The sequence below is a fragment of the Notamacropus eugenii genome, chromosome 6, assembly GCF_028372415.1.
Source record: "Notamacropus eugenii isolate mMacEug1 chromosome 6, mMacEug1.pri_v2, whole genome shotgun sequence".
NCBI lineage: Eukaryota > Metazoa > Chordata > Mammalia > Diprotodontia > Macropodidae > Notamacropus > Notamacropus eugenii.
The window spans coordinates 287,627,954-287,772,132 of record NC_092877.1 but is presented as its reverse complement, the minus strand read 5'-3'; the positions used below and the strand labels follow the sequence as shown (position 1 = coordinate 287,772,132).

At 35.2% G+C, this 144,179-nt stretch overlaps 1 long non-coding RNA gene across 2 annotated transcripts; it reads right to left on the bottom strand.

Annotated features, from left to right (window-relative positions):
* Nucleotides 1-26,541: 26,541 nt before the first annotated feature.
* Nucleotides 26,542-141,008, bottom strand: LOC140509516 (uncharacterized). Of its 2 annotated transcripts, XR_011968796.1 has the most exons (7): nucleotides 140,810-141,008; nucleotides 57,839-58,040; nucleotides 55,619-55,819; nucleotides 47,480-47,656; nucleotides 38,272-38,408; nucleotides 31,069-31,220; nucleotides 26,542-26,887 (listed from the first exon to the last, which is right to left on the bottom strand). It is a non-coding gene; the product is annotated as an uncharacterized lncRNA (long non-coding RNA). The 2 variants fall into 2 exon arrangements; XR_011968797.1 differs by lacking the exon at nucleotides 47,480-47,656.
* Nucleotides 141,009-144,179: the final 3,171 nt, after the last annotated feature.

The window sequence follows — 144,179 nt, the reverse complement described above, 5'->3', positions numbered from 1 at the left end:
ATTGCAGTTTTTGAAGGAGCTAGATTAGTGTAATAAGTGTAATTAGGTAAGCCCCTATATATTTAAGATGGAGGCCTTTTTATGGAATATGGATTAACTTTAAGGCCAGAGCACCACACGGCACCGAAGTCCTTCAGAGAACACTTAGCCCAAAGAAATCTACATGATACGCATCCTACAGCACTCAGTGCAGCAGATCAGAAGACTTCCATTGATTACCCCAATTAGATTAGGTAGATTGTTAAAACATAAAAGCCAGATAATTTTGCAGTTATTTTTTTCTACCTCTCATTCAGAATTATGTTGTTTGGGAAACTTATTTAAAGATGACATTACCTGTCTTCAGGCACAACCAAGATCATTGCCAGCATTCTCAGTTTTGTTCCTTTTAGAGATTTCTTTCTCTTGGAGTGTGAGAATTGTAAACATAATTATTCTTAAAATTCTTGGCTTCTGATATGTCAGCAAACAAGGAGATTTTTTCACGTTGTTTTTGCTTACACTTTATTTACTAACCAGTGACAGAAATAACATTATAAGACTAAAGAGTGTGTTCTTACCTCTATAATGCTATTAGTATTTTTTTTTTTTTTTATACAGGGCAGCCACTTGGTCCAGTAGATTCAGTGCAGGTACTGGGGTCGTTAAGGTCTCAATTTGAATCAAGCCTCAGACACTTACTAGCTACGTGGCCAAGTCACTTAACTTTGTGTCTTGGTTTCTTCATCTGCAAAATGAGCTGGAGAAAGAAATAGAAAAATGCTTTGTGTTCTTTGCCAAGACAATTCCAAATGGGATTACAAAGAGTTGAACATGAGTGAAATGACAACACCAAAAAAATGTTAAACATCATATTTCTTTAATGCATTTATAATTTGCTACTGAACCTATAATTATATGATTTTCTACTTCTTTTAGCTGGGATATGATTCTGTTGTTGTTAGAGGTTCTGCATGGAAATTTCACATAGTCTTAGAAAATTATTTGATAAAATAATTTGCTTGTATTCACACAGATACTACAGGGCAAACATAGACTTTGAAAACAGCTAATTTACTGATTCTTTGGTCAACTTCCTATATATTATTCTATGTTGCCTCTCAATGACATTTGCTTAGACTAATCTTATCACTGAAAATATCGGTGGAAGTCTGTATTTTTATATTTTAAAATGTGAGTCTTTGGTTTACACATTCATGAAAGACTTTTAAAAAGTTTTTGTTGGGACAACATTTTTTTCAGATAAAAAATTTATCTTGCTTTCCATTGTTCAGTTATTTCAGCCATGTTGAAATCTTCATGATACAATTTGGGGTTTTCTTGGCAAAAAAAAAAAAAAAAACTGGAGTGGTTTGTGATTTCCTTCTCCTCCTCATTTTACAGATTAGGAAAGTGGGGCAAACAGGGCAATGTCTTTCCCAGGATCATATAGTTAGCAAGTGTCTGGAGCCAAATTGGAAGTCAGGAAGATGTCTTCCTGACTCCAGGTCTATGCAATCTAGCTGCCCTAAAGCTATCTTGGTAATATCCTATAAAATCATTATCTCCCAAATTTCTTAGCATTTGCCTTTAAAGTCATTGTTATAAAAAAAAGAGTACTTTGCAAAAGCAAAAATGACTTTAATCTTCCTCATTTTGTATTAAAATGCATTTTCCCCTCTGGAAGGAAGGATTTTGATTACATTTCTGTTCGTTCACATGTGATATGAAATATTAGTATCTGCAGTTTAATAGATTGAAAGTCACTTGCTAATGTAGACCACAGAATTCTTAGTGGAGAGCACATGTAGGATTTTTTGGTTCATTGACCATTGTGAAGACATAGGTAAAACATTTTCATCCAAAATGTCAATTCCTGTGCATTCTTATTAGAAACATTCCAGAAGCAGTTATCTGTATTTCCTTAGAAGTACAATATATTCCAAAAAAAAAAAAAATGTCACACCACATGTATGATGTGTAAGGACTTATTTTTAAGAATATCTCAATAGTCATGATTCATAATTTATTTCTTTTCTTCTTCATCCCCATAGCTTTTATATTTTTTGTAATAGAGAAGAAACTCATAGCTAAATTGGATTCTTATTTTCTGTCTTAAGGACTACTAAATAAATACAATAAATTCCTGAATAAGTTTGTTTTTTTTTTACTATAAAGAAGGAAATATCAGGGGAACCCCTAATCAATTTGAAGAATTGACGAAGTTTGGTTAGTTGATTAATCTTCCCCCCTGTTGCAGCTACAACATAATCTAGATTTGCTTAGCTAAAAATGTAGATTTTCAGCTTTTGTCCACATTTTCTAATATTTTATAGCTTTTTACAAACATTTTTTGAAAAACAGTAGTGCCCTCATTCTTAATTCCAGTCTAGGAATTTTGACTTTCCAAGTTAAGCCCCACCCCGCCCCCCCAACAGCTGCCTTGAAAAGTAGAATTTGCACAAAGGAATGTGAACTGATAAGCTGGGCTCTGAGACAAGTATACAGATCATTCATTTCACATCAATCTGTTATACAGGAAAGAACACATTTTTAACTTAGGTTGAATTGTCTGGATTGATTTTTTTTTTATCTTGATCAGATTTACCAAGTAATTGCTTTGCTTTTCATTTCACTTATCCTATTTAGAAACAGTATCTAAAGAATGCCCAAGGGAAATAGAGCAAGTTTGCATAAAAACAAAGAACAGAAGAAAACCGATTGTTTTTGCTTTTTTTACAAATACACATTTTAAAAGTTATATTTACTTATGAGCTAACATTGATGCTTTAATGACATCAAGATTTGATTGCTTTATTTTCTGCGACTAAATATTCTTGATCAGAATTGTTAATTTAAATAGTTTCAATATGTATTTACCAAAAGATAGAAAAATCCATGTTCATAGAGAAATGAAGTTTATAAGAAAATAATTGTTTGTATGGAAAATTATATTCAGCTGCATACAACATAATTCAATATATATTTTGTTTCAGTTTAAGATCTACTACTGTGCTTTTATCTGCCAAAAGGCATCCTCCTCATCTATTTAATTCTGAATAGTCTTAGAAAAAAGGAGGAACTAACTTTCAGGAGATTGTTTTAATTCTTTTTCTCTAACTTACACTGAATGAATTACGGTTCTTTTCATCTTTTCTGTTCTTGATTTCCCTATGGATATCACAAAAGCTCCTTTGACTATGCCCAAGTTTTTGAGTCAGATAATGGAAAATATAGAAAAGGACAAATTTGATATATGAATCTAAGTAGTAAAATTGGTCCTTCATATAAAAGACAATAGAAAACATATTTTCAAAGGTTAGTTTTTCCAATATACTTGTTTTTTAATCCTATTGCATCATATTTTTTTAAAATTATTTTTGTCTTTGTTTTTTAAACCATATTCATTTTCTCATACTGTTTATCTTCTTTCAATCCCTCTTTGTAACAAATAAGGCTGGGGGGAGCATTTAAGGGAAATGAATGGGCAAAGCAGCAAGATATGCCACAATCAACTTTAGTAGTCCTTATCTCTCTTCCAAGGGAAGGAATTTGCATTTCCTTGTTGTTTTTTAGGACCTAAACTATTCATTAAAATTCATCAGCATTTGACTACTTTTAAATGTTGTTTCCAAAAACATCGTATGCATTGTTTACTTTATTATGCACCCTTCACTCTATCTCACTTTATATTTCTTTTGTTTCTATGATATCTTCATATTTTTTTCAGAATGAAATATTATTCCATTACATTTATACACCACATTTTCTAGCCATTCTCTTAATAATAAGCACCAAATTTTGACGGGGGTCGGTCCTAGACGCCTGGGCGGATAGGGGCCTCCCCGGGAGTGGCAGCCCACCAATCCGAGGGAGACACGGCTCCCAAGAAGGAGCCGTGGGCCCACAGGATTGGTCGGGTGGGCTGGATCCAATCGGGTGGTAGGCCTCGCCCTCGGGGCGGGTTAGGATGGCAGCCCGGAAGAACTTCCCTTTTTAAGACAACGCCCTGAACTGCTCGGGGGACTCCTCCATGCAATAAAGCTATGAACCTCCTGCGCATTGCCTGATTATTGCCTGCCACAGTGTCCCCTGGGGTAGGTCCGGAGACGTCCGAAGCGATGCCCACCGAAGGGAGATTCTCACTCGAAGGTCCCGAGGACAGACCCGGGACAGCTGGCGCCCAAACAGGGACCGCAGCCCCCGCCGAGTGAGGTGAGTATAACCCTACCCAGTTAAGGGTAGAAGAGTCAGGCAACCTAGGTAGTCGGGGCTATCTAGAGGAAACATGGGCTCTCAGATTTCCAAGGGAATGGAACCGGAGGATGCAGGAGTTCTCGCCTGCCAAGTGTATAAGCTCTGTAAGCAGGTGGGAATAAAAATACACATAAAGGATTGTAGACAGTGGGTGCAGAAAATTCTGACAGTCTCCCCGTGGTTAGCTCACACAGGCTTAGATCATGACAAGTGGAGGGTAGTAGGACAACAGATGGCTTCCTACCAAAAAGAGGATCCTCAATTTCTGAGCTCCAGAGATTTTGTTATATACGCCACAGTTAGTTCTGCACTCCAGCCTTCACCCCCTCCTTTACAGAATGCCACGAGTACACAAGTCGGCCCCTCCCTATACGGGTCCGAGGCGGGAGAGGAGTGGCCCCCCCCTCTGGGGGAGGAGGATATGCTACCGCTCCCGCTCTACCCCTGGGAGGACATGAGACATTGTGGCGCTGCCCCCCCAAAAGAGACAGATAAGGAGCTAGATCTCTCTCAAAAACGAAAGCAGACAAATCCTCAGCCGTCCAAGTGTCAGGGTGCTTGTGCTTGCTGTCGCAGGCACCCCCCGGCAGCTGGAAAGTCTCTAGAGGAACCAAAACCAGCTAGAAAGTCCCTAGAGGAACTGAAACCAGTGGCTAGAAATCTCCGTGCCCACTCTCGGCTACAAGCCGCGTTACTGAAAGCAGCAGAGGAGGGGGAGGAAGTTTATTTTGAGGAGTGGACCGGGAGGCCGGGACACGCCCTTGCCTTCCCGGTGTTCCAGCAGACCCAACAAGACGGTACCGTACAACGTACCCACCGTCCCACTCCATATAAGTTCTTAAAGGACTTGAAAGACGCAGTAGCAAAGTATGGCGCAGGGTCGGCATATGTAAAACAACTACTGAACTCTTCCGTCTCCGTGGCCGCTTGGCTCCCGGCAGACTGGAACGAGATTATGATGGCAGTGCTAGATCCCGCTGTGTATACTGCTTGGAAAGCCTATTGGAACAGACAAGCGAAGATTTGGGCAGAAGCCAATCAACCCAATGCTGTTGAAAACCACATTAATGCACTCACAGGGTTGGGAGATTATGCAGAGATAGAGCAGCAGTTAACCCTCCCTGAAGCTATGATTCGAGCTGTTCAGGAAGTAGCCTTGAAGGCTCTAGATGCCCTTGCAGCGCGCACTCAGACCCAAATAAGTCACTTAAGGCAGAGACAGAGTGAGTCAGCATTGGAATTTATGACCAGGGTGCAGGAAGCGGTATGGAAAAGGTTTGGGAAAGGAGGTCCCTCATCACAACTCATAGTTCAGCTATTCAAGGAAGGTCTCACCAAGTCGAGGGGTATACTCTCCACCCTGCCCGCAGACCCCTCTATAGATGAAATAGTTGATAAGTGCCTGGATGAGGGCAGTGGAGCAGACCCGAAGTTAGTGGCAACACTGACTTCCGCTTTCCAAGCCTTCCAGTTGTCCACAAGCACCAAAAAGGGACCATGCTTCAGGTGCGGGAAATCAGGACATTTTCAGGCGCAGTGCAGAAACACGTCGCCGAAAAAAGGGGTTCGGTGTTTTGGCTGTGGCAAACCCGGCCATATAGCGAAAAACTGCCGGGGTTCGAGCAACAAAAAAGAACAGGGAAACGGGGGCAGGGGCTCCCGGAGCGGGAAGGGAGCCCCTGGACCGAACAACAGACCCCGCCTAGAGTAGAGCCTGGGGAAGAGAAGATTTCATTGTGACATGATAGCTGTCTGAAATACTTTTTGAAAGTTTGTCACATGGAAGAGTGTTTAAACTTGCTCTGCTTGGTATGCCATGACAAAACTCAATTTTATTTGTTAGGAAAACTTCCTAACAGATGGGGGGCAGGGAATAGATTTGGAATGAAAAGTCCAGTGTTTGAGTTTTCTGCTCTTTACTTGTTGAGCAACCTTAGACAAGTCACTTTGTTATTGTGGGCCATACTTTCCTCACTTGAAAAATGAAATGGTTAAATACCATGAGCCCAAAGTTACCCCTCACATCTAAAATACATTTTCTGTGTCTGTACCTTCTTGTGTGACACAATAGTCTTAGTATCTGGAAATTTCTTAATTTGAATGCTTCAGACTATGTAAAATGCCTCATCTTCTTAATAGGTCAAATTTTTATGTTCAAAGTTGTTTCTATAATTTGCATTGGAAAAGGAATACACCTCCTTCCATTGGGACCTGTAATATAATTTTAATTTATGTATGTGTGTGTGTGTGTGTGTGTGTGTGTGTGTGTGCTTGTTTGTGAGTGTATAAAAGGAGACTGACCAATGAGGACCCAGTTCTGGCCTTACGCCCAGGGCAAGCAGTTATTTGATGAGCCTGCTTCTGGAAGTTCATCATGAGGTGGAATAGATGGCCACAGCTGTGCATTATAGAGCATGCACAGGTATTCTTTGACTTCTATTTCCTCTCTACTCACTGCAGAGCAAAGGAAAAGAAAATAAGACAAAAGAAAGATGGCAACTTGCTGGTTTACAAAATAACACTTGAGACTGGCAAGGACCAGGTGAAGACAATTCATGGCAATCATGAATTGACATTGAATTTATAATGATGTCATGACAAACTCATTACCATTTAATGAGTATGTTGCTCCACCATGTGAACTTGAAGAGGGAGACACCTCATAGGATTATAAGTGAAAGAGGCTACTTGCCAGTGCCAGTCATGCCTAATCTAGATAGTGGATCATGTACAGACATCACAAGTTAAAAAGACCCTATGAGCTATATCCTAATAAATGATTCAAATGATGAGAGGGGACTGAATCCAGAGGCAATAACTTTTCTGCCTAGTCTTTCAGCAATAGAGCTTCATAGGGTATAGATATATCATCCCTTTATACAAAATTGCACAGTTAGCCAACTTGAGCACTTTTTCTATGATTAGATTCAAGTGCATAAGATGAAATATCTGACAAAAATTATGATCAATTCATGCCATTGACTAGCACAGGTATAGGAGTAGATAAGACAACAGGTCACAGGAGAGACAATCAATTATAATACTTCTTTAGATTGTCCCAGGGTAAACTTGAGGAAAGGTTTCTCCATGTAGGCTGAAGATAGAGCCAATGTTTATGATCATATAACATGTTCCTTAAGAATACTTTCATTCATTTGAATTTTTGCCTTAAGTCTTTTTTCTTTTGTTGAAACTATTCCTTCTATGCAGATTCATTTCTTGTTAACTTTACTTCATTTACGTTTTGTCTTATCTTGTTGTTTAATAGGCCCCAACATTGTTATTACTGTTATACTTGTTTGCTTTTGTCTTACAGTCATTCATTTAAATCTGTGAAAAGTCCATGAAATAAATCTAAAATGTAATTTAGACTTTGGACATTGAAGCAGCCCTAGAAAATTATGTTCTTCATTGTGTGATCTCTGTTGCATGTGCTTTGCCCTTTATTTGCTGTGGTTGGGGAACTGATTATCCAGGATGCTGAGTTAATCAGCATTAAGTTGTTAGGTAAGGATATACATTTGGTGCCATGTTGCAGAAATATCAGTCCTAGACCCATCAGAGTTGATTACGCATGGGACAGTAAAACCCCGAAGCCCTGAGGAAGAATATGATTGTCCTCCTGGCTCAGGGCTTTGGAGTTGTATCTCCTAAGTAGCTAGAAACCTTGATCTCATATTTCTTACCAGGTCAAGAAGATTAAAAAAAAAAACTATTAAATAATTAGAACTCAGGAGATGCAAGTCCTTTTAGTTAGTCATATGGAATGGCAGTGTGGTTGGCAGCCACGTAGCAACAACCGTTCAGCTATTTCATTCCATTCCACTCCTCTCTGAGGAGAATACAGAGAGAAAAGCTAAAGGATCAAGTAGAAGTAGCAGGGTAGAAGGTAGTTGTGTTTTTAATCATAGTTGTTTCTTCAGGTAACTCTAACTCTAAAAGAAAAAATACATTATGGGAAAGTTATTTCTTAGTGCATAAATCTTCAGTCAGGCTTCTATTCAGAACAAGGCACACACCTTTAATGTAAATAACTCAATGTGAATTGTTTTAGCTTTAATTGGTTTCAAGAAGTCTAGAATAATGCCATACTACCCTCAGTGGCCCTACAACTTAAATGTCAACTGTAGTCTGATGAAGATGTTACAGCTTTGGAGATCATGACAAAAATTTCAATGGGCTAAGCCTATACGCAATGTTCATGGATATATTTCTATCTGGCATGATACCAGCAGCTTTATACCCTATCTGCTAATGTTTGAGGGGGAGACTTGACTACCTATGGAGTTTTGTTCAGGAGTCTCTTAGGATTGAGAAACCACTGATACTAATGACTGATTGATAGAGAAACCAAAATAAGCTTCTGACCTAGCTCCATGTTCAGCCAGCAAACATGCTAAAATAAATAATAAAATATTAATGTGTCCTTTCAACAAGATGATTGAGTCTCGCTGAAAAATGTTGGTCTTCTTGTTTTTTCCAAGTTAGTAAATCAATGGAATATTTTCTCTACCTAGTTGTAGAGAGTCAGACTTCTCCACTGCACATTAGTAGAAACTTCCATAAAGACTCCATACTAGATCCTTTGCACATACTCTCAGAGCTAGACAACTATTGGTCAGTCCCTCATTACATTTAACCTATAATTTTGCTATCAAAAAAATAAACATGGGTCTATAATGACTCTCATTAGTTACCTTAGTCTATTCCTCTGCCTATAGCCCATGTAATAATTGAACTATTCAAGACAGATGAAAATCTATCTGGAGAAGGATGATTCATTCTGAAAATAATTTCTTGGAATCCTATAATATGATTTGCTCCAAGTTAGGCCTCACCCTATTTAAACTATTCCCTACTGACATGTTAGGCAGTTGGAAGAATAACTTATAAATTAGGAGATTCTGGCTCATTGTATTGTTATGGTCAAACTGTGATGTTATAGTATTTCCAAAGAAGCTGTAATCATTTCTGATTTGGACACAGCTCTACCACCTAATAGCTTTTGAATTTGCTCCATTATAATATTGCATTACAAATATCTAATTTTCAGCGTTGGCACAGGTGTGGGTGTCCCACAGAAGGAATGACAGTTGTGGTTTTATGTGAGTTTTCCAATCAAGCTTATTATTTGCCACTCTCAGGGGGTTCGTTGCCCATGAATAAATAATATCCTCATGTGTATTCACTTTCCTAAGAGAAATTGGCCCCTATGAACACTAAATACATCATAATGTTTTTATTTGAGGAGAGGAAGGAGGACCCAAATTCTATTTTATACTTTAGAAATATAAAAGATGTCTTTTTTGATATATATCCTTATGGGAACAACTCAGAAATGTGTAGAGGCAGGAAGAAATAGATTTGCTTTAGAAGATACAACAGTTTCCATGATCATATGAGAAATGTCTGGTCACGGCGACGCAGGTAACATGGTGTTTGTGGAAATGGAGAGAGCCATTAAAATGAAGTCTATTGTTCCATTTATCTGTCCACAGGGGTATCTTTAGAATGGGTTTTGCCAGTTTCCTTTTAACTAGGTCAGCAGCAGGGTGTGAAAAACTGCCCTGTGGGCCTCAGTGGGTGTGGAACATTTACTATGAATCAGTCCTCAATGGTAAGCTTACTTGGTTTGGACAGATGAGTCTTGTGATTTGTTTCCTTCTTTATGTAGTTCTTAACCCTTTTCCCTCTGTGTTTAAAATAAAATTGCTGAAATTCAATCCAAAACTGTTAGTTCTGCTAACTGGACCAACAGAATTCATCACCGAGTCTTGCTCCTCTTTCTACACTGAAATTCCTCTTTGGCAAACTATTAATAGGCATGTCATATTGCACAGAACATTTTCAGAGCCACAATTTTTTTTTCTTTCCTTTTTGTCTTTTGGTCCAGTTTTTAAACATGGAAAAGAATGTGTGAATCTTGCTGTTTTTAATGTAATCTTTAAGAGGTGATGTGAATATTGTAAACCTATAACTCTCATCTTTCAGCAGGGAAATCACATTCAAGAAAAAATTCTACCTCTCTGAGATGAGCTACTGACCAAAAATAACACACAAAGCTATGACTGAGTAGTTTAAACTGGAACTTCATAGCACCTTTTATCCCAGGGTTTAAAAAAAAAAATACTACATATGTAGAGTTCTGCATCATATTTTCTACTTCTCTTTTTTATGGAGAAATTGAGGGAAATATTGCAAACATCAGTGATAGATATAAGAATAAGATTTTAGTCTTAAAGTCTATTAGGTTGCTCTAAAGACCAAAGAACATGTTATTCTGTTTGTTTTAAAGTTTTATTTTATTTTATTTGTAATAATTCTTAAAATATTTTCCTCCATCCAGATGACGGTTTTTACAGGCAATAGCATAATTGCTCTCTAATTAAAATAATAAGGAAAAAGCCTACTAAGAATAATGATTCTTAGGTCATAGCCATGGAAAAAAAATCAGAATTTGAATTAAATGATTCAAATTTCCTAAAAGGAGATAGCAGGGAAAGAAGTGCCAACTTTTGTTATCATTCACATTTCTGTCAGTTTTTTGTCTTTAACTATAACCATTCCAAATTACTTCACTGATCCTCATATACCACAAACTAAAGGTACTCCATCATTCTGACTTCCCACCTCTGGACACTCTTCTGTTTATCAATCTCCTTCTTAACCTTTGTGAACACAATACTCCAGATAAGACCTGCCTAGGATAGAGTACAGTGGTATTACTGCTCCTTTGTTCCTAAAAGCTAGCCCTGCTCAAATGCAATTCAAAATTGCATTAGGTTTTGTGACTTCTATTTTAAACTGCTGAGTTTTTTTGTGGTCCACTAACCCTCCCAGATCCTTTTCCAAATAATTGGCAAATAAAGAAACTTTGTTACAAAAGAACTCAACAGAAGTGAGAAAGGCAAGAAAATGGAGGATATAAGGATGATCAATTCTTCCATATCTCCCCCTCACTCCAATAAATCTGATTTTTACAGACCTAGTCATCTGAGTGAGCTGGCAAGAGGAAAAGCAGGCTTGTATCTTGACACCTACCCCATTTACCTTTCATTTCTCCCTGTAGACTCAGGGGCTACCCTTACAAATGACTTCATCTGTTCTAGCACTACTGAGCCCCCCAGACTGGTAGAGTAGCACCTTTTCTCCATCATCACCCTTCCCTTCAGGTTTTTTTTTTCTTTTTTTGTCCCCAGGCTTATTCAAGTCTCATCCTTTTCCAACAGCATGCTATTTTTCTTTGCCTTGAATTAGAATAGAAAACTCTAACTCCTAACAGTCTATTCAAGTCCAGGACACTGCTCCACCCCCAGTAGAACAGGTATTACATAAGCAAAAGTGCCTATATTTTGTGTCAATCAAATTTTTCATGGCATCTCTTTTTATAGAAGCTGCTTTTCCCTCAAGTTTGCTCTTATGAGTTATTCACCATGGTTATCTACCACTCAGCTGCAAAAAAAGTAGATGTTGGATAGAACAAAGTGGTTTCTGAATCCTAGAGTAGCATTTTAGTTTAGTAACTAAAACTGTATCCCTACCTTTCACTGAATCAATCCAGATTATTTTTAAATAATAAATAAATCAGATGGAAAGTTCACACAGATATTCTAATATTTCTCACTCTTCTCAGTTAATGATAATCAAGATTTATATGGTAGTATATTACCTACATCACTGCAATGTAGGATATGTATTACAATCTGCTACATTGCTTCTCCCTAAAAGAACTTTCTCTAACTTGTGGCTGAAACCTCCTATATGTTTCCCCCCATTAGGAAGTGAATTCCTTGAGAGAAGGGAGTAACTGTATTTTTTCTATTTGTATCACTACTACTTACATAACAATTTACAAAGCAAGCATATGTATATATGCATATATATATACATATATATGTATGTAGTCATGCATGCATACGTATATACATATATCTATTCTGGTTAAGTGACTTGTCCAGGATCACACAGTATCTGAGGCTACATTTGAACTCATACCCTTATGTTTCCAGAGCCAGTACTCTATGCACTGTAGACACACACATGTTTATATACATACATATATATACACAAATAGAATACAGTATATATACATGTATATATTTATATTATACATGTATGTACGTGTGTGTGCTTTATATTTTTCTTATTTTGCAAATGAGAAAACATAATTGAAGGGAGGTTAAGAAATTTAAGCTTGGTCAACTAGTCAATAAGTGATTTAGGTAAGGTTTGACCTGCGTCAACCCAGGTCTTCCTGACGCAAGGTTTGGTATGTTATCTACTAGGCATGATGCTAAGTTATCCACAATTTAGGGAACTCTGGCTCAGATTAGAAGGACATAACCAAGCCCTCATAATTCGCTGATTAACTGCAGTTAATATAGCAAGAAATTAACAGTCTTTGTAGGCAAAGGATTGAGAGGAAATTAGCAACAACTTCACTGCTGGTCTACCAAAGCCAAAGTGACAGTAATATCTTACTCCCAAAGAACAATGGCTTTCACTATGGGCCCTGAGCCAATGAACTTGACTGAATGATCTTGTAATTCCACATTGTCCCTAAATAGTCTTGTACACAGTGAGCACTTAATGATTTGAATTGACTGGTAGGGGAGGAGGTTATGCATAATGATATTTGTCTTTTAATTATCTCTCACAAACTGTGCTTGAATTACCCATGTTATTTGCATGTTCTGTGGTACAATGGCAATTTGAAAGAAATTTGAATAAAATGGCAATAACTTTTTTACTTTCCCAAAACTTAGGGTATAATGGTTCATACATATAGTATGAGCAGCACACTATCAACCTATTCATTTTATCAATTTGATCTTCATTAAATTGTTTATATAGTAAAACACAGAATTATACATCTCTCATAAACCACATACTGTAAATTCTTCATTTTACAGATGATAAAACTGATACTTTAAAAGATTATTTGATTTGTTTAATGTTACATGGATTAAATATGTATATATATCAGAAATGAGATTAGAACTTAGGTCCTATAATTTCAAAGCTTGTACTTTTGCCAGTACACTATTAATCTACATGAAACCTTAAAATCAAATATATTGGCCCTTGTGTGCATGGACTAAAATGTCCTAACTACAATTTCAAGCCATTGCCTCCTAATAACTTGTTTACTCCTGGGAACCTTTCCTGTAGTTGAGGTATGTCATTAGCAAAGAGCAGCACCTTAAGTTTCTAGGTCAAAGGAGCATGAAAATGCGGCTTAATGTTTGATTCTGTGTCTGATTCATGTGATTAGAAACTTAACCTGACTAGAAGTAAGCTTTTCAACATGTAATAATTACCTATGCAAATTGCTTGCTCCGACATACAGATCTGAAAGGAAAGGTGGGTGAGTAATAAAGAAATGTGATGATTTAGTTACATTCAGTAAAATGCAAAATAACAGCATACAGTCCTATCACTTCTCTAATATTCTCTAAAAATCATCACTTATAAGCACAAGTACACTCATATAGTCTAGACCCTGAAAGAGCTTGGAGATATCCATCTTGGTCTTACAATACTGCGGAGTCCATCTCTTGAGCCCAAAACAAAGATATTAGGTGTCATTTTTTAAAAAAATATTTTAAAATTTATTTTTAGTTTTCAACATTCAACTTTTACAAGATTTTGAATTCTAACTTCCCCCCTCTTACCCTCTGCTTTTTCCAAGATGGAATACAATCAGGTATAGCTACAGCTATACAATCATATTAAGCATATTTCCATATTAGTTATGTAGTGAGAGTAGGACCAGAACAAAATAGAAAAACCATGAGAAAGAAAAATAATTAAAAAGAGAGAAAAATAGTATGCCTCGATCTGCATTCAGACTCCATAGTTCTTTCTCTGGATGTGGATAACATTTTCTATTATGAATCTTTCAGAATTATATTAGACAATTGCATTCCTGAGAAAAACTAAGTCTATTAAAGTTGGTCATTGCAAAATGTGGCTGTTACTATGTACAATGTTCTCCTATTTGTGCTCACTTCATCCACCATCAGTTCAAGTAAATCTTTCCAGGTTTTTCTGAAATCCATTTGCTCATCATTTCTTATAGAATAATAGTATTCCATTACATTCATATACCACAACCTGTTCATCTGTTCCCCAATTGATGGATATCTCCTCAATTTTCTATTCTTTGCCACCACAAAAAGAGCTGCTATAAATATTTGGGTACACATGGATCCTTTTCCTTTTTTTGATGATCTCTTTTGGATAAATACCTAGTAAAACTGTTGCTGGATCAAAGATTATGCATAGTTTAATAACTCTTTGGGCATAGTTCCAAATTGCTCTTCAGAATGATTGGATCAGTTCACAACTCCACCATCAATATTCCAATTTCCTCACATCTTCTCCAACATTTATCATTTTCCTGTTATAACATGTTAGTCAATCTGATAGGTGTGATGTGTTACCTCAGAGTTGTTTTAATTTACACTTCTCCAGTAGGTGAGTTAACTTTGCCCTGCTCTCTAAAGTAATGCCAATGAAGCAATGTTTCTGGATTTTATGATTAGAAGTTTCTTGGTCACTTGTCATCATCCTATCACCTACAATGTATGTGCCATTTAAATCCAAACTATATACCTAATTATGAATGTCCATAAGATGTTTGCATATACTCACTTTATGTGGGTAATCTTGCTGATTCTTTGGCCAATGGCTTCTCCATCTTTTGTGACTTTTCATCTTTTTTAATCATTTATGTGTATTTTTATTGCATTGGTCATTGGCATTTCTCTTTCTGTCACCATTTTTCAAGAGAGAAACTGTTTTATATAGCAGACAAAAACCTTGTTTTAAAATCAGAAAAACTGATCCTGAATCTCAGTGGTGACAGCTATCTAATCATGTCAATTTGTGTATTGCTCTTAACTTTCCTGTGCCTCTATTTCCTTTTAATTTAATTTCTTAAACATATTGATAATAAAATTGTAATTGATGCTTCCTATATTTGCTTTCTTCCTTTATTAAAAAGTGAGTTCCTTGAAAGAAGAGAGTGACTTTCTGTTTGTATCTGCAGCACTTACCATACTAATTTATGCGAAGTAAACACACACATACTTGTATATGCACACAAACATACGTGCATATACACACATACCTACCCACATAATTATATACACATGCATAACTATATATGTGCATACATATACACAATATACAGATGCACACACATACACATATATAACATGTATCTACATATCTATATTGATACAGATATTTTCATTCGTTCATATTGCTCCCTTTTTACAGATGAGAAATTGTGATCTCAGAAAACTTAAGAGATTTGGCCATGGGCACCCAACTCTGTATTACCAATGTGATATTCACAGTGCCCCACCTCAGATAATGTCTGGGCTACCCAGTGGTAAGTTATTAGTTATAGCACAAATTAACAACACAAGGTTCCTCAGTAGTGGCTCAGGAGGCAGCTGGCACAGTAAGCCTTCTGGGAAGCCTCCATCCCCAGCACAGAAGACAAATTCCAGCCCTGGAAACATGGCATGGCAGGTACAACTAGGATAAACCACCCCAGTACAGTGGGAAAGCCTGAAACACCTGAGACCACAGCATAGAAAGCCAGTGATCAGACCCCTGCCCCCAGTAAAGAAGCTTGGGAAAGTACCCCATGTAAGCTAGCAGCAGAGCTCAGCTTTTTAAAATGAGAAAAATCAAAGAAGAATCCTGACAAGAGAAAGATATGAAGGGGAACTAGGAAAATCAAAACACAAACTCAGAAAAAAGAAAAAAATGTTAAAATGTCTATATATGAAGCCTTAAAGGAAAATATAAATTTGTCTCAAGCCTAAAAACCCTTGTTGGAAGAGCTAAAAAATGATTTAAAGTTAAGTATGAGAATTAAATGAAAAACTGGCAAAAGAAATGAGAGTTATACAGAAGAATTTTGAAAAAAAGAGTCAAAAGCTTGGAAAAAGAAGCAGAAAACCTGACCAAAGAAAATAACACTTTAAATGTAGAATTGGTCAAATGGAAAAGAAGGTATGAAAATTAACTGAAGAAAATGATTTCTTAAAAATTAGAAATGGGCAAGTTGAAGCTAATGACTATGGGAAATCAAAAATCAGTCTAACAAATTAAAAAGAAAGAAAAAAATACATAAAAATGTAAAATATTTCATTCAAAAAACAAGTGACCTGAAATGTAGATATATGAAAAGTAATTTAAGAATTAGTGCACTACCTGAAAGCCATGATTGAAAATAATAAAAGAGCCTGGATATCTTCTTTCAAGAAACTATCAAGGAAAATTGCCCTGATATCTCCAACCCAAAAATAAAAAATTCTTTGAAAGAATCCATCAATCACATCCTGAAAAAGATAACAAAATAAAAACTTCAAGGAATATTGTAGTCAAGTTACACAATTTTCTGGTTAGAGAGAAATTATTCCAAGCAGCTAGAAAGATACAATTCAAACACCAAGGAATCACAGTCAAGATTACACAGGAGTTACAAACTTCTATGTTAAAGGATCAGAGGGTTTGTAATATGACACTCCAGAAGGTAAAGGAGATTGGATTACAACCATTAACTGCCTAGCAAAACTGAGCATAATCTTTCAGGGGAAAAGATGGACATCCATTGAAATAGGATACTCTCAGATTTTCCTGATGAAAAGATTAGGGCTGAACAAAAAATTTCATCTTCACATACAAGACTCAAAGAAAACATAAAAAGGTAAAAGAGAAGAATAAAAAAAAACAAAACATGTTATTCTATAAAGTGAAACTCTTTACATTCCTACATGGGAAGATGATGCATATAATTGTTGAGAGATACATGTTTCTCTGTTAAAGCAGTTGGAAGGAGTATACATAGACTTAGAGTGTGGGTATAAATTGACTCTGATGCAATGAAATAAAACAATAAGGGTGAAAAAAAGGAATAATCTGGGAGAAAAGGGGAGACAGAAGAAGGTAAAGTATATCACATGAAGAGGGGCAGAAGACCTATTATTGTAGAGGGAAAAAAGGGAGTGGGTGAGCATTGCTTGAACTTTAATCTCATCATATTTGCTTCAGAGATGGAATAACATAAATATTCAGTTGGCTATAAAAAGTTATCTTACTCAGTAGGGAAGTAGGAAGGAAAAGGGGGTGAGAAAGGTGATAGAAAGGAGGAATGATTGACGGAGGTGGTAGACAGAAGCAAAACAGTGTTGAGGAGGGACAGCATAAAAAGGAGACAGAAAAGTATAACTAGATAACCCTTTGTTTAATCTTATTTAAAAAAAAAAAAGAAAGAAGAAAACCAAATTACCAGCATCAATAAATGAAGAGGGTGAATTCATCACCAGTGAAGAGGAAATTAAAGGAAAAATTGTGAGGTATTTTGTCAACTGTATTTGAATAAATCTGACAATCTAAGTGAAATGGATGACTATTTACAAAAATATAAATTCTCCAGATTAACAGAAAAGGGAAAAATACTTAAGTAGCCACATTTTAGAAAAATAAATGGAGCAAGCAGTCAAGGAATTTCCTAAGAAAAAAAAAAATCTCCAGAGTCTGATAGATTTGCAAGTAAATACTACTAAACATTTAAAGAACAATTAATGCCAATACTATATAAACTCTTTTGAAAAATAGACAAAGGAGAAGTCCTACCAAATTCATTTTGTGACCCAAATATGCTGCTGATACCTAAACCAGGAAGGGTGAAAACAGAGAAAGTTATAGAACAATTTCCCTAATGAAAGTTGATGCCAAAATATTAGATAAAATATTAGTAAAATGATTCCAGCAATTAATCATGAGGATAATACACTATGGCCAAGCTCTATTTATACCAGGAATGCAGGACTGTTCTATAATAGAAAAACTATGAGCATAATTGGCCATATCAATAACAAATAGAAAAAACAGCTATTTTTGTAAATTAGCTATTTTATTAAAAAATGGTAAAATCATATGATATCTCAATAGGTGCAAAAATTTTTTTTGACAAAACATGGCAATCATTCCTATTAAAAACTCTAGGAAGCATAGGAATAAAATGAATCTTTTTTAAAATGATAAGCAGCATCTTCCTAAAAACCATGATCAAGCATAATATGCAATGGGGATAAGCTAGAATCATTCCCAATAAGATCATGGCTGAGAAAAGGATGCCCTTTATCACCACTATTATTCACTATTGTACTAGAAATGTTAGCATGAGCAACAACAGAGGTAAAAGAAATTGAAGAAGTTAGAATAGGCAATGAGGAAGCAAAACTATCACTCTGTGAAGATGATACAATGATATACCTAGAGAAACCTAAAGAATCAACTAAAAAACTATTTGAAACAATTAACAACTTTAGCAAAGTTGCAGGATATAAAATAAATCCATGTAAAGCATTTCTATACCCTGCCAATAAACCCAGCAGCAAGACATAGAAAGAGAAATCTCATTTAAAATAATGGTAGACAATATAAAACCTTTGGGAGTCTACCTCCCAAGTCAAACCCAAGAACTACATAAATATAATGATAAAATTTTCACACAAATAAAGTCATACTAGAAAAATTAGAAAAAATATCAACTGCTCATGGGTAAGCCAAGGTAATATAATTAAAATGACAATTTTATCTAGATTAACTTACTTATTCAGTGCCATGCCGATCAAAAGCCAAAAATTATTTTATAGGTCCAAAAATATGGCAACAAAATTTGTGTGGAAAAACAAAAGGTAAAGAATATCAAAGCAATGAAAAAATTCAAAGGTAGCTAGCCTAGTCAGACCAGCTGTGAAACAATATTTCAAAGTGGCTAAGAAAAGAGTGGTGGATCAGTGGAATAAGTTAGGTAACAATACACAGTTGGAAATGTTTATAATAATCTATTGCTTGATAAACTCAAAGACTCTGGTTTCTGGGAAAATAATTTAATGCTTATTTATTTATTTGTTTGTTTGTTTGTTTATTTATAGTTTTCAGCATCCATTTCCACGAGATTTTGAGTTCCAAATTTTCTCCCTGTCTCTCTCCTCCCCCCACCCCAAGACACCATGCATTTTGATTACTCCTTACCTCATTTTATTCTCCCTTCTATCATACCCCTCCATTCCCTTATCCTCATCTTCTCTTTTTTCTTTCTTGGCAAGATAGATTTCTATACCCCATTATCTATATTTCTTATTTCTCAGTTTCATGCAAAAGCAATTCTCAATATTTTTTCCTAAAACTTTGAGCTGCACCTTCTCTCCATCCCTGCCTCACCACAGGTCCTTACTGAGAAAGCAAGCAATTCAATATAGGTTATATATGTGGAGTAATGCAAAAGACTTCCATAATTGCCCTAATGTGAAAGACTAACTATGTTTCTCTCCTTCCTATTTTGCCCCTCACTTATTCTATTCTCTCTTTTGACCCTGTCCCTCCCTAAAATTGTTTGTTTTTATTTACCCTCTCCTCCAATTTGCCCTCCCTTCTATCATCCTCCCCAATTGTCCCCTTCTCCCCTACTTTTCTGCAGTGGAAGATAGATTTTCATACCAAATTGAGTGTATATGTTATTCCCTCCTTAAGCCAAATGTGATGAGAGCAAGCTTCACTTTTTCCCTCTCACCTTCCCCCTTTTCTCCTCCATTGAAAAAGGCTTTTCTTGCCTCTTTTATGAGAGACAATTTGACCCATTTAATTTCTCCCTTTCTCCTCCCAATATATTCCTATCTCAGCACTCAATTTTATTTTTTTAGATATCATCCCTTCCTATTCAACTCACCTTGTGCTAACTGTCTACACACACCCACACACACACCCACACACCCACACCCACACCCACACCCACACACACACTTATATATGTATGTATATATATATATGTATATATATATACACATACATATATATATATATATATATATATAAAACACCTCCAATGACCCCAAAATGAGAAAATTCTCAAGAGTTACAAATATTATCTTTCCATGTAGGAATGTAAAAAGTTCAAATTTAATAGGTTCCTTATGATTTTTCTTTCCTGTTTACCTTTTCATGCATCTCTCCATTCTTGTGTGTGAAAGTCAGATTTTCTATTCATTTCTGTTCTTTTAAATAAGAGTGCTTAAAATTCCTCTATTTCATTGAATGACCATTTTTTCCCCCTGCAATATTATACTCAGTTTTGCTAGGTAGGTGATACTTGGTTTTAATCTTAGTTCTTTTGACATCTAGAATATTGTATTCCAAGCCCTTCAGTTCCTTAATGTAGAAACTGCTAGATCTTGTATTATTCTGATTGTATTTTCACAGTACTCAAATTGTTTCTTTCTGGCTGCTTGAAATATTTTCTCCTTGGCCTTGGTGCTCTGGAATTTGGTTACAAAATTCCTAGGAGTTTTTCTTTTTGGATCTCTTTCAGAAGGTGTTTGGCAGATTTTTTCAATATTTATTTTACTCTCTGGTTCTAGAATATCAGGGCAAGTTTCCTTGATAATTTCATGAAAAATGATGTTTAGGCTCTTTTTATGATCATGGCTTTCAGGCAGGCCCATAATTTTTAAATGGTCTCTCCTGGATTTATTTTCCAGGTCAGTTGTTTTTCCAATGATGTATTTCACATTGTCTTCTATTTTTTAATTCTTTTGGCTTTGTTTTGTAATTTCTTGGTTTCTCATCAAGTCATTAGCTTCCATCTGCTCCATTCTAATTTTTAAAGAACTCTCTTCTTCAGCGAGCTTTTGAGCCTCCTTCTCCATTTGGCTGATTCTGTTTTTTAAAACATTCTTCTCCTCATTGGCTTTTTGCAACTCTTTTACCATTTGGGTTAATATACTTTCAAAGGTGTTATTTTCTTCAGTATTTTTTTAGGTGTCCTTTGGTAAGCTGTTGATTTGCTTTTCATGATTTTCTTGCATCAGTCACATTTCTCTTCCCAATTTATTCTCCACCTCTTTTACTTGATTTTCAAAATCCTTTTTGAGATCTTTCATGGCTTGAGACCATTGCATAATTATTTGGAGGTTCTGGATGCAGAAGCCTCAATTTTCTCAGGGTCTTTAGATTGAAGGCTCCAAAAATGGAAGCTGCTACTGCAGTGGTTGCTGCCACCCTGGTGCAGGGCCTAGGGCAGGGCCCTGCTGTCTTCTCACCCAGATGTAAGAGTTTTCTCACTGATCTTTGAAGTTCTCTTTGGCATATGTGGGTTGAGTAATCTGGTAACCACAGCTGATATCTGTGATTCTGTGCCCTGAAGCCTGCTCCAGTCCTGTCTGTTCCATGAGGCCAAGGCTGGGCTGTGCTCAGCTCTGATCCTTGTTCAATAGACCTTTCCTATAGGCCTCCCAAGCTGCCTTGGGCTGGATATCTCTTTCACTATGTTTTTTTGACTTCAGCTGCTCTAGAATATGTTTAGAGTCATTCTTTACATGTATTCTGTGAGTTATTTGAGGAAGAACTAGAGCAGGTCTGTCCTTTTACTCTACCATCTTGGTTTCACCCCAATAATTCAATATTTAACAAAAACTGTTGGGAAAACTGGAAATTAACATGGCAACAACTATGCACTGACCAACATTTACACTATAGCAAGATGATGTCAAAATGGTTACATGATTTAGATATAAAGAGTGATACCTTTAGCAAATTAGGAGAGAAAGGAATAGTTTATCTGTCAGATCAATGGAGAAAGGAAAAATTTATGACCACATAAGAGGGAAAAAACATTATGAAATGCAAAAAGGATCATTTGATTAAATTAAATTGAAATGTTGTTTTATACAAAGCCAATGCAACCAAGGTTATAAGGGAAACAGAAACCTGGAGTACAACTTTTTATATCCAGTGTTCTGATAAAGGCCTCAATTCTCAAGTATTCAGAGAAGTGAGTCAAATTTGTAAAAATGCAAGTTATTCTCCAGTTACTAAATAATTAAAGGGTACAAACCAGTAGCTTTCAGATAAAGAAATTAAAGCTATCTCTGGTCATATAAAATGTTCTAAATCACTATTGATTAGAGAAATACAAATTAAAACAATTGCAGTACCACATCACTCCCATCTGATTAACTAATATGACAAAATAGGAAAATGATAAATGTTGGAGAAGATGTGGGAAAATTGGAGCATTAATGCACTGCTGGTGGAGTTGTGAACTGATCTAACCATTGTTGAGAGTAATTTAGAAATATGCACAAAATGCTATCAGACTGTGTATACTCTTTGATCCAGCAGCAGCACTTCTGTTGCAGTTTCATGATTGTGGTAGAACCATCTCAAAAAATTCAGAATCAGACCACCTGTAAACCAAGCATAGACATTTATTGAGACTGACACCTCTCCTCAAGCAGGCTAATTTCCAAAAGGAACCAGCAACTTCAGAGAAATCAAGATAGAATTTTACAGAGTAAAATTGCAATTATATAACAGAAATTTTGATCATTAAAAAGGCAGTAGGGGTTTGTGAAGGGATTAGGTAATAAGGGAGCGGTCCCAGACACAGCGGAATTGCACATGTGATTAACCACAATGCATACAGAAAAAACTCTTTAAAGGGGTTATTGTATGTATGATGATGATATTATAAGTCTCTGTACATTATTAGATCACTGTAGGTCAGTTCTTTACTATTACTGTACAGGTACATACTTAGGGAAAGTAGTTTCTAATATTTTGGGGTCTATATGCTGCTTGGGCATCCAGGTGGTGCTGTTTTCTGATTAGTTGACTATTGAGATCCTGTCTGAGACTACATGTATGTGGTTGTGTTTCAGTGCATGGACAAACCTGTTGTTTCTGTGGGAAACAAAAGAATGGATTTGGGGAAGTTGGCTAACTAGAGGCAATGACTGGGATCCCGTCACATGGACATGCCTGCTGTTCTGTAAGAAATATGAGTTCATGGAAGTATCTATTGTTCTAGTGAACATATATGAAGTTATGATATTGAGTGTGGGGGCAGGAATGAGTGGCTAGGCAGAGGCAGTGGGCCTGCTGTTCAGTGTGGCCTATAAGGAAGTTGGAATATTGGGGCTCTAGATAGCTTTATTAGGATTCCATCACTACTGGGTCTGTATCACAAACATATTATTAAAAAGAGAAAAGGACACATGTCCAAAAATATTTATGGTAACTTTTTGTGGTGGCACAGAATTAGAAATTGAGGGAATACCCATCAATTGGGGAATGGCTGAACAAATTGCAGTACATGGATATGATGGAATACTATTGTTCTATAGTAAAGGATGAGCAGGTAGATTTCAGAAAAAACTGGAGAGACTTGTGTGAACTGATGCTGTGTGAAGTGAGCAGAACCAGGAGAACACCGTACATGTTAAAAGCAACAATGTGCAATGAACTTTAATAGACTTAGCTCTTCTCAGGACTGCAATGAGTTAAGACAATTTCCAAAAGACTCATGCTAGAAAATGTTATCCACAACCAGAGAAAGATCTGTGGAGTTTGAATGCAGAGAAAGCATACTATTTTTATTTTTGTGGTTTTTTTTCTTTCTCACAGGTTTTTCCTTTTCTTCCATTTCTTCTCTCTCAACATGACTAATGTGAAAATACATGAATGTGATTGTACATGTATATTCAGTTACTAGATTGCTTGTACTTTTGGAGACAGGAGGAGGGAAGGGAAGGAAGGTGAAAATTTTAGAACTCAAAATCTTACAAAAATGAATGCTGTAAGTTATCTTTACATGTAATTGGTCAAAAAAATACTCTTAATTACAAAAAGAAAAATAAGGTACAGTCTTTTTGCTAATAACAGAAAAAAACATTTGAATTATAATAATTTTCAGGACATTTGATGGCTTAAGGAAACAAGAGGGCATACTATTTAAAGTAAAGAATTCAGAATGTATGGCTCCTATTGTTCCAGGAACTTTCCTTCAATTATAGCCTTCTAGGGTTAAGAAGTCAGGGAGAAAAAACATGGGTTTGTCTAAATACTTCATTGAGCAAACAGTGACAATGAAAAGCTATGGGTGTTACAGAAAAGGGTGATAGTTTTCCTGCATACACATGGCTTCACTTCCTTCTTTTCATTAAACTGCCTTCTATTTTTCTTCCATCCCTTTCTTGTCTCTACCTAAATCTTCCTCAGATATCAGCCTCAGTTCATTTGCTCCCTCTAATCCAAGGTTTTATGGAATCAGCACTTTTGTTGTGTTTCTTGCTGATATTTCTCTTATTGTTCCTCCTAAATTTATTTTATATATCTCACGTGTCAGATTCTTGTATTAAGGGAACTCATATTTCCTCTCCACTCTGAATACTCCTTTTTTCACTTGAGAGAACATGCTCAAGATTATGTATATATATATATATATATATATATATATGTTTTTAAATGAGCAGAGTTATTGCAAATTCATTTGAGAGCCCTTTCCCCTCAGCTCATACTTTCCTGACCTCAGCACTTAGGTATGAGAACAGTAACCATACTTATTCAAGATTACGACTTTTAAAAATACATTCAAATATAACTTAAAAGGGCTTAAAAACAAAGATATAAAATGTTTTCCTCTTAGGGAAAATAAAAAAGAAATAGGACATAGAACTGCAGTTTCCCATGAATTTACTGCTTGCATAGCATTATAGGATAATGCACACATAAAAGGCTTGCAAAGCCATTGAATAACACAATAAAATTCATAAGTGGCAGAGTGAATAGAGTGGTGGACCTGGAGTCAGGAAGACCTAAGTTCAAATAATTTCTCAGACACTGTTAGCTGTGTGAACACGGGTAAGTCATTTAAAATCTCTGTCATTGTTTCATTACCCATAAATGAGGTCTTGGACTTCAAGACTTCCAAAGTATCTTCCAGCTCCAAATCTATGATTCTGTGTAACATGATGAAGAAATAATTGATGAACTGGTAGGTTTTTATTCCTCACTGTCCAAATTTGGGTGTATAATTTCCACAAGATAGGAAATTCCCTCCAACAGGAAAGATAATAAATTCTTATGAAATTTGTCATCATTGAAAGTTGTTTGGGGTACTGAAAGTGACTTGCACATGGTCCATGTGTTTCCACTACTCCACATTCTCTCTTCTTATGATAGTTTTCATAATATTAATCATGGAATATTTCTTAGAGTAGGATATATGTTTTGAAGGAGGAATGCACATGGTTTGTCAGAGAGCATTTGGAATGACCATTGAAAGACAGGGATTCTTAACTTGAAGACTAGGGACTTCTTTTTAAACAAAACATTTTGATAATTGCATTTTAATTAAGTTGTTTTCCTTTGTAATCCTATACATATTTTGTTCATTTAAACATAATATTATTAGGAGCCCACTGTCTTCATTAGATGGCCAAAATGTCAAATTCACATGTGCACATGCATGCGCACAGGCACACACACACAAATTCAATATTAGAACCTTTATTCTAGGGCAATGGGATACTGTAAGTAAATGCAGAAAGATAGTAATATGCAAGTTATTCATAGGGTTGATACATTCTTGACTAAAATGAAGACTCCATGTCAGAAGTGATAAATAAATTAAATAATTGAGATGGTGAGAAAGGTTAGTTGATGCAAGGCTCTGAAGTGACAGATGTACTGGGGTCTAATAGACAAAACGGTTGATAATCAAAATACCTTATTGCTGGTTTTCAGACTGGGAAAGACAAACTTGTACTAATGTGGGTCAGTGGGGTACATGCTGATACATAATAATATTGGGTTGATGTGGGTAAGAAAAGCCTGATGTCAAGTTTTAATAGGAACTAGATTTTCCGGATTCAAAGGGTCATGACAGCTATAAGAATATCGTTAGCAGCTTCCCCTGGTTCATCTCATATGCCATCCTCTTTCTGATACATGTCCTGGCTCAATATCTATAGACCTTTTGTCCTGTAATGAATTTTAGGAGATTTGGTCATGCTATTATAAGATAACCTCACTGATACAACCTCCTAGTTCATGTCCTTCACTCATTCATTATTTTTATAGTTAAAAGAACTCTAGATTTTGAGTCAAAGGATGTTAGGAGAAATCCAAGTTTTTCCACTTACAACCCAGTTGATCTTGATGAAGTAATTCAAATATGGAACTCATTTTCCTCCTTTGCAAAATAAGGAAGCTGAACTACATGACCTGCAGGGTGTTTTCTTACTCTAAAACTATGATTCTTGAGTTACATGTGACCTTATGATCAATGGGTTATAGGTTGGTTACAGATTTGCTAAATATTTAAACTTGTGATGTCATTAGTCTCGGGAATTCCCAATGATAAAACTTCCTCTATCAATGTAGATCTGTAACAGTAGTTTTGCAATTTATATTTAGGGAAAATTGTGAGTGGTAATCAGATTTCAAATGACTTGGCCAAGGTTACACAGTCATAGTGTGTCAAAGACACTCTTGATCCTAGGTCTTGGTGACTCAGAAGCTCTCTATTCTCTACAATCCATTAATTCTCTCAGTAATTTTTACCACACTATATCTCATTACACTTATTTACCACAGATTTTGGACTTGCCCTCTCCACCTATCGTCTTTATCCATTTGATGGGCATTCACTTTGTTTCCAGGTACATAGATAATTGGTCTCCTTGCCTCAAATCTCTCTGTCCTCTCATCTTCCACTCAGCTGCCAAAATCTTCTTCAGGTCTGATCACATCATCCTACTCGATAAACTTCAGTGTCTCCCTATGATCAGAAGAATCAAGTATATTATCTTCAATGTGATATTGAAAGCTTTCATAACTTGGATCTCCTCAGTGTTTCTAGTCTTCTTATACCTTATATTTCTCCCCTTCTCTCACACTTATTTTGTGATTCAGTAACACGGACACACTGATCTCCTTGCTGTTCCTTGAATAGCACAATCCATTTCCTGACTCTGTGAATTTCCAATGGATATCCACCTTGCCTGGAACTTTCTCCCTTTGTCTTTCCTGGCTTCCTTCAAGTCTTAACAAAACTCTTATCTTCTACAAGAAGCTTTTCCTTTTCTTCCTTATAATTACTTCCTTTCCTCTGAGCTTATTTCTGATTTATTACATGTGTATATGTGTGTGTATATGTATATATACATATATATACATACATATATATACATACACAGACATACAAATATGTATATGGAAATTCCTATTGAGCTATCTATCCATCTGTCTTTCTATCATCTATGTTTGTATGTGGTTGCTTGTATGTGGTCTCCCCCATTAGACTATGAGCTTCCTGAGAGCAGGAATTGTTTTCTTTTTCATTTTTTCCTTTCTTGTATCACCACTACTTATCACAGTTCCTGGCATGTAGATACTTAATAGATTTTTAAGAAATACTTATTGACTCTGAAACCACAGAGAGCTGCTATGAATAAAAACCCTTCAAAGATGAAGATATTCTCATTTTTGTATTGTATCCTGAGAAACTAATTCTGTGCCTCGCACATCATAGATACTTAATGAATATTTCTAAGTTAATTGTTCCATGTAAACATTGTGCTTTACTATCACTGTCCTATAGATGTAGAGAAAGATCATAGAATTTCAGAGGTAAAAGGTATATCAGGGTTTGCAATCCAAACAATGCCTGGAAAAAAATAGTTTCTATAACATAATAGACAAATGGTCTTCCACCCTTCCCATTAAGAAATCAAATGAATTGGAACCCCCAACTTCCCTAGGAACACCAGAGCCTGTCAAACCATTAGCAATTGTAATCATATTTTAAGTGAAAAAAGATTATTTCCTACATTAAACAAGTAGCTAAGATTTTTATTGTTTCAGCACATATGTTAGGCATTCCAGATTCATGTTTAAAGTTCTTAGCTTGAGCTTATACATCAAAAAGGGAAAATGCTATATTGGAAATATGTCAAGATATATATATATATATACACACACAACACATTTGTGGCCCGAGGAATGTGGTGCCTGTGCTAGAAATATCATGAATACAATGCATTGATTTAAAAGCTTGTTGCAACATAAGCTGAATTAGGTGTTTCTGACTCACTAGACCTCTGTTTATTTTGTGCTTAAGAGATTTTAAAGGAATTGGGGGGAAGGAAAAAAAGATTTGCATGGAAGGCAAACCAGAGATAAGCAAATCTTAGACTGCTTTTCAGTAGAATATGTGTTAGCTGCTTCAGAATTATGAAATAATCAGACAGGAAATAGGCGCTGATGATGTGCCCTTGAATGAAGAGTAGCTAGAAATGAGATATCTCCAACTGTTTCTTGAACAGTCTAAGCCCAGGTTAAGGGATAAGGAGACAGGAGCAGCAATAATCACAGTAAAAGCAGCAGGATAGAGAGCATAGCTCTCAAGCAACCTATAGATGACATGGAAAACGAAATGTACACAGAATAACTGAACAGCCATTTAAAAGAACCGTCAGAACCCTACTGGAAGCGGAAGTATTGGGAAGTCCTCTTACAAATATGTCAGTGGTGGTGCTTAGTGCTGCCTCTTCCCTTCTATTCTTTAGTGTTATTTATACAGAATAATTTAAATAGACTCTATAGAGAGGAAATTGTTTCCAGCCAACTACGACAAACTTGTTTTTCTAAGCCAAACATATAGGATTAGGAGGATACTGAAGTCATCCAAAAAATCAACGGTGTATATATATATATGTGTATATATATATATGTATATTATATATACATATATATATATACACATATATATATAATATACATATATATGCATATATATGTATATATATACATATATATAATATGAATATGTGTGTGTATCTCTCCATCTATCTATAGCTATATAGACAGACAGATAAATGAATGGATGGACAGACAGACAGGTAGATAGATAGATAGACAGACAGACAGATAAATAGATAGAAAAGATCTGATAGGTTTTGAGTGTTGACTTGTGGCCTAAATCACATAATAATAATTTTAAGCCCTGTCATGATACTGATTCCCAGATACTTTCAACCTGTTCAAACATCATTCCTTTTCCATAGATCAATTTATAAAAATAACATAGTGGTATTCTAGTATAGGATCAAAGATTTATAACTAACAAGGACCTCAGAAGTCACCTAGTCCCATTCCCTCCTTTCACAACTGAGAAAACAGAGACCCAAAGGCTTAAGAAGAGTTATTCAATGTAACATTTCTAAGTATTTGAATCTAGAACCTTAGGCTTGAAATCCACCACTCTGCGATGTGCTGATTTCCCTCTGTTACATGAGCCAATGTAATTGAAATCTACCTTCCAGTCAGTATATAGCTGATTCAAACTAATAAGTCTATAGAAGCTGCTGGCTGCTGTATCTGAAAGGAATATAACTGTTGTTGCTAGGGCAGACAGTGTCTTTCAGCTGGGGAGAAACTCCCTGGGATAGTATTTTGAAGCTAGGGGAAAATGTGACTTTTAAAGAGATATATGATTTTAGAATTGGCTCCCAAGAACATATATCCAAGCATCTCATCAAAAACATTGTGAAATAGTCATTTACATAAATTAGTCATATACTAATGCAGTCACACAAGGGAAAAACAATTGAATGTATAACAAAATCTATAATATACTTCATTTACTCTGCTAATATCATAATTAATATATGTCTGATCTAAAGTAGTAATGAAATTCCGAAGTAGTGGAAGCTATTATCCTACCTGTGGATATTGCATTCCTCTGTATTCACGGAAAGATGGTCTGATAGTCAAAGCTGGCATTAGATAAGTAGTTTCACAATATGGACCAAAATAAAGAAAAGAATAAAATGCAGGCAACAAAAGATAATAAATGGGACATGGTATTTTAAATTAGATTTATGTAATTTAGCTGTGATTGTGTCCAGAAAATGATTGGTCAAAATCACAAGCTTTTGCCCATCCCCTAGAGCACTTCAGAAAGATTCTCCAATTATTTAACCTTCAGTAGAGCAACTATTTTATAGCTTTACTTCCTGTTAAGCAACTGGTATTATATGGGATCAAGGATTTAAAGATTTAAAAAAAAAATTAAGTAAGAAAACCAAAGTAAATGAGACTATATTATTTCAAAGAAGGGTTGATGTGACTTACCCCACTGAGATTTTACAATAGCCTAGTTATTTAGTTATTATATAATAGAATGGAATCTGAGCTGGAAAAATTATAATAACAAGATAGCCTCTCTATATAATTTCTATGAGCCATTAGGTTCTATCTCATTTTGGGGAAACAGTGACATTTATGTGAAGAAATAATAGTTTCTTAATTACAGTAGCCTTCTCTCCAAGCACTGTCAGAAAGGCACTAATTTTTGAAATGACACTTTCTAAAAATATATTGTATTAAGGTCATTTGTCCTAATGTCCTAAGTAATTTCTTATGTGGTTAGAAAGATTCATGAATATTCTGTAACACAATTTCAAATATATAACAATTATTTTTTTCCAATGTATGACAATTCTATTGCTTTTTTATAACACTCTGGTAACTAATTGTTTTCGTTTCTTAGAGATGTTTGACTCTTGTAAATACAATCTAAGTGCCTCTTAAAATGGACTTTGAACAACTCTAGTAAAAGCAATAAGCCCAGTACACTTATACTTTATCCAAACATGATTGATGTACCCTAATCAACTGCCATGAGAGGTCCTACAAAATTATTATACCCTATTTTAAGTGTATACAATTATTATACACACATGTACCCATATGAATACACTTATATGCACCCATGTGTGTATATACATATACTCATGTATATATGTACATGTGGTATGTGTGTGTGTGTGTGTGTGTGTGTATAACTGATTGCTTGAATTTGTATGTGAATTAAGTTGCATAAAAACCAGTAAAAATAAGGTTGTAAAACCTATTGCTTAGAGTATTGAAGTTAGGAAGCCTAGATTCAAATCTTACCTCTGTCATTTAATAGTTAACTGATTTTAGGATAATCTTCTATGTGCCTCAGGCAGCACCCTAGGCTTTCCCATGTAGAAGGATCACAATCTGCTTTGATAGAGGGAACTTCATTCTTCCAATATGAGCTCCTACATCAGGATTTCCCCATGCTGACCAAACCACAGAAACAAGAAGACAAAGAACTTAATTAGCACAGAAAGTTACTGAGAATCTGGACATTCCATTAATTCACTGAATGATATCAGTTCCAGTGAGAGAATAAAGGTATTTGAAATGTGAGTGAATAGTAGAAAAATAATTATACTTACTGAAGTTAAATATCCTCTAAAGGTTTGGAATCCTTGAAGCATGCATAAGTGTTGTATGAATGCTTTCTATTCCACCACATGAAAAGGATGGCCAAGAGGGAATCAATCAGTGAGTCATTATCGAGTGTTCTCATTGGCTGTCGAGCCTGAAAAACTGATGACTCAGGGCTTATTGGAGCAGAATTGGAGGTGCACGCAAAATGTCTCTTTCCTTTGCAGCTATGGGGAGGGATGAATCTGAGCTGTCTAAAAAGATAGTTGAATGGTACCTTTCCCCATCACCCCAACCCCACTGTAAGTCATGAACATATGACAATTTCTGATCTTTCCTGATCTTAAGTGAACAAATATTCTGAGATGACAGTGCCCAAGCACCTGATAAGTTTAGGAGATACAGAAATACCACTAAAGGTCCCATCCCCAACTAAATAATGGTAACAATGGTCCTCACCACCATCAGCACCAACACCAAAAACAAAAACAAGAGCTGGCATTTATATATCGTTTGCTTTGTACCAGATACTGTGCTAAATATTTTACAATATTATTTCATTTTGTTTTCCCAACAATCTTACCAGATAGGTTTTATTATTTTCCCCATTTTACAGACAACTGAGGAAGAAAGTGCAATTTGTTGATTATCACAAGGCAACAAGTTTCTGCTTGTTAGTATCAAACTGAGAATAGCTAGTTCTCCTAGTTGTTTTCTATACACATTAAAACAGATAATTATAAAAGTAATTTAAACATTTCCTAATACCTCAGATTTTTTTAGAATGTTCCAACAGATACTAGAATGGTTGAAATATGCTATTATCATAATATTATGCTTCCACATTATGTGTCCCATAAAATTGCTGAATTTCTCATATTTTCCTCCTTCTTTCTAGAAAATCTTTCATGAGGTCTCGAAAGTGGAATGTGTACATTCCAAGAATGAATGCTTGAAGAAAGTGTAAGAATTCCTGTTTTTATTGATTTTTTAATGTAAAAAGGAGAAAGACACTGAACTTTATGAATAGTGGGTATGCAAATTAACAAAGATACCCTTATCCTGTCCTTATGTCATTGATTACATGGTATATATGACATGAGATATATGAAAGAATAATGGGTATTTCACAGTCTTGAGAGATTGGTAGTGGTATCTTCATTCTTCTGTTTGCTTCCATTTTATTGTGATACTATTGTTTGCCTGTGGCTTTTTAAGATTTTTTTATGGACTTTATTATCTATTTTCAACTAAACTAACCTTCACAAATTGGACAAATAGTTTTTTACAATTTCTGTAAATTAATTGTAGATTGAAAATAGTTTAACAGTGTTTTGGATCCTGTTCATATTATCCAAGATGGAGGTATCCAAATGGTAGATTTCATGGACACCCTTCTGGAAGAAGACATTAAGTGTTCTTTTTCATTGCAGGGGAGATAGAATAGGGTGCATTTTAGGAACTATCAGACTGGGACAGTTTCTTGCTCTTTCCTAAAGCATCCAGGAAAGTATAAGTCTGTTCTCATGGCTTGTTTGAAATTAACTGGGTAGGACAAAGAGCTACTTTCCTCTCCTTCATTTTTAGAACCTATGGCCCCAAAAATCAGGCTCGAGGTTTTGGAATATTTCATTTGTGATGTGTGGCTCCAGGCGTAAGTGGTAGAGTCCCTAGTGCTGGGAGCTTGTATCATCATGATTTCAGAGACATAGATTCCAGGCCAGATCTGCTGGCAGCTCAGTAGTGACACCCCAAGAATCCAGGGTTCCAGGACTGAAATCTGTGTCTTTGGACATCAAATTTGTTGGAACTATGTTTAATAGAAATTGGAAATTTTCTTTTTCTCTCTTGAAACTAAGATGATATGTGGAAGGATCATATCCCTTACTTTGGGAGAAGCAGGTGATGTTAATATATCTTACTATACCTTTTAAGAACATTTTCCTTTCTAAAAGCTAATTTCACTTTTACGTATTTAAATAGAACTGAGGTACAGTTGAACTCTAGAATTAAAGAAATGCAATTGGTGGGGGCTATAACCAATGGCAAAGACTAGACACTCCAGAATCTCCTTGAGGGAGAAGTATGGGAGAAGGATGAAATATAAGATGCCTGGCTTTAAATGCAAATAAGTAACAAGAAAATGAACCCCTCAATCTGAGAGAACAATCTCAATGTCAGACATTTCATAGGGCAAAATCAATGATGATATAATTAGCTAAGATAAAACATGAGATAAAATATTTTACTGTCTATCAATTAATAGTAATAATAATATCAAGCCATACCAAAATATTTACTAACAACTTCTGATTCCAGAAATGGTATATGTCATCTACAAAAATTTCAAGTCTATACACTAAAAAACTTGGAAACAGAATTTTCTAAGCCAGTTATTTTTTTAAATTAAGAATATTGATAAATTTTGCACTTTTATTAAAACTATAAAGATCTAGCATTTCCTGATTTTCTTGCAGAACTGATAGACATCAGATGAAATGGATATTTGTGAAACTTTCAGCTAAAATCATTGTATAAGTGATGTATATTGATTAAATTAAAATCATAATTTAGTTAGCACAGGCAATGATGCAATTTTTCTTTTTGAATGTATATGTCTTTGTAAGCTAGTTTTTCAGCTGTCACAGTCATTAAAACCAAGTAACACTAACTTAGACAATTCGACTTTGAAATCATAATATTGCAAGCATTTAACAGATTTAAGAAAATTTAAAGCATATCTAGACAGAAATTAACATTATTAATAATGTTATTGAAAGCAAAATTATTTTACACAACTTTTAAAATAAAAATTATTTAAAATATTGCTCATTGATCTGTATCTTGTTTGTATTTTAATATATAATATACCATCACAACAGAATACAGGTATATACATTATAAATAAAGATACATGTATTTAGATGGATGCTTAAGAGTTCTGTGATCAAATGATCTGACTACTCATCTATAACATAGTCCAGCTTCCAACATAGGAAGCAATTCAGTTTCCTGGCATGGTGCGGGTAGACTGTTCATGTTTCACAGGCATACAAAATTGAGGTCAGCACAACAGCTCAGTAAACCCTCAGTTTGGTAGTCAGTCTAATACCTCTTCTATCCCATGCTTTCCTTCAGAGTCTTCCAAATACTGAGTTCTGGCAATACATGTGTCAACTGCCAAAGTAAGTGAACTTATCCACAGTATTCAAAACTCCATTTGTTTTAAGCGATGGTTATGTAGGGGAGGTATGGTGTGGTGTGGTGGTAGTTGATGGAGCACCTATCTTTTCTTGGTGTTAATTATTAGACCAAAATTAGTATAAGCAGCAGAGAATCGATCAATACTTTGCTGCATCTCAGCTTCAGAGGTGGCATTGAGTGCACAATCATCTGCAAACAGAAAATCATGCACCACCACCACTTCCAATTTGGTCTTGGCTTGTGGCCTTTTCAAATTGAAGAATTTACCATCAGTACGGTAGCTGACCTTGATGCTGTGTTCATCCTCATTGAAAGTGTTTCAACATGACTGAAAACATCTTACTAAAAGGTATAGGAATATAGTAAAAAAGTATAGAAGCAAGCACACAGCCCTGTTTCACTTATCAGACACTTAAGTGTCCTTTCTCAAACTAAACTGCCAAGCATTCAAACTATGCTTCAAAAAGTGTAACTCCAATGGGCTGGCCATGTTATTCAAATGCAAAATGTATGCTTGCCAAAAAGATTATTTTGTGGAGAACTCACATGGGGCAGGTGATCACATAGTGGTCAGAAGAAGCAATAGAAGGACACTCTGATGTTCAAGAACTTTGGATTTGATTGTGCTACATGGGAAACACTGGCATAGGAACACTCAGCATGATGTACCCACATCAGAAACAGTGCTGTGCTATGAGCAAAGAAGAATTGAAGCAGCATAAAAGAAATGCTGGATATGCAAATTTGGAGCATCCACCCAAATGTTCACATGGACTATCTGTGCCCAAACTGTGGCAGAGCATTCTGAGCTTGTATTGGTCTGATAGACATAGTCATCACACTGAAACTTGACTTTATCATGGTGATGTCATTTTGGTGCTCTTTGAGAATGAAGGACAACAACCAGTCTAACAAAATAATACTAAAAACTGAAGTGAGTTTTCTAAAGGCAATTAATTTTCCCATTCTCTGTACATGACTGTGGTGAATGGAGTGTAGGTGAGTTTTAATGGAACAGACAGAGCTAACATTAATGAACTAGACTTTACAGGTAAATCAAGATCACTGTGATGAAGCAGAAATGGTATAGAAAACAGTTGTCCAATTTTTCAAATAGTAGAGACCAAAATGCCCAACTGACCAGATTAGACCTCAACTAGAATACTCCTATTGCTCTCCTGGTGAGGAATACTCTTTGGTTTGGGAATTATACAGAAACACAGTAAGATGAGTTACCATTAAATTAATAATGCATCAGTCATGGGAAACAGCACATTTTCACATGTAAGGCTGTGTGACTCAGTGTCTCTAAGGTCCTCATCAAACTAATCCAGGTGTATAAAAAGATAAGTAATCAATGGGGAAAGAACAGAAGGAACTTTATTAGTAAGAAAGAGAGTGTTCTGGAACTAGGTTCAGATTTTCCATTATAAGCTATGTAACTTGGCCTTTTAGTTCAACAGATTTGTATCATTGATACACATACTATTTTCAGTGATACAGATTAAAAAGAAAGAACACCTTTTCATTGCTTTTTTCATAACATGCAATATGTGCTTTGTAAGGGATTCACTTGATATACTAGAGAACATCTTTTATATTTCTTGATATTACATGCTGATCAAAGCAATATTCATGCTGTCCATCTTTTAACGATAGCTAGCATTTATATCACTCTGTAATGTTTGCAAATCACTTCGCAAATATATCATTTTATCTTCATGGCATTTCTGTGAGATAAGGGTTATTGTTATCTCCACTTAACAGATGAGAAAATCGAGACAGACAAAGATTACATATGAATTCAAATATTACCAACTCCTATCTAGCCTTCTATCCACTATACCAACCAGCTAACTTTTATCTTTTCTCAGTACATGGTTGATTCTTCTTCTCTGTCCATGAATCCTTAAATATGTATTTTGTTTCACTTTTTGCATGTAATTTTTGTCTGTAATATAATATCAAATGTATATGTATTGCTAATTTATTTCCGGTTGTGTCAGACTCTTCATGACCCTATGTGGGAATCTGACAAAGATAGTAGAGTGGTTTACCGTTTCCTTCTTCAACTCATTTTACCAATGAGGAAACTGCCCAAGCAGGGTTAATTGTTTTATCCAGCATCACGCAGCTAGTATGGGTCTGAAGCCAAATTTGAAAGTAGGTCTTTCTGACTCCAGGCCTGGTGCTACATCCACTGTGCAACCTATCTATCTATCTATCTATCTATCTATCTATCTATCTATCTATCTATCTATCTATCTATCTATCTATCTTTGTCTATTTGTCTATCTATCTTTTTGTCTGTTCATCTGTCTGTCTGTATATCCAAACATGCACTTCCACACACATATACATAAATTCATATAACTACATATGTGATATTTGGCATTTATTTTCACCATTCTCCATTCTCCATTTGCAGAACCATAAATCTGATCATTTTGAGATTGTGGGTTACCACAATTCTTTATAATATGGCATCAAGTAAAAGAATAGTGATTTTTAAAAAAAATAACTTTCTTAGAACAACGAGTTTTGTGTCCATTGAAACCACAGAATAATTTTCCAAATCCAATTCAGGCTGCTTTCTTCCTATTATTAAATTCTAGGCTCATGATGTCTGTCTAAAATATATGTACTGATCAATAACCTCAATGGGCTGATCATCCATCTTAATCTACACAAAATGCATTTTTTAACCGTTTGGTTTTTCTTAGGTGGTTAAATAAAACTCCCCTTAGTACTTATGAATATCATTGAAAAGATTTTGCAGTTTCCCAGTGTTTTGTGTAACAAATATTAAGTTATCCACAAAAAGCAGCATCTGGAGAATCCCATCATCTATAGGGAATTATTTTGCTCTGGAGATTCTTTATAATAATGGCAAATATCTTTTACAAGCATACATATCATAAATTTCTCCTTTAATGCCTGCCTTTTTTGCCATTAATAGAGGATCACTGAACACAGTACAGAGTTTTCCTCTTAAAACAACCTTATGATAACTCAAAGTTGTTTCACCTTTTAATAGTATAGTTGTCACAAGAAGCTCCTTGAATGAGTCTGAAGGGCATGGGTCAGAAAGTTCTGCAAGGTAATGCTGATTTAAGTTCCTTTCTCTAATCACAGAGATAGGGGAGTACAATGAAGGTGTGGATCTGCAATGGCAGGTCTAGGTGGCCACTTGCCCAGCATTTGATATAAACAGACAGAAGCCAGTTTGTGTTATTAAATTAAATTGGGAGAGTATATTAACAAGGGTGGACAAGAGTGAGAGCCAGAGTCAGTCAGGGTCAGGTAATGTGAGAGAAAAATGGCAGAAACAAGAATAGACAAGACAAGGTCAAAAGCAGGTCTGAATCAAGAGCAAAGCAATCTATGGCACAGATAGGCTAAGACAAGTGTAGGCTTCAAACCTGGTCAGTTTCGATAAACAGGAATGATGAGGTGTCAGAGTTTGGAGCAGTAGTCCACCTTTATAATTCCAGTATATTTTTCTGACCACGGCTCACTAAATATTAAAAATAGATAAGATTTCTGGCTGTAAACGTACTATTTCCATCATGGTAAATGTGAGTTTTCCCATTTAATGAATTTTGATTTCTTGCTGGACCCCTGATTTTGCTGTGTCAGGACTGTCAGTCTCTCTGCTCAAAGTGTACTCTAGCAGAAGGAACAGGAAAATACAACCTTCATGGTGAATGAAGAGGCTCCACAGACAATGAAAATATGAGTCTTTCTCTTCTTTCCATGTCTTTACTGGATGCTTGTTCTCCTTGTGCAAAGTGTGATATTGGTTCACAAAGCCCAGAATAAGTAACTGATGTCTGTTTCGTTGAAAAGAAAATATGTTAGTGATAACTGAATTTTTCCTGTATTTGTACTATTAATAGCAACAGAAATTAAACAAACAAATCTGTATAATTACATATCCATCAATACATCTCCTATTATAGTATCTATGCAGATGATTCCAGTCTCTTTTTCTTGATTTAACCTTTCTCTTGAATTTCAAATCCACTTATGAATTTTCCAGTAGGAGATCTCCATGTAATCAGACCACTGGTATATTGAACAGAATATGTCAAAAACTACAGTTAATAATTTACCTCAGTCATGCTCTTTTTTCTGACCTACATCTTGTGTGTGTGTGTGTGTGTGTGTGTGTATGTTCATCCTTTGTTGCTGAAGAATACTATGTTATCAGAGAAATAATGACATGACTTGTACTTGACTTTGCTTTTTTTTGAGTGAGTGAGGGCTGTGCAGGTTACCAGCCTCATTTCTCCTCCAGAGTGATCTGAATACAGTGACCAGATATTCATCAGGATAACTGGAGATGACCCAGGAGATGAGGCAGTTGGGGTTAAGTGACTTGCCCAAGATCACACAGCTAGTGAGTATCAAGTGTCTGAGCTGAGATTTGAACTCAGGTCCTCCCAACTCCTTCACTGATGCTGTATCCACTGCACCACCTAGCTGCCCTGATTATGTCATTATTTGTGAAGTGGGTGTTGAAGTTTTCTATGTAAAGATCCTGGAGTGGACCTACATCTTACTGACCTCTTAGTAGTAAGCATTTACCTCATCTGAAACCATGGTATTGCCTTTTCTTCTTTCCTAACCCTAACCTCCAATGTCTAACCAGTTTTCAAAATTTTAAAAAGTTTCTAATAAAATTTATTCTCTATTCAACCCCTGTTTTCCATTTCCATACAATTACTCTAGTAACATTTCTGGCTACCATTCACTTTTACTTTGCAATGCTGTCCTGATTTTACTGATTTTCCATATTGCCTCCTCTCCTATTCTATCCTTCATAGCATTAATTACAGATAAATCAGCATCAGGCACAAGGCTGACCTTGTCACTGTTCTGATTAAAAATTAATAGTTTCTTGTGGTTTGGCAAATAAAGTACAAAATCCAATGCCCTTCAATGTTTGACTCTACCCTACTTTTCTGCTTTTATTTCATAATTCTTTATATTATACTATATAAATCAGCCATCCTGGATACAGCTTACCATCACCACAATAAAAACCAAGCCCCTCTCTTACTTTTTGTTCCTTTTTTTAGAATGTTTTTATTACACTTTTAAAATTACATGTAAAAGATTTTTGGGGGAGCCAAGATGGCAGAGTAACAGCAAGAACTTTAAACCTACAGAATGATGGAGTGAAGCAAATCTCTAGCCCAAGACAGCCTGAAAGGTCTCCAGGAAGTATCTATTTGCACCATGCTGGGAGCAGAGTGTAGTCCAGTGTGGGCTGCCCTAGCACAGAGGAGACCTAACCAGACCTTGGGGGGACTGAATCTCTCACAATTGTGGCAGTTTCCAGACTTCATGATCTCTAAGCACTGAGGATAATTTGGAAGGTCAGTGGAAAAAACCTGTAGGACTTATGTGAGAGAACAGAGTTGCCAGGCCCCAGGACCAAGGAGGCAGAGGTGTGAGGGGACAGAGGAACTTGAAGCAGCTATAGTAGCAGCAGGGGCAGTTGTAGCTGCAACCACTGTTTCTGGACCTCTCAGGTCACAGAAAGTGGGAGGATCGAGTGACTGACAGTACACCACTCACCCACACTGGAAGCAGAGAACTACCTTGACAAAGAGTTCAAAAGTCAAGTAAATGGCTAGGGAAATAAGCAAAATCCTGGAAAAAGAATCAGACTGTAGAATCTTACTTTGATGACAAGGAAGACCAAAATATGCAAACAGAAGACAACAAAGTCAAAACTCCTTCATCCAAAGCCTCCAAGAAAAATATGAATTAGGCTCAAGCCATGGAAGATCTCAAAAAAGGATTTTGAAAATTCAGTAACAGAAGTAGTGCAAAAATTGGGAAGAGAAATGATAGTGATGTAAGAAAATCATGAAAAACTAATCAACTGCTTGCTAAAGGAGAGCCAAAAATACTGAAGAAAATAACACTTTAAAAAAATAGACTAACCCAAATAACCAAAAAAGATTGAAAAAACTGATGCGAAGAATTCTCTTAAAAGCAGAATTGGACAGAGGAAAAGGAGTTCCAAAAGCTCATTGAAGAAAATAATTCCTTCAAGTTTAGAATGGAGTAGAAGAAAGTTAATGACTTTATGAAAAATCAAGAAATTATAAAACAAGCAAAGGAATGAAAACAATAGCAATGTGAAATATCTCATTGGAAAAACAACTGACCTGGAAAATAGATCCAGGAGAGACAATTTAAAAATTATGGGACTACCTGAAAGCCATTATCAAAGAAAGAGACTAGACATCATCATTCAAGAAATTATCAAGGAAAACTGCCATGATAGTGGGTAAAATAGATATTGAAAGAACTCACCAATTCCCTTCTGAAAGAGATTCCAAAAGGAAAACTCCTAGGAATATTGTAGCCAAATTTCAGAATTTCCAAGTCAAGGAGAAAATATTGCAAACAGCCAGAAAGAAACAATTTGCGTATTGTGGAAATGCTATCAGGATAACACAAGATATGGCAGCTTCTACATTAAGGGATTGCATGGCTTGGAATATAATATTCCTGAGGTCAAAGGAAATAGGATTAAAATCAAGAATTCCCCAACAAGTAAAACTGAGTATAATACTTCAGGGGAAAAAATGTCATTTAATGAAACAGAAGACTTTCAAGAATTCTTAGTGAAAAGACCAGAACTGAATTAAAAATCTGACTTTCAAACACAAGAATAAAGAGAAACATGAAAAGGTAAACAGGAAAGAGAAATCATAAGGGACTTACTAAATTAGAACTGCTTACATTCCTACTTGGAAAGATAGTATTTGTACATCTTGAGACTTTTTCTCAGTATTTGGGTAATTGGAGGGATTATATACACATAGACAGAGAGCAAAAGATAAGCTGAATAGGAAAGGATGACATCTAAAACATAAAATTAACAAGTGAGATAAGAATATATTGGGAGGAGAAAGGGAGAAAGAGAATGGGGCAAATTATCTCTCACATAAAACAGGCAAGAAAAAGTATTTTCAATGGAGGCAAAGAGGGGGAAGGTGAGAAGGAAAAAGTGAACATTACTCTTATCACATTTGTCTTAAGGAGGGAATAACATGCACACTCAATTTGCTATGAAAATCTATCTTACACAATAGGAAAGTAGAGGGGAAGGGCATATGGAGGACTGATGGAAGGGATGGCAAGTGGAAGAAATGAGTAATTAGAAGAAAACACTTCTGAGAAAGGATAGAGCCAAAAGGGAGAATAGAATAAATGGGGGGAAAGATAGGATGGAGGAAAGTATAGTCTTTCATAATATGTCTTTTATGAAAGTCTTTTGCATAACTCCACATGTATAATGTATATTGAATTGCTTTCCTTCTCAGTGGGAATGGGTGGGAAGGGGGGAAAGCAGGGAAATTGGAACTCAAAGTTCTAAAAAGTGTTAAAAATTGCTTTTACATGCAACTGGGAAATAAGATATATAGGCAACGTATTATCAAAATCTATCTTGTGCTATAAGAAAATAGAGGAGATGTGGATAAGGGGAGGGAGAGGTGTGATAGAAGAGAGTGTAGATTGGGGGAAGAGGTAATCAGAATGCATGCTGTCTTGGTGTGGGTGGAGGGGAGAGATGGGGAGAAATTTGGAAGTAAAAATTTTGTGAAAATGAATCTCGTAAACTAAAAATAAATAAATATTTTTTTAAAAAAATTAACTTTTTTTTAACTTTTGAGTTACAAATTCTGTTTCTCCCTCTACTTTTCCTTGAGAAATCAAGCCCTTTCATATATTGTACAGTAATGCAAAAAATATTTCCATATTAGTGATGTTGTAAAAGGAAAGATACATAAAAAAAGAAAACATAAAAAATGTTTATTTTGATATGCATTCAGATTCCATCAGTTCTTTCTCTGTTGGTCATTAGCATTTCTCATCATAAGTCCTTTGGAATTGTCCTATATTATAATGCTAAGTCACTCACAGTTGATCATTATCCAATATTACTGATCTCTTGGTTCTGATCACTTAACCTTGCACCAGTTCATATAAATCTCCTTAGGTTTTTCTGAAACTATCATGCTAGTCATTTTTTTATAGTACAGTGGTATTACATCACAATCATATACCACAATGTGCTTAGTCATTCCTTACTTGATGGGCATCCCTTCAATATCCAATTCTTTATTTGAGTTTTTGACCCTCAAAAAGATGCTACAAATATTTTTGCACATTTGGGATCTTTTCCTTTTTGTTTGATCTTTTTGGGACACAAAAAGATTGTAGTGGTATTGCTGAGTCATAGGGTATGCAAAGTCTTGTAACACTTTGGGCATAGCTCCAAATTTCTTGCCCAAATTCAACTTTTCTTCTTGCCCTTTGCCTCTAAGGAATGTCTCATCAAATCCTTTATCCATGTTGGCCTGTTGAAATTCTGGCTTCTTTCAAAATATGTTTAATATCATTATTTCTACCATGGATTCTCTTTTTCATCCTGCCCCTCGCCACCATCATATTCTGATCTCTTCATTTTAAATGTTATAAAAGCATTTATCTGACTATATCACTTCCCTACATGATAAACTTCATTGGCTTCCTATCACCAGGAGAATCAAAGTCTAAAACACAACAAGATTGTGTTTGGAATCATGTCATTTGAGTTTATATTGCATCTCTGCCACTTACTACTTGTGTAACCTTGAATAAGTCATTTAACCCCACTAGGATAAAGCTTCTGAACTGTAAAATGAGTGAAGTTCTGCTAAATGATCCAAAGATACTTTCTTTTTCTAAATCTATCATTTTATTATACAGAGTGGCTCATTATTAGTAAGTTGACCATTTTGTGATGAATTACTTGACCATAAAAATCAATGAAACAAAGTAAAGTACAAAATGGCCCTGATAATCTATAACCACCCTACTTTTTTCTCATGATAGAGCATGATTTTTTTTAAAGCCCACACCTTTAATCTGTCTTTTATTAGTATTCATGCCAAAAGGGGAGAAGTTGATGGAAGAATGGACATTACTTCCTACACATTTACACAGCAATTGTCTTTGTTTTTCTGATGTAAATCTGTTGCCATAATGTGAGGACCAAATGAATCTAAAACTTCCTTTATCAGTAAGTACTTGATCTACTTATCAAAAGGAAAAAAATAAAAGCCAACGACAATATTTATTTATAAAATAAGCTTGTTTGTAATCTTACAAGGAAACATAGCAAAAGATTATTAACAATATCTCCTCACAATACTGCAAGAAATGATAGAGGGAAAAGACAGTTTTAAGAAAATTGGCAAGAGAGATAATTAATCAAAATAACCTCAAAGGTATTTATGAATTAAGTTTAAAGAACAACCAAATAACAAAAATTGCAAAATTCTACCTTAATGATTTTTTATGTCAAACTAATTTACCATGAAGAGTAGAAGAGCTGCTACACCTAGGCTCTAACTTATTAGTTCTAGATGTACTTATAGAGGAAGTCTCATTTCTCAATTATATAAGAAACTGAGTTAAATATATATAAAAAAAGACATTCCCCAATTGATAAATGTTCAAAAAATATGAACAAGCAGTTTTCAGATGAAAGGAAAGCTTTCAATAGTCACATAAAAATGTTCTAAATCACTACTGCCTAGAGATATGAAAATTAAGACAAGTCTGAGGTACCACCTCATACCTATCAGGTTGACCAACATGACAGAAAAGGAAACATGGCAAATACTGTAAGATATATGAAAAAACTGGAAAAATAATGCATAGTTGTTGGGATTGAGGATGTCAAACTATTCTGGAAAACACGTTGGAACTATGCCCTCAAAATATATAAAACTGTGCATACATTTTGACCTAACAATACCACTACTGGGTCTATATCTCAAAGAGATTGTAGAAAATGGAAAATGCCTTATTTGTACAAAAATACTTATAGCAACTCTTCTTGTGATGGCAATGAATTATAAATCAAGGGAATGTCTTTCACTTGGGGAATGGGTAAACAAGCTGTGGTTTATTATTGTCATGGAACACTACTGTGCCAATACAATAAGTAGGATGATGTCAGAAAAATATGTGAAGACATAAGAATTCATTCAAAGTGAAGCCAGAAAAATCAGGAAAACACTATGTTTTATACAGTAACAGCAATATTATAATCAACTGTGAAAGTCAGCTGATCTAATCAAGACAGTGATCCAAAGCAATTCCAAAGGGTCTATGATGAAAGATACACCTCCACTAAGAGAATTCAGGAACTTTGAATGCAGATTAAAGTATATATTTTTCTTTCTCTATTTTTCCTTTTTGTTTGTTTTCTTTTGCAATGTTGCTAATATGGAACTGTGTTTTTTACATTGGTATCACAAGACATCACATGTATAATTGATATCAAATTGCTTGCCTTCTCAAAGATATGGGAGGAGCAAGGGAGAAAGAGAGAATCTGGAACTCAAAATGTTGAAAATGAATGTTAAAAAACTTATGTGCAATTTGGAAATATGTAATGAAATATAATACATTTTAAAATGCAAAAATAAGTTATTAAAGACAATCAAGATGGGCGAAAATCTGATGTAGGCAAAATGCTCAATAAAAAGTTCTATGGTATGAATAACCTAATTTTGAATGTATTTGAATGTATTTGAATATACTGGTTTTCAAACAACAATGCTATTTTTATTAACAAAGCAAACAAACAGAAAAACACAACTGAGAGACTTACATATATGTATATATATATATATATATATATATATATATATATATTTACCTATATCCCTATTTATATTTAGTGAAAATAATCTGCATGCACATCAACGTCATTCTTGATGTGGGCATTAAAAAGTAGGGCAGAAACACAAACTCTTGCAAGAAATATGTCACATTATGCCCTTCCTTGACCATTAAACAATTGACTGAAAGATGTAGAGAATAGAAAAGCTTTACTATCATCTTTTTTATTTATAAGTGATTACAAATATACCACTTCATTCAGTAGATGAAGATGACATCTTCAAGGCTTTATTCCAGGAAACCTATTCTCAATGAAATCAAAATGATACACAACTTATTGAAAGATGTAGCAAAAGAGATATTTTCTCAGTGACCATTATTTATAAATATCAAGCAAAAAAAAAAAAAAAGGAAGGATGCTTGTTTCCCAAATGTGTTTCCCAGAGTCACAGAGATTACCCAGTGCAATATTCAAGTCAAAGAATGTTTCCCAATAGACAGTGAGATCATTCAGATATTTCTGTTTGTAGATATCATTGTGATGATTTTGTTAACATCCTTCAAAAAAGTACTCTAGAGCGACTTTCGAAGATCAGGAAATCAGAAATCTGTCAGAAGAGTGGCTACTGCAGAAGTAAAATAAAATAAATGAAGAATGACTATTATCCTGATCATGCAGTTAAATGGAAAGAGCTTTGTGCAATATGTGTGTCCACATGCATACTTATTCATGTATGTATAAACAAGTGTGTACAACATGTGCATTTCTATCTTTGCAGGTATATGTGCACACATACACGCATTGGCTACATCTGTTTATAAAACTGTGTGCTAGAAAAAACATGGCCATGCTGTCTAGATTTTAGTAAATTTAATAAATTGGACTGAGAATTGAGTGGGAGGAGGTAAGCATTGAATGCCATGTCTCTGACAAATTGCAAATCTCTTTAAATGACTCCAAGCTTCTACCTGAAACTGAGTTTTATATAAATTTCTCTTTTTTTCTAGAAAAATGAACATTGAGTATGTCTAAAAAAACAAAAGCAAAAGCAAAGATGAGGAACCTGGTGATGTGAACAGGCTGTACACATAACTTAAAAGGGATTATGTAAACGAAGCAAAATAAAGGATTTCAATAAAAAGGAAAGATAAATATATATCTCAGTCATAATTGGTGGGCAACCTATGCAATCTACTGCTACCTGCAATTTCTAGGGAAAATGAGATACATCACCATTATGGTGGATATTTCAGATAGTGAATTTACAGAGGATATAGACAGGATGCTATGCAATCTGCAGGGAGAATACTAAGAATGATGATCACATTCACAGATTAATCTAAATACATGAGAGAACCCAGTTAAGTATTTACTAACTGAATAATAACTTGGCCAAATAAATGATACTTTTCTTTAAAAACACATTTTTACTTGCTTATATTATTTTTACTTTAGTAATACTCATAGAGATCTATGTCCTTTTTTATATTTCAGATAATTTCTTTTAAATATTTCATCATATTTTAAAATAAAATAAATTTGTTATTATGTAATTTATAACAATAAGATTTTGGTATAATGAATGTCTCCTACTTCTAATAATAGATGAATGAAATTTCCATCACCATTTTTTTCTGAGTGAACCCTAAGGTTTCTTTTTCTTGACTACTCTTTTGTTGTTTATTCTTTCCAATATAACATCTATCCATCACAGACTTTATTATAGTGGACACTGGTCATGTGATAGATTGTTTTATTTTTCAACCAAAACCTAATACATCCAAGTTCTTAGAAGTTCAGCAGCAGAGAGTTTGCCAAGAGGCAATAACCTTATTTTTTTTTTTTTACCATTGTAATTTTATTCTTGCAGTTTAAATGTGAATGATATAAGTAATAACAGGGACAGAAGTGGAAGAGCAGGTTAATGCACTTTTTTTTCCAGTAGGTAGAAATTCTTATTGGTTCATACATTTTCTTAAAGAGAGCATCATATCATATTTCTTGTAATGAAAATTTAGTGGGCAATAAAATTTCTGAAAAGTAGCTTTACTAATGTCAGTGAAGGTCATTAATAGTGACCAGAACATAGAACTCCTGAGAAAACCTTCATTTGTATCCTTATTAGTCATTGGAAAAGACAATTCTTTTACCTCCATCCCCCCACCTGTTACTATAGTTATGACTTGTACTTGCACTCACCTGTGTTTCTACAATAAAATGGGCAAAAATAATAAAAGTGTGGATTCCAGAGGGTGACAGTAAAATGTGTAGTGGATAAACTGAGGTTTCCTTGTGTCTTGCTCCCTTTCATTTTCAGATGTTAAAAACAGCTTTAGTCAATGTAGAGAAGGTAAAGTTGTCCCTATCTACTTACACCTACCAAACGAGAAGTTATATGTTAAACAAAGTTCAAGGACCAAAGTTCAGTCTACACAGTACTATACCTATGAAGGAGGAGTTATGCCTGACAGCATGAATGGAACAGTTTGCCATTGGCTAGTTAAAGATTTGCCATGCCCCTGGTGACCTTTAAATAAAAGCGAATTTTTCCAACCCTGAGGGAAATGCTTGGAAGGCAGTAGCTTAGTGAAATGTGACCTTTACTAGAAAAGACTAGCAGAGAGGTAACTTTCTTTCCTCTCTCTATTCCACACCATCAGATATGGGATGCTGCAGCGAAGCTGAGTAAGAAACAGTCATTCTACTAACAGGAGATGGCTCATAGCCAACTGGGAGTGGTGATGTATACTTTTCAGGTAAAAGTTAAGAGTTAAGGCATAAAATGGTTTTGAATAGTTTATCCCCTGCAGCAGAGAAGACAGGAGACTGTGGATTCAGGGGAAAACAAAACAAAACAAAACTAGCTTTGGCAGACAAGGATCCAGCTGTGGAGAGGAGCAGCTGGGCTGAGGTACCCACCTAGCAGGGATTCTATGACCTTTGGGGATCAATATAAGGACACTATTTGAAGAGAAAGGGCACTGTGGTTCTGTACTAAGAGCCCGCACGAATTCTCTGTGCCCCCTTTATAGGCCTCACTACCAGTATATTTTAAGCTTGTATCCAGTATTCTCCTGGACACAATGTGTGTTTGCAGTCAATGTCATTTCAGGTTTAAAGGGGGATATTTTGTAGCTAACTCTTCTTACTAGGTTATTTTGGATAATACTTTGACTTTAAAATAATTGTACCTACTTTGTGAAAATGTAATCAATGTTCAGCAATAGCAGTTTATGAGCATTATTTTCTTGTTTTTATTTTTGACCTACACATTACCCAAGACCCTGAGGAGATTATACTCTGGGAAGGAGTTTCATTTGAGGAACACAGCCTGAAAATCTATTCATGTTGAGTTTAGGATATTACTCCCAGAAATGCAAGCTTTTGAAGTACTACACAAATCCCATTTTGATTAATTTTAGGGCATAATTTTATCATGTGTACACACATACATACATACATACATACATACATATAAATGTCTCCAATATTCCAATGTATATTTGATAGCATTAATGTGTTATCCCTCTAGTAATGAAGGCCCATCTACACCTGCCAGTCCTACTCGTCTATCTTCTCCCATAAGTTTGCCACAGTTGTCGCACCCAACATTCCAAGAGCCTTCCTTGCTTTCTCTTGATATTGAAAGGTTACCCATGTTAACGGGAGTGCTTTCGATCAATTACTGCTAAGTTCTATTATTTGGACAGGCTAACTATTTCCCCCTTCCTTCCTTTTAAAAATAATGCCTTTCAAATTATTTCTTCAGTGTAATCCTTTGTTTGCAATATATTATAGCCTACTAAAGCCTAATATGTACCTTGCAGTTTTGTTGAGGTAAGCCTCAGTTTGAATTCTTCCGAGACTAAGAGTTTTGGCTCTGGAACCAGAGGACATAGGTTCAAATTGTTTCTACGATGCTAAATGCCTGTGTTATCTTGGACAAGTCACTTAGATTCCCAGATCTGGAACATGAAGAGGTTTGACCTAGATAGCTTCTAAGATTGTTCTAGCTTCATGATAATCAGGCAGTCAACAAGCATATATTCACTGTTTATTATAGAACAGAAACTTAGCTAAGCCCTGGTGATACAAAGAAAGGCAGTAGTAGTCAGCGAAGGGGCTTGCAAATTCAAATAAGGGAGACACCATGCAAATAACTTTAGAACATATTATATACAGTACAAATGTCAGGTATTTTTACAAGGAAGATACTAGCTGGGGCAGAAAAGGCAAACTGCAGATAATGGGAACAGAATAGAGTCTTAAAGGAAACCAGGGAAACCAGAAGGCGTAGATGAATATTGGAGAGCATCCTAGTTATGGAGGGCAAGTAACGAAAAGTCATGGAACTAGGGGATGGATTGTCATATGAGAGAAACAGAAAAAAGGACCAGTATCACAAGATTATAAATAAGTGGAGAGGAGAAAAGCATTTTGGAGTGATCATCTACTAGATTTGTTTCTTGGGTATCACAAGGATCATACATGCTCTTTTTTCTTTGTTTGTTGATTGTTCTTCTAGCCTTGTTTTCAAGATTAGGACATTTTGTGAAGACCAGGTTCTATATAACATTTTGCTGGACTCTCATGCCCTCATATGATCTTAAACTACATGATCTGGTATCCTTTCGCAATGATTTGGCATCAGGTGTTTTGTTGTTCAAGGATCACAGGGGCAATTTGATCTAGGATACTTAAGACTTTGGATAGCCTTTTATGGTTATATTAACTACATGGTTTGACTGCTACCCTCCTGGGCTTTCCAAGGCCCAGAGCCTATCTTGTTTCTAGGCAACATAGCTAAAAGAGATTCCACTGGGTTTTGCTCTAATAGATAGTAGATGACACTAAACCCTGGCTAACCATCTGAAAAGAATCATCGGTCAATGTGATACACCCTCTTCTGGGACCAAGGACTATTTTCTTCATCCACTGTGTAGGAGGTGCTGAAACAAATATCAGTAGTATGTGCCCTGATTTTTTTGTTTTTGTTTTTTGTCTTTTTGTGTTTTGTTTTTGGAGAGATCCTCAATGTTAATTCTTCAGAAACTGTATTGTTTCTTGACTCATAGCTATACAATGTGAGAAAAATAGAGGCATTTGTATATGACTCCATTTCAGGTGGAAGCTTAGAGCAATTAAAAGAACTTTGTAATTTTTCAGAGAAATGTCATTCAAAGTTTTCCTTCTCCCACTCAAATCTTAGCCCTACTTATTTAATTTATTAAAATCTGGACACTGGGGCCACATTTTTTTTTTCTAACACATAATTGCCTGAAATGTGTAAATAAGAAAAAGGTCTACCATACTTGGTTGGTTGGTTGGTTTTTGTCCTTTGTTCTCAAAGACAACCAAAATTACATCACTATGCTAGAGTGAAATTGCAGTGTGTCTGACTGTGACTGATCAGACCAATAGGAGCTCAGAATGCTCTACCACAGGTAGGGAGCAAATAGTCCATGTGAATATTCTTGGTGGATTCTCTAAGTTTGCACACTGCACATTTGTTTTGACTTACTTCAATTCTACTTTGCTTATAAAACCCAGTACCCTCTCTGAATGGTCCTGTGTCAGTGTCTCCCATGTCACACAACAATTTCCAAAGTTCTTAAGAGAGACCTTGAGAGTGTCTTTGCATTGCTTCTTCTGACCATCATGTGAGTGCTTGCCCTGTTTGAGTTCACTACAAAATATTCTTTTTGGCAAGTATTCATTTGACATTCAAACAACATGGCCAGCCCACCAGAGTTGTACTTTCTGCTTGGGGCAGACACCCTCCCAACTCCCCAATGGATTTGAGATCCTTTGGTTACCCTCAAACTGGTTTAGCCCGCTTGCCAAAATGGTTTACTGAGGAGTGGCCACTGCATATGCTATAAATTCTTTGAATCACAGGTAACAGGTGGAACCAAAGGTGGAAAGTAGTCCTGAAAAGGGCTCAGTAGCCCTCACACCAGAAGCACTAGTCTTCCCTGAACACGTCCTAAACCCCAGTACTTATTATTTAATAACTATTAACACAATACAATGTGACATAACATAAAGTAACGTAACATTATAACATAACATAATATAAAATAAAACAACATAATAGAATAGAATATAGAATAGTATAATAGAACATAAGACAGTATATAGAATATAAAACAGTATAATAGAATAGAATTAATATGATATAATTTTATATAAATCAGCATATAATATTACCATATGATATAACAATATAATGCCCATATTTAACATTTAACTATAATGAAAAACATGTTGTATACAGAGCATGATGCCACCTTTAAGTTCTCTCTCCAATAGAATGTTTTCCATGCAGTTGTTAAAACAATTCCATACTGCGTAGCATATAACATCCTGTATTCTTGGTTCCCTGTGAAGGGTAAATGCATGAATAGATGCATCCATAAATATGCGTGTATATTTTAAATTCATTTGTGTATGATATAATTACTAACACGTGTGTATGTTGTTGTTACCAGTATGCTGTAAGTTCCTTGAGAAAGAAAATGATTTTATTTTGCCTTTGCATTCCCAGGACCTAGCATGAGGCATGGAATAAAGAAGTATTTGGTAAATAGATAGTGATTATTTGGGTGAAATGTGTTAAGTCAAATGACAGAAGTTCAGTTGATTGCATGGAGACATCAAAGAACAAAGAGGGATTTGAATACCACCTCTGACATACACTGTCTCTTCAACCTTGGACAAGTCATTTGGCCTCAAATTGCTCTGGTAACTCTCTTAGACTCTAAGTGCCTACCTACATTAACACAAAGTGATTCCTGAGCTTGGAGATCCTTATACTCATGAAATAACTTATCTAGTTCCTTATCCCTGTCCTTAGGTTAACTATAAAATTACATTGTTATAAACATGGCAAAGAATTGTATTGGTAAATGGGAAGAAAATGCCAAGATTCTTGTAGAAAGGGTGAGATTTAGGACTACAACATGTTACCAGCCAATTGTTTAGTCTACAGGATGCTAAACTATTGGTTTAACATTTCTTTCCCCAATGAATTGGCCATCTGTTGTTTTTGGTATCTAAACAGACATAGCTTCCACTTCTCTAAGTTGCTGTCAACAGTGAGTTTCTAGTATTTTTAAATCCTCAGGATGGGATATGAGTCATGTATTACACATTTGCACTCTTTCAAGCATTGTCTCAGAACAATGTACCTTCCCTCCTGCACCATAATCACTAGATTGCTAAGCATTACAATTATATTCACCGCTGATGAGAGAATGAGTGGTAATTGGAATCTCAGATGGCATGGAGAGGATGAGCCTTGATTCAGATTTATAACTGAGTGATAGAAGACAAGCTGGATTTTAAAGGAAAACATTCAGAACGAGTTGTATGGTCTGATTATTTGTTCAATAATTGGAAAATCTATCAATGACATCATATTGATGGGGTACAGGCTCTGGGAGCCTCCTTGAACTTTCCTTCCCACTTCATCTAGTGTTCACCTTAGACCATAAGCCTTTAATTATCACTTTTGTAATTGCCTCTGGCTGCTTTCCACCCTGCATCCCATCAAAATCCCACTCTCTTGAGTCTGACCTCTAGTCACCCCAATCCCATCAAAATGGTCCTTAGACTTCTCCTCAAGACCACTTCCCCCATCACACCAGACTACTTGGCCAATACTCGATTCTTCCCAGTGTCTTTTTGTATATGACAAATCCCGCCTCCATGAAAGTGCTAAAATTCAGTCTATCTCAGATTCTATCTGGACCACCTGTCAATACAAGGTCAGAAATGGTGAGGCTTCATCAATGTCAACCCAATATGTTCAATCTTAAGTAAGCTTTGTTTTTCTTTGGCTAAAAGAAGACTTGAGTAAAATTCATTCAGGACCCAGGGTGTTGGTAACACGAAAAAAATGGTCTGAATATGAGTTTGCAAATTCCTAACGTAGAATCATATTTGGTCATTTACTTGATTTAAGAAATATTTATTAAGTATCTTCATTATTTAGATTTATTTTACTTAGGAAACATAAAAGAGCTCAAAGATCAATGTTGTCTTGTCCTGTCACTTTCTGAGGGCAGAAGGTAAGTTGAGAGTGGTCAGAAGAAAAGGGAAGAGAATCCTGCTCACCAGACACTTAGTATTTTCTATTATATCACACTAGCAAGTCAAATTTAAACTTGAATCTGCTAGAGATCAGGTAGTCTAACATGACCCCACAATCCCTTTGGTTTACTGTATAAACTGAAATAACATAGCTCATCAGTGTAAAACGTGTGCTTAATTAACTGGTAAAATCGATTATACAAGGAAACACTTTCATTTTTTTACATATTCTGATTCCTTGTCACATTTGGAATTGTTCATGGAAATATGCCATTGCTTATTTTTCTAAATGATTTTTAATCTGTTGAGTTTTATGTTGAAATCATGGCTAGGTATAAAAGCAAATAAATAAATAATAGATGCCTGGGAGTTTCAGTGCATGCATTACTATGCATGTTGTCAGTTATAGTGACAGCCACAATCTCTGTTGTAAGTGGAGTAGTACATAAGTTCCTTTTGCATAATAGTTGTGTTTTTAGGCAATGTTCCAGTGTAAATATTTTGAAATGTAGTACTAATGGCACATTGAAACACGTCATTAGAAAATGACTAGCATAGTGTCCTTTCTAGTCTGCTTCTATGGAGACCTCTGCACGCTTTTGTCATTTTTTATTTGTCTCTGACTCACTGCTCCTACTAGTAGCTCATGAAGACAAGTTTCCAACCCAGTTCCTTTTCTATTTAGAAGAATTTTTATATGTGGATTACACAAAATGATTTATCTAGTTTGTTTCAATGGTTGGTGGAACATCTTCAGGCTTATTTTCACAGCCAAGCAAGATTTTGTTAGATGATGTTCAGATTCTCAGCCTGTTTTTAAGTAATTCAAGGAAAAATAGTGCTGATTATTTAGAAAATTGTTGTTTTATAAATGACTGCTCCCTAACTCACTTGTTGGCAGCCAATGAGAAAAGGTTATCTTCAAATAGGCTGATTTCATTTGATTTTCTTCCTTCATAAATTCTTAGAAAGGACTTGAGGTCTAAGCTACTGGGAATAGGAAAAGGTTTTTGTTTGTTTGTTTTTAAAGAGATTAAGGTAAAGGACCCAACAAACTGCTTCTAGAAGTGTGGGTACTGTGATAAGTAAATGAATGCTAGAGGTTTGGTGACGAAACAATGTGGCATTCGTAGCTTTATTGTCAAAGCAGTATTTACCCATCACCTACTTGCAATTTTAACTTCATTTGTATTAATGCCTGTATTCAGGTTTTTGTAAACCATGAAATCTTATATAAAAGAGAACATTATTATTCATTTTGTTCTCATTCTTTTCAATGGAATTCAGAGAGAAACAAATTGCTATCCAATTATTTAAACTTAAAGTCCTGCAATCCATTGCATAAGTGAATCTAAAAAAAAAAACAAAAAAAACCCCAAAAGACCCATTGCTTTTTGTATTTGAATTGGTACGTAAGTTTATCTTCAGAAGTCTTCCTGAAAGCATTTTCTGTACTATTTTCAGAGCAAATAGTGTAATAGGGATGATATGTACTTTATTCTGTTCTCATACTATTTTGCTTTCTTCTTTAAAGTCTCTACATTTTGAAACTTTTTCCATCTTTGTAGTTTAGAAATTAATGCCTATTCAAATATTTGTTAAAATAATACTATGAAATTGTGGATGGATATTGTATCTGGCATTTGGGGAAAATAGTTTTATCTGCTGTGCTCTGATTGTGGTATAATTAATTTATTGAATTCTCAAGGACATTGTTAATATTACTACTTCATCCTTATTATCATCATACACATCTTTTTCAGTGTAGTTAAAGAAAAATGGTATAGGGGAAATTCATTATACTTCTATTTATTCCTCTGTATCAGTGTTCTATACTATTACACAAGTAGATGAAATAAGTAACTTTTTCAATTAAAACAAAAACAACATTGATTTAGTACCTACTTTGTGTCTCACACTGGGGATAAAAAGACAGAAATTAAATAACTTCTACTGTCTAAGAATTCGCATTTTAATATGGCAGGAGAGGGGGAAAGAGGTGTGGACAGGCAATAAAATAGTAAAATGCAATATATTACAATGTAAATCTTGTGCCAAATAGTACAAAATAACTTCCAAAGGGAGAAAAAATAATTCAAGTCCACCTTCTATAAGAAGTCTAAATCTATAAGAAATCTAAAATCTATAAGATTTTCCCAGTCTTCCTTAATATGAATGCCTTTGCCCCGATTAGCTCCAATTTATCCCATACATATCGTTTGTGCATATTTATTTTCATATTACCTGTCCACTAGACTGTAAGCACCTTGAAAAAGTAGGCTACTAGTTTTGTATCTTTTGTTGTTGTTTTTGTTATTGACGATGATGATGGTATGATGGTTCTGTCTCATTCACTTGTTTTGGTTTCTCCAGCGCTATACAGAGCCTGGCACACACTAGGAGTTTAATTAATTTTTGTTGACTTGTCTTGGATTGTCCTCAATCCTGGGGAGAGTTAAGATTCAGGAAAAAAAGACCTCTGTTAAGATAGCACCTAAAATCTGTTTCTTTTTTTCATATAAAACATATTTTTTAATAGACAATTGTTTTAAAAAGTGAGAAAAATAAGGTGAGAAAATTATAATTCAATTTGCATTCAAAGTTCATTAGCTTTGCCTATGGAAGATAATAGGGTATTTAAATCATGAGTCCTTTGGAATTGTCTTAAATCATTTTCTTGATCAGAGTAGCCAAGTCTTTCATAGTGGATCATCATTGCAATATAAACTGTTACTGTGAACAATGATGTATTGGTTCTTACTTCACTTTTTCAGTTCATATATTTCTTGCCGTTACCCTCATCATTTCTCATAACATAATAATACTCCACCACAATTATATCCCACAACTTGTTCTGCCATTCTTCAACATTTAAGCATCCACTTGATTTCTAATCCCTAGCCACCAACAAAAGAGTTGTTTCAAATAAGTCCTTTTCTTTTTTCTTTGATCTCTTTGGAATATACACCTAGTTATGGTACTGTTGGGTCAAAGGGCATGCATATTTTCATAACTTTTTGGGCATAGTTCCAAATTATTTTCCAGAATGTTTGGATCAGTTGGACTACATCACCAAAAGTTCATCAATGTACCTATTTTTTCCCTTATACCCTCCATCATTCATTATTTCTGATTGTTGCTAGATAGTACCTCAGAGTTACTTTATCTTTCTCTAATCAACAGTGATTAAGAACATTTTTATATATAACTATAAAAAGCTTATTCTGAAAAATACCTGTTTGGTCAAGTTGCTTTTGGCTGTTTATCAATTGGGGGATGATAGTTATTTTTTATAAATTTGATACATTTCTGCACTCAGTATATATTTGAAAGATGAGGTCTTTATCAGGAGTAATTTACTGTACAATTTTTTGATATTATTTTACTGTCATTGGTACCTTTGAGAAAATGTAATTTCTCTGACTGTTTCTTTTAATTGTGTCTATTTCTGTTTTTGCCTCATCTGAAATCATGATTGCTACTACTTTCCGTTATTCTAACTTCAACTAAAGTATATTAGATTGTGCTATAGCTCTTTATTTGAACTCTATATGTATCTTTGTTTCAAGCATGCCTCTTGTAAACAACATATTGTTGGATTCTGATTTCCAATTCATTCTGTTATATGTTTCCATTTTATGGGTTAGCTCATCCTATTCATATTGACAGTTATGATAACTGGGTAATTTTTTCCATCACTTTTTCTTCTATTTATTCCTATCTGGTTTATCCTGTCTGTCCTCAAAAGTCCTTTTTACTTCTAGCCACTGTCTCTCTTAATCTACCATCATTTTATCATCCTCAATTTTTTTCTATTATTCCTTTCCTCTCCTACTTTCCTACTGCTTTAGATAGATTTCTATACAAAACTGAACATGCATACATGCATTATTCCCTTTTCAAACTAATTCTGGTGAGAGAAGGGCTCAAGCATTGATAGTTACATTTGTATCTCTTTCATGTGAGAAAATTGTCCCCTTCTAACTCTCCCATCCCTCTTCTCTCAGTGCATCCCTCTTTCTCACCCCTTCATTTTATTGTAGATCATTTGAACATAACTCACATCCATTCCCTTTGTCTATGTAAACTCCATTAAACTGCCCTAATAATGATGAAGTTCTTAGGAGTTGCATGTGTCATTTTCCCATATAAAATATAAACAGTTTAAATTTATTGAGTCCCCTATGATTACTCTTTCATTTTTACCCTTTTGTGTTTCTCTGGAGTCTTCTTTTTTCAGTGAAATTTTCTATTCAGCTCTGGTCTTTTTATCAGAAATGCTTGAAAGTAATTTATTTCATTAAATATACGTTTTCCCCCCTGAAGAATTAGCCTCAGATTTTCTGGATAGATTTTGAATTTGTAGTACTATTTCTATTGCCTTCCAAAATATTATAGTACAAGTACACTGTTCCTTTATCATGAAAACTACTAGATCCTGACTGTGGGTCTATAAAATTTTACCTTTTTTTCCTTTCTGTGTGGCTGCTTGAAGTATTTTCTCTTGGATTTGGTGGCTCTGGAATTTGGCTATAATATTCCTAAGAGTTTTTATTTTGGGATATTTTTGAGGTGGTCATTGATAGATGTTTTAGCTGTCCATTTTACCATCTATGCAAATTGGAGAGTTTCACATTTATAATCCCAGTCATCAGGTCATTTCTTTCTAGGTATATGGTATTGGAAATGATAGAAAAAAGAATAGCTTGTTAACTTTTGTGACCAATTGTAAGCTATGTCTATCATTTCATTGTGTCATATTCATTTGTCACAATTTATCTATATCCTTAAGAAAAAATCATTCTATAATTTCCTTAGATAATGAGATGGTCCCATATTACAAACACAACTCCCTCTATTTCTATAAATATACATTGGTCAAGCCCCCTTTTCCCACCATGTTGTTGAATAGTTTTGTGCACTCATTAAAGAAGTATTTATTAAAAACTTACTGTGATAAGCACTGAGAATACAAAGAAAATCAAAGGACAGGTCATACTCTAAGGGAACTCATAGTTTAATGTGGAGACAACATATAAGGCAATTATGGGCAACCATGATAGATATAGGAAGATTAGAGATGATCAAGATAGAGGGAAAGATCTAGTAGTAAAGATATTCAGGAAAGATTTCTTCTAGAAGACACAAACTTAGCTGGAACTTGCAAGAAGCCAGGGAAGGCAGGAAGTAGTTAAGAGTAGTGAGAGTATTATAGGTATGGTAAAAGTCCAGAAAAATGCCTGGAGTCTGTAAATTCAGTGTCCTGTGAAAGTAATAATAAGGAAACCAGTGTTACTAGACACTAGAGAACTTGGGAAAAGTATAATTTGAAAGAAGACCAGAAATATGGGGGTGAGTGGTTATGAGAGTCTTTGAATGGCAAACTACATTATTTTATATTTGATCATAGAGATAATGGGGAGCCACTAAAGGTCATTGAATAAATAGTTGGCATTGGTAATATGATCTTTAAGAATCTTAATTTGACAAGTCAGTAGAGGTTGGAAGGATTAAGATAGGGAGATCAACCAGTAGGCTCTTGCAATAGTTAAGGCAGTTTGGTGGAAGTGTCAGAGGAGGGAGAGGAGTACATACAAGAGATGTTTATAAGGCAAAATTGACAGAACTTCAAAACAGATTGCAACAGGGTAGATGAATTGCAGGGAATGAGGAATTAATGATAATACTTGAGTTATGAGCAGCTATGTGGCACAGTGGATAGATCACTGGGGTTAGAATCAGGAAGATTTGTCTTCATGATTTTAATCTGGTCTCAGATACTAACTGTGTGACCCTGGACCAGTCAATTCTGTAAAATTAGCTGGAAAAGGAAAGGGTAGACCACTCCAGTATCTTTGTGAAAAAAGAGAGAGAGTCAACACAACTGAAATGACTGAAAAACAACCACATTATAAGCTTGAAGAATGGTCATGCCCTCCTTTATACTAACAAGGAAATTTGAAACAGGGGAGAGAGGGATTTAGGAGGAAAACCATTTACAGTTTTGTACGTATTTGGTTTAAGATGTTTACAAGGACATTCAGTTTGAGATATCTAGTAGTCAATTGGAGTTGAGAGTTTAGAGGTCAAGGGACAGACGAGGGCTAAATAAGTAAACCTGAGAATCATCAGCATTAAGATGATAACTGAGTACATGGGAGCTGATGAGATTACCAAGTGAAATAGTACACAGACATGAGAGGACCCATGACAGAGTCCTATGGGACATGCATGGTTAGAAAAGATCTGGATGAAGATCTATTGAAGGAAATTCATAATGAGCAATAAGACAGGGAGGAGTAGGACTGTGATACAGTAGTGTCAAGGAAATATGGAGAGAAGAAATTATCAAAGTAAAAAGGGATAATGGCGGTGGTAATGGCCACATCATAGTAAAGAAGGATAACAATGGGAACACAAAAACACCAGAGTTGACGATTAAGAACTCATTGGTAACTTTGAGGTGAGCAGTTTTGGTTAAATGACAAGTCTGGGGACCAGGCTCTAGAGAGTTTTAAAAGACAGAGAGAAAAGGAAGTGAACTCATCTATTATAATCTGTCCAGTCAAATAATTTAACCACAAAAAGAAGAATGATAGGCAGTGGGAATAGACAGATCAAATGACGTTTTTTGAAGATAGAGGAGAGGGACAATTTTGTAGAGAACAGGGAAGTAGATAATAAACAACTAGAGATTGAAGATAATTGAAAGTGTTGGGATAGAGAGGGCAGAGCTAAGATGGCAGAGTAAAGACAGGGACTCTCCTGACTTTCCCCCCAATCCTCTCCAAATACCTTTAAATAATTACTCTTAACAAATTCTAGAGTAGCAGAACACAAAAAGACAGAATGAGGCCAAGACAACTTAAAAGGTCAGCAGGAAAACATCTGTTCTACCAGGGTAAGGGAAGATGGCAGTTCAGCAAGGACCATGCCAGAGCAGACTGGGCACTAGTAAATCAGAAACAGGTCTTGGGACAACTGAATGAGTGGTAGTTTCCAGAATTCAGTGCATCAATACCAAAGAAAATTTAAAAGGTCAGAAGGAAAGGTCTGTTGCATCTAGGTCAGAACAGAGCATAGTCTAGCAGAGGCCATGCCAGCAAAACACAAGCCCCAGTAAACCAGAAAGTGAATGAATCAGTAGCTATAGCAGCTGCTTCCAGGTCTCTCAGCCTAGATGGTAAAGGGGTCTAATGACTAGTCAGAAGGAGATTACAAGAGTCTCTTTGCTAGCCTTAAACGAAGATTCTGTTATTTTGCCCATACTCAGATCTGTATCACAGTCCTGCATGATAGTCTCAAAGTGAAAAGAAGCAGCAGTACCCCAGACCTTGCTGCTGCAGTACAGCAGGGACACTCTTCACAGTTTCAGGGTAGAGAAGAATACTTGCAGTCACTCACAGACCAGAGCACAGACCAAGAGAAAAGTAAGCACCTCTCTTATATCCAAAGTTCCAAGAGAAATACAAATTGTTCCCTGAGAATGGAAGAATTCAAAAAAATGATTTTGAAAATCAAGTGAGAGAGGGGAGGAAAAATTAGGAAGAGAAATGAGAATGATTAAGAAAATCATGAAAAGTGAATCAACAATTTATTAAAAGAGACACAAAAAATACTCGAGAAAATGACCACCTTAGAAACAGTGTATGTCAAATGATAAATCAATGAGAAAAATAATGCCTTGAAAAGCTAAATTGGACAAACGGAAAAACAGGCACACAAATTCACTGAAGAAAAGACTCCTTTAAAAAGTAGAACTAGCCAAATAGAAAAGAAGCTATAAAAGTTCACTGAAGAAAAAAATACTTAAAAAATTAGAATTGAGCAAATGAAAGTTAATAACCTTATGAGAAATCAAGAAGCAATAAAACAAAACCAAAAGAATGAAAAAAAAGACAAAGTGAAATATCTCACTGAGGAGAAAAAATCTGACCTGGGAAATAGATCCAGAAGAGAAATTTAAAAACTTTTGGGCTACCTGAAAGTCATGATAAAAAAAAAAAAGCCTAAAAGTCATCTTACAAGAAATTCTCAGGGAAAACTACCCTTATTTTTCTAAAACCAGGTGGAAAATAGAAATTGAAATAGTCCACCAATTGCCTTCTGAAAAAAATCCCAAATTGAAAACTACCATGAATGTTACAGCCAAATTTCAGAGGTCCCAGGTGAAGGAGACTATATTGCAAGCAGCCCAAAAGAAACAATTGAAGTAATGTGAAGTCACAGGATAACACAAGATTTATCATCTTCTACTTCTATGCAATGGAGCACTTCAAATATGATATTCTATAGGGCAAAATAGCTAGGATTATAAGCAAGAGTCACCTACCCAGTAAAACTAACTATAATTTTTTAACATAAGCAAGGTATATTCAATGAAGTAGAGGATTTTCAAACATTCTTTTTTTTTGTCTTTTTAAAAAAAAAATTATTTTAGACTAAAATACTAGGACACAAATATAGAATAGAGAAAAGAGCCAAAAATATCTCATAAACTTAAATATTGGAACTTAAATATAAAGTTAAAATTAAAAAAAAAGATGGTAATGTGCATAGCAGAACATGAGAGGATTCAAATTATGTAACAATAATATGTAAATTTTCCTTTCAAGAAACCTTGTATGATAAATAATGCTTCCTGTGCTGAAAATTGTCCATCTTTTCTTTGCTTCCTTGTGAGTTCTTTTGTTCTCTGCTAAGCACTCTTTTACTCTATTCTTTTTCCCCTCCCCCCAAGACCCTAGAAGGCTATAATAAATTTTAGATATGTTTCTCTATAGCTATAGATATATACAAGCACATAAACATATATATATACATATACGCAAAGACACATATGCTTTTCCAAACATACTCTACTCCTGATATTTGATTTTTTATGTTTGCACCTGACTCTTGTTTTCTACCTCCTGCCTCCTCAACTTTATTTCTATTCACTGCCTTGTCCTCCTATGTCTTGCCTACCCACTCCAAGGTTTCTCCCCCATCCTCCCATTCCCATATATGTAAATACCCTTCTATACCCCCTTTTACCTATTCCCTCTCCTTCCCTCTAAAGATCCCTCCCTTGTCCTCTCCCCCTTCCCTATGGCCCTGCTGTTGTATTTCTTCTGAATTAATATGTTTATTTATTTGTTTCTTTTTAAAGTTTATTTATTTATTTTTAGTTTCCAACATTCATTTCCACAAAATGTTGAGTTCCAAATTTTCTCCCCATCTTTCCCCTCCCCCATCAGCTTTAGGCAGAGGGCTCCCAAAATGGATGCTGCTGCTTCAGTGGCTGCTGCAGGCAGTCCAGACCATGTTCAATTCTCCTGGGTGAAGGAGTTTTCTCACTGACCTTTGAAGCTGTCTTTGGCATTTGTGGGTTGAACAATGCAGAAACTGCTGCTTCCCTGGCTCCCTGAAGGCTTTTCTGTGTCCTGTCCCTGCCACACCACATGGCCCATGCTGCGCCATGCTCTGCTCTGTGCCTGGTGTGATAGACTCCTCTTGTCAGTCTTTCAGGATGTTTTGGGCTAGAAATCTCTTTCACTCTGTTGTTTTGTGGCTTCTGCTGCTCTAGAATTTGTTTAGAGTCATTTTTCCAGGTTTTTTATGGGCTATGGGGGGAGCTTCTACAGTTCTGTCTTTCTACTCTGCCATCTTGGCTCTGCTCCCTCTAAGCATTCTTGGTGAAAAGACCAGAACTGAATAGAAAATCTGACTTCCAAAAACAAGACTCGGGAGAAGCATAAAATGGTAAACATGACAAGAAAATCATAAAAGACTTAATAAGGTGAAACTTTACATTCCTACATGGTAAGATGATACTTGTAACTTAGATGGTCTTTCACATTATTAGGGTAGTTTAAAAGAGTGTATAAAAGGAGAACAAAGGTGTGAATTGAATATGAAAGGATGATATGTGAAAAAATAAAATTGAGGTGAGAGAGGAATTATTGTGAGAAAGAAATGGAGAGGTAGAATTGGATAAATTATCTCACATAAAAGAGGCAAGAAAAAGCTTTTACAATGAAGGGGAAGATCAGACAGATGAGAGGGAGTAAGTGAACCTACTCTCATTAGAATTGGCTCAAAGAGGGATTAACATACACACTCAGTTTGGTAAAATATCTCTTACCCTACAGGAAAGTAGGACGGAAAGGGAATAAAAGAAAGGGAAGTTGGTGATAGAAGGGAAGGTAGACTAGGGAAGGGTGTAGTCAAAAGCAAAACAATTTTGAGGAGGGACAGGGTGAAAGGAGAAGCAAAATAAATGGCTTTATTGCTATGAAGTGAAAAAGTTAGCAATAGTAGCTAAACAAATTGGAAGCAAGTTTCTCTGTTAAAGACCTTATTTTTCAAACACATTGAAAACAGAGTCAAATTTATAAAAAAAAAAAAAAAAAAGAATCATTCCCGAGGTGACAAACATGAAAAAATATGAACAGTTTTCAGATAACTAATCAAAGGCATGTATAGCCATATAAAATATTCTAAGTCCCTATTGATCAGAGAAATACAAAGTAAAACAATTCTGAGGTACTACCTCATACCTATTAGAATGGCTGATAGGACAGAAAAGGGAAATGACAATTGGTAGGGTGGATGTGGAAAAATAAGATATTAATGCACTTTTGGTAGAGTTGTGAAGTGATTCAACTTCTCTGTGGAAAAATGTGGAATTATATCCAAAGGGCTATAAGAAGATGCATACCTTTTTGCCTACCAATACCACCATTAAGTCTGTATCCCAAAAGAGATTTAAAAAGGGTAAAAAAAGACTACCTATACAAAAAAATTATAGCAGCTCTTTTCTGGTGGCAAAAAATTGGAAATTGAGGGGATGCCCATCAATTGGGGAATGGCTGAACAAATAATGGTATGTGATTGTGATGATGAAATCCTATTATTCTATAAGAAATTATTAGGAGGGTGTTTAAAAAAAAAAAAAAGAAAACCTGGAAAGGCTTACATGAGCTGAAGAATAGTGAAATATGAGTACATGGAAATGGCAATATTGTGTGACAATGAGGTGTAAATGACTTAGCTCATCTCAGCAATACAATGATCCAAGACCACTCTGAAGTAATTAGAATGAAAAATGGTATCCACCCACAGAGAAATAGCTGATGGTGTCTGAATACAGATGGAATCATACCTTTATTTTTACTTTCCTTATTTTTCCTGAGGTTTTCTTTCTGATCTATGCTTTCTTTTACAAGATTGTCATGGAAATGTTTTGCATGAGTACACATGTATAAGCTGTATTGAATTCGTGCCTTATCCACTGGGGGAAGGGAAGACAGAATGAGAGAATTTGTAACTCAAAGTTTTAAAAACAAATGCAAAATTATTTTTTCTATATCTCCCTGGTGAAAAACAAAATATTAAAATAGAAAAAAAGAAAGCATAGGGAAGACGGGGGGGATCAAATGGAGAAGTGGGGAAGTAGGGTAACTTTGACACATGAAGTAATTTGTCATTGCAAGGAGGACCACCTCATCATATAGGAGAGAAATAAAATAAGAATTAGTGTCAGAAGGTAAAAAGGTAATTTTGGAGGAGAAAGGGGAGAAAATGGAAATCTTTTTTTAAACATTTATTTTATTTGTTTTCAGTGTTCTATAATCACTTCTGTATATCTTAGAGTTTTTCCTCTCCCTCTCTCTCTCCCTCCTTCCCTCCCTTGCCCCCCACTCCCTCTCCCCAGACAATCTTATATAGGTTCTATAGATACTTTCCTATTAAATACAATTTCACCTTGATCATGCTGAAAGAAAGAATAAAAATGAATGGGAGAAACTATAAGGCAAAACAAAATATAACACAAAAGAAAATGGTCGGCTTCATTATGCAATTCAATTCCATAGTTCTTTCTCTGGATGTGGAAGACATTTTGCCTCAAAAGACCATTTAGAATTTTTTAGGTGCTTGCAGTTCTGTGAAAGACTAAGTCTACCAGAAAAATTCCTCACACACTGTGGTTGTTGCTGTGTACCAAGTTCTCCTGGTTCTGCTTCTTTCTCTCAGCATCACTTCATATAAGTCTTTCCAGGCCTCTCTGAAGTCTTCCTGGTCATAATTTCTTTTAGCACAATAGTATACCATGACATTCATACACCACAATGTGTTCAGGCATTTCCCAATCAATGGGCATCCCCTTGATTTCCAGATTTTAGCCACCACAAAGAGAGCTGATATAAATATTTTGGTACATGTGGGACCTTTCTCACTTTTATAATCTCCTAGGGATATAGTCCTAGAAGGTGTATTACTTGATCAAAGGGTATGCACATTTTTGTAGCCCTTTGGGCAAATTGCTCTGCAGAATGGCTGCTTCAGCTCACAGCTCGACCAACAATGAATGTGTTCCAACTCTCCCACATCTTCTCCAACGCTTATAATCTGCCTATTTTGTCATGTTAGTCAATCTGATAGGTGTGAAGTGGTATCCCAGAGTTGTTTTGATTTGCATCTCTCTAATCAATAGTGATATTTAGAGCACTTTTTCATATGAATATAAATATCTTTAATTTTTTCCTCTGAAAACTGCCTGTTCATAACCTTTAACCATTTATCAATTGGGCATTGACTTCTATTCTTGTACATTTGACTCAGTTCTCTATATAATTTAGAAATAAGGCCTTTATCACACAAATTCTTTCCCAGTTTTCTGCTTTCCTCCTAATCTTGTTTCCATTCAGTTTGTTTGTGCAAAAAACTTTTCGATTTAATGTAATCAATATTATCCGTTTTGTACTTCATAATGTTCTCTATCTCTTGTTTAGTCAAAAATTTCTCCATTCTCCATAAATCTGACAAATACACTATTCCTTACTCCCCTAATTTGTTTATAATGTCAGTTTTTATACCTATATCATATATCCATTTAGACTTTATTCTTGTGTATGGTGTCAGGCAGTGATCTATGCCCAGTTTCTGCCACACTGTTATCCAGTTTTCCCAGCAATTTTTGTCAAACAGTGAGTTCTTATCCCAGAAGCTTGGGTACTTGGGTTTACTAAACAGTAGATTGCTATATTCAGTGACTACTGTGTCTTGAGAATCTAATCTACTCCACTGGTCTACATCTCTGTTTCTTAGCCAGTAGTAAATGGTTTTGATGATTGCTGCTTTATAATACAATTTGAGATCTGGTAGGACTAGGCCACTTTCCCTAGCATTTCTTTGCATTAGTTCCCTTGATAATCTGGACCTTTTGTTCTTCCAGATGAATTTGGATATTATTTTTTCTAGCTCTAGAAAACAGTTATCTGGCAGCTTGATTGGTATGGCATTGCAAAAGTGAATTAATTTAGGTAAAATTGTCATTTTTATTATATCGGCTTGTCCTACCCATGAGGAACTGATGTTTTTCCACTCACTTAGATCTGACTTTATTTGTGTGAATAGTGTTTTGTAATTGTGTTCCTATAGTCCCTGGGTTTGTTAGGGCAGGTAAACTCCCAGATATTTCATAGTGTCTGCCATAGCTTTAAATGGCATTTCTATTTCTACCTCTTGCTGTTGGGCTTTGTTAGTAATGTATATATACAGATGATTTATGTGGGTTTATTTTGTAACCTGAAAGTTTATCAAAGTTGTTTATTATTTCAAGTAGTTTTTTTTGCTTGATTCTCTTATATTCTCTAAGCATAGCATCATATCATCTGTAAAAAGTGATAACTTGCTTTCTTCGTTGCCTATTTTAATTCCTTCAATTTCTTTTTCTCTTATTGCTACAGCTAACATTTCTAGTACCATATTGAATAACAGTGGTGATAATGGACATATTTCTTTCACCCCTCAGGTTATTGGAAATGCATCTAGTTTATCCCCTTTGCATATAATGTTTGCTGATGGCTTTAGGTAAATAATGCTTATTATTTTACAGAAAGTTCCATTTATTTCTATGCTTTCCAGTGTTTTCAACAGGAATGGGTGTTGTATTTTGTCAAAAGCTTTTTCTGCATCTATTGAGATAATCATGTGGTTTTTGTTAGTTTTGTTGTTGATATGATCACTAATGCTAATACTTTTCCTAACAGTGAACGAGCCCTGTATTCCTGGTACAAATCCTACCTGATCATGATGTATTATTCTTATGATTAGTTGCTGTATTTTTTGATAATATCTTATTTAAATTTTTTGCATTGATAATCATTATAGAAATTGGTCTATAATTTTCCTTCTCTGTTTTGGCTCTTTCTGGTTTACATATCAGAACCATATTTGTATCATAAAAAGAATTTGGTGGGGCTCTTTCTTCTCCAATTTTCCCAAATAGTCTACACAGTATAGGAATTAACTGTTCTTTAAATGTCTGATAAAATTCACTTGCAAATTCATCTGGTCCTGGACATTTTTCCACTGATGGTTTCTTCAATTTCCTTTTCTGAGATGGAGTTTTTCAAGTATTCAACTTCCTCTTTCATTCATCTTGACAATTTATATTTTTAATAAATAATTATCTGTCTCATTTACATGGTCAAATTTATGGGCATACCATTGGGCAAATAAATTCTGATTATTGTTTTAATTTCCTCCTCATTTTAGGTTAGTTCTCCCTTTCCATTTTTGATATTGGTAATTTGATTTTCTTCTTTCTTTTTTTAATCAAATTGACCAAAGGTTTATCAACTTCATTGTTTTTTTCATAAAAACCAATTCTTAGTTTTATTTATTAGTTAAATAACTTTTTTAATTTCAATTTTGTTAATCTCTACTTTGGTTTTCAGTATTTCTAATTTGGTACTTACTTGGGGATTTTCAATTTGTTCTTTTTCTAGCTTTTTCAGTGGCATACCTGATTCATTGATCTTCTCTTTCTCTATTTTATTCATGTAGTCATTCAAAAACATAAAAATCCCCCTAAGACCTGCTGTTGTAGTATCCCATAAGATTTAGTAGGTCATCTCATTATGGTCATACTCTTGAATGAAGTTGTTGATTGTTTCTACAATTTGTTAACCCACTCATTCTTTGGATTAGACTATTTAGTTTTCAATTATTTTTTGATCTATCTTTCCATGGTCTTAGATAACATGTAATTTTTATTGCATTATGATTTGAGAAGGATGCATTGACTATCTCTGCCTTTCTGCATTGGATTGTGAGGTTTTTATTCCCTAGTACATGATCAGTTTTTGTATATGTGCCATGTACTGCTGAGAGAAAGGGTATATTCCTATCTATCCCCATTCACTCTTCTCCAGAGATCCATCATATCAACTTTATCCAGAATTTTATCCACCTCCTTTACTTGTGTTTGAAGATCAAATTTTCTATTGAGTTCTGGATTTTTCATCAGGAGGGACTGGAAATCCCTTATTTCACTGAATATCCATCTTCTTGCCTTAAATAATATGCTGAACTTTGCTGTATAATTGATCCTTGGTTGGACTCCCTGCTCCTTTGTGTTAAAGAATATCATATTCCACTCTCCTCAGTGTTTTAATGTAGAAACTGTAATGTCCTGTGTGATCCTGACTGTACGCCTCAATATTTGAATGGTTTTTTTTTGGCTGCCTGCAATATTTTCTCCTTCACTTGGTAGTTCTGCAATTTGGCAGTGATATCCTTGTTGTTTTTAGTTTGGTATCCCTTCCAGTTGGTGGCTATTTTACCCTCTGGATTTAGGATTTCTGGGCAGTTTTTCTTGATGATTTCTTGGAAGATATTGTCCAAGTTCTGTTTTTCATCATGGTCTTCTGATAGACCAATAATTCTTAGATTTTCTTTCCTGAATCTATTTTCAAGATCAGTTGTTTTTCTAATTAGATATTTTGTAATTTCTTCTATCTTTTCATTCTTTAGATTCTGTTTGACTGAATCTTGATGTCTCATAGCATTATTACCTTCTACTTGCCAGATTCTAATTTTTATCAAAATGTTTTCTTCAGTTAGCTTTTGCATCTCCTTTTCCATTTCTCCAATTGTTCCTTTTAAGGAGTTATTTTCTCCAGCTGGGTTTTGTACTTCCTTTTCCATTTGTCTAATGTTCCTTTTAAACTGTTCTGTGATTTCCTTGTTCATATTTTTAAAATCAGTGTTCAGTTTGTCTTCCATTTCTCTAATTTGACTTTTAAAATCTTTCATGAGCTCCTCCAAGAATGCTCTTTGGGCTTGAGATCAGTTCACATTCCCTTCTGAATTTCGAATGGGAGTACATCTCAATGTTGACCTCTTTCATATTTATGTTTTGGTTCTTGTCCCCATAGAAAGATTCTATGGTCTTTTCTTTTCTGCTTTGCTTCTTACTCGTGATGATCACCCTTTTCATGGCTTTTAAAGTAGTTTTTCTGCTTCTGGGGACCAGGAGGCTCTGTCCCACAGTTCTTGTGCCTAGAACTTGAGGCTTTGTGTGTTGTGATCTCTGGTTCATTCATCTGGAAGCTAAAATGCTGCAGCTTACCTCACGCTGAGCTAGCTGGTGGTTGAAAGCAGAGGCCATGTGAAGTCCTTCTGAGTTTGCCTGGAGTTACCCTGGAGCTAGCTGAGTTAAGTGTGGGGGAGAGGTGGTCTCGCCACAGGAGGTCTCCTTTGTTGAGCTAGAGCATAAGCAAGCTCAGTGGTTGGTGAATCCATCTGAGCTAGAGTCTTCTCTATTCTCCTGGGGTGCTGGGGTCCTTCTGTTGGAAGTTGCGGGCTCTACCCCCTTGGGGCTCATGATCTCCTCCTGGTTTGCTGAGGTGGGGCTGTCTGGGACTGCTCTGGTCCTGCATTGGTCCCTTTCAGCCAGAGAAATAGGGATCCCCCTTTGTGATTTTCCTAACATCATGGGCTAAGAGACTGTTTGCCCCTTCTGCTGATCCCACTGTTCAGGATTTTCCCTGAGGAAATATTTTATGGGTTTTTCAAGGTCAGCAAGGATGTGGCAGAGCATTAATGATCACTCTACCATCTTAGCTCCTGGAAGTTCAATTAGGTGACTTACAGACATTTAATCTGTGGTCTAATAGTCTTAGGAGCTGCTGTTACAGTTACCTGGGGCTCCCTGGATCTCTCTCTCTCTCTCTGTCTCTCTCTCTCTCTGCTCCACTGGACTCCTGTTCTGGGCTGATCTACCTGAGATTCTGCAGTATGACTGCTTCCTCAGACCACCCAGGGTTTCCTGCTTGGCCCTACCTCTAAGGGACTGAGCTGGTACAGCCTGTGCACTGTGTGCTCCTCCAGTCCTGTGCCACAGATCCTTCCCTCTGACATTTCAGTCTGTCCTGGGCTGGAAATCTCCTATTGGATTCTGCCTCTCCAAAAATCTATTCAGATTCTCTTTTTAGAGGTATGTGAAGGAGTTTATCTTAGAACTTAAGTAAGTAGCTGCTCTCACTCCAAAATGTTGGCCCTGCTCCTGAAAATGGAAATTTTGCATAATGGGTTTTTTTTCCAGAAAAATAGGAGACAAGGTTCTAAGCTCTTGCATCTGTCATTTCATAGATTCTATTAAAAGATATGGTTTCTTCCCACTCAACATATTAAATAACATGTACCTGTTAGCATTTTTATTATTGTTCACCAAAATGAATTATTGATGTTCTATTAAAGTAATATCATTATTTGTATTCAATGCCTTCTTGAATATACTTATATTATTATAATTATTATAATTATAATTATTATATGATATTATCTTATTATATCTACCTGATATCCGGATAAATGTATATGTAAGACAAATTCATTTTTGCTTATTGTTATAACATAATCTTTTAAAAATTTGTACCTTTATAAATTAGCTTTCTTGCTAACATAAAAATACAATTTTTATCCCTCTTACCATCCTGTTTAATTTAAGGAGTCCATATTTTCACAGAGTTAACAAATTAGGAGTGTTGTTGCTCATTTTCAGAGGGGAAGTGGGGCTCTGTTATACTTCTTTTTTTATCAAATAATTGGAGAGAGAGTGAGGAGCAATGCAGACAGGAGAAACCTAGATTAAATTCTACATGTAAGAATTGTTGTGTGACCATTGTAAAGACACTTCAATTAGCTGAATGATTTTCTTCTCAACTGTAAAATGGCATATCAATATGTGCTGTATCTGTCTCATAAGGTTGTTAAGAGACTCAAATGAAATAGTGTAAGAGAATCGTATGAAAAAAACCTTAAAGCATTCTATATCCACCATTGCTACTATTGATTTAGATGTCACATTCTTTGAGGTTATTTAAACATTTTAGTAGTTGATTTAGGTTTTATGTTTTCATGTATATTTTTAGGAGAAAGTGCTTGAAAGCAATAAATAAAAAAAAAAGAATGTATGATTTGAAGAGAATAACTTACATTTCATCTCTTCGCTTGAACCCATGACATTTGGGATGTATGAAGCATTCAGGAGCATTGGACTCTGACTTGAGAAACTAAAGGGAAGGAAGGAGGTTTAGTCTTCATTCAGCTCTACTTGATTTCATGTACAAATGGATCCTTGGAAAATGGAATTGATTCAGATGTAGCTCTGAACTTTCAGTTCTATATGATTAAGTTTTCAATGTCATGGTCTTCTCAAATTATTGAATCCTGGCACCAATCCTTGTGCGTATGAAAACTTTTTATTTGACCCTAGACAATTTAGATAAACAATGGAAATCTCTGCATCTAGAATTTATTGACAAGAATGCCATGAACTAGAATTCTCAGATTCACTATACACTCAATTAGATCCATGAATCCATTCTATTCTGGACCCACAACTATAGTTCCTGGCAAACATTAAAGTGTCTTCTCTGAAATAAGTCTTGATTACAAAAGCATGAGCTACACACTGTAATGAATTGGGACAAGGCAATTAGGTATAAAGGTCTGTGAAAAGTTATTACCTTAAGCCATTTGGGTCTGAATCAATAGTCCTTTGCTCAATCATAACAGAAGTCAATGGAATAAATTACCCAAGGAGGATTGCAGAATTGGGTTTGAGATATTAACAATGAACATTTCATCCATTAGCTAACAAGATAGCTTTTTTTTTTCTTCTTAGAAAGAGGCTGATTTATTTATTTATTTATTTGCTCTGAAAAATTCCTGAATCAGTGAGGTGACATTATGCAGTCTATTCATTTGTTGGTGCATTGATTAGATAAGAAAACTTGAAGCTGTGGGTTGCCTGGTTGCTGATGCAGCCCAATATTATCTCAATTATTCCTCATTATATTTGTTGCTAAGCTAAGGACAAAGTGTGTCAGAATTGTGAGGATGGTGTTAAATAAACCATCACTATTATAATCAATGAAAGGGTGTCTTCACACTGTGAAAGCATCATTTTATATTTCTTCTAAAATATTTAATAATACAATTAAGAGAAATTGGAAATGTGTGCATAGCATATGTATTTATGCATAGATGTATATATAGAAACCACATATAAATATGTATTCATGTAAATATATTCATGTGAATATATACATATGCTACATATATGTATGTGATATGTTTGGGTGTTTGGTGAATACTGTTGGCATCTGAGGGATTGATTTTCCCCCCACTCCTATCCTAGAAAGGATATTAATATAAACAAAGTACAAAATTTTGTTGACATCTAGCCATTGCTTAAAGGGTTGGAGAAATTTTCCTTAGTCAAATTTGAAGGGGCAACACTATTGACTGTGAAAGAAACATCAGCCATAACTTTGTTCGCTCCCAGCCCCTTAAAAAAAAGTAAGAACACAAGCTCCAAAAGTCAGTTCAAACAAGAGCTAACAGTAGAGCAAGAATGTGTGTGTGTACACACACACACACAAACACACAGTACACGCATACACAGTATAATGCATGTGTATATATATGTACATATATCCACACGTACATATATATAGAGAGATAACATTGTATCTCTTTCTGTATATATCTATTTATACTTGTGGAAATTTTCATATGCTAGAATATTAAATACCAAAATGATGACATATACTCAAAATAAAATTTTAATAGCTTGACATTATACTAAGACATTTTGAACAATTTGTGTAAATTATAGACAGTATTTTCCCCTGTGGCAAAACTTTAGCAAGATCATTTAAAAGTTTATCTTCACACAAATAAAATTGCATTATCGAGAAGTTATGTGTGACATCATCAACTCCTACAAGGCAAAGGATGTTTAATTTTTTTTTTTCTCTCTGTACATCCACAACACCTAGTATGTCATGCATGCAATAAATCTTTTTTTTTTTCTTCAGGTAATAGGTTTGTTTTTTTTGCACTAAGTATTTTATTTTTTCCTAATTACATGTAAAAATAGTTTTCAACATTAATTTTGTAAGAGTTTGAGCACCAATTGTTCCTCCTTTTTTCTCTTCTTCCTCCTCACTTCCTAAGACAGCAAAGATTCTGATATAGATTATACAAGCACAATCTTGTTTCCATATTAGTCATGTTGAAAAGAAGAATAAGAACAAAAGGAAAAGAAAACAAAAGAATGGAAAAAAACTACACAAAAAATGAAAATTGTGTGCTTGGATCTGCATTCAAGACTCCACAGTTCTTCCCTGGATGTGGATAGCATTTTTTCATCACGAGGCTTTTGATATTGTCATGGATCATTATATTGCTAAAAAGAGCAAAGTCTACCATAGTTGATCAACACACAATGTTGCTGTTACTGGTTTTGCTCTCTTCATTCAGTATTAGTTCACGTAAGGCTTTACTTTTTCTTTTTTAACAATAGTTTTTTCCCCAATTACATGTAAATAAAGTTTAAAATATTCACTTTTTTGAGATTTTGAGTTTCAAACTTTTTTCTCTTTCTTTCTTTCTCCTTCCCTCCACAAAACAGCAAGCAGTCTGATATAGGTTATACATTCAAAATCATATTAAATATATTTCCACATTCATCCTGTTGTGAAAGAAGAATTGGAGCAAAAGAGAAAAACCAACAGAAAAAAAGAAAACAATAAAGTTGAAACTAGTATTCTTCAATCTGCATTCAGACTCCATACTTCTTTCTCTGGAAATGGATACCATTTTTCAACATGATTCTTTTGGAAATGGTTTAATCTCTGCATTGCTGAAAAGAGATAAGTATATCAAAGTTGATCAAGCGTATTGTTACTGTCATTGTGTACAATGTTCTCCTGGTTCTGCTCACTTCACTCAGCATCAGTACATGTAAGTTCCTCCAGAGTTTTCTGAAATCCACTGTCTCATCATTTTTTATACAAAAATAAAATTCCGTCATATCCATATACCACAGCTTATTCAGCCTTTCCACAATTGATAGGCATCCCCTCAATCTCTAATTCTTTGACACCACAAAAAGAGCTGGTATAAATATATTTGTTCATGTGGGTCCTTTTCCTCTTTTGAGGATCTCTTTGGGATATAGACTTAGTAGTGATATTGCTCTATAAAAGGGCCTATACAGTTTGAAAGGCCTGTACAGTTTGAAAGCCCTTTGGGCGTAGCCCCAAATTGCTCTCTGGAATAGTTACATTAGTTCACAACTCCATGTGCATTAATGTCCAATTTTCCCGTGTCTTCTCCAATATTTATCATTTTTTTCCTTCCTGTTATATTAGGCAAACTGATAAGTATGAGGTGGTAATTCGGAATTATTTTAATTTACATATCTCTAATCAATAGTTATTTAGAGCATTTTTTTTGCTTTAATTTCTTCATCTGAACACTGTTCATATCCTTTGATCATTTATCAATTGGAGAACGACTTGTGCTCTTATAAATTTGCCTCAGTTCTCTATGTATTTTAGAAATGAGACTTTTATCAGAGACATCAGCTGTAAAAATTGTTTCCCATCTTTCTACTTTCCTTCTAACCTTGGTTTCATTAGCTTTTTTGTGCAAAAACTTTTTTTAATATTTAAAGTGATCCAAATCATCCATTTTGCACTTAATACTGTTTTCTATCTCTTGTCTGGTCATAAATTCTTCTCTCCTTCATATATCTGGTAAGCAGAATATTCCTTGCTCTGCCAATTTCCTTATTGGTTCCACCTTTACATCTAAATTATGTAATTATTTTGATCTTGACATACAGTGTTAGATGTAGGTCTATGCCTAGTTTCTGCCATATTGTTTTCATTTTCTATTCAATTACACAGTAGATTCTTAATAAATATTTGTTAAATTAAAATAATATCTCAAAAAGTTGTTTTTCTTCTGTGAAGGTGCTTTTTACATGCTGCATATCATAGCTTCTCTTACTTTAGTAGATGATCCTTATAAAATGGAATGATCAAGAATTTGGATCATCTAGCAGATTGTTTGAACTTAGATTAGTCTTCAGACCACAGTCATACATCAACTCTGTCTAGTTTATGAGGCCCTGACAAGGTATACAATCTCTGGGTGTGGACTTTGATAAAAAAAAAAAAAAGTCATTTCCATACTACAAAAAGACCCATCTAAAACACACACACACACACACACACAGATACACACAAACAAACAAAACAAAAAAAGTAAATTCTTTAGATCTTTACCAATATATGTTTTCAAAACACAATTTATTGAATCACTTATAAAGCTTATGTTTATGTCACCACCTAATATTTTCCATCACAGCACTGACCTCCATAGGTTCAGCTCAACATTCTTTTTAAATATATAGTCCTGCTAATATGTGTTAGTAAATCTTGTTCCTTACTCTTCTTAGTTTATGGTTGTCAGGGACCATTGCCTTTTCCATAAAATGCATCCACAGAAAACGTCACAGACCAATAACAACTTGGCTCACAACCAAGTTAAGCTAGACAATTTCAACCTTGGCCCTCAATGCTATTTGTAAAATATGTTATCTATTTCTTATATATTCCTCAACACATCAGGGAATTCTAAAATATCTTCACTATCAAACTTTCTCTATTGCATGGCTCCTTTCACACTTTGCAAAATGATCTTATTCTTATTTATTGAGATAAAGGCTGTCAAATAGGTGGTTCATTTTTGCTCCTTTCTGCCACAAACTAACTGTTCTCTCCCTCTCCCCCTCCCTCTCCCTCTCTTGCGCACTCTCTCTGCTTTCTTTTTGCCTTTAAAGTATTTTTCTGTTTTTTTTTTATTAAATGGAAAATACTTTTAAAATAATTGAAATTATCAACCTTGGAAAACACTATATATGCATGATCCTAGTCATAATTATTTTAACCAGTCACTAATTTTTTTTTTGAAGTCTATATTGATGTTTTAAATCTTATTTTTAAAATTTATTTCATTTTTAATTTATGGAATAAAACAAGCATTCCCATAACATAGTATAATTTTAAAAAAGATAATTGCACACAAAACTACAAATCTATTGTGTGCAATTTACCATTACTTTTAAATATTTAATAAAATTATGATGTATTTTTTTTTCTTTTTTCTTCCCTCCCCCTCCACTCTAAAGATCTAGAGATGGCTACCATTGGACACAAATAGGTATATAGATAGATAGATATAGATAGAGAGAGAGAAATATATGTAGATAGAGAGAAGTAGATAGATACAGAGCTATATGTATGTATGTTTATTTATGTATCATGTAGGTAAAATTATTCTATATATACTTCTATTTATCATGAAGATAGCATCTTTCTTCAAATGTCCTTTATTTTTAATTTGTATTTTTATAAGTCAAAATGATTTAGTCACTCAAAGTTGTTCTTAAAACAGTATTGTTGTTACTGTATACAATATTCTCTTTGTTCTGCTGACTTCACTCCACCATTTCTTGCAAGTCTTTCCATCCCTTTATAAGATCATTGAGCTTATCTTTTCTTCAGTCCACCACAAGTTGTACATCAGTTTCCCAGTTGATGGGGAACCTTGAAGTTTCTGTTCTTTGCCACCAAAAAGATAACTGTTATAAACATCCTGTTCACATTCATAATTTCCCTCCATCTTATTTTTAGCCACTTTTTCTTTCTCAGACTCTCTTTTTAACTTATCCTTGTTACTTTATCTTCTCTTTTCACTGTCTCACTCACATCCCACTTACCCATCCAAGGATTCCCTCAACTTCAGAAATCACAAACTACAAACCCCTCCAAATGTCCCTCTTCTATCCTGTTGCTCAGTTTTCTCACATCTCTACATGTTCAGAAGACTTCTATAACTGTCCAGATGTACATATTATTTCTTCTTCAACTCCAATTAGAGTAAGATTCTAACAATACTAGTCCTTCATCCCTGCCTTCTTACTCTCTATTAATTCTTCCTTTCACACCCTATTTTAATAATATAATTGTTCCGTTACCTTTTCCTACCCATTTTTAAGAATCATCCCATCATACACACTTCAGCCTCAAATTTTCTTTCAAACTACCTTATAAATGATGACAGTTTTAAGGATGACCTTTTAATATATTTATATATGTATTTGTATAAATTTATGTATATACACATACATATACATACATGCACATAATACACATATGTGCATATACATGTATACTTATATGTATACATACATATACAAATATACATACATACATACATACACACATATACATATATAATCTGTGTTTGTGTGAGACTTTAATGAGTGCCTTATAATTAGTCTTTAAAGTTCTTCATATCTTTATATTTCTTCTGATATTTTATATCCAATTTTCCATGGCATTCTGGTCTTTTTTTTTTTTTTTTTACAAATACTTTAAAGTCTTTCAGTTCATCAAATATGCATTTTTTCATCTAGGCTTATACTCTACTTTTCTGGGTAAGTTATTCTTGGATACAATCCCAGTTCTTTTGTTTTTCAAAATATAATGTTCCAAGACCTCTGGTCTTTTAGAGTAGAAGCTTCTGGTCTTGCGAAATCCTGACTGTATTTATGCAATATTTAAATTACATTTTTTCTTGTTTAACCTTAACTTGGGAGTTTTGAAGCTTGGCCACGAAGTACTCATATGCTTTTCTCCTGGGATTTCTTCTAAGTGGTACATGGTAGATTTTCTGTTTATACTTTGTTTTCTTCTTCTAGGACATCAGGACACTTTTCCTTAATAATTTCTTGTATTTTCTATAGATTCTTTTTTTTTAAATCATAACTTCCAGGTAGTCTCAAAATTCTAATACTGTCTCTCCTCATTTGTTCTCTGGAACAGCTGTTTTTCTAATGAGATACTTCAGATTACCTTCTGTTTTTTCTAGTTTTATTTTTTTTTCTTTATGTCTTATAATTTCATTTGATTACTCTTTCCCAATTCTAGGTTTCAAGGAGTTATTTTCTTCCCTAAGTGATTATAATTGTTTTTCTAATTAGTTAACTTAATTTTCATAATTTTCTTGGATCGCTTTCATGTTTTTTCTAATTTTTCCTCTATCCTATTTTTTAAATTTCTTTTTTAAGTTCTTCTAAGAACTCTTATTAGAGTTGTGAATATTTGATATTGCTCATTGGTGTAGGAGTGGCTTTTTTTTTAGCCTCACTCTCTTCCTCTAAATATAAACCTAAGTCTTTTTTTACACCAAAGTAGCTATCTGTATGTGGGTTCTTTTGTTTTTGTTTATTCCTTTGATTTTTTTTTATTATTATTAGTAGCTTATTATTATAATCAGGTTTTAATTCTCAGTTGTGGGTAAGGTTGTCCTAGGCCACAGATCCTTTTTTATTCTATTATGTTATGAATTCTGTCTAAGGGCTCAACCTCAGAAACTCCTGTCCTTCCCTAAGCTGCATTCAGGGCTCCCAGCTATACTGTTCCTAAAATATTCTTGCTCTGTATGGTAGCAATAGCAGTGCACTCACTGGGTATGTGCTCAGTCATCCTCATCCACAGCCACAGTCTGAGAATACTTCTGGTAAGCACCACTGTGTCTGGCATCTAGAAAGAGTGGGGGAAGGGGAATACCTTCAATCTTCCCCAGCTCAGCCATCTGCTGTTCCTTAGAAGAAAATGTTTTTGAGGTAAAGGTTCATGAAGTGAAAGTTCTGGATCCTGAGGTGATAGTTCATGAGGTGAAATTTCTTGAGGTTGTGAGTGAGATGAAATTTGAGGCAGAATTTCTTGAGTCCTAGTCCTCTTCTTAATAGTGTTGCCTTCAGGGCTTCTTCTAGGTTGATTCAGTGAAATTGACCTGGAGATCTTCACAATTCACTTAGCCCAAAACTCAATGCCTGGAGGTTCTCTCTTTTCTGAAGTCCCATCAAATTGTTTTAGAAGGATTACTGCTTTATCTTTTATTAAATGCTGCTGAAAGTTCATTTCATGATAATTTTCTTTCTGTTTGTGAAGGAAATCTGGGGAGTCTGCAGATATCTGACCTACTCCTCTATCTTCTCAGAATGATTCCTACTGATCTCTTTCATATCTTTTCTTCCTTTAATTCTATCTCAGAAGAAGTGAGTTCTTTTCTTCAAAAAGCTAACATCTCTATTTCTTCCCTCAAACACATTCCATCTAACTTTCTCAGGACCTTGAACCTTCAATTATTATGTCTTCTCTAAGATTTCCAATCTCAAACATTCCTTAGATTTCAAGCATAAATAAGTATTCATTAACTTTAAAAAAAAAATAAACTTCCCTAGCGCCATTTTACTAGCTCATATTCCATTTCTCCTTAGCTCTACCAAATTTATTGGAGTGACTGACATTCACTCTTTCTCATTCTTTAACACATTAAATTGCTTGTAATTTGACTTTTTTGACCACATCACTCCACTGAGAATAGTACATAATCAAAGAAGAGAGAGAAAGAAGTGTCCACAGATAGGTATGACCTACATTAAAATGTAGGAGCAAGGGAAAGAAATCTAATAAAGGGAAAAATGATCTAATAAAATTGCATGTGGATAACTTTTGTTAATGCTCAATGATGGGAAAGTACAGAATGAGATTGCAAATAGGTTGTAGTACAATTTGTCTAGAGTGAAAAAGTGTCTGGAAAGTTACTTTGGATTCATAGAATCATAAATTGGGAACTGAAAGGGAAGTTAGAGGGCATTGAGCTCAGCTCCCTCATTTCATAGAGGAGGGAAAAAAGGTATAGTAACCAAGGGTCATAAAGCAAATGTCTGAGATGAAATTTGAATTGACTTCTTGTTGACTACAAATTGAGTGACAGTCACTGCAACACCAAGGAAGACCTTAAAAGCCAAGTTATGAGTTTGTATTTAATGTATTTATGCATCATTTAATTACTTATTTATTTATGTTTGTTAGGCAGATGGTGGTACAATGGACAGAGTGTTAGATTTGGTGTCAGGAAGTCCTGCGTTCAAATGCAGCCTTAAACATTTGCTAGCTTTCTGACCCTGGATGATCTGCCTCAATTTATTTTATCTGTAAAATATGGATAATAATATCAGTTACTTCCCAGGGCTATTTTGAAAATAAAATGATATAATGCTTGTAAAATTCTTACAAACCTTAAAAAAGTTATATATTCCAGACAAAACCCTATTGCAATGGTGATTTAAATGGCAAGATCTTTCCCATTCTGTAACAGGCGTATGTGACCTGCCTGGGTTGTGTGGAAGCCTGATTCACATGAGTCTGAGTCACATGGAGTCTGTGATGGGAGAAGTTTGCTGATGCAGTGGAATAGAAGGGTGGAATAGGAAAAGGCAAAGTTAGAGCAGAGCTGAGAGGAAATTAGTGAGAGAGCAATCAGAACTGTAGGACCAAGGCAAGCTGGCTGTTGAGAGAATGGCATTTTGTTTAAGGCAAGTCTGCTTGTGATTTGTTTAAGGGAGCTGTTTGTGGGAAGCCTAACAGAGGGAAGGCACGAGGATAGTATTGTCCTCTGCATTGTTATTGTGTATAAATTTTGGTTTCTATGACAGATTTGGCTTTCTGGTGTTTGAATAAATGTGTTTTTGTTCTGTCTTCCATGTGGAGAGTCTGTTGTATGTCATGATTCAGAATTGTGTCAGGATGTTCATGACCACAACAAGTGCTGCGAATATATTATCGGTGCTACACCTTTGTAAAAAAGGAATCAGTGAAATAGCTTCTTCTTTTCTTTTTTTTAAATAATCATGTAAAAGATGGAGAATCAAAATTTTGGAGGTTATTCCAATAGTAAAAATCAGAGCCAGTGAAGTTCTTACTAAGTGTTAGTGATATGAGGCAGAAGAAAGGTTTCCATAGAAATAAAAGTTCTAGGGCTTTAAATTACTTGAGTGTTGAGAGAATAGAAAATATATCGGGAAAATTTGAAGATCATGCTGTGGTTTCAAACTTGGTTACTAAGAGAATGATAGTGTCAAGAAAGAGAGTAATGTTAATGCAGTTTTAAGCTTTAATAATATGACTTTTGGAACACTGTATGGAGATAGGATTCACTTGTATTTACGTAATCAAAACTATGGAAATCCACGGGTCACATTCATAATTTGCTGCCAAAGCTGTGTATTGTTCAGATTATTTGGGGAAATATAAATTATATGAAAAAATAACTGTTAACATATTTTGATAAAGGCTTTCCAATACTGGATTTATATCTCAAGGATAAAAATGTGATAAAAATGTGATGTTCCTAATCTACTCCTTATGAAAGCAAACTTGTGAGGATAGGTTATTTCACTCTTTGTACTTACACCCTAAGTATGTAGCATATTACGTAGTACAGCAGATATTAAATAAGGGTTCTCAACTGATATACATACTAAAATAGCAGTACTATTGGTAATGGGTAAAGAATAGCTGTTCAAATTGATGGGAACAAATAATAGAAAAAGTCAGAGAAACATGAAATGACTTGTATGATTTGATACACAGTGAAGAAAGCAAAGATAATATATTCACACAACAGCTACAACAAATGTAAATGAAGACAATGATAAGAAATAATAAAATGTTACTTATGTGCAGTGCACAATATTGATTTCAAATTAATGAAGATGAAACACATGTTTTAAGCTAAAGTGTAGTAAGGTATGAAAACAGAAAATTATATATACTATCAGTCAAAATTATTATATACTAGGTAGTTGTAAAAGAAAAATAATGAGAATTGGTAATTTAATACAGAGTAAAAATATCAATACATTATTAAAATAAAACAAAGAATAAGATAAAGTTGGGAAACCTATCTGTGTTACATGATTTATCAGTCTAGTAAACCTGTTTTTAAAAGGCATTGAAGTTTGTATGGCATAACTGATTTTAAATATTTTTTTAATAAATAATTATTCAAATTGTCATGAATGAGCCCTGTCAAACAACAACAATAACTTAACTGATTTACAGAATTTAGTGTAACACCAGTCCAGCTGTGAAGATGATACTTTATAGAACTTGAAAAGATCAGGATGAAATTTGTCGAAAGAAATGTAATGTTGAGAATCTAGTGGAAAACAATAAAATAAAGTAGGAATGAAATGGCAACAGCATTTCTATGCCTCAATTTTTCTTATAAAGTAGTAACCATGGAAACTATTTGGTATTTTTTTTTTTTTTTTAAAGATTGAAAAGTAGATCAGCAAAACATCCCATGTAAGGACTAATTAGAATCAATGGAATTCAACAATTCAGAGATTCAGAAAACTGGGAACATAAATTACTTGGAAAAGAATGGCTAAGAAAATTGTAAAGCAGTTGGTGCAAAGTTAAGTTTAGACCAGCATGTTGTACCACATAACACAAAAAATTAAAAAAAAATTATATTCAATTGAGATTTTAAAGCTCAAATTATAAACAACTAGGAAGAAACTAGATGAAGTTACTTTTAAAACAAAGACTAGAAGAAAATTTTTAATGAATAAAGGAATATAGGCAATTATAGAAAAGAAAATAGATAATTTTGATTTCAAGAAGTTGAAGAGCCTTTCTACTAATGAACTGAATGACAAAGAAAATAAGGCTGTTAGACTTCAATCAACATCTCTGATAAAAGTCCTATATTCCAAGTATTTAGGGAAGTAGTACAAAAATTGTTCTTATAGAAAAACATTCAAAAAATATTAATGAATAGCTCTCATGACAATTGCAAACTATTTAGTATATGAATGATTGTTCCAACGCAGTAAAAAAGGTAGAAATAGCAAATGTTAAATGGGTACATTAATACATTGTTGCTGGAACTATGAATTGATCTAATTATTCTGTTCCACAAAAAAAAAAAAAAAATGGAATTAAATTAAGGCAGTGTCTAAAATAATCACATTCTTTGACCCAGAGATTCTACTAGTAGGTATATGCCCAGAGGAATTCAAAGATGAAAAATTTCTACATAAACCAAAATATTAGTAGTGATATTTTTTATAGTTGAAAGAAAATGAAAACAAAGTAGATAACTGTTGACTGGGAAACAAACTCTATATCTGCAGTATATGAAAAAAATTTGAATACAAAAAAAAATGGGGCAGATGAGAATTTATTAAAAATGAAATAAGTGGAACCAGGAAAACAAAATACACACTAATTGCAACAACATTGCAAAGTGGAAAGAATAAATCTATACAATTATAATGGCTGATTTTATCCCTTTCTTCTTTCATAAGTGACTATGGATGTAAACCACTGCATATGCTATTTAACTTAATTGAGTTGATTTCTTTTCCTATTTCTTTGTTCTTCCCATAGACTTAGAGCATATAATTTCACAAATGTACAATGGAAAGAATAAAAGAAAGAAGGTGAGGGATATGATATATACTGGTAAGATGTATGGGTGACCTCCTTACCTACCATGACAGAAGTCTGATAATGTATTTCAATAATGTTGAATGCACCACCTCTCTGGATGAGACGTTTTGGCTAGGCGTTTTACTCTCTATAGGCCTGTTCTCTGTTTCTCACAGCTTCTCTGTGGGGAAGGGTACATGGTTCTGTAGTATGGTTTGTAATGTCCAACATCTCAAACTTCTGGCTCATCTGATGTCTTTAGAGAAGTGAAAAGGAAGGTCTTTAAAGGTAAAAAAAATGACTTCTTACAGAAGAAGACAATCCACTTATTCAAACTTCGAGTCCAAACAGTACACCTTCACCACCTGCCAATCCCTGCTATAGAAAGTTCAATTTCAGAAAGAAAAATACTTGGATTCCCCTCTGAAACTTCTATAGTCATATGCTTCTTTCATAAGATGTCATTTTCAGTGAGGATATTAAGGTGCGGATTGTAGAAGAGAGAAATCACTTCTTAAGAGGTAAAGGTTTCTGGAAAGACTTCTATGAGCTGATGCTAAGTGAAATGAACAGAAATAGGAGAACATTGCACACAGTAACAGCAACATTGTGTGATGACCAACTATGACAGACTTAGCTCTTCTCAGCAAAGCAATGATTCAGTGGTAAAGAGACCATGTGATTTACGATAAAAAAAAATCTTAGGTGTGAATTCTTAATTTGCTATTGATTCCATGCGTTACCTTTTAGAAGTTATTTCTTTTTTTTCTTTCCTCATTTACAGAATGAAGAAATTGGTATTAATTTCTATGTCATATGAATCTATGAGCCTACTCTTAGATGACAAGCAAGGGGCACCCTTCTTACACTAAACAGCTCACTTTTACTGTCCCTTAAGGTATTCAGAGTAACTTATGGTTCATCTTATAGATTCAGGTTATCAAATATGAACACAAAAGTAGACTCCCTGAGAGACTGGTAGTAAATGACATAAGAGGAAACTGCTAGAAGGCATCCCCAGAAGACATGATAGTTGGGGCAATAGAAAAATCCACCAGAAATAATTGGTGAGAGCTTTGGAGTGTTGTAAGTTGCCTCAGAAAGTTTCACCTGAAGTTAGTGGACGAAGAAGAGTAATGCTTTGCTACAGTAAGGGCCCTGGAAAAGTAGAACTCTCATATTGAGTTTATAAGTTAAACTGGAATGTGAGGTTTTTGAAAACTGGACAAGTATAACTTAAATCCAGCTAACTTCTTGTACTGTGTATAATGTTCATAGTATCCTAGATTTAGGTCCAGAAGGAACCTGAGAGGCTATGTAATCTACACCCCTCATTTCTCCTGAGACCCAGAGATCTTAAAGTCACTCACAGAATTCACAAGAAGCAGATTATGAACTCAGGTCCATTGGTTCCAGAACAAGTGTTCTTTTCAGTATATCATGCTCCTTTGCTCTTAATAAACCTTCCTTTTGATATACTACATTTGGAAGGATAAGAATAAGTAAGAAAGGTAATTGAAAGACTTTGACAATATAACCAGCTTCAAATCTGAAAGCAACACAAGCAGCTGGGCTTCAGGTAAAAGCTAGTGGGCTATTCCAGTGAATGAACCATAGCAGAGAATTCAAATGGAAAGGGAAGACTAAGTTAGTGCAGGCTAGACACTTGAGAATAATTTAAATAACATTAATACAATATACATTAGTGAGGTAACATGTGTAATTGTTTTCAGAGTGATTTAACAGCAATTCCTCATAACCTGTTGTTGGTTTTCTTTAAAATAAAAAAAAAAACATATTATTTCTCAGTAGAAACAAAATAGTTAATGTAAACTTAAGAGAAGGAGTTGTTTCATTTCAGTCTTTGGATCCCTAGGACCAAGAACAGGTATTTTGCTAAATAGTCTACTGAAATAAAGTAAATTGAAAGGGGGAAAAAGCTGGTTATATTGATGGGGTACAGACTTTGAAAACCTCCTTCAACCTTCCTTGAATCTTCCCACTTAATCTAGCTTTCTGTACCCAGATCAATCAACCTTAAACTAGCCTAGCCCTCCATTATCTGTTACCTCAGGATTGCCCCACCTGCTTCCCACCCCAGCCCTCCATTGTCTGATACCTCCTGCTTGCCTCCAGTTGTTTGCTACCCACCCTTGATTACATCACTAGTTACCCCAGTCCCATTAAGACTACTGGGCCACATTTAGATCTTTCTCAGGGTCTTTCTGTATTTAAGCTCCCTCTAGCCTCCACAAAGGCATTCAGATTCAGTCCAGTTCTTATTCTGTGTAGCTGAGATGTCATCTGGCTCACTTGTCAAAATAAGTGTCACAAGTGCTTAGGCTTCTTCAGATTCAACCTAATATGGTGAATCTTTAGTAAACTTTGTTTTACTTTGGCTGACAGAAGGCTTGAGTCAAATTCATTTGGCAAGACTCCATGTGTTGTTATGTTGGGGTCCCAAGGACCCCAAACCTCAACATTATGGTTCCCTGACCTCAACATATGGTTCTCCATCTGGGAAACACTGATAATCTCAAGTTCTTCTCCAGCCAAGCCTGAAAGGTATCTATGCCTCCCCCTCTCCTTCTCCCCTTCTCTCTCTAAGTACTTTGGAGGTATTTTTTGGGCCACCAATTCCCAGTAGGTCAGACTAGAAGGCTATTTCATTTGGGTCCAGTGGTTATGTTGTAGGCCATGAATCTGGGCACACTTCTGAAGCACGAAAGACATGGACAGATGCCCTGTTTGGAAATATATGTCAGATTCTTTCCATTCTCTCAGAGACAGAGAATTGGGAAAACTTCAGGTACCTTGTTTTGTTTTGTTTTCCTTTTTACCTTGGTTTGTTCTGTTTGTTTATAATGGGTCACTCCTTTTCAATTCCCAAAAGTTTGCCTTTGGGTTGTCTTTTACAAAATAGGGAAAAATTTAGTTTCTCTAAAAAATTTAAAAAAAGAAGCTCGTGTTCTTTTGCAACACTGTTTGGCCTTAGTATCACCTAGAAGGCCCAGAAGCATGGCCTGATTCGGGAATTTTAAAAATTAATACTCTCTTGCAGCTAGAATTATGCAGCTGCTGAGATGGAAACCAGATAGAAGTTTCCTACATAAAGACCTTTGTCAAGCTCTTTCAGAACCCTGTTCTCAGAAAAGATTGTGAGATACTAGTAGCTAGAGTCACCCCAGAAAGGGGCAATGGGGGCTAATTAAATGACCCCCTTATGGCCCCCATGGCTGCAGCCCCCTCTTGTCCCCACCCTACATTCATTTCTACCACCTCCCCAGTTCCCATCCCCACTCCAATCTTCCCCAGCCCTAGGTCTTCCTGAGGTGCCTCCCTCTGTGGCCACTCCCCCTGAGCTAATACCCACTCAGGCCACACCCAGGTGGCAGTCTCTGGGGTTTCTCCCCCTCTGACCCCTTACTCTCCTCAGATATCAGTTGATCATTCCCTTGTCAGCCTGATCCCCCCCGCCTCACAGCCTAATCCAGTTCAGGTAGCATTCCCCAGTCCCTCACTCATATGAAGTGAGACTTTGGTATCTCTCCTCCCAAGACCCTTCTAGGCCTTTCCCTTGAGGGAAGTGCCTGCCTCACCTAGTAGGAGGATTCCAGTGCATATTCCATTCTCCATCTCAGACCTCATTCAGGTTAAAGAGAAACTGAGGAGATATTCAAAAGGCCCAATTAAAGTTAACTGAGCATTTTAGGGGCATATTACCATAATTTGAGTTTTCTTGGGGTGATTTACATGTCCTCTCCTCCACCTGTTGTACCATTGAGGAGAAGAGGAGAACCTAGGAACGAGTCCAAAAGTTTGGGCATCATTTGGCTAGTGATGACCCCACAAAATATCCCCCTGGAGCAGTTGCTGGTCCCCCTAGTGACCCAGGATGGATTTATCAGAAGAGTGAGGATAGGAAAAAGCAAGACCACATGGTAATTTGTCTGTTAGAAGGCCTGAGAACTACATTTAAATAGCAAATAAATTTTTAGAAAACTAGGAAAGGTTCAAGGAGAGTTCAAAGAGGTTCCCAGAGTCTGCACCCCATCCATATGAGCTAATAGTTTCTGGATTTTTATGAAGCAGGAAGAACTTTATTAGTAAATTGTATTCTAACTGATCTCAACTATTAGCCAGGGTTGAATTGTGGTAGTAAAGTGCCAGAGTTATTCAAATACAACAACGATAGAAACATTACAACATACATAAAACCATCTAGGAAATATACCAATAAGGGCAAACACAGAGAAGGTTTCAAATATCTCAATAAGGAAATGACTCTCATGAAGCATTAAATATACCAACTATTTTATTTTTGTCTATAGGAAACTTTAATTTAACTTGTCCTTTGAAAGGAATAAATTGAGAGGTATGTGTTATGTTGTAAAGAATGTGTTATGTAGAAGGAGAGGACCTATGTTCCACTTCTACCCATGTTGGTTACTACTTGTAAACTTGGCCAGTTTACTTTAAATATCTGAGTTTTATTTCTTTATCTGTAAAGAAAGAGGTTTGGAACAGATATCTTCTAAGATCTGTTCCAGACTTCAATTTATGATGCTTTGAAATATTCTGGTAAATTGAGAATTAAGTAGGAAACCATTTTTATTTTGAGCCCCTTTGAAGGAAATTTTTGGTAAAATGTTGTTTTAATAAGTGCTTTCTTTGATGATTCAGAAGTCATTTAGTCACTTCCATGTTAAATAGTCAGTAGCAAAGCACTAGTCTTTACCTGAAAAGAACTGAGTTTTATTTATGGACTAGACACTTACCATGACAACCATAACCTCCATGTTGATAACAAAATTTTCCTCACCAACTGCCTATTTGACTGTTTGAAGTTTTTCCTTTAGACATCTTAAACTCAACATTTTCAAAACTGAATTATCTTTGCCCAAAAACTCTCCCCTTTTCCAAACGCCATGTTTACTGTCAAAGGGCACCACTAGTCTCCTAGTTGTCCAAACTCTCTACTTAGGATTCATCCTTGACTGCTGGGTATAATGTTACTCAGGGAGTTAAAGATCTTCCCTGCCCATTAAGGAAAACTTGATTAGGGGAGGCCCACACCTTTCTTTAATTTCTAATGCACTGGTTCTCAAGGGTTACTATACCCTCTAACTCTGAAAAGTGTATAAATATTCCAAGGTGAGGTTTTACTTTGGTCCTTACTGATTGGAAGTGTTTATTTGACCAGATGACACTCGGCAGCCACTAAGGAGCTTCCCCACCCTTCCCTTTGAAAACCCAGACATTGGTACTTCTCTCTGAGAAACTATGGTATGGTCAGATGGTTGGATCTATCTGTTGATCTGTGATGTATGCTTTGCTTACAGCCAGACACTTGGAAGTTCTATCTGTTGATAATTATTTCTTTGTATTTGCTCTGAAGTTCAAAGGGCTGATTTTTTTTCCCTGAACTAAGTGAATGATACATGTGCTTGATTTAAGTAGTTACTGACCCCTCAATAGCTGCTTTCCTTTTAGAAAAGCAAATTTAAGAACCTGTACAGCAGACCCTCCTGTGCATGTCGGGTCCTTGCTGATACACTTACTCTCTCATACCTCCCTCCCCACATCTAATCTGTTGCCAAGACTTGTTTATTTTACCTTATTGCTTATTTTCTTGCATATTTTCTCTTCTTTCCTCTGATAGGACCTCTGCTCTGATGGAGGCCCTCATCCCCTCATGCAATGTCCTGCTGATTGGTTTGCTTACGACAAGTATCTTTCTACTCTAGTCCATCATCCATTAAGTTCTCAAAGTGATTTTCCTAAGGTGTAGGACTGAACATGTCATCTTGCTACGCAATAAAATCTACTAGAGGATCAAATATAAAATCATCTGGCATTCAACATTTTTAATAAGCTGGCCTCTCCCTGTCTTTGGCCTTCTTATGCCTTGGAGCACACTGCCATGCCCAAACACTTCCAAATCAGGTGATACTGGTCATCTTTCTGTTCCTTTAACAAAACACTCTGTCTCTTGACTTTGACCCTTTTCACTGACTTTCCCTCATATGCCTACTCATCTTCACCTCTTGGCTTCCCTGGCTTCCACTGAATCCCAAGTAGGAGCTCATCTACTATGAAAAGCCTTTTCTGAATTCTGCTTAATTCTAGGTCCTTCTCTCTATCAATTGTCTCCAGTTTATCCCTTTTATAGCTTGTTTGCTTCATTGTTTACATGTTGCTTCTCCCTTTAGACCTCTAGTTCCTTAAAAGCAAGTAGTATCTTTTTTTTCTTAAATTTTATTTTATTTTCAATTCTGGGAACAAAGCAAGAATTTCCATTTCATAGTACTATGAAAAATAAGATTGCACATGAAACCATGAATTCACAACTTTCTATTCCCTACAAATATGCAACAATTTAATCATGTAAATTTTTTTTTCTTTTTATTCTTCCTTCTCACTCCCTTCGCTAGGGATAGGAAGACACAAATAAGCATATGTGTGTGTGCAGGTGCATGCGCGCACACACACACATCTCTGTGTATACATAGATGCATTTATGTCTATTCACATACATGTATGGTATAAAAATATTCTTTACACATTTATGATTATCACTTCTTTCTCTGGATATATATATATAACTTTATTTTAATTTGTCTTTATAAGAGACAAAATTACTCACGCACTCAAAGGAGGCACTAAATGAATGTTCATTGACCCACTGCCATGCCACATAACTAATCTAAGTCTTAGTTTCCTTATCTGCAAAATGAGATAAACAATATATGCATTACTTTTGTTGATGAAGGAAGAGAATATATGTGCATGTGTATTTAATAAAGTTCACTGTAACTTATTGCTGCAGCCTTCTAAAACATAAAGATCTGACTTTTCACTGACCCCAGTTCTTGTGCTTTGCTTTTAGCAATTTGTCAGTTTTATTCTACATTCTCAATTTCTTCTTTGTTGATATCTGAGAAAAATTTTAAAAAGCAATTTAGAGTTTCAGGTTTTAGGGAGTCTGATTGCTATAAATTTTATTATATGAATATTTCTGGGTAGATATCTAGGATTACATTCTGATGACAGCATCACTATGTTTCAAACAGTAGAGAAAAATCAAGGAAAAAAGTAACACAAAACTTTTAATTATCTCCAAGCTATATTCTCTGAGACAACCCATTCCAGACTGTACATATTGTTGCTTTTGAAATCCTGAGGAAACTTGCCTGTGATTGTGAACATATACTCTGGGTGAAGATAGTTTGTTATCATTCTTGCTTTAGTGTAATTAAGCAGGTCTACTGTTACTTCATTATAAACTGCCAAACTTTGATTTTATACTGAAAAGGCAGAGAGTTAATTTGCTGGAACTTTAGATCACTTACTTAAAGATTATGACACTCTATGCATTTCTCCCTACCTGGAAGCTTTCTAAATATGGTTTGTACTCCTATGATTTATCTAGGGACTTGGTTACTTAGCTTACAATGGTTAAGTGCTTAACTTCAGGACATCAAAGTCAATTACCAGCTGTCAGTTCTAATACTTGACCAGTTCCTCAGAAATTGGAGGTGTGTACTTTATTTAGTCTTTGTGTCTAGAGATTGTGAAGCTTTCTCTTTGGCTCCACTGGTTCTGGCAGCCTACCAAAATAGGCTTCCTTGCATCGCTTAGCCATAATTTCCCTCACATCACTTTGCCTTCTTTGTTTCTGATTTATTTCTTTTCATGCCACTGAATGCTTTTAAGGGAAGTTCGAGTTGTGCTTTTGGGGGGGGTTTGTTTTGTTTAGTTTTGCTCTTTGTCATCCTGTGTTCAGAATTACAAATAACAGGAAACCAAATGGGAATTATTACCACATATCTTTCCCCAAATAGCCAATATGTTGGAAAAATGATGTACAATGTCAAGGAGAAAGTCACATTTTCTAAGGCATTTCATTATCCTTTTTATTTAAGGAAGGATTTTCAAATTCTCAAAAAATCACTCTGGATGTTTTCTTGTATTTTCAAGGCTTATGTTTATCATGAAATTCCTTATTGTTTTTTCTTTGGAAGCACATTCTTTGAGGGTTTTGCTTTTATTTAACCACCCATATGTATTCGGTTATTAGAGATGTTCAGCAAATGAAGTATAAGGAAGATAAAAAAATGCTAAAAATGTTCAATGGTAATAAGTGAGCATTTTTTTAATATCCTGTGAATCTGTGTATATGTGCTCATTTTCTCCATACAACTGAAGAAGTAAATTTTTCAAAGGTTTTACTGAGTTGTAAAATATAAGTATACTTGTTTTGACAATGAATGATTGAGCTTCCTAATCTTTATTGATAAATTAGCAATCTTAGAGGGAAAAGCAGCAAATTCACAATGCCTTCAAATCCATCAGTAAACATCAAATCTCAGATAAAGAGGGAAACAATTATTCCTTCATATTCACCAAGCATCAACAATGTGGAAGATGTTAGGGTATCCATCTCTTATCTTTAATACAAAAATGTTTTCAATGAACTTAAATATGAGGATATAGCAATGGCTCAGAGCTCTAAATACTGAGTAACAGACATCTAAAAGAAATAAATATTAGACCAAATTAAGCAGTAGACTTTTAATAAGCTCTGTATTGACGAAATACTCTCTTCTCCGTTTCTCATGCCTCTGACTTATCTTATACCTATCCATCTCCAAAACATAAAATAACCATGTACTTTGTGCAATGCACTGTACTGCTCACTGTTAAAGAGAAGTATATCTCCATATACTTGTGTGCGTTTTGTAGTATTTCAGTTGATTCCATACCTATTATCTCCTTTGACCCTACAACAATTCTCAGAGGCAATTAGGAGAGATAGTGTCATTTATCCTGGTTTATCTATCCAGATGAGAAAACCGAGGCTTGAGAAGCTTACACAACTTTCCAAAGGGAGTATGAACACTATTTAAACTCAGGTCCCCAGACAGAGTATTGAAATCAGAGTTTGCTAAGATTAGAGTTCAAATCTTCCTTCAGTCATGGCAACACAGCACCCTGGGTAAGATATTTAATTTTTCTCAGACTGTAACATTTGAATAATAATAGCATTTATCTCACAGAGTTGTGAGGATAAAGTGAGATAACATAATGTAAAAGGTTTAGCAAATCTTAAAGGACTAAATAAGCATTTTTCAGAGTATTTTCCAAACTAATGTGTTTCATGCGGATTTCTGCTATCTCTTAATCTCCATCTTATTCCACCAATTAAAATATAAACTTATTGAAGTCAGGGACTATGCTATTTTTCATTGCTGTATCCCTAGCATGTGGCCTAGTCCCTTGCAATATAGATTTATTAAAGCATATAAATTCTTTGAAGTAACCCCTTCCCACAACTGTTTCCTCTTCCTTTTTTTTTCTTTTTTCTCTTGTCCCTTGTTTTGGATTACTTCTTTCTCTGTCTTAGTTCCTAGCATCATAAAATTTAGAGCAAAAATTTAGAGGGCCTTGGTGATCATAAAATCCAAATTTCTTTTTCAGATGAGCATGTGGAGATGTAAGGCATCTTGCCCAAAGTGACATTGGTGATACTGATCAGAACTGGGAGTCATACTGTTCTATTGCTTCCAGATTCAGGGCTCTTTCCACTATTCCCAAACTCTTACCATATTCACTCTCATCACTCTGATCTCTCTCCGTTCTTCTCCCTATATAATTTTCTTTCAAATATTTTAAACATATCTGGCTTCCCCACTTCCTTCTCCTCAGCTCTTTTAATAGATCTATTATTTTTTTTTAGTAATCTACTTGTAATATGGACTGTGGGTATGTATAGTAATAATACCATTTATCCATTCCCTCATCTATCTCCAAATCATAGATTAGTCACTCATTTTGCACAGTGTACTATACTGGACATTGTTAGGAATAGAAAGATAAATAGAACTCCAAATACTTGCTTTGTATCTTGTAATTTTTCAGTTGGTTTCAAAGATTATCTTTTTTGATCATCTAACAATTATGTGAGAGAATTGGAAGAGACAGTATTATTTGTCTTAACTTTACAGATAAGGAAAATCAAGTGTGGCAAATTTAAACAACTTTCCAAAGGTTATATAACTAGTAAGAAGTAGAAACAGTACTCAAACTCAGGTCCTCAGACTGTGAATCTAGTGCTCTACTCAGCTTATATACATGATTATTGAAGGCACTTGATTTAGTATCTTTCTGCTGAAAAAGAATATTCTTATACCATGTCAGAATTAATTGTAAGATTTAGTTCATTTTATGCCACAAACTATTTTCATAATTTCCCTTATCATAATACTGTGTAATGGCACATATTTAGTCTATGTGTCCATGACACAGAATGACTTGGGGATAAGGGTATTGTTCTTTGATTCAAAGGTCTACATTTAAATCTCAGATTTGGTACTTTCTAACTGTGCTAGTTGCTTAACTTCTTCTAAAATCTGTTTCTTCATCTGAAAAATAAAAATAGCAATATGTAAATCACCTTACTTCTGAGTTGTTTGATAGGAGAGACTATGAAAACAATAGAGCATTGGATAAGAGTGAGTCGATAACATTGTCAATATTATGTCCAAAAGATTCAGTGCTCTGAATTGTTGTTACCAATCCATGTGATGTGAAGATCAGCATCAATTTGTTTGAGAGAGAGAGTTCATATTTTGAGAGATTCTGCTGTCTGAATGATCTGGCCAACATGAACAGTTTCCATTTGATTCACTTCAATTCAAAAACCTTTGTTATGTGACTTGTACAATGGAAATGGGATACCACTCGAGTATCTCTGCCAAGATAACCCCAAATTGGGTCACAAAGAGTCAAACTTGACAAAAAAATCAGCAAAGGAGAGTTCTAGGGTATTTAGAAACATAAACAAAATAGTTTCTGACCTTACTCTGGCCCATTTTCAGCCTATATTTCCAAAACCTGGCACGGGGCCTTGTGCCTAGTTGGTGTTTAATAATATTTATGGTTTTAAATAAAACTCTCTCCTAAACTGGAAAGTGCTCTTATAATCAAAATGACTTTCAGAAGAAAAAAAATTGAAATATTATACTAGACAACTTACTGAATTGCCATGCCAAAAAAAAAAAAAAATCTAAGCAATTAAGTTGTTTTTGAACTTCTGACAACAGAAAATATGGTACCTCATTTACTATTATCCAAATAACCAGTTCAACAAAAAGGAGGTAAAATGGTTTCTTTCAATAGTTCTTGACATACAGTAAATGTTTAATATATTCTTGTTGACTAACTGCACAAAACAATTAAAATTCTGACACAGTTCATGGAAAATTCCATAGCACAAAGTGTTGGGTACTAATAGTTCACAAAACAGAGAAGAAACAAGAATACAGTAGTCAGTGATTTCTGGGGAAAACATATTTCCCAATAGAGGGAAAATTCCAAAAAGAAGTTTTCAGAAATAATCAGTTTCAAAACTTGGTATCAGCAGATTAATTCTAAATTTGTTTCCAGTTCACTTAAGTCTGACAGTACTCTACATTTCCAATAACAGAAAGTGGCTAGAACCTTCATGGTTATTTATCAGTCTATTAAGGTGAGTTACATAGGTGAAAGTCTCTTTCTTTCACTACAACTATAAGCAGCTCAGTAGACCTGAACTTTAATGAAGTAAGAAAGTAAAAACAAATACAAACGGTTGACTCTGATTAGAAATAACAAAAAGTTAACTAGGGGCACTGGAAATGGAACACAAATCAATATAACACGTATATTTCAAGTTTGGAAATGTAAAAGTAGCTTGGATTACAGGACCAAACTTGTTCTTCCAAGAAAGAAAGATAAGGTCAGTGACTATTCAAAATGCCGTTAAGGGACCAAAAATACTTTTATCTGATGCAAAAATTTCACTCTCTTCCTCAGTTAGTAGTTGGTAATGTGCCATGTCTTCCTTCCTCCATCTTTGTGTTGTACTATAATATCATCTTCTCCTAAGAAAAGATTAGGACATGAATTGTGGTGGTAAAAAAGGACAGAAAAGATTTGATACTAGAGATATTTCAAGGATAGAAATCACATTTCTTAAGCTATTGAGGTGTGCAGTGAAGGAAAGAATAAAATAAGAATTGTTTGTAAGATTACAAAACTATAACTAGGAGGATTGTGGTATCATCAAGAAGGATAGAAATTTAAAAAAAATACAGGAGGAATAAGTTTAGCGAGGAAGATGGTGAATTCTATTTAAAATACTTTGAATTTAATGTTACATACAGCAGCGTAATGGACAGGGATTCAGGAGACAGAAACTGAAATACAGAGACTTTGGAATTATATCCTTCTAGGTTTTAACTGAAACCATTGGATATCACTAAGAAAAAAGGAAGGTGAAGGGAATAAGCATTCTTATAATGCCTTCTATGTCCCAGGCACTGTGGTAAGATTTTTTTTTTTAATCAATATTTTATCGATTTTTTCCAGCAACTCTGAGAAGTAGTGCTGTTATCCTCATTTCACAGTTGAGGAAATGAAGGAAAAAAGATCATATAATTTTTTTTCCAGCAGGGTCATTTAGCTAGCAATTATCTAAAACTGGATTTGAACTCAGGTCTTCCTGACTCTAGGCATAGCACTCTATCTACTGCACCACTTGGTTGCCTTAGAAAAAGGAAGAAAAATTAGGTTGAATATAGTCTTTGGAGTTATGCACTTAAAAAAAGGGATAGGAAAAGGATAAGGAACCAGACTGAATTCTAGTCAGACACGAAGTAGAACAAGGAAAGATCCACATAACAGGTCAATCAATGAAAGAATAATCCAAAGTAGGAGAAGTTTCATAGTGATGTATTCCCAAGAAAGGTCAATAAAGATAAAGACATTAAAAACAAAATCTGCTCTATTTGTAAGTGATCTTGAAGGAAACCTTTTCATTTAGTGAGTAATAAAATTATATTAAAAGAAGTGGAAGAGTCAGTGAGTGGTATCAAACATATAGACTTTTTTTCCTGAGTGATTTTACCATGAAGAGTTAGAAAGTGGAAGGCAGTTGGCTGAACTACAGAATTGGAGCAAAAGATTCTGATTACTCTATGTAGTCAGAGGTTAAATTGAAGCACTTCTGCTTGGTCCCTCGGTCCCCATTACATTGTTACAAGTAACATATATTTGAGGTCAATGGATTTATGCCGTATAAAATCTACAGCACACATATTTTCATCATATGATATCACCAAATTCATCAAATACTAAGGTATTTCTTCAAGGAAGGTTTGACATTTGCTGAAACATGGGAAAATCAGCTCTTCAAGATTAACCTGTTTTCTGCTCTAGAACTCTAATCACCAAACCACTAGTGAATAAGCAATAAACGTGCTCTGACCACAACAGCTAAGGAAGGAAATTCACCTGGCATTTCCACCTAAAGTAATAGAAAACAGATATAGCTTGACATATGTTAATACAGGCAAAGCAAGTCTTAGATGACAGTGAACACTTTAGTGTGTGCGTGTGTGTGTGTGCGTGCGTATGTGTTTCTATTTCTATTCTGTTTTTCTATTAGCATTTTTTTCTATTTAAGTTCCTATATTTGTATATTATATTAATTTCTAAAATAGGGTGTGCAAGAGTAGATTTTTCTTACAAAAATAGCAATATGTAACTCATGCTGGTGTTACCTTTACTTCCAAAGGCAGAAAACAAATGATTATGAAGAGCTTTAAGTAAAATTCTGGCATCTGAAATATGCAAACTGATATCATTTTATTGCTAGAGTCTTCCCCTGCATTTAGTGGATTTTAAGCGTTACAGCACAGTTTACTTTCTCAGACTGGCAGCATAGAAAAAATCCTTGAAAATAGTTTTTGGAAAAGAATACTGAATAATTCTTTATTCTTCGCTAAAACTCATCTTATGCCTTGGCTCCTACTGGAAATATCCATGTGAAGCTGAGTCATTTAGAAAACATTGAAGTATTTACATAGGAAACTTCCCATATTTTTGTGGTATTTGTCTACCCAAATATTGCCCCTAAGCACACTCTCCTGAGCATAGTAGATATGACAGTGTCTCTATACCTTAGTGCAATAGATGGTAGAATGAGACCTTTGCCCTTTTCCTTTCCCCTTTATTCAACACACACACACACACACACATATTATATATACATATACATACCTACATATGTGTATGTAGTTTTCAAAGTAGATTTTTCTTATGTAATTCATTTTACATATGCATAGATTTATGCAGCACAAATTAATTTCCAGCCAACTATCTGAGAACATTTTCTGATTACTATGTCAAAGAGCTAGTATGACCACTTTATAGAGTTTGTGAAAGTTGTAGAAATACTTCTCAACTTAGACTAGAATTCTTGACCATGAGGATGTGATTGTTTTTACTGACTTGTAACTGAAAGTTATCATCCCTCAACTATGATTAAAAAAAGAAAGCTATTGAGAGAAGGTGTCCATAAACTCCAGATTACAAAAGAGGTCCATGACTTTAAAAAAAAAAAAAAGGCCTAGAACCCCTGGGCTAGAAAGTTGTGTTATACAGAAGACCAGTAGAAATTTGCAAAAAAATAAATGCTGACATTCTTTACATAGATTGCTTTCACGTATTGTGAATGCATCTATGTTAAGAATAGCAGACAAATAAGTTTCATTGTGATGTTACCATGGAAATATTGTTCCCTTCCTCTCGCATGTCATTCATTTAATAATGCTTATATTACATGATGAATTTAATAGGATTTGTCAGAAGAGAATTCATCTCCAAACTTTGAAGATAACCATAAACTTGGGAAAATAAGTGTTTTTTGTCAAAGTATAACATGGTATCTAAGGATACAGGGGTCAGCTTCATATGGAAGTCTGCCTTTTTAGAAGACAAAATTTCAATGGCATAGCTTTTAAAGGCCACCACTAAGGTCTCATTTCAATCTTTATCTTGGTGAACCTGGATTCTTGAAAGGTATTCCAGTGGATCACAGTTTATTCCAAGTTCTATTAAATAGAAAAATCCTCCAGGGTGCATCAAGCATTGGCCTATGGTCTCTCATTTCTAGACCATTTCACAGAAGTACAGGGTGGGTTATCCTCAATAGGTAGGCTACCAGGTAGACTTTAGGGGGTGTAGTTGGCATAGGTCTCTCTCCCTGGAAGTTCTTCCTACAGGAAGTCTGATAGAATTATACTGATAGATTTCAGTATAAGTTCAAGAACCAGAGGGAGAAAATCAAGTGTCACAGCAGGAAGGTTTCCTCAGGCTACCTAATGAGCTTGGAGAAGATGAAAATTAAGAGACATAGCTAACATATATTTGGAGCTTGAATTTTGAAGAGGATTTACTAGCCTGCCTCCCAAGTAAAACCTGCTATTTCTGTCAGTAGAAATCCACATATTTCCTTGTAGATAGAATCTAGTTTCAGAGATTTACATGGAGAAAGGTTAAAGAAGGACCAACCATACCAAGTGGTTCATTTTAAAAAGAGTCTACTGAAACATTACAATTTCTCCTATTTGCACAAATGAACTTTAAAAATAAGTAATATAAGCAAATATTACAATTGTACTTTGAAATTAAAAAAGAATCTTCCTGCCATCCATCTTTGACTTATTAAAATAACAATAATCCACTGCATAAATTGTACTAGATTCGTCTTTCAAAGTGTTCTCGAATCTAGTGCTTCTCAAAAAGATTACCTTGTCTATTTTTTAAGAAAATCTTATACAAAAAAGATTGAACATCTCAAAGTCTGATAGAATGAATTACTATTTTTTAAAATTTATTTTTAACACAGTTTATAACAGATAAAGCAATTCAGACTTTTGGTCAGGTGATACTTCTTTTTAAAGTATTTACAATATGGACCACAAAAGAATTTTTTTTAAACATTAACCAACTGAGACACAAATAATATTTATGTTGCTAACATACACAAGCTCTTGACCTAATTGTCTCCACAGTATTACTAAGAATAAAAGGATCCTAATTTATTGTTGTTGGTCTAAAGTCCTATGCCTAACAGCTTAATTTTAGACAACCTCGGATGTTCCCCTACTGATAATCTATAATTGAATAGATCTAGTATTAAGCTTACAAACCTTTTGACTAGGAAATAGCCACCAATAGTAAGGAATTGCAGGGATACAGTAAGTATCACCCCATTTTCATGTCAATTCCAGGAATGATTAGATTATCCACTTCCATTCAGTCAGGCTTAAAGTCTGCCAGGCGTCAGTGGGGAAACTGAATCAGGAGAATCCTACCTCCTACCTCAGCCCATGCTGAACAGCTGCTCTCCCACCCTTCCCTTGAGATCACCTATGCGGTTCATACCAGCATCTCATCTGCTTACTGGCATCATGTACTGAAGGCTCAGATCGCCTTTCTTTCTACTCGTACCTGGAGTTAGACTCAGAAGAACAGTAACTTAATAGTCCCATAGCATCTAAAAATGGCAAATTTCAAAAACCAGGTTTCAAATATGATTATAGTTTCACTTTGGCTAAGGAACATCTTTGGAGACAGGTCTTAAGTGGCTTATATGTCTTTCTATACATGCGCTAGTTCCTGATTAAATGGAAATCATAAAATCAAATTTACCATTAAAACCTTTACTTTTTCCATCAATGCCAAATTTTACCCGAGGTTACCTTCCTCTAGGAAATTTAGACTGAAATTCTTTTCTCCAAACTAAAGATGTCATTGATTTATTCTCAGTAATTAATTCAGTCTATTGTTTTAATACTAATTGCTTTTGCCTCACTTTGTAACATGTCCAATTTTTCTCCCCATCACTTCCCTCCCCCTGCTTCCTAATATCTTGCATTCTGATTACACCTTCCCTCAATGTACCCTCCCTTCCATCACACCCCACCCGTCTCCTATCCCCGTCTTCTCTCTTTTCTTGCAGGGCAAGATAAATTTCCATACTCCTCTCCCTGCAGCTCTTTTTCCCTGATTATAAGCAATAAAAATTCTCAACATTAGTTTCTAATATTTTGAATTCCAACTTCTCTCCCTCCCTCCCTCCCTCCCCAGCCCTACTGGGAAGACAAGCAATTCAATGCAGACTAAATATGTGTTGTTTTGCAAAAGACTTCCATAGTAATCATGTAATACTAATTATATTGCCTTCTGACCTACCCTATCCTCCCTTATTTTTCCCCCCTATAATTGACCTTGTCCCTTCTCAAAAGTGTTTATTTCTGGTGACTCCCTTCTCCCATTTGCCCTCCTTTCTAACATTCCCCTCACTCCACTTGGTGCCTCCTGTCCTACTTTCCTGTGGTGTATATAAATTTTCATATCAGATTTAATGAGCATGTTATTCCCTCCTTCAGGGAGGGAGAGTAGCTTTATTCCCCCCCCCCCCCTTCCTCCCTAATCTCTTCCATTGAATAAGATTTTTCTTATCTCTTTTATGAGTTATAGCCTGCCCCATTCCATTACTCCTTTTTTCTTCTCAGAGTTTTCCTCCTTCACCCCTTAATTTTTATTTTATTTTATTTGTGTGTGTGTGTGTGTGTGTGTGTGTGTGTGTGGATATTATCTCTTCTGATATAACACACCCTGTACTCTCTATCTGTGTGTGTGTGTGTATGTACAATCTTTCCAACTACCCAAATACTGAGAAGAGATTCAAGAGTTAAAAATATTTTCTTTCCATGAAGTAATGTAAACAGTTCAGCTTTAGAGAGTCTTTTATGATTTTTCTTTTCTGTTTACCTTTTCGTGCTTCTCTTGATTCCTGTCTTGGCAAGTCAAATTTTTGAATATTGATCTGGTGTTTTCCTCAACATGAAATCTTGAAATTTGACTATATCACTGAATGACCATTTTTTCCCTTGAAGTACTATATTCAAATTTGCTGGGTAGGTGATTCTTGGCTTCAATTCCAGTTCCTTTGACTTCTGAAATATGTCACTCCAAGCCCTGGGATCCCTTAATGTTGAAGCTGCCAGATTCTGTGTTATCCTGATTGTATTTCCACAGTACTCAAATTGTTTCTTTCTAGCTGCTTGCAGTATTTTCTCCTTGACCTGGGAACTCTGAAATTTGGCCACAATATTCCTAGGAGTTTCTCTGTTTGGGTTTCTTTGAGGAGGTGATCAGTGAATTCTTTCAATATCCATTTGCCCTCTGATTCTATAACATAAGGGCAGTTTTCCTTGATAATTTCATGCAAGATAATGTCTAGGCTCTTTTTTTGATCATGGCTTTCAGGTAGTACAAGAATTTTTAAATTATTTCTCCTGGATCTATTTTCCAAGTCAGTTATTTTTCCGAAGAGTTTTTGCACCTTATCTTCTATTTTTTTCAAATTTTTGGTTTTGTTTCCTAACTTCTTGGTTTAACTCATAGTCATTTGTTTCCCTGAACTCACTTCTCTCTTTCAATGAATTATTTTGTTCAGTGAGCTTTTGAACCTTCTCCTCCATTTGGCTAATTCTGCTTTTAAAAACCTCCTTCTCCTTGTTGGCTTTTTGGGCCTCTTTTTCCAATTGAGTTAGTCTCTTTTTAAAGCTGTTATTTTCCTCAGGCCTTTTTTGGTTCTCCTTTAGTAAGCTGTTAACTTGCTTTTTAAGGTCTTCTATTGCCTGAGCCCATTTAAAGTTCCCTTTGGGGGCAGAGATTTTGACTTTCTCTGACAGTATGCCTTGCTCTTCCTCATCTGAAAGGATGAGGGGAGATACCTGTTCCCCAAGAAAGTAATCTTCTATGGTCTTATTTTTTTTTCCCTTTTTTGGGCATTTTCCCAGCCAGTTATTTGACTTCTGAGCTTCCTCTCCACAGCCACCTCTCCTCTAGTTCCGCCAAGCCAGCACTGGGGGCTGAGATTCAGATGAGGTGCTCCAAAGCCTTAGGGACTTTTGGCGGGGGCAGGGATGCTATTCCGTGTGAGGTTAAGTTCAGCTGCTCAGGTCGGGGCAGGGCCACCGCACCATGGCTTAGTTCCCTCAGGGGGTTTACTCTGAGACCTTCAATAATGGGCCACTGCCTGCTTTGGGAGCCTCCTTCCGCCACTGCCTCTGCTGCTGTCTCCTGAGGGGGCCAGAGTTATGGGGACACCCCACTGTCCCCTCAGCCAGCTGAAAACACCCTCTCACTGACATTTGGCAGCTGTGGGTTGAGGGACCTGCACTGCCACTGGAGATTCCATCCCTGAAGCCTGCTTGGATCTGTTCCTCTTGGTGCCCTGTGGCCAAGGCAGTGCTGGGCTCTGCTCCATGTCCAGTGTGCACCAGACCTTTCCTGTTGGTTTTTCAGGCCTCTCTGGAACAAAAATCTCTTCCACTCCATTGTTCTGTGGCTTCTTTTGCTCTAGAATTTGTTGAGAGTTCTTCTTTACAGGTATTTTAGAGCTAAGCATATGTGTATCTTTCTACTCTACTATCTTGGCTCCTCCCCTCTAAGGAACAGAATGAGTTACTACTAATAGCAGTTATAGCAACAAGAATAATTTCACAGCATCTTTTTTTTTAAAAGCATCTTACTTAGATTATCTCAGCATCGTATTGCAAGCCTATAAAATGGGAATTATAGGTTTATTTATTTGTTTCTGTTTTTGGTTCAGGTGTTCAGTATAGAGACTTCTCAAGTATGGAAACTCCCTTGACTTGTGAAGAACTAAACCTAAACCTTACTTAAGTAATTTGGTTTTTATTACAGAGTTATTTTGTTTCAAAGGCAAGACTTAAGTCCCACATCTTTCTAACTCCAAAGCTGGTCCCCTCTCCATTATTCCATGCTGCCTTTCCTCATAGATATTCCCATTTTACAGACAAATAAATGGAGAATGTGAACAGTTAAATGATTTACATATGCTTGCTAATTCAACTAGTATCTGAGGTAAGATTTGAACCCAAGTCATTCTGTTCACCCAAATGCTTGCTTTCCAAATATGGGAATTTTCTATTATTTAAAAACATTCATGTCACTAGATCATAGGAGTTATTTATATTAGAATAAATTTCTTACTTTCATTTCTTTCCATATTCAATATTTGGTACTTCTGGTAGATTTTTCAGCGTGTAATAAAATGTCAGCCTGCAATAAAATCTTTCAGAGACTGATGCTTTTTGGCAAGAAATTTTCTTCTTGGAAATGCCAAAAGCTTTTTTTTAGACCTTATATTATTCTCCCAATGTATACTAATAAGCATTTTAATATGGAAATACCAAAACAGCAAGTTTGAAAAGTGTGAAATACACATTGGTATATTAAGGCAAGATTTCATGTGTCTGTAGGAATCATTTTGTATTTGTAGTATTCAGTTTTTCTTCCACCTTTCCACCAAGTCAAGGAAGGAAGGAAAGAAGTGAGAAAGAAAAAGTGAAAGAAAGAAGGAACAAAAGAAAGGAGCAAAAGAAAGAGCAACAAGACTCTAATATTTAGTGCCTCCAGTATTTTGTACAAAGTTAGGTTTAGGGAATAGGTTATGTGAAGCTGATCTTAATTGATTCTCAGACCTAAATATAGGAGATAACACAAAATAAAGATTCTTAGATGTGTGTTAAGACTTAAAATTTTAAAACCATGGCTCACATAGACCTTTATAAATTCAGTTACATTTATATAGTTTTTCTGTATAGCTTTTCAAAAAAGTCCTAATCCAATGTATTTTCATGGCATGATGGTGGCTGTGGATTCCCAGAGGCTATACCAGAGATCTTAAAAGTTCTACCAAATGCGAAATACTGTCTCAGTGACAGACTGTGCCTAATGTCCTTGGCAGAGTTTAGATAAGTACAGAGAGATTCATTACCAGCAGATTGGCTGCTAGGTGATGAAAGAAAAATTCAAATTAGCCTTCGGCTTTGTGCTTTCAAAGCAATGGTGGTAGAGTGACAGAAAGAGTCTAGGGAATTTTAAGAATTAGTTTTTAAGCAATCTATAAACATTAATTTCACTACAGGTACCCTAAGTGTGAGATCTTTGTCCAATGACCTACCAGTTTAAATATTACTAGAAGCATTGCTCCAAGCAATATGGAGATTATAATTATCAATTTTTCACTCATCCTTTGAAGATCAATGTCTCTACTTTCTCAAATTCTAAATTACTACATTAATTTATTAATCTTAACCAGATCTTCCACTCCTGTTGTATCTGTATGATTAATCCTCTTAAAATAAGTGTTTTGAACTGCAAATTCTAAAGGTTTCATATTTGGACCCATAGATCTTTTTTTCTACCTGAATTTTGACTTAGCTTTATTATTTTACAATGTAAGCTATCTATATTGTAAGGTAATTTCCAATATTTTCAGGAGTTTGTGCAATTCAAGTAACATAGATATTTAGAAATCGGTTTAGAAAAAATCACAAATACTCTTTATGTACCATTCACTTGAAATATATTAAGACCTTCTTTTATGAGGCATATTTAATTAGACGTTACAAAGAATATCAAAATGGATAATACATGAACTCGGCTTATAAAGTAATTGCAAAGGTCATGTAATTGTAGATTTAAGTCATCAGATATGGACAAGAGATTTCTATATACATGCAGGGATATCTATAGTTCAATGCTGAAAGGATGCATTGCTTTAAGATGACAAAGCAATCACATTTTTGACCCCTAAGGAGAAAAAAACTGTTGAGGTAGAGAACTTTTAAAAGTATATATTTTAACATCTCCCTTTTTTCATCCAAAAAATGTGTTTTATTTATTTAAGTTTCTCCTTGCAGCAATCAGGGAGGTTTATAATGCCCTTCCCCTACTTTACCAACATGGTAGCTAAGAGCACATAGCAAAAACAGCATATCTTCTATCTAGGTGAGCCTGATCCTGGATCTTATGCTTCCTCTTCTATTTTATTTCTTTACTGTTGCTATTAACTGACTCTCCTAGAGGAAGATTTGCTATACTACTTTCTCTAGTTTCTAAGAATACCCAGGAAAGATCAGGATATTTCTTAATATTAACAACATCTGGGTCCTCCATCCTGATGTGTTCCTTTGTTTTTATCCAGCAACAACTGGTATCCCAGTTCCATTTAGCCAACTGATATCATTTAACTTTTGGTAGGGGATATTTAATGCAATAAGGACGTAAATGCATCAAGCTTTGAAGGTAACAAGGACAGAAGCATAAGCATTTACCCAAGACCTGGATAAGCATTTTTTTTCTTTATCACCTCAGTCCCTGGGAAGACTGGGCTCTAACTTACCAATTTCTACATAGTATTTGCTAACCAACTTCACTTCCATATGTGGTACAATCCCATCCAGTGGATGCAAGAATCTGCATCTCCACTACTTCTGGACTAAGTCTTCAAATACCATAAGACTTACATCTTTATTTCCTGGCTTCTGAAAAATCATGACATTGATTTTAGCTTTGGAACTTCTGCTGGTTTACTCTGACATTTCAAGATCATACACACTGCATTCCTCTTCATGAAAAGTAGGAACGATGAAATACAACAGATACAGAAGCCACCACAAGGACAGAAGCATATAGTCTACATGATGCCAATGAAGAAATAAAGGCCTTCACTCCAAGGCTTAATGTTTGGATCCTCAATTGCATACTAAGCCAACGTGAGGCTTTATTCTCACTTTGTTGCATTAGTGTCCTTTGAATGCACAGTAGTTCCAGCTATATTCCAATCAGCATTCTATCACTTCATCATGTGGTTAGTCAACTGGAACCAATTACAGAATGTCTGCACATACTTCAAATTAGGAAAAGGATCCCTTACATTCAATTATGTCTTTCCTGAAGCAAACGCCCTAGTCTGGAGTTTATCCTGGTTACTCTCCTGTCCTGAGAATAAATAGCTAAGCAGTGGTGCAGAGAGAGACCTACCACCCTTGGAAACAACATGATAAGTTTGAGATGTATAGAAATCCTAAGTCCCTCAAATGAAGCTAGCTGGCGCAGAGAAGGATTTTTGAATGAGAGAAGATGACCATGAACAGGAAGAAGAGTTCTGCTCCTGTTCTGATTTGCCAGAAGACATAGATCTTGATGGAGTTGTTCAGATAGGACAGAGGTACTGTCAAATGTGAAATAAAATCCTACAAACTGCTTCATATTTGATCACTTAACTACCCCTCTCCTCGAACAGTATAACAAAAGTTATATTGCTTTTTTCAATTATTTCTGCTTATTTAATAGTTTGTCAATATGTGCCTTTGAGTCTCTCATGCCCTTATTATATCATTTGAGAGGAGGAAATAAATGATCCCTTTAAATCTGATTTATATTTTACATTGGATACCTTTCTAGTCTCCATGAGGGAAAGTGTAGACATTAATTAATATAAGCTTTAAGTAATTTTCTTCAGACATTTTAGTTGTGGACATAGAGACAGATAATTCAACAATTATTTTACCCCTCTCATTAGTGACACTATTGTATAGTCATATGGACATAAACCTTATGTCTGAGATTTTCCTCCAACAGAAAAAGAATAGCTATACCTTAGAAACTTCTAGATTTTTCAGAAAAGTGCCTTCAAATAGGTTGAAATTAAGGCCTTCAATATGTAGCATATCTCTAAGTCTACCTAAAAGCTGTTATTAGAAGTAGTAAGACTCACAAGACTTTGTTCAATAAAATCATATAAATGTCTTTCAACCCAGCCTACATAAAGCTGAAACCCTCCCTTAACTGTGGACTGCCCTTGTCTAGAGAAGGGGAAGATTTGGTCCTGCATGTCAGTAATCTGTGACAACTTGTTATCTTATAGGTAGTTTTCCTATGGTTTCCATGACCCATTTCCTCCTCTGTTAATATTCTTCATTCCTGACAGGTGCCATTGCTTCTTCTTGTTGTTATCACCATCCTTAAGTTTATGTAATTTTTCCTCACTCGACCTCTTCTAAAAGATAGTGATAGTTAACTTTTGGAGCACCATCTCACTTACGAGACATTTACGTTAAGTATACTGAACACTCAGCTGACATATTTCCATATTCTTTTTCTACAGTGGCTAGTACACTTCCAACTTTTGTAAATATTTAATTATTTTTCACCATGGTCCCACAGCTCCAATATTTATCAAAGGGTAATTTCAGGTAACTATATGCATACATCTTATTTTTTCAGAAGATGATGCTATGAGTAAACTGGAAGAGCAAGGAATAGTTTACCAGCCAGAATTATGGAAAACAAAATAATTTATGACCAAATAAGAAGCAGATATCATTGTGAAATGCAAAATTGATCATTTTGGTTACACTAAATTTATTTTTTTTTTTTGCATATACAAAACCAATGCAACCAAGATTAAGAGGGAAGCAGAAAACTGGGAAAGAATTTTTACTACTAGTGTCTCTGATAAAGACCCCATATCTAAAATATATAGTGAACTGAGTCAAATTTATAAGAATACAAATAATTCCCCAATTGATAAATAATCAAAGGATATAAACAGGCAGTTTTCAGATGAATGCATTAAAGTTATCTACAGTTAAGAGAAAAAAAAATGCTCTAAATCACCGCTGATAAGAGAAATGCGAAATCAAAACAACTCTTAAGTACCACATCACATCTTTCAGATTGACTAACATTACAAAACAGGAAAATGATAAATGCTGGAGAAGATATGGGGAAATTGGGACACTGATGCATTGTTGGTGGAGTTGCGAACTGATCCAACTATGCCCAAAGGGCTATCACAATGTGCATACCCTTTGGCCCAGCAATAAATATCACTTCTAGCTCTGTATGCCAAAGAGATCCTTAAAAAGGGAGAAAAGGACCTGAATGTACTAAAATATTTAAAGGAGCCCTTTTTGCAGTGGCAAAGAATTGAAAATTGAGGTGATGCCCGTTAGTTGGGGAATGATTGAACAAGTTGTAGTATACGAATATAATGTAATACTATTGTGCTATAAGAAATGATGAGCAGGAGGAATGGAGAAACTTGAATGAGCTGATGCTGAGTCAGCAGAACCAGGAGACTATTGTACACAGAAACACCCACAATGTGCAATGACTAATTTTGATAGACATCTCTTCTTAGCAATGCAAGGATCCAAGACAACTCCAAAGTACTCATGATGGAAAATGCTGTTCAGATCCAGAAAAAGAATTACAAAGTCTGACTGCAGCTTACTCTATTTTTATTGTTTTTTTTCTTTCTTATGGCTTTTCCCATAGGTTCTATTCATTCCTTACAATTCGACTAACGTGAAAATGGAATAAATATGAATGTATACATAGACCCTCAACCAAATTGCATGCCATCTTGGAGTGGGGGAGGGAAGAGATGGAGAGAAAATTTGAAACTCCAAATCTTATGGAAGTGAATGTTGAAAACTAGAAATAAATATTTTTTTTTTTTTTAAAAAAGAAAAGCTATATTATTTATCAGTCTTTAGGGATTAGTAGCATGTGGATAGTTAAGGATGGGAAAGAAATTTGCAAGTGCAAGGACCACTTATCAAAGGACCAAGGACCAAGTATCAAAAGTGAAAAGGTAGAGAAGTATAGAATATATACAGAAATTCTCAAGTGGTCATATTTTATGAGAGTATAAGATTGTAAGATTTAGAGTAGCAGTGAACATTAGGAATCATCTAGTCCTATGTCTTCCTTTTACAGAAGAAAATAGTTGACACAAAGATGGGACCCAGTCAAGATACAGGAAAAAAAACAACTGATTTTGACATGCTAGAACATCCATCTGAAACTAATAAGATGAAATTTTATCTGGTTAAATGTAAAGGCCAAAATGTGGGTAGAAAGAAAATCAACTTCTGAACTCTAAAAATAGTGAAATAGCACAAGATGACATTTTTTTTCTGGAAAACAAAAGTAAGGAGTTTGAGCACATTACATTCTCAACATGAGCTAACAATGTACCACAGCAATCTAAAAAGCTAATGAGATTTTAACTGTACTAAGAGGAGAATGGCGTCCAAGTCTAAATAGTCCAAAGATATTCTTTCTTTTTCAGATGACTTTTGGAATATCGAACTCTGTTCTTGAGATCACATATTAGGAAGTACAAAAGAGGACTTTCAGAACAGATAGACTAGCAATGTAAGGGACCTTAAAATGATGTTTTACAAAGATTTGAATTAAGAATGTTTAGCCTCAAGAGGAGAAGATATAGATGTGGGACTAATGCAAAATGAAGAAGGCATGATAATGCCATCTAATATTTAAACAGCTTTTATGAGGACAAGGGATTAGAATGTTTTTTATCCACTTTGCCCCAAAAGGCAAAACTAAAAGTGTTGGGAAAATCCTGCACAGACTTATATTTTGTTTTAATATAAGGAAAAACTTAATAAATATCAGAACAATTAAAATAAAATATTCGGTCTTTTGGGTTAGTTAATTCTCCTTTTCCTGAAGACTTTCATTTGAAATGGGGTCTTGCCAAAGCATGGAGTGCCTGTTTGCTCAGATGATACAGCTTCTACACATGCGCAGAATAAGAATTAAGAGAATCATGGTGATGTATAAGTGCCTTAAAAGACCATGGAACAAGCTTCCCTCCCTCCCTTGCTCCCTCCTTCCTTCATTCCCTCCTTCCTTCCCCCCCTCTTTACTCCTTCTTCTCTGATGGGAGTGAGGTGGTTCCTCATATTTTTTTTTTAAATGTCCATTTATCTAATCATTATTTATTTAGAGCATTTTATATAACTATGAATAGCTTTAATTTCTTCTTCTGAAAATAGCCTGTTTACATCCTCTGATCATACATCAATTGGAGAATGATCTTATTTTTATAAATATGTCTCTCACTTCTCTATATATTTGAGAAACTAGACTATTAACATACAAACTTGCTGTAATCACCCACCCCACTATCCTGCTTTGTTTATAATTTTGCTCACAATGGTTTTATTGTATAAAACTTTTTACACTTAATGTAAACAAATTTATTGATCTTTGCCTTCTGTAATTCTTGCTATCACTTGTTTGGTCATAAACTCTATCATTTTCTGCAGATCTGATAGCTATTTTTTCATGCTTCAATAATTTTCTTTCATTAACTGTTAAGTCTAAATCATGTACTGATTCTGAGTTTATCTCGCTATATAGTTTGAAATGTTGGTCTATGCTTAGTTTCTGCCAGACTACTTTCTATGTGTTCCCAGTAGTTTTTGTTCAATACTAAGTTCTTGCCCCCATAGATTGTCTTAGATATTTGGATTATCAAATACCACTCTGTAGTTTATACTTGACCTATTCTATCAATCAATCACCCTATCCAATTGTCTTGATGATTACTACTTTGTAATATAGCTAGATATTTGGTGCCACTATGCCATGTCTTCATGTTTTTTTTCATTGATTCCCTTGATATTCTTGACAGGTGAACTTTGTTTTGTTTTGTTTTTCCTAGCTTTATAAAATAATTATTTAAATTTTTTTTTGATAAGATAGTGATTGAGTATAGCATTTTCATTTTTATTATATTGGTTCAGCCTATCCATGAATAATTAATATTTGTCTAGGTGTTTAGATCTGTCTTTTTTTTTTTAATATGGAAAACTTTTTCTTTCCCTAAATGTAGTCATATGTTTCCTATGTGTGTCTTGTCACAAAGACACTCAAGTATTTTATAACGTAAGAACTTATTTTAAATGATGTCCCTCTCCTTAGGAAGCTCATTTATTGCTTGTTCAATTTATTGTTCTTAGATAGGTTTATTTAAGTACTCTGTTTTTTCTTAATCAGGACAATTTATATATTTTGGTAAATACATATGTGTGTGTGTGTGTATAGACACATATATACATACATACATTTTATCTAGTTAGTTTTATTGGCTTATGGCTTGGCAAAATAAATCTTAATTGCTTTAACCTTTTCTGTATTGGTTATGAATTTATGCTTTTCCTGTAGAATACTAGTAGATGGGTTATCTTCTTTTCCATATAAAAAATCAAATTGGAAAATGGTTTTTTGTATATTTTTATTATGCCAACTTCTAGATTTATTTATTTGGTCTTTTCTTTATCTTCCATATTTATTGATCGTGCTTTTGATTGGTAGACTGTTTTCTATTTTGGTGCTTAATTTGAATTTATAATTTCTTCTTTTCCTAGTTACTTTTCATTACATACAAATTTGTTGATATGCCATTTCTTTTAATTAGGTAAAAATTAGATATTTAATTGTTCCCTTAAGTACTGCTCTAGGTGTACCTCATAACTTTAGGCATATTGTCTCATTATTGTTATTTCTATTTGTTTATATTTTAAATATATAATTTATTTATTTTTCAGTTTTCAACATTCACTTCCACAAGAATTTGAATTCAAAATTTTCTCCCCATTTCTCCCCACCCTCCACCCCAGGACAGCAAGCACTCCATCCATGCCTTCCTCCAGTCTGTCCTCCTTTCTATTATCTACCGTTCTTCCATTCCCCTTCCCCTCTATTTTCCTGTAGGGCAAAATAGATTTTTATACTCCATTACCTGTATAGCTTAATTTCCAGCTGAATGCTAAAACAAATTTTAACATTCATTCTTAAAGCTTTGAGTTTCATATTCTCTCTCCCTCCCTCCTCACCCCCCACCCTTGTTGAGAAAACAAGCAATTCAATATAGGACATATATTTTCCTCTGTCCTATCCTGACTTTCATTTATTTCATTCTCTCCCTTGACCTGTCCTCCCACAATAGTGTTTGCTTCTGATTATCTCTTTCCCCAATGTGCTATCCTTTCTATTATCTTCCCTCTCCTATCCCCTTCCCCCTTGCCTTCCTGCAGGGTAAAATAGATTTCTATATCCAGCTGAGCATGTGTTATTCCCTCCTTAACAAATCCCATGAGAGTAAGGCTCAATTTCCTTTCATCTCCCCTGCTTCCCTTCCATTGTAGAAGGTCTTTCTTCCCTCTTGTATGTGAGATGGTTTGCTACATTCTACCTCTCCCTTTCTCTTACTTCTAGTACATTCCATTCAACAGTAAATTTTATTTTTTAGGAATTCTCCCTTCATATTCAGCTCATTCTGTACTCTGTGTGTGTGTATGTGTGCATGTGCATGTACATGCATATGTATGCATATATATACATATAGAAATACATACATATACATCTATAAATATATATGTGTATATATATATGCATATATATATATATATATATATATATATATATATATAATGTATATATATTCCCTCTAACTACCTTAATATTGAAAAAAGGTCTCATGAGTTACAAATAACATGTTTTCATGAAGGAATGTGAACAGGTCAGCTTTCATGAGTTCCTTAAGACTTCTCTTTCCTGTTTGGCTTTTCGTGTTTCTCTTGATATTTGTATTTGAAAGGCAAATTTTCTATTCAGGTCTGGTCTTTTCAACAAGAATACTTGGAAGTCCTCTATTTCATTGAAACTTCATTTTTTACTCTGAAGTATTATACTCAGTTTTGCTGGGTAGGTGATTCTTAGTTTTAATCCTATCTCCTTTGACCTGTGGAATATCATATTCCAAGTCCTTCGATGCCTTAGTGTAGAAGCTGCTAAATCCTATGCTATCCCAATTGTATTTCCAGAATACTTGAATTGTTTCTTTCTGTCTGCTTATAATATATTCTCCTTGACCTGGGAACTCTGGAATTAGGCTACAGTATTCCTAGGAGTTTTCCTTTTGAGATCTCTTTCAAGAGGGGATCACTGAATTCTTTCCATTTCTATCCTACCCTCTGCTTCTAGAATATCAAGGTAGTTTTCCTTGATAATGACTTGGAATATGATTTCTAGGCTCTTTTTTGATCATAGTTTTCAGGTAGACCAATAATTTTTAAATTATCTCTTCTGGATCTGCTTTCCAAGTCAGTTGTTTCTCCAGTGAGATATTTCACATTGTTTTCTACTTTTTTCATTCTTTTGGTTTTCTTTTATAATTTCTTGGTTTCTCATAAAGTCATTAACTTCCATCTGCACCATCCTAACTTTTATTGAACTATTTTCTTCAGTGAACTTTGGAACCTCCTTTTCCATTGGATTAATTCTGCTTTTTAAAACACTCTTCTCATTGGCTTTTTGGACCTCTTTTGCCACTTGAGTTGTCTAATTTTAAAATTGTTATTTTCTTGAGCATTTTTGTGGGTCTTCTTTGGCAAAGTGTTGACTAGTTTTTCATGATTTTCTTGCATCGCTATCATTTCCATTCCCAATTATTGCTCTAATGCTATTACTTGATTTTCAAAATCCTTTTTTGAGCTTTTACATGTTCTGAGACAAATTCATATTTTGCTTGGGGTTTGGGATGTAAAAGTCTTGACTTCCATGTCTTTCTCTGATGGCATGCTTTGTTGTTCCTCATCTGAAAGGATGGAAGAAAATACCTTTTCACCAAGAAAATAATCTTTTATAGTCTTATTTTTTTCCCTTTTCTGGGCATTTTTCCATCCAGCTGCTTGACTTTTGAGTCCCTTCTCTTTTTATTTTATTTTAAATGTTTATTTATTTATTTTTAGTTTTCAACATCAATTTCCACAAAACTTTGAGTTCCAAATTTTCTCCCCATCTCTCCCCTTACCTACCCCATAATGCCTTGCATTTTGATTACCAATTCCCTCAATAGGCCTTCCCTTCTATTACATCCCTCCCTTCTCTTATCCCCATTTTCTCTCTTTTCTTGTAGGGCAAGATAAATTTCTATACCCCATTACCTGTATTTCTTATTTCCCAGTTGTATGAAAAAAAAAATTTCTCAACCTTTGTTCCTAATATTTTGAATTCCAACTTTTCTCCCTTCCTCCCTCCCCACTCATCTCCTCTTAAAATGTAAGCAAGTCAATATAGGCCATATATGTGTCATTTTGCAAAAATCTTCCATAATAGTTGTGTTGTGTAAGATTAACTATATTTCCCTCCATCCTATCCTGCCCCCATTTATTCTATTTTCTCTTTTGACCTTCTTCCTCCCCATAACTGTTTATTTCTAATTACTCCCTTCTCCAAATTGCCCTCCCTTCTATCATCCCCCTCATCCCACTTGTCCCCTTCTCCCTTACTTTGCTGCAGTGTAAGATAGATTTTCACACCAAATTGAATGAGCATGTTATTCCTTTCTTAAGCCAAATGTGAAGAGAATTAGCTTCAATTTTTTCCGCTCACGTCCTCCCTTTTCTCTTCCATTGAATAAGCAAATTTTTGCCTCTTTTATGAGTGACTATTTGCCCCATTCCATTGCTCCCTTCCTCCTCCAAATATATTCCTCTTTCGCCTCTTTATATATATATGTGTGTGTGTATGTGTATGTGTGTGTATATATATATTTTAAAAATATACATATATACATATACACACACATACACATGCGTATATATATATACGTTTGTGTGTGTCTTTTTATGTCTGTGTGTGTGTGTGTACGTGTGTAATCCCTCCAACTACCCAAATACTAAAAAAAGTCACAAGAGTTACAGTTATTAACTTTCCTTGTAGGAATGTAAACAGTTCAACTTTAGAAAGTCCTTTATGATTTCTCTTTTCTGTTTACCTTTTTATGCTTCTCTTCCTTGGGTTTGAAAGTCAAATTTTCTTTTCACATCTGGTCTTTTCATCAAGAATGCTTGAAAGTCCTCTGTATCATTGAATGACCATTTACTCCCTTGAAGTATTATACTCAGTTTTTCTGGCTAGGTGATTCTTGGTTTTAATCCTAATTCTTTTGACTTCTGGAATATCATATTCCAAGGCCTTTAAGCCCTTAATGTAGAAGCTCCCAATCCTGTCTTATCCTGATTGTATTTCTACAATACTCAAATTGTTTCTTTCTAACTGCATGCAATATTTTCTCCTTGACTTGGGAACCTGGCTGCAATATTCCTAGGAGTTTCTCTCTTTAGATTTCTTTCAGGAGGTGATCAGTGGATTTTTTCAATATTTATTTTGCCCTTTGGTTCTAGAATATCAGGTCAGTTTTCCTTGATAATTGCATGAAAGATGATGTGTAGGCTCTTTTTTTGATCATGACTTTCAGGTGGTCCCATCATTTCTAAATTGTCTCTCCTGGATCCATTTTCCAGGTCAGTTGTTTTTCCAGTAATATATTTCATATTGTTTTCTATTTTATCATTCTTTTGGTTTTGTTTTGTAATATCTCAGTTTCTCATAAAGTCATTAGCTTCCATCTGTTCCATTCTAATTTTTTAAGAACTCTTTTCTTCAGGGAAATTTTGAACCTCCTTTTCCATTTTGGCTAATTCTGCTCTTTAAGGCATTCTTTTCCCCTGTGTCTTTTTGGGCCTCTTTTGCCATTTGGGTTAGTCGATATTTTAAGGTGTTATTTTCTTCAGCATTTTTGGGGGTGTCCTTTAGCAAGGTGTTGACTTGCTTTTTGTGATTTTCTTGCGTGGCTCTCATTTCTCTTTCCAATTTTTCCTACACTTCTCTTACCTGATTTTCAAAATCCTTTCTGAGCTCTTCCATGGCCTGAGACCATTGCATGTTTATTTTGGAGGTTTTGCCTGCAGAAACCTTGACTTTTACATCTTCCTACGAAGACCTAAATCGTTCCTCCTCATTTGAAAGAGTGGAAGAAAATACCTACTCACCAAGAAAATAACCTTCTATTGTCTTATTCTTTTGTCCCTTTGGGTTTTTTTGTTTGTTTGCTTGTTTGTTTGTTTTTTTTTTTCCCAGCCAGTTACTTGACTTTTCAGTTCTTTTTCAGATTCCAGCTCTGGGATGAGATTCAGAAGAGCTGCTCATTTCCCCCAGAGCTATAGGTGGAGGGCTCCAAAAATGGAAGCTGTTGCTGCAGTACCTACTGCCAGGGGTAGAGGTCCAGACCATTCTCCCCCTCTCCTGAAGGAACCTTCCCACTGACATTTGAAGCTGTCTCTAGTGTTTGTGGGTTGAGCAGTCTGGGAACTGCTGCTACTGTTGCCTCCCTGAAGCTTGTTCAGGGTCCTGTCCCTGCCAAGTTATGACTGGGCTCTGCACTTCTTGGGCTGCACTGCATGCATTCCATGCTTCCTGGGCTGTACTGCATGTGCCTGAGTCCCTTCTCAAGTGGAAGATGCACTCTAGGGACCTCTAAGTTCTCAGTTCCAACAAAGTGCCCCAATCAAGGGAGAGAAGTTCATCCTCTCATGGCCTAAGTGCTGTTCTGGGAGCAACCACAATCTTTTCTGCCCATGATCTGTGATTAGGATTCCCTCTCCATTGCCACCACCAGCTCCACCTTGCCAGTGCTCCTCCTAACCCCAGGACCATCACTCTGAACTGAGGCACAGATAGCGTCAATTCCCCCAAGGTATTAAGGCAGAGGTCTCCAAAAATGAATGCTGTGTTCTTCAGAGAGTGGAACCACCCTGGGGCCAGGGATAGGGCCAGATGCCACTTCCCTGCTCACCTAGGTGAAACATCTTTTTCACTGACCTTTGAAACTGTCTTTGGGATTTGTGGATTTAGAAATCTGGAAACTGCACCTGCCACCTGTGATTCTGCCCTGAAGCCTGTTCCTGTCCTGTCTGTGTTGTGCTGCACAGTCCTGGCTGGGATGCACTCTGCTTTGAGCCTGATGCCAAAGACCATTCCTGTCAGCCTTCTAGGCTCTCTTAGGCTGGAAATCTTTCACTCTGTCATTTTATGACTTCTGCTGCTCTAGAGTCTGTTTAGAGTAATTTTTCACAGGTATTTAATGGGCTATGGGGGCAGTTCTATCTTTCTACTCCACTACCTTAGTTCTGCCCACCCTATTGTCATTATTTTTAATAACATTATCAACTATTTCTATGATGTTGGCTTACTTATTCTTTAGGTCTTAATTATTTGATTCCAGATTATTTTAAATCTATTTTCCAACAGGTCTTTGAATGTAATTTATTGCATTATGATACCCAAAGTGCACATTTAATATTTCTACTTTTCTACATTTCTTTGTCAAGTGTTATGCCCTAGTATGTGGTCAATCTCTGTAAAGTTATCTTATATAAGTCAGAAATTGGTGTATTCCTTTCTATTCTCATTAAACATTATTCAGAGGTTTCTCACATCTATCTTTTCTAAAATTCTTTTCATCGCTATAGCTTCTTTTTTATTCATTTCATGGCTTGATTTACATAATTCTGAGAAGGGTGAATATAAGTCCCCCACTGCTATAGTTTTACTATTTATTTCCTCTTGTAACTAATGTAAACTTTCCTTTAATAATCTTAATTTTAAGCAACCTAATCTCTCTGTTTTGTGTTAATATCACTTCATTATCATGGAACCTATTAGCTGAATACCTCTTTTAATTAGGTTTATTCTTTAATTAAATTTTATTTTCTAGAACCATGATTGCTACCCATGTTTTCTTTTTAAATTTCATCTGCTCCAGTCCCTTATTTTTTTTTATTTAATGATGAGTAGAATTGTATTTTTTCCAGTTACATGTAAATATAGTTTTCAACATTCATTTTTATAATATTTTGAGTTTTATTTTTTTTTCTCTATCCTTTTCCCCCTCCCCAAGATGTCAAGCAATCTGATACTGGCTATTCATATGTAATCATATAAACATATTTCCACATTAGTCATGTTGTGAAAGAAGAAACAGAAAAAAAAGTAAAAGCAACAAAAAAGTAAAAATAATTTCTTTTGATCTCCATTCAACCCCATAATCCTTTCTCTGGATGTTGATAATGTTTTAAATCACCAATCTTTTGGAATTGTCTTGCATCATTGTATTACTGAGAAGAAGTAAGTCAATCATAATTTTCCACTGCACAAAGTTGCTGATGGTGTGTATAATGTTCTCCTGGGTCTGCTCACTTTGATCAGCATCAGTTCATGTTAATCTTTCCAGGTTTTTCTTAAATCTCTCTGCTCACATTCTCTTATACCCAATAGTATTCCATCCAGTCTCTTATTTTAATACTTGTTTTTTTTTTTTCTGTTTCAAGTGTGTCCCCTGTATGCAAATATGTTTGGGTTCTGATTTCTAACCCATTCTGGTATCCTCTTCTGGTTTATGGGTGAATTGCTCCCATTCATATTCACAGTTATGATTGCTAACTTCATATTTCTCTCCATCCTCTTCTCTCCTATTTATCCTTCTCTTTCTTTTTTTTTTAAACCAATTCCTTCTGCAGAAATTTGTTAAGCATTTGACCACACACCTTGTTATAACCTCCCATTTCTCTCTTGATTTCCTGTTAGGTAAAATGATATTCTTTACCAAACTGTCTGTGTCTTTGTGTTTTGCTCTTTTTGAATGAACTCAGACGAGAGAGAAGTATAAGCATTGCCTGTTCTTTTTATTTCCTACCCTTTATAAAAACTCCTCCTTGCAGTACCTCTTTTATGTGAGATTATTTTATTAATTCTCCCTTTCCTACTCCCATTATATCTCTTTTTCTCATACTTCTGTTTTTCTTTTGAGATCATCCCTAAATAATAAACTCTCACCCATGCCTTCTGTCTCAGTAGCCATCTTTTAACTGTCCCAATGATGATAAAGTCCTTAGGGGATAAATATATCATTTTCCCATTTAGTAACATAAAGTTTTCAATCTTACAAAGTTCTTTATGATTTCTCACTCATGTTTAACTTTTCTATGCTTCCTTTGAGTCTTGTTTCAGTATCAGATATTCTATTAAACTCTGATCTTTTCATTAGGAATATCTGAAATTCCTCTATTTCATGAAATTTCCATGTTGTTCCTTAAAGGTTTATACTGTGTTTTGTTGAGTAGGTTATTGTTGGTTGTTATCCTAGATATTTTGCCTTCCAGACTATCATATTCCAAGACTTCCTGTATAGTTCTGTATAATTCTAGCTGCTAAATCGTGTGTCATCCTCACTACAGCTCCATGATATTTGAATTAATTCTTTCTGTTTGCTGACAATAATTTCCACTTGACCTAAGATTTCTGGCATTTGGGTACAATATTCCTGTGACTTTTTGTTTTGGGATCCTTTCAGGAGATAATCTGTGAATTCTTTCCATTTCTATTTTTGCCCATGAATTATAGGATGCCAGGACATTTTTGCTTAATAATTTCTTAAAGTATGATATTTAAGCTCTTTAAAAACCATCCTGGCTTTCAGGTAATTTAATAATTCTTAAGTTACCTGCCCTCTGTATTCTCAGGTTTTTTTTTTTTCCTATAAGATAAATCACATTTCTCTTTTTTAAAAGTCTATTGACTTCGTTTTATTGTCCTTTATGTTTTGTGGAGTCTTTGGCTTTGACTTGGCCATTTCTAATTTTTAAAGAATTTTTATCTCTAACTAGTTCTTGTACCTCTTTTAATATTTGGCCACTTATGATTTTTGAGGATTTATCTTCTTCCATGCATGTATTTTGAGCTTCCTTTTGCCCATAGTAGTTTTTCTTTATGGTTAAGATTTACTTTTTCTTTTGGTTGGTGATTTTTCCACTCTATTTTTAGACTCATGACCACATGTTACAGATGAGGTCTATTTACTTCTGAAGCACTGTGAAGTGAATCAACTGTCATGAGCTTCAGACTTTTATATGCTGCTAATTTCACTATGAAGTCTAACTGCCTATAATCTTTTGGTACTTCCAAGGTGGTGTGAAGTCAGAGAAATATAGTCAGTGTCTTCCAGCTGCCATTCCTTGGTCCATAAGTAGAGTTACTTCCACTCCACCATGTTCTTTGCCAACCTTTGCCTCAGGGACTAAACTCTTCTTCTTCTGTCCTCCTACACTATCAAGTACTGGGAAACAACTCACTATGACTTTTTGTTGATTATGCCACTTAGAATTCTATTTGATGACCTTTTAAAGTTGTTTAGGAGTGTTAGGAGAGCTTGGCAAAAGTCTTTAATTTACCCAACTGTAGTCTTGATAAGTCAGTTTAATTCAATCAATTGTTATATGCTTACAAAATGGAAGGAATCATACTAAAAGGACATTGTCCTTTGTCATGAGCACTTTTCAATTGTTTGTGACTTCTTCCTTTAAAATGATATTGAGAAGAGTATCTTTGCTTATTACAGACATCTTACAGTGAAGTGTTATAGTGTAGAATGACTGCATTGAGAGTCAGGTGATCTTTATTCTTATCTCTGTTTTGCCAGTAATTCACAAAATATCTTAGGTAAGACATTTAACTTGCCTCTATTTTTTGAGTAAAAAATAAAAGGACTGGACTTGATGATCCTAAAAATCCTTTCTAGTTGTAATATAATTTTATTATTCTACCTTGTCCAGTATAATCTACTAATGACTATCAAATATACCTCTGTCCTCAAAAATCTTATGCTAGAACTAGGAATACAAGGTTAATATATACAGATCATTGCTGAATACCACAGGGCAGTATTTTTTATAATTTAGGAACAAATTATGAAAAGCATTTTAGTGTAGTAGGAAGGAAAAAAAAAAAAGAAAAATGGGCATGAATCCAGAATACCTAGGTTAGGAATCTGGGACTTTCATTTATCAGCTTTGTAATTTAAAATACCTCAGTTAGTCTCTTTCAAGGCTCAATTTCCTCATCTTTGAAACTGATCAAATAATTCTTGTCCTCCTTATGTCATGGCTAGGATAGAAGTTATTTGATCCATTTCAAAGACTTGTATCAAAGTTATTGTGAGCATGAGACGATATTGTTTTTCTTTGCATCTATAATGCTGCAGCCATTTTATATCCTTTTTAAAGAGCTCTTTACTTCACTTATGATCAGTTCATGTAAGTTTTATGTAGAACTTTTAAAAATGGTTAATAATCTCAGCTGATACATATTATTCTATGAAGCTGATATTACACTAGATTTTCAGAAGACATCAAATCAATGAGAACTGGCAGTGTCAAGAATACTCTGTTTTGTATCATATGTAGAATCTGAATAGGAGGAGAGTCAAAGGAAAAAGCCAAAGCATGTAAGAAGGAATGTGTTTGGAATCATCATTGGAAACTGAGAAAATTGTTTTCCTAGGGAGAAAGACATACTAGTGTGATGGAAAAAAAGGGTTGAGTAAGTAGTGTGGGACCAACTTAAGAAGGACCATAAAAAAGATGTAAAAAACTTATAGATTTATTAGGAAAAGAAACTATGAGGAATTGAAAGCTTTTAAATAATATAATAACCTACATATTAAAGATTTGTCAGACAGTCTTATGTTGGAAACAGAACAACCTGTAATCAACTAGACTGGTGTAACAAGCTTGAATTAAGGAAATAGGGCAGTGGCACTGGGAAAGGGAGGAAGGAAAATGAATATAAGACATATTTTGAAGGAAAAAAGTGGTGTGGGTTAGTGATTGAATAGATCTAGGAAATTATGTCAATTTTTAAAGCTTAGGAAAATGAGGGGGTTATGTGCAAACCCCTTAAATTACATGTAACTGCATATAATTTCATATGTATATACATATACATATATACATTACATATAAATATATATTTGACTAATATTGCCTTTTTTATTATATTTTAATATTAGGTAGGATAGTTCTCTAATATGAGGAAGAGTGAGAGATATGGGAGAAATAAAGTGATATAAAAACTATTTCAAGAAAATTTTACTTTAAGATGAATGTTGTAAAATTACAAAGAAAGTTTGGTCAAAAATTTGCAATATGTTAATATATCTCCTCCCCCTTTGAAAAACTAGGAGGTTTCATGGATATGGAAATTTGTGTAACAGCATATATTTTTGATGTACTAATTGCTCTAACACTATTGACTAAAGATTGTTTCTTGAATAGGGAGTACGCAATGACAGATTACAATTTTGCTCTATGTGAACACATTAATGCTTATATTCTTTCCAATTAAGCAGATAGTAGGCTGTCCTTTTTCCTTTCTCCATTATTCTCATCTATGCCTCCACTAAATTTGTTAAATAGGGCCTACTTACTGTATTATCTATGATATTAGTCCATGATAGATGGTACTGTTGCACAAAAAATAAAAGAAACCAAAAATTATTAGTAATGAGGAGGCAATATAGTAGAATACAGTTCCAAATATACTGGCTCTGTTGCCTGATGAACATGGACTATAGATCTCATACTTATCTGAGATATATCAGGTAGTTCATTTAATCTTACCTGGACCTTAAATTCCTTATTGTAAAAGGAGGAGATTAGACAAGATAACCTTTCAGATCTCTTCAACTCTAATGCTATGCTCCTATGAACAAATCTACATGTGTTCTTTCCCATCTTTATACTATTTTAAGTATTTGTGCAGAGAATTTTTCAGTATTTCTAAAACTTGGTTCAGAAAAATTCTACATACATAGAGCAGTTAAATATATTTATGTAGTTTGCTAAAGTCTTCTTTAGAATCTGTTAATTTCATGAGTCATCTTGTAACTTTTAAATATTCTCCAAAAGTCAAGGTGATTGGTCTATTATGAATGACACTGAGATTTTGTGTTATAGCTTTTCATAAAATATACCTGTGGCTAGATACAACAGTGGATAGAGCACCAGTGGATAGTCAGCTTGCCCTGACTTCATATTAAACTTCTGCCACTAGTTGCATGATCCTGGAAAGTCACTTAATTCCAGCTGCCTCAGATTCCTCATCTATAAAATTAACTAGAAAAGTAAATGCCAGACTCCATTTTTTTTTTGCCAATGAAGAGTCAGACATAACCAAAACAACTGAACAATGTTGATCAGATCAAGGGACATTTTCCCCCCTTTACTTTTCTATGATATTTTCAAAGACCCTTCAGGATTAATAATAAAAATTATAGAGACACCCTGTTGAATCCTTATATAGGGAAAATAATTTTTAAAAGATTTTGTGATACTTCTTTGAGACTGATGACACTACTCATATGAATGCTCCTTTCAAGCTATTTTTGTAGTTGCTGTTCAATGAGGACAGTAGCTTTATGAGTTTCCCATACCCATACTAATTGTAATTTATTATAATTGTCACATTGACAACCAATAGAGGAAACAAATGAAAATGGGGCATTTTGCTTTTTTTTTTTATCTCCCACTACTATTAAGTTCAAAACAAGTTCCCTAGAAATTAATTTCTAGAAGTACTCAGGTGACAACTGATTTAAAGCCTTATTTGGAAGTCCCAAGAAAGCTACAACGAGCAAAAGACTCCCCAAAGCCCAAGTAATTCCTAAAATTCCTTAAGGATTCTCATATTGATTTTGTGCTTCCAGAATTATTTCCATCATAAGAGAGTTAATAAAGCAGTTATAGTCTTTCCTAATTACAGCACAAATGGTATAGTACAGCTAATTATGGAAATCTAGAAATGGGACCAGTAACGTAAGAATGGATCTTGGAAACCAAGTCATATGAGAGTCAATTGGAGGAATTGGGAATATTTAGCTTATTGAAAAGTTAACTATGACAAAAGAAGAAAAAATTCTTTCTAAACATTAAAATTCAGAGTAGAGCCAAGATAGCAGAGTAGAAAGACACATATACCCTAGCGCTTCCTTCACAACCCACAAAATACCTGTAAAAAATGAGTGTTGACAAATTCTAGAGCAGCAGAAGCCACAGAATGACAGAGTGAAATAGATGTCCAGCCAAAGATGACCTGGAAGGCTGACAGGAAAAGTGTATCTCATGGAATGCTGAGCACAGCCCAGCCCTGGCACAGGGAGGAACAGGACCAAAACAGGTCTCAGGGCAGAATCCTCAGCAGGGAGGATCCCAGACCCCTTAACCTACAAGTGACAAAGAAAGCTTCAAAGGTCAGTGTGAGAGGGCTTTCCCAGCTGGGCCTGATGTACCAGAACCAGAGGGCAGAATAAATATTGAAAGAATCTACCAATCACCTCCTGAAATAGACCCAAAAAGAGAATATGCTAGGAATATTGTGGCTAAATTTCAAAATTTCCAGGTCAAGGAGAAAATACTGCAAGCAGCTAGAAAGAAACAATTTGAGTGTTGTGGAAATACAATCATGATAACACAGGATTTGACAGCTTCTACATTAGGGGATTGAAGGCCTTGGAATAGAATATTCCAGAAGTAAAAGGAACTGGGATTAAAACCAAGAATCACCTACCAGCAAAACTGAGTATAATACTTCAAGGGAACAAATGGTCATTCAATGATATAGAGGACTTTCAAGCATTCTTGATGAAAAGACCAGAACTGAATAGAAAATTTAACTTTCAAACACAAGAATTAAGAGAAGCATGAAGAAGTAAACAGGAAAGAGAAATCATAAAGGACTTTCTAAAAGTGAACTGTTTACAATTCTACATGGAAAGATAAGATTTGTAACTTGAGACTTTTCTCAGTTTTTGGGTAGGTGGAGAGTTTATGCACACATGTGCACACACATATAGACACAGAGTACAGGTTAAGTTAAATCAGAAGAGATGATGTCCATAAAAAATAAAATTAAATTAAGGGGTGAGAGAGGAAAATATTAGAAGGAGAAAAGGAGAAATGGAATGGGGCAGAATATCACTCATTAAAGAGATAAGAAAAAATTTTTCAATGGAGGAGAAAAGGGAGGAGGTGAGAGGGAAAAAGTGAAGCTTAGTCTCCACATATGGCTTCAGGAGGGAACAACATGCTCATTAAATTTGGTATGAAAACTTATCTTAAATTACAGGAAAGTAGGAGAGAAGGGGGCAAGTAGGGAGAGGGAGAGGATAGAAGGCAGGGCGGATGGGAGAAGGGAGTAACTAGAAGTAAACACTTTTGGGAAGGGACAAGGTCAAATGAGAGAATAGAAATAAAAAGGGAGACGGTAGGATGGAGGACAATACAGTTAGTCTTACACAACATGACTATTATGGAAGTCTTTTGCAAAATGACACATATATAGCCTGTATTGAATTGCTTGCCTTCTCAGTGGGGATGGGTAAGGAGGGAGGGAGAGAGAGAAGTTGGAATTCAAACAAATGTTGAGAATTATTATTGCATATAACTGGGAAATAAGAAACACAGGTAATGGGGTACAGAAATTTATCTTTCCCTACAAGAAAAGAGAGAAGATGGGGATAAGGGAAGGGTGGGGTGTAATAGAGGGGATGACACATTGAGGGAAGGGGTAATCAGAATACAAGATGCTATGCAGTGGGGGAGGGGAGAGATGGCAAGAAAAATTGGAACTCAAAATTTTGTGGAAATGAATGTTGAAATCTAAAAATAAATAAAAATAAATAAAACTATTTATAAAAAATATTAAAATTCTCTTCAAATATGATTACCCTGATACAAATGGATTTTTCTGGAATATTTTACTTGAGAGTTGTACTGTGAATAGAGTATTGATTCCTCTTGAGATTCCTTACAACTGTAATTCATGTGTGTGCACAAACACACACACATATATATACATACATATATTTCCATGGCCAAGTGAGTCATTTAGGTGTTGTTCTTTCAACCAAATGAAGATAAAAGATGGGGTATCTTTCACATAAGGGGAACATTAAGTAGGCTATTTTGGATTATAGAGTGTGTAAGAAGATGAAATGTTGTTTCAGAAAAAAAAAATATTGGCCCGTATTTTGAAGTCATTAAATAAAAAAAAAATAAGCATTTTTTAAAATATCTTTGAGGAAGTAGGGAACTACTAATGCTTCTTCGTGGGGGAGAATCCTAGATCAGTAATTAATGATAGAAATTTGACTACAGTAAATTAGAGTGGGACATAGTGGATTTGTGGTCAATTAAGGGGCTATTGAAATACTATGAAATGACAAAGGTCTAAATTTGGGTAGTGACTATAAGAGCAGAAAGAAGTTAACAAATGTCAAAGAAATTGAGGAAATGGAACATAAAATACTGAACAGTTATTAAAAATGGAAATGTTAAGAAGGATGAATTTAGGAATTTGGGGATATAATGTTTTGTAGTTCAGAAGTAACAAACTTCTCACAGGCTGTAAAGAGCAGCAAAACTCCTTAGTGTGGTCTGAATCACATTGAAATATATTAGAAAGTGTTTAATAGAATATAGAGAAATACAATGCAATCTAGATAATGCTACTTTATAATATCCTAAACCAATATGGATGCCATAAGGATCCATTTTATTTAAGATTGACACCATGTTTATAGATAGAAGCTGATGGACCAATCAGGTGGTGGTATGCAGTTGGTGATGCAGGATTTAACCTTAAAAGAAAGATGAAGGCTGAATATGTAGATCTGGGAAATATTTAAATAGAGGTGATACCATTGTCTATAGAAGTTGATGAAGTCTCCAAAATAGAGAAAAAGGAGAGAAAAGGGCTACGGGTATAGCAATGGGCTTTACTTGCATAAGGAGTTAGCTTAGATAATGACCTTGGTGAGGAGACTGATAAAGAGCAGTCACACAATTAGACAATAAAAACTAGGCACTTCATGAGACAAAGGATAGAGAGCCTTCTGAGCCTTCTCTAAGCAAATTTCATACTTTCTCTGAATGAGATAAAGATTTGTTTCTAGAACATGGATTATCTATATCACCTTGATCAAAGCCCTAGGAATGTTTATCTGCTAAGATCCTAGTGATTCACTGTCTATGTCAAATGGTTTTTTTTTTTTTATACTTAAATATTTATTAGGTAAGATTAAATAGAAAAACAAATTTAGATACATTGTAGTAAAGAGTATTATCAAAATTTCGGACTATATCCATATTTTTTTTTTGTCTAAGTTCTATTTGGCCTTTAATTAATATGTCTATGCTTTATTTTTAAATTTATTATGTATAAAGTGTGAACTGGAATAATGAAACACTACCAGTAATTCCAATAATAACAGTAGGGAAACTAAGTGCTACAGTAGATAGAGACCTGGACCAAAAGCAAGAAAAGACATCTTCTTGAGTTCAATCTGGCCTCAGACAATTAATTAGCTGTTTGACCTTAGGCAAGTCACTTAAACCTTTTTGTCTCAGTTATTCATCTATGAAATGAGTTGGAGAAGGAAATGGCAAATCATTTTAGTACCTTTGTAAAGAAAACTCCAAATGGATCATGAAGAGTTGGACATGTATGAAATAATTCAACAGAAACAACTACCAATAGTTCAGTAAGAATATCCATTACTGAAAATCACATTCTATGTGTGTTTATACACATACGTAAGTAGTTGAAATATTGACACAGCAAAAAATAGAAATAGAATCTGATGAGTAAATTTAGTGAATTCCTAGATTTTTCAAAGGCAATATTTCCAATAATAAGTTTCAAATATTTATGAAATGTGGAACTTTCATATTGTATGAATATTAAGATGTATGGGTTACATAAAGTCTTTTTAAAAAAGTTTTATTTTTTGATTTCCACATTCATTTCCACAAAATTTTGAGTTCAAATTTCTCCCCATCTCTCCCCTCCCCCCACCCCATAACACCTTGCATTCTGATTACCCTTTCCCTCAATGTGCCCTCCCTTCTATCACACTCCACCCTTCTCTTATCGTCATCTTCTCTTTTTTCTTAAAGGGTAAGAGATTTTTATACCTCATTACCTGTATTTCTTATTTCCCAGTTATATGCAAAAACAATTCTCAACATTCATTTCTAATACTTTGAATTCCAACTTCTGTCCCTTCCACTGTCCCTATCCTTACCCACTGAGAAGGCAAGCAATTCATTACAGGCTATATATGTGTCATTTTGCAAAAGACTTCCATAACAGCCATGTTGTGTAAGACTGACTATATTTCCCTCCATCCTACCCTGTGCCCCATTTATTCTATTCTCTCATTTGACATTGTCCCTTCCGCAAAATGTTTACCTCTAATTACTCCCTTCTCCCATTTAACCTCCCTTCTATCATTCCCCCACCCCACTTATTGCCTTCCCTCCTACTTTCCTGTACTGTGAGTTAGATTTTCATGCCTTGACTCCCTCTGACAATATCCTTTGTTCCTCCTCATCTGAAAGGATGGAAGGAAATACCTGTTCACCAAGTAAGTAACCTTCTATGGTCTTATTTTTTTCCCTTTTTGGGGCATTTTCCCAGCCAGTTACTTGAATTCTGAATCCTTTGTCAAGAGCAGAGTCCTAGTGATCTTGCTCACTCCAGAAGGGTGCTCAGTGCTGAGATTTAGAACAGCTGCTCAGTTCCCTCAGGGGCTTTAGGCAGGGTCAGGATAGCCACTCAGGGCTGAGATTCAGATCAGCTGCTGAATTGTGCCAGAGCCTTTATACTCAGTGCTCCAACAATGGAATAATGGATGCCAACTGCTGCTTTCCTGCTGTTGCCTCCAGAAGACACCTCTGCTCAGTCTCCACCACTCCTTTAGGCCAGGTCCAGAGGTGAATTCTGCTACCTTCTCGCTCAGGTGGAAAAAGCCCTCTCACTTTGGCATCTGTGGGTTGAGGGATCTGGGAACTGCTGCTGCTTGTGGTATTTCATTGCTGTAGGCTGCTTGGGTCTTGCTCCTCCCAGAGTCATGTGGTTGGGGCTGGGCTGGGCTCTGCTCTGTGTCCAGTGGGACAGACCTTTCCCTCTAACCTTCCAGGTCACTCTGGGCTGGACATCTCCTTCACTCCATCTTTCTGTGGCTTCTGCTGCTCTAGAATTTGTTGGGAGTCTTTCTTTACAGGTATTTTATGGGCTGTGGGGGAAGATCTAAAGGATGTATGTCTTTCTACTCTGTCATCTTGGCTCTATCCCCTGGGGTTAGATAAAGTCTTAAAGGGCAGCAACAACCCTTTGTATCAATAACTGCTCATCTCAGTTACTCTTATCAATACCTAACACAAGATTAACTGTGAGTTATAACAGGATATAGAGGGAATCAGACAAGTCAAAGATATTTCACTGAGATTAAGAGTGAAGTTCAGAACTCTGCGATCTATGAAAACACAGCAAGCAACCTGGAAATAATAGGTAACTCTGGACAGTTTAAGGACATGAAGCAGAATACCCAAAAGAAAATGAGAAGAAACTAAGAAAAAGTAAGTCTCAGTAAGCCCACTTGTACTGAACTATCATATACCTGGAAACGTTGACAGAAGGTGGGGGGGGGGGGTAGGTGGGCTGTGCTTAATGCACATATTGTGAGATTCTAAGTACATCCTGTTTCTTTTGTGCTGTTTTTTAAAGGGGATACATGACTGCTCAGGATACTGCTGTTTGAGTTTGACTGATGATGACCTCAGTCTCACCTTTTTGAGGTTGGTCCTTTGAAACATTTCTCTTTTTCACGACAGTGATGATAGAGTCTTCACACAAAGATGCCTTTTTCTCCCCCTTTCTGCTGTCTTCTGGTTTTTGTTACTTTCATGCATTTACTTTGGGCTACTTATTGTATTTTCAAAGCAGTCTTTTATATCCTTGAAAATCGTTATAGATAACACCATAACTGAGGTGACATACTTAGTTCTTTTAAGAAATAGTATCCATTTTTTCCCCAAAAAGTGACTGATATAAGATTTAATCAATGAAATCTTAATTTGTTTTCCAAGGGCTGAAATTGTAAAATAGTCTTCTTTTGTAGCATACAGTCACTAATTTTGGTTTTACTTAATATATCTATTGGTTATATATATGTATATACATATACATATATATACATATATAAAACCTATATATATATATATATATATATATATATATATATATATATATAAAACCAAAATAACTTTCTGTGTGGTTTTACTTTATTTATGTATATATATATAATATATGTTATATATATAGGTTTTATATATATATATGTATATATGTATATACATATATATAACCAATATAACTTTCTGTGTAGCTTTTTCCCCCTTGTAGGTTCATATCCAAATACATCTCATGCATGAGAAAGTCTAGATAAAAGTGTTTCCTTCAAATGGAAGAAACAAACACATGATTAGAGAAATATAAAAGATTTTCCCCCTTTGTTACTAGCTTTTTGTATCTCCTTGTGCTATTGAAAAAAGGATACAAAAGATAATTTATTTTTAAAATACTAATACAACTAGGAAGTTTCCTGTAGTAATAAGAGCAATTCAATTAATCTAGGGTCAGAGGACTTAAATTCAAATATTGCCTCTGGCATTCACTTGACCTTGAGTATGTCACTTAAACTCCATTGACCTCAATTTTCTTATCTATTAAATGAACAGATTGGACTTGATGTTGTCGTCGGTTTCTTTCAGGTCAAAATCTAGGATGCTATGATCATAATATGATCCCAAGTTCTTTACTATTATTTCAAAGTAATCAGGATTTCAAAATATCATTGTTAGAAATTATATTAATGAGTTTAAAGTATTTTAATTTTCAAATAATTCCAAATTCTTTTTGAATCCATAGTTCCATTCTCTAGTTAGGTCCCATAGACTCCAAACTGAGGAGTTTACAAAGGAAAATTATATCAATACTGATGTTTCAAGGAGGGCTCTTTCTGAATCCTTTTTATAATTTTTTTTACTGTTTAGTAAATTATTTCCCCCATTACATGTAAAATATAAAATAATTTTCATTATTCATTTTAAAAATTAAGTTCCAAATTATATCCTTCCATACCCACTCCCTTCATTTAGAAGGCAAACAATTCAACACAGGTTTTACATGGGCAGTCATGCCAAATGTATTTCTATGTTAGTCATATTGTTGTAAAAGTAAACGTATATCAAAATAAAATCCCAAGAAAAAGAGTATGCTTGGATCTGTACTCAGAGTCCATCATTACTCTCTCTAGGGATGGATAGCATTTTTCATTATAAATCCTTCAGAGTGACTTTGGATCATTGTAATACTGAGAATAGCTAAGTCATTCGCACTTGATCATATCACATTTCCTTTACCGTGCACAACGTTTTCCCAATTCTACTCATTTCACTTTGTCAGTTCATGTAAGTCTTCCCAGGTTTTTCTGAGAGCATCTAGCTCATCATTTCTTTAAGCACAATAGAATTTCATTACAATCATATACCGCAGTGTTTATCCATTGCCCCATTGATGGACGTCCCCTCAATTTCTGCTTCTTTGCCATTAGAAATGAGCTGCTATAAATATTTGGGCATAATTTCAAATTGTTCAACATAGTAGTTGAGTCAGTTTATACCTGCACCTCAAAATGATTTTAATTTGCATTTTTCAATCAATAGTGAATTAGAGCATTTTTTCACATGGCTTTGTAAAGCTTTGACAGCATCATCAGAAAACTGGTCACATTTTACCATTTGGCAATTAGAGATTAGCTCTTATTTTCACAAATTTGACTCTCCCAAATAATCACACACACACACACGTATATATACCTGCATACACATGTGTATAAATATGTACACATGCACATACACATGCATTGTGTCTATATCTACAACTATCTATATAAATATATCCGTTGTCAGAGAAACTTGCTTCAAAATTTTTCTTCAGTTATAATTGCTAACTCTAGTCCCTCCATCCAATTTCCCAACTTGTTTATTCTATTCTTTTTCTCCTTTCACCCTGTCCCTCCTCAAATGTGTTTTGTTTCTAACTACCACCTCCCCAATTTGCCCTCCTTTCTCTCACTCTTCCCTTCTACATTCCAGTAGGGTGAGATGGATTCTATATCCAATTGAATTTGTACCACATACTCCCTGTCCCTTTCTCTTTCTCCCAGTGCTTTCCTCTTTCTCACTCCTAATTTTTTTAGGTATTCCATCCTATTCAACTCACAACTGTGTCCTCTATTTTTATTCCTTCTATCTTCCCTAATAAGGAGAAAGTTCTCATAAGCTACAAGTGTCATCTTTCCATGTAACAGTATATAGTTTCACTTTGTGAAGTCCATTATCATTTCCCTTTCCACTTTACCTTTTTATGCTTCTCTTGAATCTTGTATTTGGAAGTCACATTTTCTGCTTAGTTCTGGTCTTTTCATCAAGAATGCTAGAAAGTCCACTATTTCATTGAATTACTATTTTTTTCCCTGAAGAATTATACTCACTTTCATTGGATGGGTGATTCTTGATTATAATCCTAGCACATTTGCCCTCTGGGATATCATATCATAAATCCTATGATCCATTAATGCAGTAGCTGCTAAATCTTGTGTCATCCTGGCTGATTCTTGAATTATTTCTTTCTGGTACTTTTCAATATCGTCTCCTTGACAAATCAGGAAGTTGGTTATAGTATTCCTTAGGGTTTTTCATTTTGGGAGGTTATTGATGGATTCTTTAAATTTCTATTTTACACTCTGGTTCAGGAGGGTTTTCCATGATAATTTCTTGAAAGATGATGCCTAGACTTGTTTTTTTTCTCATGGCTTTCAGGAAGTTCAATTTTTTTTTAAATTAACTCTCCTGGACCTATTTTCCAGATCAGTTGTTTTTCCAATGAGATATTTCATATTGTCTTCTACTTTTGTTCATTGTTTTGCTTTTGTAATATTGTTTTTCATCCACTTGCTCCATTCTAATGTTTAAGGAACTCTTTTCTTCAGTGAGATTTTGTACTTCCTTTTCCATTTGACCAATTCAATTTTTAATGATTTCTTTTCTTCAGGAAATTTTTGTGCCTCTTTTTCATTTTGTTAATTTTTCTTTTTAAGGAGTTCTTCATTACAGTCAATTTTTAAATCTTTGTTTTTCCATCTGGTCAATTCTACTTTTCATCTTCTCATTTTTTAAATCTATTTTACCATTTGGCTAGTCTTTTTTAAAGGTGTTACTTTCTTAATCATTTTTGTGTATCTCCTTCACTAAACTGTTTTTTCATGATTTTCTTGCATTACTCTCATGTGTCTTGCCAAATTTTTCCTCTGTCTCTCTTATTTGATTTTTAAAATTCTTTTGGTTCTCTTTCATGTCCTGAAACCAATTCATATTTTCTTGTAGGCTTTGAATGTAGGAGTTCTGACTTTGCTTTCATATTTTGAGTGTGTGTTTAGGTCTTTCTTGTCACCTCACTCAGTTTCTATACTCTGAATATTTTTCTGTTGTTTGCTCATTTTTTTCAGCCTATTTCTTGACTTTTAACTCTTTGCTAAAGTGGAGCTCTGCTTCCATGGTGAAGGAGACATTGTTCTAAGTTTCAGGAGTTTTGTGCAGCTGTTTTCAAAGATATTCCTAGATACCTGTATATTTTCAGTTTATCCAAGGTGGCATGATTGAAGGAGAGGTGTGTTCACTACTGTCCTAGCCTTTTTTTCCAGTCTGTGAGTGGCTACAAGCACTCTTTTCTGCCCTGGAAAAGGGATGGAGGTCACTCCCTCCATTGTATCTGCTAGCTCAGGCCTGTTATTGCTCTCCCTTGCCCTGGGACTGCCACCCCAGACTGTGACCTGGATTGAGTATGGACAAAGCAATAGAGTCCTGCTCTCAGTGCCAATAAGCAGACCACTGTAATATCCTTTTGTCAATTTGTTTGACTCACTCTCTGTTTGCGGGCTGAGAGCTCCAGAAGCAGTCTGCTACTGCTGATTGATTCACTCCCAAGGCCTACTGTTGGGGCCTGGTCTGCCTGGACAGGGCATGTGCTAAACTGTGCTTAACTATCAGCCCAGTGCAAAGGACCTTTTTTTCGAAAGCATTTACTTCATGCCAGCTATTTTGCTAAGTATTGGGCATACAAGTATAAAGCAAAAGAAAGCTAGCCCTTGCTGTCAAAGACTTTGTTCTAATGGAAAGGACAAAAAATAAGATATCATTGTATAAAATAAGTTCAATCATCTCCCACAATATTTGTTTTCCTAAATAGTATGCTTATTCTGTGCCTTTAATACTGTTCAACAAAAAGATAAAGCCTAACCTTTTCCTAGATATGCAGTTCTTTGCTCATCCCATTTCTAGATTGAGTATTCCGTGTTCAACTCTGAGAATTTTGTCCTAATAAATCTGGAAGGTTCCTGTTAAAAATAACTAGGAAGGATTTTGAGCTCAGCATTTCCTGTTAGGGTAAGCTGTGCTTATAAGGTGTCCCATAGCTGCCATAAAGAAATATGGTCATTCATAAGTCAATTTAACAAAAAATAATCTGAAATTCTCATATCTGATTATTTTTTCTATATTTTTTTCCTTTCATTAGAACAACAGAAAATATTTTTAAGGAATATAAATACAAAACTAAAAGTGACCATTACAATAAACAAATGTAACTTTCAGAAAAATCACTCAGTAAGGAAATTTCTTAATTAATTAAATTTATTTATTTAACTTTTAACATTCATTTTCACAAAATTTTGGGTTACAAATTTTCTCCCCTTTTATCCCCTCCCCCTCCCAAACACCAAGCATTCTAATTGCCCCTATGACCAATCTGCTCTCTCTTCTATCATACCTCTCTGGCCTTGTCTCCGTCTTCTCTTTTGTCCTGTAGGGCCAGATAGCTTTCTATACCCCTTTACCTGTATTTCTTATTTCCTAGTGGCAAGAACATTACTCGACAGTTGATCCTAACACTTTGAGTTCCAACTTCTTTAGCTCCTTCCCTCTCCACCCCTTCCCTTTGGAAGGCAAGCAATTCAATATAGGCAAAATCTGTGTAGTTTTGCAAATGACTTCCATAATAGTTGTGTTGTACAGGACTAACTATATTTCCCTCCATCTTATCCTGTCCCCTATTACTTCTATTCTCTTTTGATCTTATCCCTCCCCATGAGAGTAGACCTCGAATTGCACTCTCCTCCCCATGCCCTCCCTTCTATCATCCCCCCCACCCTGCTTGTCCCCTAATCCCCCACTTTCCTGTATTGTGAGATAGGTTTTCCTACCAAAATGAGTGTGCATTTTATTCTTTCCTTTAGTGGAATGTGATGAGAGTAGACTTCATGTTTTTCTCTCACCTCCCCTCTTTATCCCTCCACTAATGAGTCTTTTGTTTGCCTCTTTTATGAGAGATAATCTGCCCCATTCAATTTCTTCTTTTCTCCTCCCAATATATTTCTCTCTCACTGCTTGATTTCATTTTTTTTTTAAGATATGATCCCATCCTCTTCAATTCACTCTGTGCACTCTATCTCTATGTATGTGTGCATGTGTGCATGTGTGTGTGTATAATCCCACCCAGTACCCAGATACTGAAATGTTTCAAGAGTTACAAATATTGTCTTTCCATGTAGGAATGTAAACAGTTCAACTTTAGTAAGTACCTTATGACTTCTCTTTGCTGTTCACCTTTTCATGGCTCTCTTCATTCTTGTGTTTGAAAGTCAAATTTTCTTTTCAGCTCTGGTCTTTTCATCAAGAATGCTTGAAAATCCTCTATTTCATTGAAAGATCATTTTTTCCCCTGAAGTATTATACTCAGTTTAGCTGGGTAGGTGATTCTTGGTTTTAGTCCTAGTTCCTTTGACTTCTGGAATATCCTATTCCATGCCCTTCAATCCCTTAATGTAGAGGCTGCTAGATCTTGTGTTACCCTGATTGTATTTCCACAATACTTGAATTGTTTCTTTCTAGCTGCTTGCAATATTTTCTCCTTGACCTGGGAACTCTGGAATTTGGCCACAATGTTCCTAGGAGTTTCTCTTTTTGGATCTCTTTCAGGCGGTGTTCTGTGGATTCCTTTAATATTTATTTTGCCCTCTGGTTCTAGAATCTCAGGGCAGTTTTCCTTGATAATTTCATGAAAGATGATGTCTAGGCTCTTCTTTTGATCATGGCTTTCAGGTACTCCCATAATTTTTAAATTGTCTCTCCTGAACCTATTTTCCAGTTCAGTTGTTTTTCCAATGAGATATTTCACATTATCTTCCATTTTTTCATTCTTTTGGTTTTGTTTTGTGATATCTTGCTTTCTCACAAAGTCCTTAGCCTCCATCTGTGCCATTCTAATTTTGAAAGAACTATTTTCTTCAGTGAGCTTTTGAATCTCCTTTTCCATTTGGCTAATTCTGCTTTTGAAAGCATTCTTCTCCCCATTGGCTTTTTGAACCTCTTTTGCCAATTGAGTTAGGCTAGTTTTCAAGGTGTTATTTTCTTCCACATTTTTTTGGTTCTCCTTTAGCAGGGAGCGGATCTGCTGTTCATGCTTTGACTTCATGTCTCTCATTTCTCTTCCCAGCTTTTCCTCTACCTCTCTAACTTGATTTTCAAAATTCTTTTTGAGCTCTTCCATGGCCTGAGCCCATTGGGTGGGCTGGGACACAGAAGCCTTGATTTCTGTATCTTTGCCTGATGGTAAGCATTGTTCTTCCTCATCAGAAAGACAGGGAGGAAATGGCTGTTCACCAAGAAAGTAGCCTTCAATAGTCTTATTCTTTTCCCTTTTCTGGGCATTTTCCCAACCAGTGACTTGACCTCTGAATATTCTCCTCACATCCACCTCGCCTCCTGATCCTCCCAGCCAGTGTTTGGGGTCTGAGATTCAAATGCTACTTCCAGCCTTAGGGCTTTTGGCGGGGGCAGGGCTGCTATTCAGTGTGAGATTAAGTTCAGGTGGTCAGGTCGAGGCAGAGCCACCCCTCAGGCTCAGTTCCCTCAGGGGGTTTATGCACAGACCTTCCACAATAGATCCAGGCTCCCGCCCGCTTGGGGAGCCCCAATATGCAGCCGCCTCTCAGCTTCTACTTCCCGGGGGGGCCTGAGTTATGGGGGCACCCCACTCCCCTCTTGACCCGCCAAGGAGACTCTCTCACAGACCCCTGTCACCTGTGGGTGGAGGGACTTGTGCGGCCGCTGGAGATCCCGTCCCTGAAGCCTGCTCGTATCTGTACCTCTCGGTGCCGTGGCCGCAGCAGGTCTGGGCTGGGCTCCTCGTCTGTAGCACGACGGACCTTTTGCGAGAGGTTTGCAGGTCCCTCTGTGGGTGGAGGGACCCGTGTGGCCGCTGGAGATCCCGTCCCTGAAGCCCACTCGGATCTTTTCCTCTTGGTGCCGCGGCCGCGCCAGGGCTGCACTCAGCTCCCAGTCCCGGCGCCCAGTCCGCAGAGAAGGACCCCCCACGAGAGGTTTGCAGGTCTCTCCGGAACAGAAATCTCCCTCGCTCCAATGTTCCATGGCCTCTGGGTGCAGAATTCGCCGTGAGTTACTTCCCTGTAGCTGTTCTATGGGTTGTGGGTCAGGAAATTTCTTAAATGCCCATGGCACAGCAGAAAGAACACTAACTATGGAGACCAAGGACCTGGGCTCAAATTCTGTCTGTGATTCTTCAATTCTTTGTGACTTAGTCAAGTTACTTAATTTTCTTATTTTAGTTTTTTAAAGTGTAAAATTTAGTGAATGCCAAGAGTCATGTTAGTGTAACAGTAAGCGCCCCAACATATACAGGGTGACCTGCTACCACAGGTTTTTAGATCTGCTTTCATGAAAGGAAAAGCAACTTTTGAGGGATTAACAATCACTTTAATCAAGCACTTGTATCATTCTTTCAACCAAGCACATATTCATTCTCCTAGTTCAGGGAAATCAGCACCCTGAAGTTCAACGAAAATACAGAGAAATCAAAGATCAACAGACATGGCTTCCTCTGTCTGGTCATCAACAGACAGATCCAACTGTCTGACCATAGTTATCAGGGAGGGAAGCACTGACATCTGGGTTTTCCAATTTGGAGGCTCCTTAGTAGCTTCCCAGAGTCCTCATCTGGCCAAAGAAACACTTCCAGTCAGTAAGCCCCAAAGTAAAACCTCAACTCGGAGTATTTATACCTCTTTTTAGAGCCAGAGGGCATCACAACCCTTGAGAACTAGTGCTTCATTAACAAAAGGCATGAGTCTTCCATACATCCTCCCTTATCAACTACCCTTAATGGGCAGGTCCATTAATGGGTAGGGAAGATCTTCTTTAATCCCATTACAATAATTAACAATACAAATACACATATGGTTTCTAGCTAAAGAAACTCTTGTTTCTGTACTTTACTCCCCGTGAAGACTCTTGATTGATAAAGGGAACATTCAATCAGAGGCACTTGATTATATTAAAACAAAAATAGCAAAAAATCCTATTTTGCTTGCCATCACAGTTCCATGAGACTTAAAAAATAATAGCAACATATCCCTTGCCTTCAAAATCTTACATTCCAGTATGATTGACATAGAGTTACAAGAGATTTCAGAGCTGAATTCAAACATTTCATTGTCATCCTAATAAATGACAAGTAAAAACAAAGTAAATCCCAGACTCTCCCCTACTCCAATCACTGCCCTCAACATTTTCTTGATGATTGCTGAAGTCTTTAGTGTGAGCAGATTCTCAAAATATTATGAGATAGGAAAAGGGTTCTCCATTTGCCTCTTTTGAGATATTTTCCAGGTCACCTAAAGGCATAAAAAGTCCTCACATGGATTTGGTGCCTCTTCAATTTAGTGAGTGTGTCTGAGGGCCATACACTCTACTATACCTTGCTCTGCTGCCAGTTGTGATTTCATAGGGTGTCTCTTGAAATTAAATACCACTGCATCTTTCATGCACATCCTTACTAGGTTTAGAGAAAAATAATCCTACTTTGTTAATTTTCATATCTTGCCATTAAAAAATTTCATCTCAACATGGAACATTCTAATGTCCGGCACTAGTTTCACCCTTAATACATGTCCATGCCAAAACAAGAATTTTAATAAAATGACTAAGATCATTAGTACAAGTGCGAAATCAGTAAACTTTAGATGAGTAACTTTAGAGTATTAGACAAATGTCAAACAAAGACTTATAAAATCTCTGGGTATTTGGGGGAAAGGGAGGGAGAGGAAAATAAAAGAAGGGCAAAGAGTGGCCAAAATGTGAAGAGTAACTGGTTTAGTCAAAGTAATTAAAGTTTAGAAAGGTTGACATCTGAGGAATCAGAGATGCAGTCAGGAGAGATTGGTGAATTAGCCCAGAGGGATGAATTTGGATAGCATCAAATTTACAAGGCCTACTTCTTCAGTAGTACATAACTAATAAAGCAAAAGGAATTAATTAAAATAGGAAGCTACCAGATGTGTTGCAGTCAATTCCTGTACTGTTCCATCTTGTGTTGCAAACCTCCTATATGCAAACCTCCATATTTTCGCCCAATATGCCTATTATTCAGTAGTAATGTTTCCATGATGACTCTGTCTCCCTTTACAAGATGGTGTCCCTTTACTTTCCCTTACCTTTTGTGCCCCTTTACTTTCCCTTACCTTTCAACTTAAGATATTTCATTTTAGTTGTTCCAGTTAACCTTTGTTTTGGTTGCCCAAAAAACAATGATTTAGAGTAAAGTTCTGGCAGATAAAACAATATTGTTTAACAGTCCCATACTCATTTTGTTGACTTTATGACACTTTTCTTCCAAGGTACTTCAGTATGAATTGTCTAAGATTGCTACGTGGTGTGACAATGTTTTTGGGAGAAAACATTTTATTCTTTCTCCTTGGTTGTCTTTAAAGTAAATAATTCTTCTTAAAAATCAAATTTAAAGCATCCTCAGTAGCCAAAACAGAATATTATTTCTCTTTGTCCAATAGGACACTAGTACAATCAGAGATAAGTGGATGGAGGTCCCCATAAGTAAATAGTATAACTATATATAAATATAGATATGCACACATGTACATATATACACATTATAAATGTATGTGTATATACACATATGTGTGTATTATGCATTATGTATGTTTGTATGTATTTACAAAAACATTGAAATATTTTTAAGAACAGATTGGTCCTCAAGGCACTTTTGAACCAAAGTGCTCTTCTAGAACACAATATTTTGCATTTAAATGCTAAGAGACAGTTATACAAGCTGTTCTCTTGTGAACCCAAATAGGCCTAGATGCCACGTTGACTGTCCTTTTTGCAAATGCCTCCAGTAGGGCTGATGAAGATAAGGAGAGGTCAAATGAGATGGAAATACTGACAATACAAAAGCAGCCCCAAATTTTAACGTAGTCAGGCTAATTCATTATTTAATTCATGCCAATTTGTCCAAAATATCTGTTGAAAAGAGATTGTAGAGTGAGCCAGAGTTACAATTATATACAATCTTTTACATAGGTGTACATGTACACATGCTTACTTTGGGACTGGAATTCCTCCACTCTAATTTTCCTACATTAACTCTAAGTAGTTATTTATTCCATAAACATATTACATTAAAATAGCACAATATATTAATATACCTTGATTTTGACTAAACAAGTTCTGATGTGTTTCATTTAGCTCTTATTAAGGAACATTTCCTTTTTGTTCAATTATAGTGACGAGTCCTGAAGCAAGATATCAAAGAGTTGAGAAGTAATTAGAATTAGTGAAACAGCTAAAAAATGTATTGGGTAGCAACTAAACAGAATGGAAAGAAACCAAGAGTAACTTACATGAGGCCAGGATTCAGTCATTTTCTCTGAAAATCTCTCTTATATTTTGAGACAGCTTAAGCCCTTTTAAAAATACTTTTCTTGGTTTTGAGAGTTCATTAAATATTAAGCATAAAGTACAAGTAAAGTAGAGGCAAGCCTAGAGAAAATTATGAAACATGGGAAGACTGTCTCAGACTTTTTATGTTGTACTCTTTCCTTGGCCAATCGTTTGTGTCACAAAAGTATTATTGCAAATATGCTAATAATGTGAACAGGTTGCTGAGTTACTCACTTGCTTGAAAATCTTCAATGGTTGCCCGGTGACTTCAGGGCAATTGAATCAATAGGTCAAAAAGTATTTCTAAGTACATGCTTTAGGCCGGGAATTGTGAATAAAAATTACATAAATATAATAGTTTCTGCCCACAAGGAGCTTGTATTCTATTGGGGTAAATGATGAATACAACTATAATTATGAAGAGGTATAAAGACTGGAACTATGACTTTATTTATATTAAGAAATCCTGGAAATGGAAATTATTTCTACCAATTCAAGTTAAGATAATCTCTGATATTAGAGTGAGAGAATTTCCTAAAACTTTGAGAGATTATTTGAGTTGTCATTGTCTCACAGCTAGTAGAGAGGTAAGACTTGAAATCAGGTCATTTATTAAATATATGCAATAGAAGTGTGTGGGAGTGTGCACACATGTATGCACACAGATATACATATAGTATGTACACATGTGTGTGTATATATATGGAGAGAGAGTGTACACATAAGTATACATACATACTCAAGGTATATATATGTATATGTATATGCATGTGTGTATATGTATATATACACATACATACACATACATATGCATACACATATATGCACAGGTGTATATATACGTATACATGTATGTAGGTATGTATATACATACACATACAGATGTGTACAAACACGCTATATATAATACATAGAAAGATTACCTATAGGTATTTTTGCATGTATGCATGTATACCTATAGTGTATATTTATATAGTATACAGCATATATTCTCTCTATACACACATATATATATGCATCTATATCTATATGTGTGTGTGTGTGTGTGTGTGTGTGTGTGTGTATGAACTGAATAGCTTCTGGCAGTCTTACATTAAGGGTCTCTTTTCTTTCTGATACAAGAGGTATTCCAGTCAAAGACTATGAATTTGGCTGAAGCTCATGGTGATAAATGTAACTGGCCATTGAGGAGAGAGCCAAGACAATCCAACTGGCTCCTCCATAAAAGAGAGTTGCTATGACTTGTGAGGAATAAACCCAGCTGATACACCCACCCAAGAAAGAAATGGTACCCTGTATTGAACAAGCTCAACCCACCCATTAGCAACATACTGAGTACTGTTACCATGGTCAGCAGGGAACTTTATGAGGATTCTACAAAGGGAGAAAGAAAAATGGAGTAAACCCTTGTAGGTTCAGAATGAATAATTGCCATGGTCACATGGGTTTCTTATCTGTGGGATTCAATACCATTGTACTTGAAATTTGTGACCAGTGTCCCCATGAACACAGTGTGTATTTGTGGGAAAGCATGTGAAGAGTCTCTAAATGTCAGGTGATACTGATAATAATATCGTGAATTTTGAAATTCCCATTTATCTTGGAGATTTGTAAGATACACAAATGTGAAAACATACATATAAAATTCTCAATCTGTACTTTGTCATTCGAAAAAATGCCTCAGCTAGTGGTGACAATTTTGAACCTTCCTTTTTTTCTTTTTCCTGGAGGACTAGTATTGTTTATTCTAATAGAATTTCCATTTCAAACAGATATATATATATATATATGTATATATATATATATATAATATATACACACACACACACACGTATATGTATACATATAAACACACATATGTATATGTATATATATACATATATATGCATCATATATAATACTTTTGTATATTTATAAAACATATATATGTTTCTACTGATAATTACACTATTAACTAAAATATATTTTGTAACCTAGCTCCCATTCCCTACTCCACCAACATTCTAATAAGATATATCATTGTACATTGGATATGATTCTGGTTGATAGAAAGTTAGGCCATCTAAGTATAAGTTATACATGATAGGTGCTACCAAGTTTAAACCATTTTAAGTATAGACCAGGGAAATACAACAACTCCCATCATCCACTGATTGGCCAAAAAGCATTTACTGTGTCTATAATAATATTGTGGAAGGTTTGTGATGTGTATTATATTCCCATGTATTTGTTGAAGTAGAAAGAGAGTTTGATTTGCAGTTAAAAGTTGTGTCCAAATCCTGGTCTCTGCCACTGAGTACCTGTGTCACCCTGCAAAACATTTTGCATAAATTTGCTTGTTATTTTAGTGAGTTACCTCTACCATTTCTGACTTGGGTGACCTTGAAAAAATTATTTAGTCAATCCACCTTAGTTTTCTCATCAAGAACTGCAAGGAAAAATAACACCTATTTCATAGGATTGTTATGAGGATCAAGTAAGTACATAATATGCTTTGCAAATCTTAAAGCTCTGTATAAATGCTAACTATTTTACATTTCTATTACACAATTTCCTGAGGAGGTTGTACTGGATGACCTCTAAAATACCATTCAAATCCAAATATATGATTAAGTCAAATAACTGAAAAACATCTCTTAAACGTCTGTTATGTGTGAGACAATGTGCTAGGCAATGAGGATACTGGGAGAAGAGGAGAACAAGTAAAAAAACAAAGAATAGTAGAAACATATATTACCACATCTGAATACAAGATTGCATCAACCAGTTGAAGAAAGAGGGTAAAGGTGATTTAGGAAAATTTGCCATAGTAGTGATGAATTTATTTATTTATTTTTTGCCAATTTTACTTTCTTATAGAAAGATTTTAGTAAAAAGATATTATTGTTGTTTCTCTTAGTGACCATAAAATTTCTTTGCTCCTGGGGATACTCAAATATAGTCCTTTATTAAGTGTCCAAGGTTTCCTGAAAGAAAAATGTCATCTATGTCTAAGAATATCTTGAAAACAAAATTGGTTATTCCCCACTGATCTACTTCGATATGCTGTGACATGTGGCAATTATTTAATTTGATTCCTCTGCTCTATGCTTGCTGCCTTTCTCTCTCTAATGAATCTCCCTCCAGCCAAGTTGAATAAAGAAATTGTTAAGTGGCAAATATTTTAGTGAGTTCAGGAGAGAAACATAGAACTCTTGATATCTGGAGAGAACAGCTTGAATTTGCAAGCTAACTAGCTAGAGGTGCTTATTATTTTTTTTCCTTCATAGTCTTTTCACATTTGTCAGGGAAAAAATACCTTTTCCCCTGCAATGGACATGTCCACTTGCA